This window comes from Bos indicus, chromosome 16 (assembly GCF_029378745.1).
Source record: "Bos indicus isolate NIAB-ARS_2022 breed Sahiwal x Tharparkar chromosome 16, NIAB-ARS_B.indTharparkar_mat_pri_1.0, whole genome shotgun sequence".
Classification (NCBI taxonomy): domain Eukaryota; kingdom Metazoa; phylum Chordata; class Mammalia; order Artiodactyla; family Bovidae; genus Bos; species Bos indicus.
In genome coordinates, this window is record NC_091775.1 from 3,745,711 (window position 1) to 3,889,343 (window position 143,633).

General features: G+C 45.9%; 3 protein-coding genes and 1 pseudogene across 10 annotated transcripts in view; 3 read left to right on the forward strand and 1 right to left on the reverse strand.

Annotated features, from left to right (window-relative positions):
- Positions 1-30,384: 30,384 nt before the first annotated feature.
- On the reverse strand, positions 30,385-58,828 carry RAB7B (RAB7B, member RAS oncogene family). Of its 2 annotated transcripts, none has more exons than XM_019976688.2 (6): positions 58,490-58,828; positions 48,258-48,326; positions 47,633-47,759; positions 46,686-46,901; positions 38,749-38,874; positions 30,385-32,366 (listed from the first exon to the last, which is right to left on the reverse strand). In XM_019976688.2, exons 2-6 carry the CDS (start codon positions 48,308-48,310, stop codon positions 32,286-32,288), a joined length of 603 nt encoding a protein of 200 aa, XP_019832247.1. In that variant the 5' UTR covers positions 48,311-48,326; positions 58,490-58,828; the 3' UTR covers positions 30,385-32,285. The 2 variants fall into 2 exon arrangements, with proteins under 2 accessions (XP_019832247.1, XP_070623929.1); XM_070767828.1 differs by lacking the exon at positions 58,490-58,828 and adding an exon at positions 48,565-48,638.
- Positions 56,293-56,476, forward strand: LOC139176518 (large ribosomal subunit protein eL39-like; annotated as a pseudogene).
- Positions 58,829-93,903: 35,075 nt separating the features above from the next.
- LOC109570744 (uncharacterized) lies at positions 93,904-117,940 on the forward strand. 5 transcript variants are annotated; one of them, XM_019976921.2, is made up of 7 exons: positions 93,998-94,156; positions 111,549-111,759; positions 112,461-112,678; positions 114,992-115,034; positions 115,300-115,406; positions 115,875-115,927; positions 116,179-117,940. In XM_019976921.2, exons 3-7 carry the CDS (start codon positions 112,606-112,608, stop codon positions 116,335-116,337), a joined length of 435 nt encoding a protein of 144 aa, XP_019832480.2. In that variant the 5' UTR covers positions 93,998-94,156; positions 111,549-111,759; positions 112,461-112,605; the 3' UTR covers positions 116,338-117,940. The 5 variants fall into 5 exon arrangements, 3 of the variants coding, with proteins under 3 accessions (XP_019832480.2, XP_019832477.2, XP_019832479.2); XM_019976918.2 differs by lacking the exon at positions 111,549-111,759 and having other exon boundaries at positions 94,003-94,156; positions 112,465-112,678; XM_019976920.2 differs by lacking the exon at positions 111,549-111,759 and having other exon boundaries at positions 94,005-94,156.
- A 10,993-nt stretch (positions 117,941-128,933) lies between these two features.
- Positions 128,934-143,633, forward strand: part of RHEX (regulator of hemoglobinization and erythroid cell expansion) — a 25,245-nt gene continuing 10,545 nt past the window's right edge. For all 3 annotated transcript variants that reach the window (XM_070767829.1, XM_019976974.2, XM_070767831.1), the window contains exons 1-2: positions 128,934-129,089; positions 131,442-131,532. The gene's annotated coding sequence lies outside the window, so the exon portion shown is untranslated. The remainder of the gene's footprint in view (positions 129,090-131,441; positions 131,533-143,633) is intronic.

A 143,633-nucleotide genomic window follows, 5' to 3' on the forward strand; every position in this document is an offset into this window, starting at 1 on the left:
TTATTAGCATGTTGAGGTGAGTAAAACTGTGTGGTACTTAGAACATTCTTTGGCATTGCCTTTCTTTGGGATTGGAATGAAAGCTGACTTTTTCCAGTCCTGTGGCCACTGCTGAGTTTTCCAAAGTTGCTGGCATATTGAGTGCAGCTCTTTGATAGCATCATCTTTTAGGATTTGAAATAGCTCAACTGGAATTCCATCATCTCCACTAGCTTTGTTCACAGTAATACTTCCTAAGGCCCACTTGGCTTTGCATTCCAGGATGTCTGGCTCTAGGTGAGTCATCACACCATCATCGTTATCTGGGTCATGAGGATCATTTTTGGATCATTCTTCTGTGTAGTCTTGTCACCTCTTCTTAATATCTTCTGCTTCTGTTGGGTCCGTACCATTTCTGTCCTTTATTGTGCCCATGTTTGCATGAAATTTTCCCTTGGTAGCTCTAATTTTCTTGAGATCTTTAGTCCTTTCCATTCTATTGCTTTCCTCTATTTCTTTGCATTGATCTCTTAGGAAGGCTTTCTTCTCTCTCCTTGCTGTTCTTTGGAATGCTGCATTCAAATGGGTGTATCTTTCCTTTTCTGCTTTACCATTAGCTTCTCTTCTTTTCTCAGCTATTTGTAAGGCCTCCTCAGACAGCCATTTTGCCTTTTTGCATTTCTTTTTCTTGGGGATGGTCTCAATCACCGCCTCCTGTACAAAGTCACGACCTCCATCCATAGTTCTTCACGTACTCTATCAAATCTAATCCCTGATTCTATTTGTCACTTCCACTGTATAATCATAAAGGATTTGATTTAGGTCATACTTGAATGGTCTAGTGGTTTTCCCTACTTTCTTCAATTTAAGTCTGAATTTGGCAATAAGGAGTTCATGACCTGAGCCATAGTCAGCTCCCAGTCTTGCTTTTGCTGACAGTATAGAGCTTCTCCATCTTTGGCTGCAAATAATATAATCAACCTGATTTTGGTATTGACCATCTGGTGATGTCTGTGTGTAGAGAGGTCTCTCATGTTATTGGGAAAGGGTGTTTGCTATGACCAGCGCATTCTTTTGGCAAAACTCTATTAGCCTTTGCCCTGCTTCATTTTGTACTCCAGGGATAAACTTGCCTGTTACTCCAGATATCTCTTGACTTCCTACTTTTGCATTCCAGTCTCCTGTGATGAAAAGGACATTTTTGGGGGGTGTTAGTTCTAGAGGGTCTTGTAGGTCATCATAGAACCATTCAACTTCAGCTTCTTTGGCATTAGTGGTTGGGGCATAGACTTAAATTAGTGTGATATTGAATGGTTTGCCTCAAAAAGGGCAGAGATCATTCTGTCGTCTTTGAGACTGCACCCAGGTGCTGCATTTCAGAGTCTTTGTTGACTATGAGGGCTACTCCATTTTTTCTAAGGGATTCTTGCCCCTAGTAGTAGATTAAATAGTTATCTCTATTAAATTTGCCCATTCTGGCCCATTTTAGTTCACTGATTCCTAAAATGTTGGTGTTTACTCTTGCCATTTCCTGTTTGACCACTTCTAATGTACCTTGGACAAGGGGTATCTCCTCACCACCGCCCTTCTCACAGCGCAGGCCTAGAGGAGCTATCCCACGTTGAAGGTCAGGAAGGGCGGCGGTGAAGAGATACCCCTCGTCCAAGGTAAGCAGCAGTGGCTGTGCTTTGCTGGAGCAGCCGTGAAGCGATACCCCACGCCCAAGGTAAGAGAAACCCAAGTAAGACGGTAGGTGTTGCAAGAGGGCATCAGAGGGCAGGCACACTGAAACCATACTCACAGAAAACTAGTCAATCTAATCACACTAGGACCACAGCCTTGTCTAACTCAATGAAACTAAGCCATGCCTGTAGGGCAACCCAAGATGGGCAAGTCATGGTGGAGAGATCTGACAGAATGTGGTCCGCTGGAGAAGGGAATGGCAAACCACTTCAGTATGCTTGCCTTGAGAACCCCATGGACAGTATGAAAAGGCAAAATGATAGGATACTGAAAGAGAAACTCCCCAGGGCAGTAGGTGCCCAATATGCTACTGGAGATCAGTGGAGAAACAACTCCAGAAAAGAATGAAGGGATGGAGCCAAAGCAAAAACAATACCCAGCTGTGGATGTGACTGGTGATAGAAGCAAGGTCTGTTGCTGTAAAGAGCAATATTGTATAGGAACCTGGAATGTCAGGTCCATGAATCAAGGCAAATTGGAAGTGGTCAAACAAGAGATGGCAAGAGTGAATGTCGACATTCTAGGAATCAGCGAACTGAAATGGACTGGAATGGGTGAATTTAACTCAGATGACCATTATATCTACTACTGCAGGCAGGAATCCCTCAGAAGAAATGGGGTGGCCATCATGGTCAACAAAAGAGTCCGAAATGCAGTACTTGGATGCAATCTCAAAAACGACAGAATGATCTCTGTTCGTTTCCAAGGCAAACCATTCAATATCACAGTAATCCAAGTCTATGCCCCAACCAGTAATGCTGAAGAAGCTGAAGTTGAACAGTTATATGAAGACTTACAAGACCTTTTAGAACTAACACCCAAAAAAGATGTCCTTTTCATTATAGGGGACTGGAATGCAAAAGTAGGAAGTCAAGAAACACCTGGAGTAACAGGCAAATTTGGCCTTGGAATACGGAATGAAGCAGGGCAAAGACTAATAGAGTTTTGCCAAGAAAATGCACTAGTCATAGCAAACACCTTCTTCCAAGAACACAGGAGAAGACTCTACACATGGACATCACCAAATGGTCAACACCGAAATCAGATTGATTATATTCTTTGCAGCCGAAGATGGAGAAGCTCTATACAGTCAGCAAAAACAAGACCAGGAGCTGACTGTGGCTCAGATCATGAACTCCTTATTGCCAAATTCAGACTTAAATTGAAGAAAGTAGGGAAAACCATTAGACCATTCAGGTATGACCTAAATCAAATCCCTTATGATTATATAGTGGAAGTGAGAAATAGATTTAAGGGCCTAGATCTGATAGATAGAGTGCCTGATGAACTATGGAATGAGGTTCGTGACATTGTACAGGAGACAGGGATCAAGACCATCCCCATGGAAAAGAAATGCAAAAAAGCAAAATGGTTGTCTGGGGAGGCCTTACAAATAGCTTTGAAAAGAAAAGAAGGGAAAAGCAAAGGAGAAAAGGAAAGATATAAGCATCTGAATGCAGAGTTCCAAAGAATAGCAAGAAGAGATAAGAAAACCTTCTTCAGTGATCAATGCAAAGAAATAGAGGAAAACAACAGAATGGGAAAGACTAGGGATCTCTTCAAGAAAATCAGAGATACCAAAGGAACATTTCATGCAAAGATGGGCTCAATAAAGGACAGAAATGGTATGGACCTAACAGAAGCAGAAGATATTAAGAAGACATGGCAAGAATACACAGAAGAACTGTACAAAAAAGATCTTCACGACTCAGATAATCATGATGGTGTGATCACTGACCTAGAGCCAGATATCCTGGAATGTGAAGTCAAGTGGGCCTTGGAAAGCATCACTACGAACAAAGCTAGTGGAGGTGATGGAATTCCAGTTGAGCTATTTCAAATCCTGAAAGATGATTCTGTGAAAGTGCTGCACTCAATAGGCCAGCAAATGTGGAAAACTCAGCAGTGGCCACAGGACTGGAAAAGGTCAGTTTTCATTCCAATCCCAAAGAAAGGCAATGCCAAAGAATGCTCAAACTACTGCACAGTTGCACTCATCTCACACGCTAGTAAAGTAATGCTCAAAATTCTCCAAGCCAGGCTTCAGCAATATGTGAACTGTGAAATTCCTAATGTTCAAGCTGGTTTTAGAAAAGGCAGAGGAACCAGAGATCAAATTGCCAACATCTGCTGGATCATGGAAAAAGCAAGAGAGTTCCAGAAAAGCATCTATTTCTGCTGTATTGACTATGCCAAAGCCTTTGACTGTGTGGATCACAATAAACTGTGGAAAATTCTGAAAGAGATGGGAATACCAGACCACCTGATCTGCTTCTTGAGAAATTTGTATGCAGGTCAGGAAGCAACAGTTAGAACTGGACATGGAACAACGGACTGGTTCCAAATAGGAAAAGGAGTACGTCAAGGCTGTATATTGTCACCCTGTTTATTTAACTTCTATGCAGAGTACATCATGAGAAACGCTGGACTGGAAGAAGCACAAGCTGGAATCAAGATTGCCAGGAGAAATATCAATAACGTCAGATATGCAGATGACACCACCCTTATGGCAGAAAGTGAAGAGGAACTAAAAAGCCTCTTGATGAAAGTGAAAGAGGAGAGTGAAAAAGTTGTCTTAAAGCTCAACATTCAGAAAACGAAGATCATGGCATCTTGTCCCATAACTTCATGGAAAATAGATGGGGAAACAGTGGAAACAGTGTCAGACTTTATTTTTGGGGGCTCCAAAATCACTGCAGATGGTGACTGCAGCCATGAAATTAAAAGACGCTTACTCCTTGGAAGGAAAGCTATGACCAACCTAGATAGCATATTCAAAAGCAGAGACATTACTTTGCCAACAAAGGTCCGTCTAGTCAAGGCTATGGTTTTTCCAGTGGTCATGTATGGATGTGAGAGTTGGACTGTGAAGAAAGCTGAGCGCCAAAGAATTGATGCTTTTGAACTGTGGTGTTGGAGAAGACTCTTGAGAGTCCCTTGGACTGCAAGGACATCCAACCAGTCCATTCTGAAGGAGATCAGCCCTGGGATTTCTTTGGAAGGAATGATGCTAAAGCTGAAACTCCAGTACTTTGGCCACTTCATGCGAAGAGTTGACTCATTGGAAAAGACTCTGATGCTGGGAGGGATTGGGGGCAGGAAGAGAAGGGGATGACAGAGGATGAGATGGGTGGATGGCATCACTGACTGGATGGACGTGAGTCTGAGTGAACTCTGGGAGTTGGTGATGGACAGGGAGGCCTGGCGTGCTGCGATTCATGGGGTCGCAAAGAGTCGGACACAACTGAGCGACTGATCTGATCTGATCTGATGTTTTCATCCGCACCTGATCAAGCCCACCAAGGCAGAAGGGACTTTAAGGGAGAAACAGTCTTGGACCACGTGGCGTTCTGGTTAGGCCTTGCTGACCAGCAGTTGAAGACACGCCGATCCTCCTTCTCCATCTGGGATCTGGCAGGATTTGGGCGAGGATGACCTGCCCCTCCCCCATACTGGATGATGACGCGCCCGCTGGCCCAGTGCTCCACCATGACTGGAGGCCGCCTTAATGCCCGATCCAGGGCCAGGTGAAGTTCCTGCAAGCAGCTGCTGCTCCTCCACCAGCTCTCCCAGAGATCATAGGGCTGCCACCTCGGCGGGCTCCGATCCCAGTGGCAGAAACCTCTGGCCAACACTTCCAGGATCCTGCTCCAGCTGAACTGCCTAAGCTATACCCGCTTCTCCTGGTGAGTACTGACAGGAAGAGGAGGGAGAGGTTGGAATTAAGCAGAGAACGCGCTCTGCCAGAGAGCCAGAGGGAATGAAAGAGAACAGACAAGAGATTTGCAATGCTAGCTGCTGCACTGGGAAAGTCTATCTCCGGCCCTCCGGAAAACCTCCTCTACCCCAGAGACAGAATAGTCCTTCAACCGGTCCCAGTGGAGGCCTCGGGCCCCATTACAGCCAAACCAGTGTGCCCGGTGCCGAGCTTTTGGCCACTGGAAAAATGAATGACCTAAGACAAGGAAGGAATAGGAAGCTCCCGCAGTTGTGGGGCTTGCTGACTTGGAAATTTAATAGGGCTGCTGGGGCTCAGAGATATCAGGTCTCCGAGAGCCCATGGTAACCTTAAAAGTGGGGGACCAAAACATTGACTTCATGGTGGATACAGGAGCAGAACTATTGGTAGTAACAAAACCTGTGGCACCACTATCCAAAAAGACTACTGCTGTAACTGGGGTATTGGGAGAAGAGATGATTAAATCGTTTTGCCAGCCCAGAAAATGTCAGATGGGGGGGCACCAAGTGATTCATGAATTCCTCTACATTCCTGAGTGCCCAGTACCCCTGTTGGGAAGATACTTGCTCTCCAAACTAGGAGCACAAGTAACTTTCTCCCCTGAGGAGAGACCCAACTTTCCGGATGGGCACTATGACTTATTTGCTCTCTCAATACCACCCCAGGATGAGTGGAGGTTGCATGAGCCTCCAAAGGAAGAACCGGGTGGGCCGGAAGAGCATGAGAGAGAGCTAACTCAATTATTCCCTGAGGTCTGTGCAGAAGACAAACTCCCCTCCCCCCAGGCTGGCTAAATATCAAGCCGTGGTGATAATAGAACTCAGACCAGGCACCATCCCGGTTAGAAAGCGCCAGTACCCACTATCTATAGAGGCCTGGGCTGGCATACTGCCCCACATCAATAGATTGAAACAAGTGGGCATTCTAGTAGAGTGCCAGTCGGCTTGGAATACACCGATCCTGCCAGTCAAAAAGGAAGAAGGACAGGACTATAGGTCTGTACAAGATCTCAGGCTAGTCAACCAGGCTACTGTGACTTTACACCCCACTGTTCCAAACCCCTATACCTTACTTAGCCTCTTCCCGCCGAGGACTAAAGTTTATATTTGCCTAGATCTCAAGGATGCCTTCTTCTGCATACACCTTGCCCTGGCGTCACAGCCCATCTTTGCTTTGAATGGGAAGATCCAGTCGGGGGCACCAAGCTCATCTGGACTCCCCAACCATCTTTGGGTAAGTCTTGGCTTCTGACCTGGACTTGTTCCATCCAAAAGAGTATGGATGTTGGCTCCTACAATACATGGATGACCTGCTGCTGGCTGCCGAGACCAAGGAAAAATGTTGGGAAGGGACAAAAACATTGCTCCAGCAGCTGATGGAAGCAGGTTACTGGGTGTCGAAGAAGAAGGCACAGATCTACAAAGAGGAGGTAAAGTTTGTTCTAAAGAAGGGCACAAGGTTCCAGACCCTAATTGGGTCCTATATACTGATGACACTAGCCTGATAAAACAAGGACAATGGCTGTCAGGTTAGCCAAAGCAGAAGGGGCCATCAAGACTGAAAAGGGATGGTGGGAATTGCCAAGTGGCAAATTATTGGTACCGGAGGAGCTGGCACACACTCTGGTAAGCCAAACACACCAAGCAACCCACTTAGGCCATGCTGCCTGCTCGCAGGTTAATGCTGCCTCTTGGGTATTCAGGCAAAAACCTCCGGGTATTCAGCGGAAAGGCACGCTGCCCCTTGAACACCTGGGAGTGGACTTCACTGAAATGAAACCTCACCAACACTACCGTTACCTGCTGGTCACAGTATGTACGTTCTCGGGATGGGTAGAAGCTTTTCCTACCTGGACTGAAAGAGCATCAGAAGTAGCCCAGTGCCTGCTTAGGGAAATAGTTCCCAGACTTGTATTTCCTACCAGCATTGGATCAGACAATGGCCTGGCTTTTATAGCTGATTTAGTACAACAAGTAAGCAAAACTTTAAACATCAAATGGAAACTGCACACTGCATATAGGCCCAGAGTTCTGAGATGGTGGAAGGAACCCACCGGACACTTAAAGAGACTCTCCAAGTGGATCATAAAGACTGATTGCTCCTGGGTGGACTTGCTTCTGACGGCTCTGCTCAGATTCAGGATGACCCCACAGTCCCAAGGCTATTCTCCATATGAAATTGTGAATGGGAGGCCCCCTCCCATAATAAAACAGGTGTCAACAAATTTGCCTCAGGTAAGGGGGGATAAGATTTCACAGCAGATGGAACTGGGTAAGGTAATAAATCAGGTAACCAAGTTTGTACAAGAAAGGGTGCCGTTCCCCCCTGGGGAACAGATTCATGAGTTTACACTTGGTGACCAAGTATGGGTCAAAGATTGGAAACTTGATTTACTAACCCCTTGGTGAAAGGGCCCTTATGTTATTCTAACTACTCCTACTGCAGTTAAAGTTGCAGGTATTGCCCCTTGGATCCATCATATGAGGGTGAAGAGAACATACCACACAGACCCAGAAAACGCTGAGTGGACTGCACAGAGGGACCCCACTGACCTTTGAGAGACTAAGACCATCCTTAAGAAGAAGGAAAAGAAGATTCCAGATGAGCTCCTTGAGGATGAAGCTGCATAATCAACTCCTGCTGCTTGGTCTCATCAACATGCACATTCCTACGCCAACTTCCACAATACCTCCAACTGCTGGGTGTGTGGGGCTATGCCTCTGTTTGTGATGGATGGACTTCCCTGGTGGCTGTCACCACTCTGCCAAGGAGCTTTTAAACCACTCTGCTGTCTTCTGGGACACAATCATAATCTCTCCCTGTTCTCTGGGTATAAGCCAGACCTACAGTCAATAGACTTGGGTCATAGGGTTACATTTGATATAAATGCCAGTGTAACAAAAGCCTAACCTACAACAAGCCCCGGTAAATCTACCTTATTTACATGCTAGGTGGACAGGATCTGTGTTTCAGTGGTATGAGTATATTGTTGCCTTATTTGTACCCTCTATAGGGAAAACAGATATTATGATTAAAGTAGAGGCCTTGGCTAATTTCACAAAACAGGCCCTCCTAGATAGAACAAAAGCCATCCAAGCCTTAAATAAAGAGCAGATCCAAGTGAGAAAAGTGGTAATTGAAAATAGAATGGCTTTGGACATACTCACAGCTGCTCAAAGAGGGACCTGTGCTATAATTAAGGCTGAATGTTGTGTATGGATTCCTGACTTATCTGGCAATGTATCAACTGCTTTCAGTTCAGTTCAGTTCAGTCGCTCAGTCGTGTCCGACTCTTTGCAACCCCATGAATCACAGCACGCCAGGCCTCCCTGTCCATCACCAACTCCCGGAGTTCACTCAGACTCACGTCCATCCAGTCAGTGATGCCATCCACCCATCTCATCCTCTGTCATCCCCTTCTCTTCCTGCCCCCAATCCCTCCCAGCATCAGAGTCTTTTCCAATGAGTCAACTCTTCGCATGAAGTGGCCAAAGTACTGGAGTTTCAGCTTTAGCATCATTCCTTCCAAAGAAATCCCAGGGCTGACCTCCTTCAGAATGGACTGGTTGGATGTCCTTGCAGTCCAAGGGACTCTCAAGAGTCTTCTCCAATACCACAGTTCAAAAGCATCAATTCTTTGGCGCTCAGCTTTCTTCACAGTCCAACTCTCACATCCATACATGACCACTGGAAAAACCATAGCCTTGACTAGACGGACCTTTGTTGGCAAAGTAATGTCTCTGCTTTTGAATATGCTATCTAGGTTGGCCATAGCTTTCCTTCCAAGGAGTAAGCGTCTTTTAATTTCATGGCTGCAGTCACCATCTGCAGTGATTTTGGAGCCCCCCAAAATAAAGTCTGACACTGTTTCCACTGTTTCCCCATCTATTTCCCATGAAGTGATGGGGCCAGATGCCATGATCTTAGTTTTCTGAATGTTGAGCTTTAAGCCAACTTTTTCACTCTCCTCTTTCACTTTCATCAAGAGGCTTTTTAGTTCCTCTTCACTTTCTGCCATAAGGGTGGTGTCATCTGCATATCTGAGGTTATTGACATTTCTCCTGGCAATCTTGATTCCAGCTTGTGCTTCCTCCAGTCCAGTGTTTCTCATGATGTACTCTGCATATAAGTTAAATAAGCAGGGTGACAATATACAGGCTTGACGTACTCCTTTTCCTATTTGGAACCAGTCTGTTGTTCCATGTGCAGTTCTAACTGTTGGTTCCTGACCTGCATATAGGTTTCTCAAGAGGTAGGTCAGGTGGTCTGGTATTCCCATCTCTTTCGGAATTTTCCAGTTTATTGTGATCCACACAGTCAAAGGCTTTGGCATAGTCAATAAAGCAGAAATATATGTTTTTTCTGGAACTCAACTGCTTTAGATGACGTGAAAAGCCAGGTAAAAGCAATGTCGAATGAAAACATTCCTTTCTGAACTTCGGTCCTATCTTGGGTGAAGCATGATTGGCGGAAACCTATATTTGCCATGGTTGTAGTTGCCTTGATAGTTCTGCTTTGTGGACTCTGCATTTTACAATGTATTATGAACTTTGTAACCCAAAGGTCTGTGTCGTTCTCCCAAATTGGCAGTTGGAGAGCCAGGGTGCAATATATCCTTAATGAATGATGCTCATAATATGAGTTAAGAGCATCAGGAGTGGGGAATGAAGGAGAAAACAGACAGAGCTGGACTCCATCTTAGGCCAGGCTGTGAACATTAGGCTACACGCATGGTCACCCTCCCAATGGACTCTGAACTTTGTGCCTGGTGTCTATAGAAATGGCATACCAATGGAAAACCAGACCCCGCCAGATAAAAGAGCCTCAGGACTTGTACTTGGAGTCTCTGTTGCCTAAAAGAATATGCTAATTATCTCTGTAACAGAACAAAGTTGTAAATTCCATTATGTTTATCGGGATATGACCACAGGCCTATTGATAAATATCCACTGTTTATCTAGTCTTGTGACGCATGAATCATGTGTTAACTTTGATCGTATCTCTCTTTTACCTTGTTCAGATTAGTTTCAGGGAATTTGGGGAGGCGGGTTTGAGCAAGTACACTTAGGGTATATAAGGTTTTCACAAAAACTGGTCGGGGTCCTCGGCTAAGAGGAGACTCTGCCTTGGGCTCGCCGATGTAATAAACTGCACTCCACTATCTGCATTGTCCTTCTGAGTGAGTTTGTTTCCCGGAACATGTGGCTACAACACCACGTTCTTATTCAATATTATTCTTTACAGCATCAGACTTTACTTCCATCACCAGTCACATTCCCAACTGGGTGCTGTTTTAACTTTGGCTCTGTCTTTTCTTTCTTTCTGGAGCTATCTCTCCACTCTTCTCCAGTAGCATATTGGGCACCTACCAGCCTGGGGAGTTCATTTTTCAGTGCCATATGTTTTTGCCTTTTCATACTATTCATGGAGTTCTCAAGGCAAGAATGCTGAAGTGGTTTGCCATTCTCTGCTCCAATGGAACATGTTTTGTCAGAACTGTCTTGGGTGGCCCTACAGGGCATGGCTCATAGTTTTACTGAGTTAGACAAGGCTGTGATCCATGTGGTCAGTTTGGCTAGTTTTCTGTGATTGTGGTTTTCATTCTGTCTGCCCTCTGATAAGAGGCTTGTGGAAACTTCCTGATGGGATAGACTGACTGTGGGGGAATCTGGGTCTTGTGCTGATTGGCAGGGCCATGCTCAGTAAATCTTTAATTAAATTTTCTGTTGATTAAAGGGGCTGTGTTCCTTCCCTGTTGTTTGGCCTGAGGCTAAACTATGGTAGGAGTAATGACAATAATGGTGATCTTCTTCAAAAGGACCTAAACTTGAACTATTGTTTTCAGTTCCCCTACCCCGCAGCAGGCCACTGAAGACTCACGCCTCTGCTGGAGACTCCTGGCCACTCACAGGCAAGTCTGGCTCAGTCTTTTGTGGGGATGCTACTCCTTTTTCCTGGGTCCTGGTGCACACAAGGTTTTGTTTGTGCCTTCCAAGCATGTTTTCCCAGTCCTGTGGAAGTTCTGTAATCAAACCCCACTGGCCTCCAAAGTCAAATTCCCTGGGGGTTCTCAGTCCCTTCACTGGATCCCCAGGTTGGGAAATCTGTTGTGGGTCCTAGAACTTTCTTAACAGTCTGAGAATTTCTTTGGTATAATTGTTCTGCAGTTTGTGGGTCATCTGCTCGGCGGCTTTGTGGTGGAGCTAATGGCGACCTCCTCCAAGAGGACTTGTGCCGCGTGACCCATAGTCACATTATATTCCCTTACACTGCTATTTGTATTCCTCCCAATTCATACAATGCTGTTTGTACTCCTCACTTATTTATACATATTCCTCCCTAATACCCCACACTCATGGTATTAGGAGGTGGAGTCTTTGGGAGGTGGTTGGGTCACGAGGGTGGAGCCTTCATGAATGGGATTAGTGCCCTTATAAAAGAGACTCTGGAGAACAAGCTTGTCCCTTCTACCCTGTGAGGACACAGTAAGAATCTGGCCAACTGAAACCCAGAAGAGGGTCCTCAGCACTGATCTTGGGCTTTCAGCCTCTAGACTCATGAGACATAATTTATGGTGTTTATTAGCTGCTTAGTCTGGTGTTTTGTTCCTGTAGCCTGAACAGACTCAGACACCCACCCTATTCTTCATCCATTGCACTCACTCTTCTGGACACCTTATATGATTATCTGTCTATGGTCCGTTTTTCATGCTAGAATACAAACTCCTTAACAGTATGTTTTGTTCACTGCTCCATCCCTAGAACAGTGCCCAACACACAGTAGTCACTCAGTAAATATGAATGGAATCAATGAATGGAAGTTAGAAAGCAGAATTAGTGAAAGGCAGGTGTAGGTTTCAGAGCTCTCAAGGAGGGGGCAGAATAGCTGACTAACAGCTCAGCTTCTAGAGCTTAACAGCCTGGGTTTGGGTTTCAGCTTTGTCACATACTAGTGTACAAAATGAACAAGTAATTTAACCTCTCTGTGCCTCAGTTGTAAACCACAATAACAGAAAACTAACCAAACTGATCACATGGACCACAGCCTTGTCTAACTCAAAGAAACTATGAACCATGCCCTGTAGGGCCACTCAAGATGGACGGGCCATGGTGGAGAGTTCTGAAAAAATGTGGTCCACTGGAGAAGAGAATGGCAAACCACTTCAGTATTCTTGCCTTGAGAACCCCATGAACAGCATGAAAAGGCAAAAAGATATGACACTGAAAGATGAACTCTCTAGGTCGGTAGGTGCCCAATATGCTACTGGAGAAGAATGGAGAAATAACTTCCAGAAAAAATGAAGAGACAGAGCCAAAGCAAAAACAGTGCCCAGTTGTGGATGTCACTGGTGATGGAAGTCGAGTTTGATGCTGTAAAAAATAACATTGCATAGGAACCTGGAATGTTAGATCCATGAATCAAGGTGAATTAGAAGTGGTCAAACAGGAGATGGCAAGAGTGAATATCAACATTTTGGGAATCAGTGAACTAAAATGGACTAGAATGGGCAAATATAATTCAGATGACCATTATATCTACTACTGTGGGCAAGTAGTAGAGGAAATGGAGTAGCCCTCATAGTTAACAAGAGTCCAAAATGCAGTACTTGGGTGCAGTCTCAAAAATGAAAGTGATCTCTTAATTTCCAAGACAAGCCATTCAATATCACAGTAATCCATGTCTATGCCCCAACCAGTAATGCTGAAGAAAATGAGTTTGAACGGTTCTATGAAGAACTACAAGACCCTCTAGAACTAAGTCCCCCCGCCCCCTGCCCCAAAAAAAGTCCTTTTCATCACAGCGGACTGGAATACAAAAGTAGGACGTCAAGAGATACCTGGAGTAACAGGCAAGTTTGGCCTTGGAGTACAAAATAGGGCAGGGCAAAGGCTAACAGAGTTTTGCCAAGAGAATGCCCTGGTCATAGTGCATTCATAGTGCAATTCATAGTGCATTTTCCAACAACACGAGAGACTTCTCTATACATGGACATCACCAGATGGTCAACACCGAAATCAAATTGATTATATTCTTTGTAGCCAACGATGGAGAAGCTCTATACAGTCAGCAAAAACAAGACTGGGACCTGACTGTGGCTCAGATCATGAACTCTTTATTGCCAAATTCAGATTTAAATTGAAGAAAGTAGGGAAAACCACTAGACCATTCAGGTATGACCTAAATCAAAGTGACAAATAGAATCAGGGATTAGATTTGATAGAGTGCCCAAAGAAGTATGGATGGAGGTTTGTGACATTGTAGAGCAGGCAGTGATCAAGACCATCCCCAAGGAAGAGAAATGCAAAAAGGCAGAATTGTTATCTGAGGAGGCCTTACAAATAGCTGAAAAAAGAAGAGAAGCTAAAGGCAAAGGAGAAAAGGAAAGATATACCCATTTGAATGCAGCATTCCAAAGAATAGCAAGGAGAGAGAAGAAAGCCTTCCTCAGCAATCAGTGCAAAGACACAGAGGAAAACAATAGAATGGGAAGGACTGGAGATCTCTTCAAGAAAATTGGAGATACCAAGGGAACATTTCATGCAAAGATGGGCACAATAAAGGACAGAAATGGTATGGACCCAACAGAAGCAGAAGATATTAGGAAGAGGTGGCTAGAATACATAGAAAAACGATACAAAAAGGATCCTCATGACCCAGATAACCACAATGGTGTGATGACTCACCTAGAGCCAGACATCCTGGAATGCAAAGCCAAGTGGGCCTTAGGAAGCATTACTACGAACAAAGCTAGTGGAGGTGATGGAATTCTAGTTGAGCCATTTCAAATCCTAAAAGATGATGCTATCAAAGAGCTGCACTCAATATGCCAGAAACTTTGGAAAACTCAGCAGTGGCCACAGGACTGGAAATGGTCAGTTTTCATTCCAATCCCAAAGAAAGGTATGACAAAGAATGTTCAAACTACCACACAATTGAATTCATCTCACAGACTAGGAAAGTAATGCTCAAAATTCTGCAAGCTAGGCTTCAATAGTATGTGAACTGTGAAATTCCAGATGTTTAAGCTGAATTTAGAAAAGGCAGAGAAACCAGAGATCAAATTGTCAACATCCATTGGATCATCAAAAAAGCAGGAGAATGATTGAAAAACATCTACTTCGGTTTTGTTGATTACGCCAAAGCCTTTGACCATGTGGATCACAACAAACTGTGGAAAATTCTTCAAAAGATGGAAATACCAGACCACCTTACCTGCCTCCTGAGAAATCTGCATGCAGTTCAAGAAGCAACAGTTAGAACTGGACATGGAACAATGGACTGGTTCCAAATTGGGAGTATGTCAAGGCTGTATATTGTCACTCTGCTTATTTAGCTTATATGCTAAATAGTACATCATGTGAAATGCCAGGCTGGATGATGCACAAGCTGGAATCAAGATTACTGGGAGAAATATCAATAACCTCAGATATGCAGATGATACCACCCTTATGGCAGAAAGTGAAGAGGAACTAAAAAGCCTCTTGATGAAGGTGAAAGAGGAGAGTGAAAAAGGTGGCTTAAAACTCAACATTACAAAAACTAAGATCATGGCATCCAGTCCCATCACTTCATGACAAATAGATGGGGAAACAATAGAAACAGTGGCAGACTTTATTTTTTTGGTCTCCAAAATCACTGCAGGTGGTGACTGCAACCATGAAGTTAAAAGATGTTTGCTTCTTGAGAGAAAAGCTATGACCACACTAGACAGCACATAAAAAGCAGAGATATTACTTTGCTGACAAAAGTCCATCTAGTCAAAGCTGTGATTTTTCCCATAGTCATGTATGGATGTGAAAGCTGGACTATAAAGAAAGCTGAGCACCGAAGAACTGATGCTTTTGAACTGTGGTGTTGGAGAAGACTCTTGAGAGTCCCTTGGACTGCAAGGAGATCAAACCAGTCCATCCTAAAGGAGATCAGTCCTGAATATTCATTGGAAGGACTGAGGCTGAAGCTGAAACTTCAGTACTTTGGCCACCTGACGTGAAGAGCCGACTCATTAGAAAAGACCCTGATGCTGGGATAGATTGAAGGCAGGAGAAGAAGGGGACGACAGAGAATGAGACGGTTGGATGGCATCATTGACTTGATGGACATGAGTTTGAGCAAGCTCCGGGAGTTGGTGATGGACAGGGAAGCCTGGCATGCTGCAGTCCATGGGGTCACAAAGAATTGGACACGACTGAGTGACTGAACTGAACTATGCCTCAGTTTCCCCATATGTCTAATGTGGATGATAATATAACACCTAGTTCATAGGACTGTTGTGAGGACTAAAAGAGTTAACATTCATAAACTGCTCAGAACATACTAAGCCTCAATATATGTTTGATCATCTAACAAATTATTGTTCAGGGGATTTTTGCAAAAACTAACACCTATGGCATTCATATGTGTTGTGTTAAAAATAAGCAACCCACCAACCAACCAACCAAGATATTTTGAATTCAGCATTCCCTCCCTACACCATGTTATGCAGAGCTGTATAGTTTTCAAATGATTAACATATATATGATTTTATTTTATCTTTCTATCATTTTTCTATCTTACCCTGTGAAATGAGCAAGAAATAATAATAACTATTTTTTGGCAGTGCTTCATGGCATGCAGACTCCTAGTTCTCCAACCTTTGGTGGAACCTGTGCCCTCTGCTATGGAAGCACAGAATCTAACCACTGGACTGCCAGGGAAATCCCCAAGAAACAATTATTGTTCTCATTGTACAGAAGAGAAAACTGAGGCTAGAAATAATACTAGCTTAATATCACACAAAAACTTCGTTAAAATCACCTGACTTCAAATCTATGGCCCTGTCTCTGATTCCACAGGTAATTCTCTCCCCTAGATGTAGCCTGAAACAGGAAAAAAATCAAATCAGAGACTGGCAGAGATTCTCAGAAGTCCTATAAACACCAGTCTCTCCCATTTTCAGAGTTTTGAAATGCACTTAATTTTCTCCAATCATGGGCTGTTATTGCATATAGAACAGGTGTTTCTGAGACTTTAAGGGCAAGGAAATCTCCCAGAAATTCAAGAGCAATGGATCTGAGGCATCAGATGTCTGGGGAGCTCCCTGCTGGCCAAAGACCTGTCTTCCCAAAACAGCGGCCATGGGCTCAGGACTGTGCCGGGGCATGGCGGCAGGGAGGACACAGTGAGTTCCACCCACGAGGTCCTCTCTCTGATCCAGTTTGGAGGGTGCAGGCAGAGTCTTCCTTGGGCTAAACGTTCCGTCCGCCTGCTTCCAGACGCTGCATAGGTGTGAGAATTGGATTTTGCTTTTACAAGTGACCACAATGCTAACCAGGCAGCTTGAGTCCCAGCAGTCAGTGAGGGAAGAAGATGAGGAGGTGTGAACAGGCTGGATGGCTTCTTTTGTTTGTTCTCTCACTCATTCATTCATTCAGTTCATTCATTCATTTAATTGCACACTTAACAAAGGTAAGTTAAAGAATCTGATTACCTTTATTCACAAACAGATTTAAGCCAATCCTCCTGAAACTCTTCCTGACCCAAGAATAACCACCATTTATTGCTGGCCCTACCACCTTCCCCTGAGACATAAACGGAGATTTATTACAGATCTCACACTTTTAATACACTTTACAACTCTACCAAGATAATATTAAAGATCCCCCCAAATTTCAGATCTGTTTTCTTGGCTAATGCCATAAAGAACAGCAAAGCTAGTTGCGGGTCGTCCTTTGAAAACTCCTTTCATATTGACCTGTGGTCCTTCTCTACTTCTCTAACTGTGTTTTCTTAGATTCTATATCTGTCAGTTTGGCAGTAACTAATCACAGGGCCAACCTCAGAGCTAGAGTTGTTTGTGTCTCTCCTGCAAGTAGCCTGCCTGGAGCACACCTTTCCAGTGTAGACCCAGGCCTCTGCCACCTTCGACTCTCACACACCATGTAAATGTTTCTCCTGTCCTAAATCAACCCAGGGCCAGGAACCAGATGACTAGGTAAAGAGCCAGTTGCCCCAAAGCCTGTGGAAATTACTTAAGCCAGCCAATCCTAAACTTTTTACTCAGCCCTGCCTTGCCTTTCCTGCAGAAACCCCAACAAAGCCCGTGTTCTAGGGATCACCATTCTTTCTCCTAGTTTTCCTTCCTGATCACCCTGGTCACCAAAGACAGAAACATGTTAAGATGTATTATTTGAGGGACTAAAGTGATAATTTAATGTTCATTTTGTGACATGCCAATAAAATATTACAGGAAAGGACCAAATGAACAGAAATGATGGAGAATACTTTACATACTATGAGACACAGTAATTATGGGCTTCCCAGGTAGCTCACTGGGTAAAGAATATGCCTGCAATGCAGGAGACGAAGGACACTTGTGTTCAATCCCTGGGTCAGGAAGATCCCCTGGAGGAGGACATTGCAACCCACTCTAGTATTTTTGCCTGGGGAATCACATGGACAGAGGAGCCTGGCAGGCTATAGTCCATGAGGTCACAAAGAGTTGGACACGGCTGAAGCGACTGAGCATGTGTTGAGCATCTACTACAAGCAGGCACAGCACATACATAACCCTTAGAGGGAAACATTATTATACCTATGTACAGATGAGACCATGGGCGCTCTGAGAGGTCAGGGGACAGGCCCAAGTTCACATAGCTATGGAAAAGAAAGTCAGGCTTCAAACCCAGAATGGCCTGATGCCAAGGCTCAGACTGTGGCTAAAATTTTTAGAATTGAATCCCTGAGTGGTTAAAAAACATGTAATATATGTAGCATACACCGAAGATACAAACTGTAATAACAACATGACTGCCTGTGGCCTCAACCCAACTGGAGAAATAGAAGTCTTCCAGCGTTGTCCTGGTGCCTTGAGTGTCTGGCCCCTATTGCAGCTCTGCCTCCCCTGAACCTGACCCTGAGCCTGTCAAAGGTAAACACAGTCTAAATTTTGGGTCCAGGTTTCCCTTGTTTGCTTGCCTTTTATTGCTTTCTGTTGTTTTGCCACATGCATTTATGATAAATATGTATGAAGATAAGCTGTTAAGTTTTAAACTTTACATAAATGGTTTACCGTATGTCTTCTATGGCTTGCTATCTTCCAGAGCTTCTGAGTTTCACCCAGTTGATGTATGTGGCTTTATTTATTTCCAGTGCTGGGATGTGCCACTGTTTGAATATACCACATTTTATTTATCTGATTTCCTGGCAGATGTCTAGATCATTTTCAGTTTCTTAAAAAAAAATTTTTGCTATTACAAACAATGCAACAAAAAATTCTTTCAGGGGAGACTTTCCTGGTGGTCCAGTGGCTAAGTTTCCATGCTCCCAATGCAGGGGTTCTGGGTTCAATCCCTGGTCAGGAAACTACATCCCACATGCTGCAACTAAGAGTTCACAGGCTCCAACTAAAGATCCCAAATGACACAACTAAAGTCCCCAGATCCCACAAGTAAAGACCCCACATGCTGCAACCAAAAACAAAGATCCTGCATGCCACAACGAGCATCAAAGATCCTGAGTGCCACAAGAAATAAGCAAATTTTTTAAATTCCTTTTTAAAATTGAAATAAAATTGAAGTTTAGTTGATTCACAATATTGTGTTAGGCTCAGGTGTACAGCAAAATGATTTGGTTATATATATATATACACATTCTTTTTTAGATTCTTCTTGCATTATAGGTTATTACAAGATACTGAACATAGTTCCCTGTGCTATACAGTAAACTCTTATTGTTTATCAGGGGATCTTCCTGATCCAGGGATCAAACACAGGTCTCCGGCATTGTAGGCAGATTCTTTGTCATCTGAGCCACTAGGAAAGCCCCATTTTGTATATGGTGATGTGTATCCGTTAATCCCATATTCCTAATTTATCCCCAGCCCTCCTCTTCTCTCTTTGGTAACCATAAATTTGCTTTCTATGTCTGTGGTGAATTTGTTTCTATTTTGTAATTAAGTTCTTTCGTACTATTCTTTAGATTCCACATACAAGTGATATCATATAATATTTGTCTTTGTCTGACTTACTTCACTTGGTATGACAACCTCTAGGTCCATCCATGTTGCTGCAAATGGCATTTATTTCATTCTTTTTCAATGGCTGAGAATTTTCCATTATATATATATATATATATATTTATTTATGTATATGTGTATATACACCATATCTCCTTATCCATTCATCTGTTGATGGACACTTAGATTGTTTCTATGTCTTGTCTATTGTAAATAGTGCTGTTATGAATATTGGGGAGCATGTATCTTTTTGAATTATAGTTTTCTCCAGACATGCTGCTGCTGCTACTGCTGCTAAGTCGCTTCAGTCGTGTCCGACTCTGTACAACCCCATAGATGGCAGCCCACCAGGCTCCTCCATCCCTGGGATTCTCCAGGCAAGACCACTGGAGTGGGTTGCCATTTCCTTCTCCAATGCATGAAAGTGAAAAGTGAAAGTGAAGTCGCTCAGTCGTGCCTGACTCTTAGTGACCCCATGGACTGCAGTCTACCAGGCTCCTCCATCCATGGGATTTTCCAGGCAAGAGTACTGGAGTGGGTTGCCATTGCCTTCTCTGAACATATTCCCAGGTAACTCCTGAGTCCCTTGGATGGCAAGGACAGCAAGAAGAACAAACCAGTCAATCTTAAAGGAAATCAACCCTGATATTCATTGGAAGAACTGATGCTGAAGCTGAAACTCCAGTATTTTGGTCAACTGATTTGAAAAACTGACTCATTGGAAAAGTCCCTCATGCTGGGAAAGATTGAGGGTAGAAGAAGAGGGCATTAGAGGATGAGATGGCTGGATGGCATCACTAATGCAATGGGCATGAGCTTGGGCAAACTCCAGGAGATGGTGAGGGACAGGGAGGCCTGGCATGTGGCAATCCATGGGGTTTGGCTGAACAACTACAACAATGGTAACTTTATTTCTATATTTTAAAGGATCCTCCACAGTGTTCTCCATAATGGCCACACCAACTTACATGCCTACAAATAGCATAGGAGGGTCCCCTTTTCTCTGCACCCTCTTCAGCATGTATGGTTTGTAGACTTCTTGATGGTGGCCATTCTGACTGGAGTGAGGGGATCCCTCACTGTAGTTTTGACTTGTATTTCTTTAATAAGTAGTGATGTTGAGGATTTTTCTGTGCCTGTTGACCATCTGTTGTGTTATGTCTTTTTGGAGAAATATCTATTTAGGTCTTCTGCCCATTTTTTTATTGAGTTGTTTGTTTTGTTGTTGTTGAGTTGTATGAGGCTATTTCTATATTTTGGAAATAAAGCCCTTGTTGGTTGCTACCTATGCAAATATTTTCTCCCATCCTGTAGGTTCTCTTTTCATTTTGTTTATGTATGGTGTGAAGGAGTGTTCTAACTTCATTGATTTACATGTGGCTGTCCAGCTTTCCCGATACCACTCATTGAAGAGACTGTCTTTTCTCCATTGTATAGTCTTGCCTCCTTTGTTAAAAATTAGTTGACCCAGCTGTGTGGGTTTATTTCTAGGCTCTCTATTTTGCTCCATTGATCTGTATGTCTGTTTTTGTTCAATACCATGCTATTTTGATTACTATAGCTATTGCATGAAGTCTGGGAGGGTTATGCCTCTAGCTTTGTTCTTTTTCCTCTGGATTTCTTTGGCAATTATAGATCTTCTGTGGTCCCATATAAATTTTAGGATCATTTGTTCTAGTTCTGGGGAAAATACCATTCATACTTTGATGGGGAGCACTTTAAATCTGTAGATTGCTTTGGTTAGTATGACCATTTTAACTATATTGATTCTTCCAACCCAAGAGCACAGGATATGCATTACCCATTTCCTTGAATCTTCTTTGATTTCCTTTATTAATTTTTATATTTCTTAGTGTGTAACTCTTTCACCACTTGGTTAAACTTAATCCTAGGAATTTTATTTTTTTCATGCAAATTTAAACAGGATTTTTGTGTTTACTTTATGATATTTCATTGTTAGTATAAAGAAATGCCACAGATTTCTATACATTAATTTATATCCTTCTCCCTGATGAACCCATTTATCAGTTCTAATAGTTTTGGCTCGATAAAGGACAGAAATGGTATGGACCTAACAGAAGCAGAAGATATTAAGAAGAGGTGGCAAGAATACACAGAAAAACTAACAAAAAAGATCTTCACAACCCAGATAATCACGATGATGAGATCACTCACCTAGAGCCAGACATCCTGGAATGTGAAGTCAAGTGGGCCTCAGAAAGCATCACTACGAACAAGCTAGTGGAGGTGATGGAATTCCATGTGAGCTATTTCAAATCCTAGAAGATGATGCTGTGAAAGTGCTGCATTCAATATGCCAGCAAATTTGGAAAACTCAGCAGTGGCCACAGGACTGGAAAAGGTCAGTTTTCATTCCAATCCCAAAGAAAGGCAATGCCAAACAATGCTCAAACTACTGCACAATTGCACTCATTTCACAAACTAGTAAAGTAATGCTCAAAATTCTCCAAGCCAGGCTTCAGCAATATGTGAACCGTGAACTTCCAGATGTTCAAGGTGGTTTTAGAAAGGGCAGAGAAACCAGAGATCAAATTGCCAACATGTGCTGGATCATGGAAAAAGCAAGAGAGTTCCAGGAAAACATCTATTTCTGCTTTATTGACTATGCCAAAGCCTTTGACTGTGTGGATCACAATAAACTGTGGAAAATTCTGAAAGAGATGGGAATACCAGACCACCTGACCTGCCTCTTGAGAAATTTGTATGCAGGTCAGGAAGCACCAGTTAGAACTGGACATGGAACAACAGTTCAGTTCAGTTCAGTTCAGTCGCTCAGTCGTGACCGACTCTTTAAACCCCATGAAATCGCAGCAAGCCAGGCTTCCCTGTCCATCACCAACTCCCGGAGTTCACTCAGACTAACATCCATCGAGTCAGTGATGCCATCCAGCCATCTCATCCTCTGTCGCCCCCTTCTCCTCCTGCCTCCAATCCCTCCCAGCATCAGAGTCTTTTCCAATGAGTCAACTCTTCACATGAGGTGGCCAAAGTACTGGAGTTTCAGCTTTAGCATCATTCCTTCCAAAGAAATCCCAGGGCTGATCTCCTTCAGAATGGACTGGTTGGATGTCCTTGCAGTCCAAGGGACTCTCAAGAGTCTTCTCCAACACCACAGTTCAAAAGCATCAATTCTTCGTCACTCAGCTTTCTTCACAGTCCAACTCTCACATCCATACATGACCACTGGAAAAACCATAGCCTTGACTAGATGGACCTTTGTTGGCAAAGTAGTGTCTCTGCTTTTGAATATGCTATCTAGGTTGGTCATAACTTTTCTTCCAAGGAGTAAGCGTCTTTTAATTTCATGGCTGCAGTCACCATCTGCAGTGATTTTTGGAGCCCCCAAAATAAAGTCTGACACTGTTTCCACTGTTTCCCCATCTATTTCCCATGAAGTGATGGGCCCAGATGCCATGATCTTCGTTTTCTGAATGTTGAGCTTTAAGACAACTTTTTCACTCTCCTCTTTCACTTTCATCAACAGGCTTTTTAGCTCCTCTTCACTTTCTGCCATAAGGGTGGTGTCATCTGCATATCTGACGTTATTGATATTTCTCCTGGCAATCTTGATTCCAGCTTGTGCTTCTTCCAGCCCAGCATTTCTCATGATGTACTCTGCATAGAAGTTAAATAAGCAGGGTGACAATATACAGCCTTGACGTACTCCTTTTCCTATTTGGAACCAGTCTGTTGTTCCATGTCCAGTTCTAACTGTTGCTTCCTGGCCTGCATATAGGTTTTTCAAGAGGCAGGTCAGGTGCTCTGGATTCCCATCTCTTTCAGAATTTTCCACAGTTTATTGTGATCCACACAGTCAAAGGCTTTGGCATAGCCAACAAAGCAGAAATAGATGTTTTTCTGGAACTCTCTTCCTTTTTCCATGATCCAGCACATGTTGGCAATTTGATCTCTGGTTCCTCTGCCCTTTCTAAAACCACCTTGAACATCTGAAGTTCATGTATTGCTGAAGCCTGGCTTGGAGAATTTTGAGCATTACTTTACTAGTGTGTGAGATGAGTGCAATTGTGCAGTAGTTTGAGCATTGTTTGGCATTGCCTTTCTTTGGGATTGGAATGAAAACTGACCTTTTCCAGTCCTGTGGCCACTGCTGAGTTTTCCAAATTTGCTGGCATATTGAATGCAGCATCATCTTTCAGGATTTGAAAAAGCTCAAATGGAATTCCATCATCTCCACTAGCTTTGTTCGCAGTGATGCTTTCTAAGGCCCACTTGACTTCACATTCCAGTATGTCTGTCTCTAGGTCAGTGATCACACCATCGTGATTATCTGGGTTGTGAAGATCTTTTTGTACAGTTCTTCTGTGTATTTCTGCCACCTCTTCCTAATATCTTCTGCTTCTGTTAGGTCCATACCATTTCTGTCCTTTATTGAGCCCATCTTTGCATGAAATGTACCCTTGGTATCTCTAATTTTCTTGAAGAGATCTCTAGTCTTTCCCATTCTGTTGTTTTCCTCTATTTCTTTGCATTGATCGCTGACGAAGGCTTTCTTATCTCTTCTTGCTATTCTTTGGAACTCTGCATTCAGATGCTTATATCTTTCCTTTTCTCCTTTGCTTTTCACTTCTCTTCTTTTCACAGCTATTTGTAAGGCTTCCCCAGACAGCCATTTTGCTTTTTTGCATTTCTTTTCCATGGGGATGGTCTTGATCCCTGTCTCCTGTACGATGTCACGAACCTCATTCCATAGTTCATCAGGCACTCTATCTATCAGATCTAGGCCCTTAAATCTATTTCTCACTTCCACTGTATAATCATAAGGGATTTGATTTAGGTCATACCTGAATGGTCTAGTGGTTTTCCCTACTTTCTTCAATTTCAGTCTGAATTTGGCAATAAGGAGTTCATGATCTGAGCCACAGTCAGCTCCTGGTCTTGTTTTTGCTGACTGTATAGAGCTTCTCCATCTTTGACTGCAAAAAATATAATCAATCTGATTTCGGTGTTGACCATCTGGTGATGTGCATGTGTAGAGTCTTCTCCTGTGTTCTTGGAAGAAGGTGTTTGCTATGACTAGTGCATTTTCTTGGCAAAACTCTATTAGTCTTTGCCCTGCTTCATTCTGTATTCCAAGGCCAAATTTGCCTGTTACTCCAGGTGTTTCTTGACTTCCTACTTTTGCATTCCAGTCCCCTATAATGAAAAGGACATCCTTTTAGGGTGTTAGTTCTAGAAGGTCTTGTACGTCTTCATAGAACCATTCAACTTCAGCTTCTTCAGCATTACTGGTTGGGGCATAGACTTGGATTACTGTGATATTGAATGGTTTGCCTTGGAAACGAACAGAGATCATTCTGTCATTTTTGAGATTGCATCCAAGTACTGCATTTCGGACTCTTTTGTTGACCATGATGGATACTCAATTTCTTCTAAGGGATCCCTCCTGCAGTAGTAGATATAATGGTCATCTGAGTTAAATTCACCCATTCCAGTCCATTTCAGTTTGCTGATTCCTAGAATGTTGACATTCACTCTTGCCATCTCTTGTTTGACCACTTCCAATTTGCCTTGATTCATGGACCTGACATTCCAGGTTCCTATGCAATATTGCTCTTTACAGCATCGGACCTTGCTTCTATCATCAGTCACACCCACAGCTGGGTATTGTTTTTGCTTTGGCTCCATCCCTTCATTCTTTCTGGAGTTATTTCTCCACTGATCTCCAGTAGCATATTGGGCACCTACTGCCCTGGGGAGTTTCTCTTTCAGTATCCTATCATTTTGCCTTTTCATACTGTCCATGGGGTTCTCAAGGCAAGAATACTGAAGTGGTTTGCCATTCCCTTCTCCAGTGGACCACATTCTGTCAGCTGTTTCCACCATGACCCGCCCGTCTTGGGTGGCCCCACGGGCATGGCTTAGTTTCATTGAGTTAGACAAGGCTGTGGTTCTAGTGTGATTAGATTGACCAGTTTTCTGTGAGTATGGTTTCAGTGTGCCTGCCCTCTGATGCCCTCTTGCAACACCTACCGTCTTACTTGGGTTTCTCTTACCTTGGACGTGGGGTATCTCTTCACAGCTGCTCCAGCAAAGCGGAGCCGCTGCTGGAACAACAGACTGGTTCCAAATAGGAAAAGGAGTACATCAAGGCTGTATATTGTCACCGTGCTTATTTAACTTCTATGCAGAGTACATCATGAGAAACGCTGGGCTGGAAGAAGCACAAGCTGGAATCAAGATTGCCGGGAGAATATCAATAACATCAGATATGCAGATGACACCACCCTTATGGCAGAAAGTGGAGAGGAACTAAAAAGCCTCTTGATGAAAGTGAAAGAGGAGAGTGAAAAAGTTGTCTTAAAGCTCAACATTCAGAAAACGAAGATCATGGCATCTGGGCCCATCACTTCATGGGAAATAGATGGGGAAACAGTGGAAACAGTGTCAGACTTTATTTTTTGGGCTCCAAAATCACTGCAGATGGTGACTGCAACCATGAAATTAAAAGATGCTTACTCCTTGGAAGGAAAGTTATGACCAACCTAGATAGCATATTCAAAAGCAGAGACATTACTTTGCCAACAAAGGTCTGTCTAGTCAAGGCTATGGTTTTTCCAGTGGTCATGTATGGATGTGAGAGTTGGACTGTGAAGAAAGCTGAGCACTGAAGAATTGATGCTTTTGAATTGTGGTGTTGGAGAAGACTCTTGAGAGTCCCTTGGACTGCAAAGAGATCCAACCAGGCCATTCTAAAGGAGATCAGTCCTAGGTGTTTTTTGGAAGGAATGATGCTAAAGCTGAAACTGCATTATTTTGGCCACCTCATGCGAAGAGTTTACTCATTGGAAAAGACTCTGATTATGGGAGGGATTGGGGGCAGGAGCAGAAGGGGACGACAGAGGATGAGATGGCTCGATGGCAACACCGACTCAGTGGACATGAGTTTGGGTGAACTCCGGAAGTTTGTGATGGACAGAGAGTCCTGGTGTGCTGCGATTCATGGCATCGCAAAGAGTTGGATATGACTGAGTGACTGAACTGAACTGAATAGTTTTGGTGTGGAGTTTTTAGGGTTTTCTATGTAGTGTATAATGTTATCTGCATTTAATGAGAATTTTACTTCTTCCTTCTGATTTGGATACCTTTCTTTTCTTTTCTTGTCTGATTACTGTGGCTAGGACTTCCAATACTATGTCGAATAGAAGTAGTTAAAGTGAGCAACCTTGTCTCGTTCCAGAATTTAGTGGGAGGGCTTTCAGACTTTTACTGTTTAGTATTATGTCGGCCATGGGAGAAAATTCTTGATTATGTCCTCTGGTGCACCAGGAAGGGTTGTGCCTGTGCAGGGGCAGAACTGTAGGATTGGAGGGCCTGTATGTGGTGCCTTACTCAATGTAGCCCCCAAATAATTGCACCAGTTTACTTTGGAGCTTATAAGCTAGAGCAGCATCTTTTCAGGGGTCAATGTTTTGGTGAGGAAAGGGGGTTCCAGGGTGTTGATAAACTGGTAAGCCCTGAGATTAGCCTTGGGAAATTCCCAAAGCAGTGCACAGACTTGATAGTTTATCTCCAGAGCTGAATGTCTGAGACTGGAAACACTTGCTCAGTTACTAGCTAACATCCCAGTAAAGAGGATCCTCCTCTAGGACACAGGAGAACCAAGAGAACCTGAGGGGCTCTCACCATATCCCAGAGGACTCGGCATCTCGGCCGGAGCATGTGGGCTGGGAGGGCTTCTTAAGTGGCAGAATCTACGTTTGTCAGCCTTGGATTCTAGGCCGTAGGATGTGACTGATTGGAGGCAGGCAGATACTGGTTGGAGTTTTGCTTCTCTCCCTGTTTGTTCTTTTTTTCCATCAATACTCATTTTCCTTCTTTTAAATTATTGATTATATAATACATTCAAAGAATTCAAAATTTGAATTGCAAAATTATACAAAGAAGAGTCTTGCTGTCTCTCCTGTCTTGTGTTTGCGTAGTCTCTCTCTGAAAGGTAATCACTTTTATCCACTTCCTGTGCATTCTTCTAGAGTTTTCTTTATGTACAAGCAAAAATGAACATAAAGTCTTATTTGAGTCTCCTGTTATAGAAGATATAGCATATAATTCCCATGATTCTGCATTGCTTTTTAATGTAGCAGTGCATATCAGATATCTATTCCAGGTCATTACATAAAACATTCAATTGTAATTTAAAAAAATACATGTGTAGTATTCTATTAAATTTCACAATATTTGTAATCTACTATGCACCAGTCTCCATGCTGAGTGCTGGGGTTAAAGTGATTAATCAGAATAGGCCCTGCCTTCAGGGATACTACAGTCTAGGCAAATGGACAAACAACTGTGATAAAGTACTGGAGGAGCTGTTCCTTCCAAAACTATTTCTCCAGCCCCAACCACTTGTCAGGCATTGCTCTGGGAACGGGGGAGAAGATGGTGAATAAAACCAATGAAAATGCCTGCCCTGTGGCACTTCCATCCTAGTGGAGCTGAAGTTCTGGCACTGTGTTTACGGAGGGCTCGGGGATATACACAGTGGGGCCCCTCACTTTGTCTCGGGATCAGGGAATCCTTACTGAAGAGGATAATGATTTAGCTGATAATTAGTAGCTAAGGAGGAATTAGATTGGTGCAGGGCCAGAGAGGAACCAGTGCTCCCAACAGAGGTCCCCATGCCAGACGTGGCAGGGAGGCGAGAGGCATGTCTGGGGACTGAGAGAAGGTCCTTTGTTTGCAGCTGTGAGAGAAGCTGTGGCCAGAGCTGAGCCCCGATAAGCAGGCCCTGGCTGGTGGGGGCAACCCTTGCAGATCCCAGGAACTGTCCTGTGGATGCCACTGCAATGGCTGCCGTGCAGAGCAGCCAGCAAAGGGACAAGAGGGCAAGTGCTGCTGCAAGGGCTGCAGTGCGGAGCAGCCAAGAAAGGGATCAGCAGGAAGGCGGCGGGCTCCAGGCGAGGGCAGTGTGGTCCAGGAGAGGCATGCAGTCGGCTGGACCTGCTGGAGCAGAGAATGAGGGGAGAAGGGAATGATTCCAAGAGAAGGATGAGGTAGGATGTGAAGGGAGGAGGGGAAGCCTCTGAAAGGTGAGGCCAAGGCCTCCCCCCATGGCTGTTCTGGGGCTTCACTGCTGTGAGGAAGGCTCTCAGCAGCGTTTCTGTCCCCGCACTGCCAACACCGCTTCAGGTGGTTTTTTGCTCTCCTCCAAGCCTACGAGCTTATTTATACTTTGTCTATACTTCAGCAAGGGAAATCCACTCTCTGATCTTCTAATCCCTTGCTCCCCACCCCCTCCACCCAACACACACACACACACATACAGGCACACACTGGTCCTGGTACAGCGGTGCAAGCCGCTGCCCTCTAATGGAACTCAACTTCCCGCCATGCCTGACCCTGCTTCCAGCTTTCACCTTGGGGGGAGCCTCCGGGTGTGCACGCCGCAGGTCTGGCCTCACACCGGTCCACTGTCGCAGCTGGGTCTGCTGTGCATGGTAGTGGGTCTTGGGTGTTGCTGCGGCCAGCGTGGCTGCCCCTGGGACTGAGCTTCTGGGAACAGGACCACATCGTGGGTGCCTGCTGGTGCCTGAGAGCAGGACCTGCCCCTGGCTGTGGAGGGAGCAGTGGGAGCCTCTGAGGAAGAGCAAACACAGAAACAGCATTTCCCCCAATTCCCATGGGTGGTGGGGCCCAGCCAGGTTTGTTTGGCAATAAGATGTTTTTTTTTCCAAGGCCCATGGGCATGTATGGGCTTCCCTTGTGGCCCAGCTGGTAAAGACTCCGCCTGCAAAGCAGGAGACCCCGGTTCGATTCCTGGGTCAGAAAGATCCTCTGGAGAAGGGATAGACTACCCACTCCAGTATTGTTGAATTTCCCTTGTGGCTCAGCTGGTAAAGAATCCACCTGCAATGCAGATCTGGGTTGGATCCCTGGGTTGGGAAGATCCCCTGGAGAAGGCAAAGGCTACCCACTCCAGTATTCTGGCCTGGAGAATTCCATGGACTCTATAGTCTATGGGGTGGCTAAGAGTGGGACACGACCGAGTGACTTTCACTTTCACGTTTATGGGTGTGTGCCACACAGAGCCCTGGGCTGGATTCTCTCGATTATTCACTAGCAGCCTGCAGCTGCCCCTTGAAGCAGGGCTGTGGTGGGTCCAGGAAGGGCCTGGTCACCCAGTCTTGCTGGCTGGGTCCCCTCTCTGAAGGGATGCTGAGGGCAGGGCCCCATGACTTGCTGCCCCACCCTCATGCAGGCTCTAGTGGGCTCTCCTGAGCCCGGAGTTAGAGCCCCCACACCTTGCCTCTCTCTGCCAATAATACCTGCCCCTGCGGGGTGGGAACTGAGGGCCAGCCTGACTCAGGCGTGGGGCTGGGGGTGAGGAGCGGCCCACAGTGTTTCAGCTCAGTTCCATCTTGAGGCTGGTCACTAGCATGTCCCTTAGTCGTGACAGGAGCGAGGCTGTGGGCCGCGGCCCCCACTCTCCACCTGCATGTGAACATTCGGTCCTGGCCCCTGACTCCAAACAAGACTCAGAATGTGTGGTTTGGGCCTGGGGTTGGATCTCCACGTGACTTTTGCAAAGACAGAACCTTTTATCTCCAAGCAGCTCAGGTGGGCCTGGCCAGGGTTTGTCATTCTGGAGAGCCCTGAGAAAATATGCTTACTCAGTCATGACTTCCTAGGCAGGTGGTACCTGGGCTCAGAAGGACCCCATGCTTGTTTCAATAGCTCAGCGTGACCGTCTTGGAACTTTGCTCAGCGTGACCGTCTTGGAACTTGTCATGATTTTTGGACAAGGGACAAGGCATTTTCATTTTGCAGTGGGCACTGACCATTGTGGCCCTGTCATTTTACTTTTTGATGTCTTTGTCTTCTTTTGAATTTTGAACTATGCAGATATTGAAAAAAAAAAAAAAAGACTTTAAAAGCCAAATACCACAAAGGATTAAAACTAAGAAAGACATTTATTATCTGTTGTGCACTTTTAGAATGGTCCCTACGCCCACTGAAGTGCACCAGCTGTGGCACACATTCCACGCACCATGCAGCCAGTCCACAGTCCCACTGCCCCCCAGGACAGCCCGCATGACACGCAGAGTGCCGCCCCCGCGAAGGACGCAGGGACAGAGCTGTGCGCTGGGCCGCCTGTTCCTGTGGGGAGAAGGGGTTCCCCAAACTCTTACTGACCCCTCACCTCCCCTTTCCTCTACCTCTGGGCGAATCTGCAGTGTCAGGTGACGCTTGGAAGTCCTGCGCTAACATTCAGAGAAGGGTACTTCTGTGTAGACAGGAGACTTCTGTGGTGGGCATGGATGTGGCCACGGAAACCCTGGGGGGCGGTCGGTCATCTCGCCGACTCCCTTCAGGCTGGGCTCTGTAAGTGCTGCTCGTCACCAGCAGAAAAAAAATTACGGCTGTAGCATCTGCAGGAACAGACTACCCAGCTTTCCAGGATTTATCACCGATGCTGATTTCTTGCCTGAATCACTGATGCAGCAGTTTTTGCCCATCTCTCAGTAGGATTAAGAAATTGGGATGTTTCTGCCTCGGAATCTCGAAGGACTGAAAATGCCCGGAGCCAAAGAACGAGCTCTGAGCATCTCAGCAGAGGAAAACTGCGGCCCTCCCAGCGTCCATGGAGCCGCCCTTTCCTGCTCTCCTGGGAGGCGCACTGCTGCCCTCTGGTGGCCGGCTGACAAGGAGCCTTCCGGTGCTGGGGGCGAGGGGCTGGGGGCGAGGGGCGGTGTCCACCTTGTCTCTGGAATAGCAGCTTTGAGTTCTCAGGTTAATGAGTGTCTTTTCACTGTCCCTGGAATAAAACAAGCTTGTCCTTGACCTGGAGCCTTGGCCCTTGCTTCTACTTGTGCTCAGAACGCTCTTCGTCCAGTTCAGATGGCAGCCGTTTTCTCATTCTCCAGCCTTTGGGCCAACGTCGCTTCCCCAGGGAAGCTCTCCTGGGCTACTTTGTCTGAAACATCTGAAACAGCACCTAACGCCACCCTCCGTCCTTCTCTCTCCCATTACCTTGCTTGGTTCAAGCGCTTACCTGCTAATTGAAAACATCTGGTCAAATTCTGGGTTTACTGCCTCCCTCCCTCTCCAGAACGTCAGACCAGGAGAGCAAGGTCTTCGTTACACGCGTCCCTGGACCTCAAGGCATCATACATAGTAGATACCCAAAAGGACGTGTTGAGGGAATGGCAGTGTGTCTCCACGGGAGTGCCTGGGATTGAAGCCGACCTTCTGGTCCTTAAGAGCCACAGGATGTGGGCAGGGCACGTGCTACCCTCGTGTGGCAGACCAACCAGCTGAGGCCGCAGCCTGAGCCAAGGAGACACTCGCGGTCCCGGAGGGTCTTCCTGTGCTCCCTCTGTCCTGTGCTCCGGGGGCACAGACAGACAGTCTGTCCCAGGCCTGAACAGCTGCTGCCAGGGGTTGAGGGGGACCTCCTCCCCAGCCCTGGTTGCAGGGACCCTGGTCCACAGCTGTGCGGAGGCTCTAAGGGGGTGGGGTGCGGTGGGCGCGCTGAGGAAGGCTGGTCCATCACCTCCACACACAGCGGCCTGGATGCAGGGATGCGCCTTCCAGAGCAGGAGGTGTCCAGGGAGGGTGCAGGGCAGGAAAGCCGGGGCCAGCGAGGGGGCTGTGACTCCTCTGGGACTCGGCTGGGACTTCCCGGGTTCCGCCCTGTCTGCATTCAGTCTGAGGCGGGGCTGGTCTGGAGCCCGCAGGGAGGCGAGGGCCGCGGCTGGCCTCGGAGCCTGGCTGCCGACTGAGCGCGGGCGGCCGGCGGGCCAGCTCAGCGCACGCTCCGTCCTTGGGCGCGCAGAGCCGGGGTCCGGAGGGTCAGCAGCATCTGCTCTTGGGCTGGTCTTCCGGTGAGAGCTTGATGGAGTCTGTGAGGTAGCTCTCTAAGATGCTTCGATACTGCGGAAGGAAAAGAGGCGTCAGCGTTCGCCTCCCAGCGGGCTAAGCTCCCCCTGCCCTCTATTTCTCAATGGCTGCTGGTGGTCGGGCTTTCTGTTCACTCGCCTTGTGCAGCTGGGAGGCCCAGAGGACGTCTTCCCCGCCCGCTCCTGCCTCACCTCCTTCTCCAGCTACTTCCCTGGAGCCCAGAGCAGGCCGGCGGCTGCATGAGCTCCTGACCTCCAGCCGGGTCCCCTCACTCACCTTCTCCAGAGAGGACAACCCGGGGGACGTCTGACCTCAGGTGACAGAGATGATGACAGACCGCTGCTCGTGTCTGCAGAAGACGTCCCTGCGGACGTCCCCACACACCAGCTCCCAACCTCCCCTTTATCCTCTGTCCCTCCCACGTCCAGGGAGCCCTCCCAAAAACAGACTCAATGTTTCTACTGGGCCTTTTTGCTTCTCTGCCCACCCTCTCAAAGTCTCCTATCCCAGCAAGGTCCAGAGAAAGCCTACGGTCAGCCTAACAAGCCTCTGCCCACCTGGCTGGCCACCCCTTTGCCATGAGCCGCCCTTCTTGGCACAGGGGTGAGGCAGGCAGGCTGTCCTCCCACAGGAGATGGGCCTCTTCTTAGAGGGATCCTGTCTCTTTCTCTGCTCATGCTCCCCCGTCTCTGAGCTCCCAGCCTTCACTCTCCTCCCACGGCGGGTGTTGTGTGTGTGATGGTGAGTGGATCACTCACCACCCACACCAGTGGATATGCTGGTGTGGACCTGAGCTGGGAACCAGCCCCCTCCATGCGGCTGTCTGTCTCAAGTGCCCCTCCGAGGGGACAATTTCCAGAATGATGTCTGTTCCTTTACTTCCTCTGTGGGTCCCAGCTGGGAAATGTCAACCAAATCCTTAGTACCCATGACTCTGGATCCCAGGAGGCTGCTTCGCCCTCATGATGGTGGCCCCCAAGACGCACAAGAAGGTCCTCTGATGCCCTACCGCTCACTGCCACCCTCAGGCTGAGCAGTAGTTCAGCCTGACAGCCCAGAACTCAGGGCACTGGGCCTGGGACCCAGCCCTTCTTCATGTGTTTGCTTCTTGCAGAGCCCCCATCTCCCAGCTCTACCGGCCAGCAGAGCACAGCTACCCTTAGTCAGCCTGGATGATGGGCTTGGAGTAGCCCTCAGCAAATTCTCTGGGGAAATTAGAATTTTCTTTGTCACATATGCATGTGTGCATGCTAAGTCCCTTCAGCTGTGTCCACCTCTTTGCGACCCTATGGACTGTAGCCCTCTAGGCTCCTCTGTCCATGGGATTCTCTGGGCAAGAATACTGGAGTGGGTTGCCATGCCCTCCTCCCTTACCCACCCAGAGATGGAACCCATGTTTCTTACATCTCATGCACTGGCAGGTGGGTTCTTTAGCACTAGCGCCACCTGGGAAGCCTTGTCATATATACATATTAATAGCAAGTATTAGTTTTGGGGAGTGGAGGCCTGCATCTCCCAATGAAAGCCTGTCCCTCCAGGGATGTCTCCACGCCAGTCCCGTATCCCCCTCTGCTGGGGAGGATCCTAGCCCACTGCTTGTAGACCCAGCCCAGCACACCCCAGATATCCTCACCCCGAGAGAGCAGACTCCTACCCAGAGGTGCCCAAGCAGAGAAAATGGCTAGAGAAGCTCCTTCTCCCAGCACCATCGAGGCCTGGTGTGCGGGCTGGGTCTGCACAGCTCGGGACACCGCCCAGTCCTGCAGTCAGCCCTTTCTGCAGGGCATGCACACTCCACTGAGCTGACTGTGGTTAAAAGCCTGACTCTTCTGAGCCTCACAGGGAGGGCAAGGAGGAGCCGAGCATTACTGTTTAGGCTGACCGATTCACTGCTTCCAGAAAGACAGGCTTTTGAAAGGAGCCTCTTATTTTAGTGCTCTGTCAGTCCCCCTCTCACCGGGAACAACAAAGATACCTTGGCTGGAGTCAGAACATTTCTTCTTGGACCTGTTGGGCCAGGAGGCTGGGCCTGCTGTTTCACCACCCTGAGAGTGCCCCAGCCTCACATCCAGGCTGGTTGAGACCATGAGCAGAGCATGGGCCTCAGCCTCAGTGCCGGACTGTGGGAGGAGAGTCTGAGCTGCCGGAGCAGCTCTGCACTTTGGGGAACAAACAGAATGCTACTTGGGAGGATGTGAGAAGCCTACTCATCCGTTACACAGGTAAAGATTGAGGTCTTCAGGCCGGCTCTCTTCACCCAGTAATAGTCACATCCTCTCCAGGGTCATGTCAGCCCTGAGCTCTTTCCATTTATGACATCATTTCACTCGAAAAGGGCATCATCTCAATCCTCGGGTTTCCTACAGAGCTTCCAAGTCATCGCAGGCCATAATTAGGCTCCCGGTGAAATCCGGACCGCAGTCCTCTTGGCAAGTGTGTGCATGCCAAGTGAAATAACACCTAGAATCCTAAGACATCATTTCGGTGAGGATGTGGCTGTGAGTCTGTCTCTCCAAGCCTGGTCACCTCATGACCCTGCCTTTACATCCTGCACCCCAAGGACCTTATAAAAGTCCTGTAATTTCACTAGGCTTAGCTGTTAGTCAGCCTGCCTTCTCCCAGACACGGTAATTATGTCTTTCTCTAATTAACCCAAAAGGAACTGGGCCTCCGCACTGCGGCCCATGCCAGGCCTGACCAGCCCATCAGGGGTGGTATTGCCAACTCAGTAAGAGCAAAATCCTATCAGCCCAAATCCCCCAAAGCAGGTGGGTTTCCCTTCTTTGATTATGAGGGCATTCTTTTTTTTAAATTAAAGAATTAATTTTAATTGGAGGCTAATTACTTTACAATATTGTAGTGGTTTTTGCCATACATTGACACGAATCAGCCATGGGTGTACATGTGTCCCCCATCCGGAACCCCTCTCCCACTTCCCTCCTCATCCCATCCCTCAGCGTCATCCCAGTGCACCAGCCCTGAGCACCCTGTCTCATGCATTGAACCTGGACTGGCGATCTGTTTCACATATGGTAATATTCATGTTTCAGTGCTATTCTATGAGGGCATTCTTAACCATGAATAGCTAAACACCTGATCCTTCAAAATGGCCAGATCGGGACACTAATGTAACTACCTACCTTCTCTCCTTTCAGAATGCAAACTGAGCACCTCTTCTGGTATTCTACCTGTAAATCGCTCCTTCCATCCAGAGCTCACTGCAGAACTCAGACATTCTCAAATGCCCGAAAGCTCAGATGCCGTGTGTCCCAGTGGACCACATTGTTCCTCCTCTTGTGAGGCTTCTGCTTTCCCTCCTCTCTTTTCTATCTTGGTCGACAGCAACACTAATCAATCATTCCTCCGTTTGGCAAGCTAGAAACCTCGTCATCAACCTCAGCAGCTCCTGATTCCTTCTCTCCTCTGTTTGATCATCATCAACCGTCAACAGTGCTCCCTCCAAAGTCTCTTTAATCCGCCGCATCCTTGCCATCCCCATCCTCTCATGCCTGTACCTTCAGAACCACCCATCAAGCTCATCTTCCCTGCAGCATGAAACTTCCCTGCGCTTTCATTTAAAAATAGCTACCTTTTAGGGACTTCTCTGGCGGTCTAGTGATTAAGAATGCAGGTTTGATCTAAGAGTCACATGCCTCGGGGCAGCGAAACCCACATGCTATAACTACTGAGTCCAGGTGCCACAATGAAGACCCAGTGCAGCCAAAATAAATGAATAGAAACAGCTACCTTTTATTTATAGCCTTCTCTGTACCACCATATTATTTTATCTAGCCCTGGCAACAGCCCCATGAGGAAGACACCATTACTTATACTGTAAAGGGAGGGAAGCAATGGCTTAAGGAGGCACGTGACTTGTCAAGGACACAGTAAGAGGTAGAGGCAGGATTTAAAGCCAGATCCGCTGACTTCAGACCCCAGCTCTTCCCACCCCAGGCTGGGCTCCCTCCGTCATCCTCCTCTCCAAGGATTCTGGGCTGCTGTGAATGAGCACATAAGAAGGAGAGACAGGTCCTTGGAGGAAATGTCCTTTAAAACTCTTCTTTGACCTTAAAATATAGTTTTGCAAACTCCAGCTTCACCTTAAAAGCCCACCTGTGTTTTTACATTCTGTGTCCTAGTACGCATGTTTGCTTTAGTGCAAAATGTTTCTCCTCCAAATCTCTCCATAACAGAGACATTGCAGAGGGATACACCCTGCTGGCTTCCAGGCCCCAGGTGGGCTCCTGTGTGGCCCAGGGGTCTGGCAGCGGGTCTAGAGACGATGGGCCTATCGTATGCAGCCTGAGGTCTGGTCGGGCTCAGCAGGCCTCCATGGTCTGCTGCTGTTGACCTTGAGAGCCTCGCTGCTCACCTCGGCCCAGCGCCCCTGGCTCCCTCCAGGCCCCATTTCCCCTCGTACAGATGGAGCCTGTGGTGGCCCCTCACATGAGCCCCGTGGACTCACACCTGGGCCTCTGTCACGCCCTTCTCTCCGCCCTCTGCAGCTGCTGCTCACACCCTCCCTGGCCTAGCTGTCCACCTGCAAACTGTCACCTCAACATCCAGCCGACAGGCCCCTTCTCTGGGTAGGCATCCTCACTGGCCTTGCCACCAGCACCTCTCAGTCACCTTGATGCCTTGGCCATGCCTGCCCCACCCCCCACCCCATAGCACTTTCCTCACCCCCTGACTATTGTGGACACCTTAATCCTCTACCTGACCATGGGCCATGAGGTCTACATCTCTAGCCCTAGCCTGACATCTCAATAATATTTATGGGATGCAATTATTCCCATTTTACAGATGAGGAAACTGAGGCTCAGAGAAGTCATACGTCTTGCCCAGGAGTCCACCTGAAAGCATAAGGCCAGGATCCAACCGAGCTCAGTCTGACCGTGGACATCACACCTGTGACCTCTAGACTTCTGGTTGTAAATTTCCTCTATCATCATGAGGGACTGACACGGGGTTGCCAATCCGTTCTTTTGACAAGTAAGGCCATTGGGAAAAAGCAAAAACAAGAACAAGACAAGCTACCGTCTGCTAACACCGCTGCATCATGACAGTGACACAGCAGGAAGGGCACATGCCTTCTCCAGAAAGGACAGACGCTAACCACACACAGACACGGGCTGGTGGAGCTGATGGAGCTTCCCCTCGAGTAAGCATTCGGTGATCACAGCACTGTGTTTGTGGTGGATCGTTGATCACACGTCACCCTACAAGGTCAAACAGCTTCCCGAGCCTTCCAGGGAGTGGCCTGAGCAGGCACGTCTGTATTACCGACTGGGTGATGGAGCTGCACTTGACCAAGTGCTGGAGATAACCCCTGCTTCCCATAAAGGAGACGGCGAGCGCGGGTGGCCTAGAGGGGATGTATTAAGAATAGCCCACGAGGACAAACCCTAAGGCTAAGGCAATGGGGTATGAAGGTGGCGAGCTTGAACCCTTTCCCTGGGCAGCTTCTGGGGGTGGCTGCTGTCCCTCCCCATGGTGGGCAGTGCCAGGCAGCGGACTTCTCCGCAGAGGGCAACCCTCCAATCGCCTGTCCTCATGTGTGCTTTTCCTTAAAGATTAAAAATTAAAAATCACTGCCGTGATGGCCTTCTCCCTGCTTCTAAGAAGCCCACCTTGGCTGGATGTGGCAGAACAGTGAAACGGGCTGCGCCCCTCCCAGTGCCAGTCTCTCATGGACCCTCTTCACAGTTTCCAGACTCCACACAGAATGGCAATGAAACCCTCTAATGCTGCCGGGCAGCCTGCCCTGAGCTTCCTCTCCTCTCTCCTGCCTCCCTTCTGCAGTTCGGGCTGTGTGCCCCTCCTCTGGGTCCCCCTCACCCATCAAAGCCTGTGCTGCAGCTGCTCCCCTGTGGGCCTGTCTTCTTACGAGAGCGAGGGGCCCTGGGGCACCGAGAGGGGCCCGGCGCAAACGGCGCACTCAAGACCTGCTTGTTGCAAGACCACACCACGGGGTCTACATCTATCCATTGTCTTGATTGGAGGATGTCAGCAAATTCCCCAGGCTTGAATATTCCTCCTGGACCAATACTTAACACCACGGGGCTGCTCTCCCATCAGTGAGGACTGAACTAGCTCATTGCTTCTCAGACTCTTACTGAATTCGAATCTGTGGGGGTGAGATACAGGACTGAATTTTATGCGAACTCCACAAATGGTAATCAGTCAGATTGAGGAACCACCAGTGATGAACCCCCCATAAAGCTAAGGAAGCTTAATGCCTCTGGAATTCTGTGGTTCCAGAATTAGAGTACTGTCGAGCTCATTCAGTAACTAATTAACCAAGATAATGAGCACTCCTGTCCCAGCCGCATCCCTCCCTGTGCCCAGCATGTACTTTTCTAGATGCTTCTGAGCCCGCCCATCCTAGGGGGCAGCCCTGGCGTGTGCCACTCACCCTTGACAGAGCCCGACTGGCCAGCATCTCAAAGGCTTGTACCACGTTGATGTCATTCTTGGCACTGACTTCAAAATAGGGAATATCCTTCTCTTTACACCAGCCTTGGGCTACCTCTTGCGGAACCTGCATGAGGGTAAGAAATGACCACCATTCCTGTATCATCGTCGCCATTATCCCTGCAGTCATCATGTCTGCACCACGATCATCACCACCATCCAAGCCCACCGTCCCCACCACCACTCCCATATACTGAGAACCTTCCATGTGGCTGTAAGCTTACCTGTGCTATTTTTTTTTTTTTTTTAAACACAAGCCAATGAGGTGGCTATTGTTAGCTCCATTTCACACACGAGGAGACTGAAGACTGGCATGTGTAGGACCGAGCAGGATTTGAACACAGGCTTGGAAGAACTAAAGCCCTCCTCACTACAGCATCTTCCCAGCCTGGACTGGGAGCGGCTTCTTGCCACCAGCTCCTTTCTCAGTGCCTGCAAAGGCAGGTAGATGCAACAGACACCAGCCAGGGCCTGGGGGGAGGACCCCATTCTCCTGAGCTGGCTTATTAGGCCCGTGCTGCTGGGCAGAGACCTGGGTCCCTGCTAACCTTTCTTTCCCAGGGGAAAGTCCTGGGAGCAGCTGATAAGCTTCTACTCTGGGCCACATGCTGGATTAGACGTCTGATCATACTAACTCATTTAATCCGCTAACAACATTGTGGGTCTTTTTAGCTGCACTTTATAGGTAAGAGGGCTTCCCTGCTAGCTCAGTTGGTAAAGAATCCACCTGCAATGCAGGAGAACCCAGTTCGATCCCTGGGTCGGAAAGAGTCTTGGGCTTCCCTTGTGGCTCAGCTGGTAAAGAATCTGCCTACAATGCAGGAGACCTGGGTTCGATCCCTGGGTTGGGAGGATCCCCTGGAGAAGGGAAAGGCCTTATCCTCCAAGATCCTTGCCTGGAGAATTCCACGGACTGCATAGTCCATGGGGTTGCAGAGTCGGACACGCCTGAGCGACTTTCACTCACTTATAGGTAAGGCCCCTGAGGCTCAGAGTTTCAGCAGCTTGCCTCAGATCACACAGCTGAGAAAGGCAGAGCTCGGAGGCGGCCCCAGCCCCGCGCTCTCACGCCACCTGCACTGCCCTCTGCCGGGTCCTGGGCAGGAGCTGTGCTTCTGTTGTCTCCCGCTGGACTCTAGCTTTCTTGAGCTCAGAAAGAAACAAAGAAAGTGAAAGTGAAGTCGCTCAGTCGTGTTTGCGACCCCATGGACTGAAGCCTGCCGGGCTCCTCTGTCCATGGCATTCTCCAGGCAAGAATACTGGAGCGGGTTGCCATTTCCTCCTCCAGGGGATCTTCCCGACCCAGGGATCAAACCCGGATCTCCTGCACTGCAGGCAGACTCTTTACTGTCTGAGCCGTGAGCTCAGAGTCAGGACTTTTTAGCTCTTGGCCTGGCCGCACAAGCCACTCTCCACAGGCTGAATGAATATACCTCTACCCAAATGCAAATGCCCGGAGAAGGCAATGGCACCCCACTCCAGTACTCTTGCCTGGAAAATCCCATGGAAGGAGGAGTCTGGTAGGCTGCAGTCCATGGGGTCGCTAAGAGTTGGACACGACTGAGCCACTTCACTTTCACTTTTCACTTTCATGCGTTGGAGAAGGAAATGGCAACCCACTCCAGTGTTCTTGCCTGGAGAATCCCAGGGACGGGGAAGCCTGGTGGGCTGCTGTCTCTGGGGTCGCTCAGAGTTGGACATGACTGAAGCGACTTAGCAGCAGCAGCAGCAAATGCAAATGCCAATCACAGTTTGAGGACGTTGGCTTGGAGAAGGCTCTGGCAGCTTCTCAGTTACCTCCAAAGACCATTGGCTCCGCTGAGTTTAGTCTAATCAGTTATCTGGGGGATAGGGAATGACCATATGTTGCTATTTGCTGTGCCTGGTGCTTTATAACCATTGTTTCACTTTGTTTAAGGGAGCCAAGGTTTTTCTCATAACAAAGAATGACTCAGCTCCTTTTCCTGAACACAGGGCAGCCAGGGGGAGATCTGAGACTATCCTTTGTCTCCTGCAGGTTCTGGAAAGTCTGTCTTCCTGGGGTTAAAGGAGCTCCACTGTTGCCTGTCTCTTTGGTCCTTGTTGTTCTGGCCGCAGGTCTAGGCATTGTGGTTAGCTGAGCAGCCTGCCATCTGGGGCGTCCGGATGGCATCCCCACACCCTCTTCCTTCCCCAGCCTCCCGGGAGCTGCTGCGCTGGAGCAGAGCAGGGAGCGGCCCCAGCGCTGGTCTTGGCCTCTGGTCCTAAGGTCCTCCTGCCTCGTGGTGCGAGGGGCTCCCCAGCCGGCCAGGACGGCCCCCTCCTCTGGACCATAAGCGCCCTTGACCCGGCGAACAACCAAGATGCCTCACAGCTTGGGCAAAATCCTGAGCTATGTGGATGAAGCATCAAGGATGGCCAGGTTGCTGATTATCGTTGTCCTCACCAGTAATACACACATAATCGACCCTTAGAAATTAATATGTTGTGATATGTTGATGGCATCTTAGGAGTGCAAGGGGCTTTGTATCTTTTATAGTCCTTAAAAAGACTTTAGGTCAAGGACTGGACTTCCTCTTCTTGTTGTTCTCTCCTTCTTTATATCCTACCCCCGCCCCCGCCCCCCACCAGGTGACGAGCATCTTTCTGGGCACACTGTTGGTCCTAAGGGGTTGCAGTAAACATGGAAGCGAACTGAAATGAGCTCAAGTGCCTCTGCTTTTCCAGGAGGCAGGGAGCTCCTTCGTATCTCATGGTGTGAGAAGCAGAAGCCCAGACTGGTGCCCAAGTTCACCCAGAGACAGAGCTAGGAAGATAAGCCCACACGTACAGTGATACACAGGCACAGCCCCTTCACGCCGCGGACAATGACCAACCCTGCCTGCTGCCTGGCGTGACAGACGTTTATCTCATTTCTTCCCGCTCCTTCTCTGTCCAGTTTTTACAGAGTGGTTAAATACATACTCCAGAATATCAGTTGAGATTGTATTGTGAATTAACGTTCTCTTTATAATCCCCTCACGTCTTCCAGTCAACCTTAGAAAGTCGCCACGGGGCAAAAAACGACCCACACGGCACTTTTCACTTTTCCTTTCCAATTCTAGCACCAACTTCAGGATTTTTAAAACCTTGTTGTCTTTTATTTCTAAAATAACAGTTATATATCACTTAGGCTCTGACTGTAGACATAAAGTCAGGCTGTGGTCCATGGAGACATGGGCAGGGTAAAAACTTTGCAAGTGTTACTCTGTTGGTTTTTGCTTTGGCTGATGTGTGTGTGTGCTAAGTTGCTTCAGTCATGTCTGACCCTGCTGCCCTATGGGCTGTAGCCCACCAGGCTCCTCTGGCCTTGGCAATATACGAGCTTCCCAGGTGGTGTACTGGTAGAGAACCCAACTGCCAAAACAGGAAACGTGAGAGATGTGGGTTTGATCCCTGGGTCCGGAAGATCCTGAGGAGGGCATGGTAACCCACTCTAGTATTCTTGCCTGGAGAATCCCATCAACAGAGGAGCCTGGTGGGCTACAGTCCATAGGGTCACAAAGAGTAGAACATAACTGAGGTGACTTAGCATGCGCACATACTATTAACATTTTATTTTTCATCAGCGGTCAAATGTTTGACAAAATTAGTCCATTTTGCAGACGTTTATCTATGATGCTTTTCCATCTCATATGCATTAAAATGATCAATTGTGTGTCTTGAGATAGGTCAGATACATCTGAAACCAATAAAAAATAACAAAGAATATCTTCAGAAAACATAATCCCAATGTTATGGATCAGCAGTGAATCAGAAACTGCCTACTTGAGAGCAAAGAATTTACATCCTAGTGAATAAATTCCTCATAGCATAGATGCTAGCAGAGCTGGTTTTTTTTTAACAATTTTTTTTCCCTTTTACCTCTGTAAAACAGGTAGAGACTTTAAGAAAAACCTAAGTCAGCAATTTCTTTACAATTATCCTGGTGAGATACTGATTGATTGATTGTGGTAAAATATACAAAAATATAAAATATAAATATATATATATAATATATAAATATAAAACATAAATTTTATATAAGTATAATATATTTTATATAATTATATATTTAATGTAATTTTATATATTATATATTCATATGTTTATATAAACATAAAATGTATATTTATACATAAATGTAAAATGTATCATTTGGACTATACTGAGGCATCCAGTTCAGTGGCATCAGTACATCCACGTCTTTGTACAACCATCAATGCTCATTTCCCCAGCTCAGTCAATAAAGAATCTGCCTGCAGTTCAGGAGACCCAGGTTCAATCCCTGGGTGGGGAAGATCCCCTGGAGAAAGGAATTTCAACTCACTCCAGTATTCTTGCCTGGAGAATCCCATGGACAGAGGATCGGCAGGATACAGTCCACAGGGTCACGAAGAGTTGGACACGACTGAGTGACTAACACTTCATCGTGCCATATCTAGTATGTGCGTTTTAAATACTCATTTTCTTTTTGTTAAGTAGGAAGAACTTCCCTATATTTCCAGCCCCCACACTGGAGATATTAAATTAAGAAGGTGGGTAACAATCTCTTTCATGTATTAAGATTGCCATGTGCTTTATAGGCATCATTGCCTATGAGCCTCAAATAACCTCATGAAATCTGAGTCTGGTGTCCATTTCATAAAGAAGCTGGAACTGGCCAAAGACACACATGAATTTGAGCTCAGAGAAGGTGGTCCTTCAGGGTCCTTATCCACTCAGCCCTGTGCAAGTGAGGACTATCTGCAGCCTGCTCTCCAAGCCCCAGCTTCGCCTCTCAGGCTTGGCAGCATCCTCTGCCTGGTCTGTGCCCTTGGAGGGCAGCGGTGTCCCAGCCTCACCTCTGGCTCCCCATCCCTGGTCTCTGGATCAAAGTCCCTCTGCGAGCCCCACTCCCAGCTCCTCCTCTGCATTTCCCTGTGCTTGTTTCATGCCTGTGAGCACTTCCTCACCTCTCTTCCTCCGGCTTGCCCCCCTCCAAATCCTGTCACCTTCTCCAGTGGGGGAGCTCTTTCCACACCCTGTTCAGCACAGATCCCAGAGACGGAGTTGGGCTTGCCTTGGGCTTCACTGTTTCTTTCAAACCTTTATTCTTCCTCTCTCTGCAGAACAAAGCTCATGCCCCCGTGGCTGGGATTGGATGCCTCTACCCCTCTGAGTCATCACTTACACCTCCCATCCGGTACCCTCATTCCTTGGATGCTTGTGATCTGGTGAAGCTTCCTTTCCACGCAGCCCCGAGCCTCACACTTCCTTCCCCTCCCTCCATCTCCACCTCCTCCCCATTCCGCCTGCCCCTCCAGGCCCAGCCCAGGGCCTCCATGAACCTTTACACGTGGTCTCTTTTTCCCTTCCTCCTTTTGCCTGCTCTTCAACCTCTGACAGCCCCCTGGTTCTTCAGCCTCTCCTGGTCTCTCTTCTTCCTTCCATGGGTCTCGGTGTCCTCACGGCTCTGTTCTTCAGCTACTCTTGTCTGGAAAAACCTTCCCTCAGGTCCCTGGCCTTCACCCCATGCACTGCTGTTGAAGAAAACCACAACCCGGACTCCACTCAGCTGGTCTCCTGGTCTCTTCCCTTAGCGGAGCCCTTGCTGCACCGTCAGTCCCGCGCTTCGTCCTTGGCCAGCTCCTTCACCTGTTTCTCTCCAGAGTGCCTGGCGCAGCCTCACCATGATTCTCAAGACTCCTTCTTGCCTCCCTTCCTCCTCCCTCTCAACAGAAGATGCTGCCTCTTATCTCACTGAGGGAAAGTTAGACTCTCAGTCTCGAACACCCCTGACCTCCCACCCCACGACCTACAGAAGCAAGATGCTAAAATGGAAGTTGTGGCAGAGACACTACCATCTGATAGATGCCGGATATCAAGTTGGTTGGAAGAGAGCCCACCCATGGGACCGTGCACATTTCCAAAGGTTGATGAGCAAGAATCTGCTGAATGACTCCAAGCCCTCTGGCATGGATAGAAAAAGATTGAAAAGGAGGGTTTAGAAAGGATATTTTTTGCAGAGAACTGTGTTGGGGGAACACTGACACAAGAGGAAGACCATATAAAGCTTCAACTCTGACCAAAAGAGGGCTTCGGGGAGGCCACGTGACAGTTGGTGGCTACAGTGAACTGGTGTCTAACTGCACCCGTGGGGCTTAAGGTGAAAGGCATCAGGGCAGGGAGAGGACGGTGCCCTGAGAATGAACTACCCCGGGCTATCAGTGCGGCCAGCACGCACCGGTGTACCCTGGGAAGGGGAGCTCGCCAGCCTGCGGCTGTTACAAAGCCCGTCGGGAGAGCATCTGCCGGAGAAGCTGAACTGTAGGATGGAGGATGGCTCTTAAACTCCTAAATTAGAAGCTAAGGAGAGAGAGGAAGAATATGCAAGACCTTTGCCATGGGAGGTACATTTAAATGTTCCACTGGAGGCTTCTTAGGACCCAAAGGAGTCACCCACCAAGAGACAGCGTGACATATCTGCTGGAGCGCACGAGACAGTACCAGTCATATAAGGATTTCCCTGACCTTCTGACCACTTCTCCTCTTTCTGCTTCACTCCTAACAGAGCCTGAAACCAGAATCATCCTGAGAAAGGGAGCACGCGTGGATGCGTAAAGCTGGCAATGGGACCTGCCTCCTAGGCCACCGTGTTCTCACCTGCTGCTGGCCCCAGTGCAGAAATTCGAGACTGCTTGGCTGGTGAATGAATTTAGGACTTAGACTCTTATTTGAGATTGAGGATTTGTACTTAGAGAATTGACACTAAATTTGCAACCTGTAGTAACCAGAGAATTGATGACTTCTGTATTTCTATTTCTAGCACAGACTTCTCCTTTGAAGTTTCATTCTTATGTGTTCTAAAGCCTACTGGTCATCCCCAATCAGTTGTTCTACAAGCTCCTCAAACTCAGCGTGTCAAACCCAAACTCGTCTTTCTCTCTGAACAGGAGGCTCTTCCTTATGGAGGGGGTGGCTTAGCTGGAAGTACCCTTCATCCTTCCAAATGATGCCTCGGTTCTCCTATCACTTTTTACTTGAACCCTTTTGAAAATGTGGTTCAAATATGATGACTTAGTTCCCCATTTATTGTCTCTATTTGAAACACTAAGTCAGCCTGTTCAAACACTCTTTGTGGTGTCTTTTGGGTTTTGTTTGGCACAAGAACATCTTTTATAAATTAACTTACTTTTACTCTTTTCTTATTAGTAGGCAATGATGAACAGAGCTTGACTCAATGCCTGCAATAAGTAAATACCCACATAGATGTGGTCACTGCCGTCATGGAGCAAGCAGATCATTTGTTAAGCGGTTAGCCAGATGATGTAGAATATGCTTAAGCTAATAAAAATACAGATTACTACTTTCTGAGAATATTTGAAGATTCAAGGAGGCATAACTACAGACTCCATATCTGACCTTGGGTAGAACAAATATTCTACCAAAAAAAGAAATACTACTCTACAGGTTAATTCAAATCCCACCTGCCTACTTCTTAGGCCTTCATTCTTCCATTCCCGGTCTCTAGATAGAATTGCCTTTGGTTCTCAGCTTATATCATGATGCTATTTCCTACCTTTGCTGATGCTATTTCTTACGTTTGCTCATGTTGTTTCTTCAGCCTGGAACCCGCTTCCTCTAGGAAGCCCTTTGTATACCCTGGATTTGAGTAGATGGTTGCCCTTTCCCTGTGGTCCCCAAGGTGTTCTCTATGATTGCTCATGGTTTACCATATTGCATCATAATTACCTTTAAAATACATCCATTACTAGACTGTGAAACTCTTAAGGGAAGGACTATGCCTGCTTCAGCTCTGTATGTGTGGGACTTAGCTCAGCGCCTGGCATGTAACTGGTCCTCACATGTTTGGTGAATGGATGAATGAGCCGACGGTACCTGCCGGTCTTCCAGATCGATCTTGTTCCCCAGCACCACCATGGGGTAGGGCTGCTCCATTGGAATGGTTTTGGCCAGAACATCACCCCGCCAGGTTTCCAGGGCTTCGAAGGACTCCAGGTCAGTTACATCGAAAGCCAGGACACAACCATCAGAGCCTTTGTAGAATGTAGACACCATGGAGCGGAATCGCTCCTGGCCGCCTGTGTCCCAGATCTGGAAGGGAAAGAGCAGTGGCCCCATGGGGCTGTGATGAGTGGCTGAAGGGACGTTCAACCAGGCCACCTCATGTCAAAGCTTCCTTTCTGGGTAAAGGCGCATGCAGTCCTTTCATGCACGGACATGACTCTCTGTCATTCATGTACACTACAGAATCTCTGCACTAATATTTAGATTCCCTGATGGTTCAGACAGTAAAGAATCTACCTGTAATGCAGGAGACTCAGGTTCGATCCCTGGGTCTGGAAGATCCCCTGGAGAAGGGAATGGCTACCCACTCTAGTATTCCGGCCTGGAGAATCCAATGGACAGAGGCGCCTGGCAGGTTACAGTCCATGGGGTTGCAAAGAGTCAAACACGACTGAGCAACTAACACTTTTAAGAGTACTGTCACATCTGAGCCCTCATTTTCTCCCAGGTCAGGTGTGAAAGTACTCCTGAATAACAGGCTTTGCAGACACTGTCTGTTGCTGCTGCTCAGTCCTGCTGATGTAGTGTGACAGCAGCCATAAGGTCACGAGGTCACAAATGGGCAGGACTGTACTCCGTTAAAACTTCATTTTCAAAAGCAGATGGAGGACTGGATTTGGCCCATGAGTTGAAGTTTGCTGACCTATGCTCTGGACGACTCTATTTCTGGGTGCACGTTGCTGCGTGAGAGCCTGTCCGGGAACTGTGGGCTGACTTTCAGGCACGTATGTTGAGGAGGGGATGGGAGGGCTGCTCACCTGCAGCTTCAAGGTTGTGTCCTCCAGTATGATAATCTTGGAGAGGATGCTGGCCCCCAGCGTGGTCTGATAGTCTTCGTAAAACGTCTTATGCACATATCGGTGGAGGAGGGAGGTCTTTCCAACACTGAGAGGAAAAACCAGGACACGTGAACACACCCCCCCACACCATTCTCAGCATCTTGTCCGTCTCACCACCGTTTCTCTCTGAGACTTTGAATTTCTAACATTTGCAGTTTGAGGAGCAAGGGACTAGGGAATGGACTCTAGAAATAGGACCAAAGTGAGCAGAGAAGTTTGTAGAGAGCTGAGTGCCTCCCAGCAAAATGGTCAGGCCTTTCCTGCGTGTGGCCAGACGGAGGAAGGCAGACATGCTAAATGGTTTGCCCAGTTCACGTACCCGGTTACTGTGGCGTTGCCGCAGACCTGGGGTCAGAAACCAGGTGGTCTGACTCCCGGCCTGTTTCTCCCACCTCGGCTCCCTTCCTTGGGGTGGAACGCCCTCCCTGGTGCCACTCTGAATCAGAAAGGGACCCGTGGAAGCGGGCAGCACATCCTGGATGTCTCACTGTCCTTGGAAGGGGCTGCTTCCCAGACCCCAGGCCCCGGGCTGAACTTGGCTTACCCCAGGGCTCCAATGATGATGAGCTTGAGGTCCACCTTCTTCCGAGGATTCATGGAGGGGCTTCAGAATCTGCAGGGAAACAGAAGTTGTCCTCAAGCTGGCCAGAGGCCCCTGTGGCCTTTGTCACTGGGGCTGGCCTCTCCTCTCCCCTGCCACATGCAGATTAGTACCAGGGGCTGGGGTGGGCTTGTTCTGTGAAGGAGGCAGATGACTGAGCAACCTTGACACACTCCGTGCCCTCACTTCTCCTGGGGGTCTCCCTGGGGCTGGAAGGATGGTGCCCCCACGGGACAGGCTCTCCTCTCACCTTTAGCTCTACCCTCCCTGCTGTTGGAGGCAGCAGCCTGGAGCACCAAGACTGCACTGGACTGAACAGAGGCCTTGCAGACAGACAAGCCGCGAGCCGGGAAGGAGGGCCGTGCGGGAAGAGGAGATGGGGGTGGGACAAGGGGCCCATTGTTCGGATGCAGAGACGCCTCTGGTGAAGCGGTGCCCTCCCCCAGCCCGAGGTGCTGCTGCCTTGGCAGAATCAAAAGGCTCTTCTCTCATGCAGCTGGTGGGGGTGTAACTGGTACATGTTTCTGGAAAGCTGCTTGGCAGCAAGTAAGGAGAGCCTTAAAAACGTCCCCGCCCTCCACTTCTAGGAATTTGTTCTAAAAAAGTTATCTGAAATGCGGGCAAAGGATCTTGTTCAAGAATGTGCTTCCCCAGTGTCATTTATAAACATCCAACAATTAAGAAATGGTTAAAAAAAATTATGGCACAGAGTGAACTCTTAAGCAGTCATTACAATGGAGTTTGTGAGCGTGTTATAATAATGCGGGAAAGTGCTTATGCCATGGGATCTAAATGAAAAACAAAAGACACTGAACTGTAGAAACCATACCCCCATCCCCATCCCCAGTACTGAAATGAATTCCTGTGGTGTGCTTAGTCACTCAGTCATGTCTGATTCCTTGGAACCCCATGGACTGTAGCCCACCAGACCCCTCTGTCTATGGGATTCTCCAGGCAAGAATACTGGAGTGGGTTGCCATGCTATCCTCCAGGGGGTCTTCCTAACCCTGGGATCGAACCCAGGTCACCCACATTGCAGGCGGAATCTTTACCATCTGAGCCATCAGGGAAGCCCAAGAATACTAGAGTGGGTAGCTTATCCCTTCTCCAAGAGATCTTCCCAACCCAGGAATTGAACCGGGCTCTCCTGCATTGCAGGCAGATTCTTTACCAGCTGAGCTACGAGGGAAGCCTGAAATGAATTCCTACCTGCATGGAAAAAGTTCTAGAAGGAAATATATAAAAAATGTAAGTGATTAATTCTGGGTGGTAGAAAACTACATGATTTTAATTTTGTTCTCTATACTTTTTCGGAGAAGGCAATGACACCCCACTCCAGTACTTTTGCCTGGAAAATCCCATGGATGGAGGAGCCTGGCAGGCTGCAGTCCATGGGGTCGCTAAGAGTCAGACATGACTGAGCGACTTCGCTTTCACTTTTCACTCTCATGCATTGGAGAAGGAAATGGCAACCCACTCCAGTGTTCTTGCCTGGAGAATCCCAGGGACGGGGGAGCCTGGTGGCTGCCATCTATGGGGTCACACAGAGTCGGACACGACTGAAGTGACTTAGCATAGCATAGCATAGCATAGCATACTTTTTAGTGTGTTTCATTTTGTTTTTTTTTTTTACAGCAAACATGTCAAACATGTATTGTTCCTGTAAGAGGAAAATGCTTATATGTATGTTTATATATATATGAGAGCATGCTAAACCACTTCATTTGGGTCCAACTCTTTGTGCCTCTATGGACTGTAGCCCGCCAGCCTCTTCTGTCTGTGGGCTTCTCCAGGCAAGAAAACTGGAGTGGGTTGTCATATTCTCCTCGAGGGGATCTTTCAGATCCAGGGATTAAACCTGCATCTCTTACATGTCCTGCATTGACAGATGGGTTCTTGACCACTAGTGCCACCTGGGAAGCCTCATGATTATACATGCTGCTGCTGCTGCTAAGTCGCTTCAGTCGTGTCCGACTCTGTGAGACCCCATAGACGGCAGCCCACCAGGCTCCCCCGTCCCTGGGATTCTCCAGGCAAGAACACTGGAGTCGGTTGCCATGAAAATGAAAAGTTAAACATATATACATACAAATTATATATTTATGCATATATAATTATTATTTTTAAGAAGATAAAGCAAAACTGTTTCAGGGACTTGTGCTTACTTAGCTCTTTCATTCTACCCCTATGTACACACACATATATACTATTCCCAACTCCCGGGTCTTCTAATCTCAGATGCACTAGATGTATGTGAGTTAACCTTGATCCGACTTTACTGGTTAAGGTTATCAACTTGAGTTTCCCGGTACTGGGAAAAGCTCTCCCTTGGACGTCCTGAGGGTTTGGTTCTAGTTCTCACTTTGCTGCTGGGGCCTGTTACTTCCTGTCTTTGAGTCTTGGCTTTCTGACTACAGAATGAGCCATCTGGGACCCAGTGACCCAAGGCCCCTTCTAGTTGAAAAATGCTTTATCTATTGGAGTTGTAAGTCGCTGGGCCATGAGAGACTTGCCCTGGACACTGGGAGGAGCAAAAGACAAAGCAAATAAGCGATAACAGCAGAGAGAAAGTGGAAACTGTCCTGACCAAAGCCTGGAGAAAGTGCTGTGAGGGTGTGTGTGTGTGTGTGTGTGTGTTTGTGGTAGCCGGCAATCCACCTGAGCCCTGCAGAAATGACACATGAGGTTGGAGGAATACTTCAGAGGAGAGAATGAAATAATCAAGCTTGGGGGATAGGTGAGTGGAGGACGTGGATGGTTTGCCTCAGGAAGGGTGAGGTGAGAGTGCGGGGAGAGAAAAGCCTAGGAAGGAAGCAAGGTTAAGGGTCATGACTATCAGGCCAAGAATCTTGTCAAATGCTTACTCATTTGTCATACGTTTTCCCACACTTCAGACAGGCAGAGGAAGAAAAGTCAGGCTACTAAGCAGGGCTGGTATGTTGTAATGGGGTCACTGCCCACCAGGAAGCCAGCTGCAGGATAAGTGACTCAGAAGCTCCTAAGGGCACGTGTCTCTAAGCATCAGTCACCACTCAGGAAAGGGAGCGAGGGTGGGCTCCTACCTAAAGGCTTTGGTGTAACCTGCTAACTTCGCCTCAGAAGCCAGTACAGAGCCCTAGGGAGTCAGAAAACAGTGGGGCAGGGGAGTGGGAAGGGAGCCAGCACTGGCTGAGCATCCACAGGGGCTGCTCTGTAGGACTTGGAGAATCCTGAGCTTCAAAATGAGTACAACGGGGCTCAGGGAAGCCAAGTCACTCATAACTCATCTCAGGCCACACACGCAGCATATGGATGAGCTCATGTGTGACCCAGAGGGCAGAGAGGCTGCTCTGTGCATGTTGCCCCCTGACCTCCTGAGCTCAAGTCTGTGGAATCCGTGTGCGCTGGATCTAGGGTATTCGACTCAGGTCTGGTAAACCCCAACCAAATCCTGGTAGAGCTGTAGGGGACCGAGAGAAAGGCAGCCAAAACGGTAAGAGGCACAGCAGAAGCTGAGGGAATGGGCCGTTGGACAGGAGCTCTGGTGTGCAGACTGACCACAGGGGTCCGTGAGCATCCTGAAGCAGAGGAGTGACACATGTCACCACACAGCCATCAGCACTCACTCTAGGCTAAGGTTTACTTGCCTGGTGTTGTGCAGAGCACTATGTGAATATGGAAATAATATGCATATCATCATGAGGTTAATAACACATGGTACATTATTATAATGCATTTATGGCACAAATTAAGGGCTCAAGAAATGTTAGCTATCTGATGGCTATTATTTATACCCAAAAATAGCCTGGGGGATTGATGCTACTATTATCTCTGTTTTACCACTGAAGAAGCAGGTGTTTAGAGAAGCCAGGTATGTAGTTCACCTCCAGAAGCCATCTGTGAGTGGCAGAGCCTACGTTAATAGTTGCTGGGATTTGACTCCAGGCCTAGCTCCAGAGAACACACTCTTAACTGCTAAGTCCTGCCTATTGCCTTCTGCGAATCTGCAGTGAGGATCACACACCCTTTTGGTGCCCCTGTCAGAGTCTTGGGGGCTGGATGGCTTGGGATTGACATGGTGCGGCCGAGCCGGGGTTGAGGGCAGGGGAGGTAGAAAGCGTATGTGAATAACAGAAGATCAATGTCCACTCTGTGTAAAGAACTCTACAGACGACAATCAAAGACAACACAGAACATAAAAGTGAGCCAAGAATAAGTAAGCAGCAGAGATCTTACAAATGATAAGTAGTAAGTTTTGAGCGGTACTCACTTTTTAGGGATATGCAACGTTAAAAAATACTACTTTTCCCACCCACCAGAACAGCAAAAATTAAGAAGATTGATGATAGGGACTTCCCTGGTGGTCCAGTGGTTAAGAATCTGCCTTGCAATGCAGGGGATGTGGGTTCGACTCCTGGTCAGGGAACTAAGATCCCACACACCATGGAACCGCTGAGCCTGTATACCACAACTACTGAACCTGCAAGCCAAAACTGGAGAGTCCGAATGCTGCAGCGAAGATCCTGCATCACACAGCGAAGATCCTGCGTGCCACAGCTAACTCCTGGCACAGCCAAATAGCTAACTAAGTAAATAATAAAAAGGATTGATAATAACATGGGGAGAGGGGAGCAGAGGGTAAGATGTATGGGAAGAGTAACATGGAAACTCAATTACCATAAGTAAAATAGATAGCCAATGGGAATTCTATGTATGGCTCGGGAAACTCAAAAAGAGGCTCTGAACCAACCTAGAGGGGTGCGGTGGGGAGGGAGATTTAAAGGGAGGGGATATATGTATACCTATATCTGATTCACGTTGAGGTTTGACAGAAAACAAAATTCTGTAAAGCAATTATCCTTCAATTAAAAAATAAACAAATTAAAAAAAACTAACTGTAAAAAAAAATTAGTGTTGACAAATGGGTGGGGAAAAACTCGTTTATTGCTGATAGACTATGAATTGGCACCATCTTTTTGAAGGGCAATTTGACAAGTAACAACATTTAATAGGAACATACCCTAGATTCTAATTCTAGAAGTGTATCCAACAGAAATACACATATGCTCAAATACACATTTTTGTAAAGGTAATTGCTGAAGAACACTGTAACCTAAATGTCCATCAGTAAGAGACTGTGGCATTAAATTATGATCATTCATACTCTGGAATACTAGGCAGTTTTCAAAGGAGTCAATTAATGAAGTGGAAAAGGATGATGACTTAAGTAAAATAAAATCACTGAACATTTTGTACAGTATGATCCCAATTGTATAAAAACGAACAACAGCCCTACGTATGTGATCATATGTTTAATATTATATTTATGCTTGTCGCACAATACACAGACATTTTATTAATTCACTCCTTTAAGAAAAAAAAAACTGCCTTGTCCTGTAATACACAGAGGCTTCCCTCATAGCTCAGTCGGTAAAGAATCTGCGTGCAATGCAGGAGACCTAGGTTCAATCCCTGTTTTGGGAAGATCTCCTGGAGAAGAAAATGGCAACCCATTCCAGTATTCTTGTCTGGAGAAATTCTCCATAGAAATGCTGAATTATCATGGCTCCAGTGTCACCCTGAACCATGCTCTTAAGACATTTGAGGGGACTTCCCTCAGGTCCAGTTTTGGGCTTCCCTGGTGGCTCAGATGGTAAAGCATCTGCCCACAGTGTGGGAGACCCAGGTTCGATCCCTGGGTCGGGAAGACCCCTTGAAGAAGGAAATGGCAACCCCCTCCAGTATTCTTGCCAGGAAAATTCCATGGACAGAGAAGCCTGGTAGGCTACAGTCCATGGGGATGCAAAGCGTTGGACACAACTGAGCTATTTCACTCTCTTTCGTTCTTTGCGATACACAGAAAGCTATGAATAGATACATACTGAATGATTAACAGGAGGTTGGGAAAGGTAGATTAAAGGCTAGGAGCTATTGTTTTATTTTATATACATCCTGCTAAAATTTGTTATACTAGTCTAAGTTATTGTAATTTAAAATATCTGATAAAGATAATATTCCTTTAAAAAGAGCAGGTGGATGGATGGATGGCAGCCCAAAGTCATCTGACAGGATAGTCACGTTTGTGTCTGGGGCAGGAGAGAGGCCTCTGGGGATCATGGCATAATCATGAGTTTCAGAGTCAGGATTTTCATCCCACCTCTGTATGCTTGTGGCCTCGGGAGAGTTTCCTAATCTTGATGAGTCTGTTCCCTTGTGGGTAAAATGGACACCCCTCATGGCTGAGGCTGATTCTGCAGGGTAGCCCATTTGTCACGTTCTTACAGCAAACTGAAAGGACCCAGTTAAATGGCTAACCGTGGCGGGGGACACAGGCTGGATCAACAGTGCCTGCTGCTTTCTTCGGTGGACTCCCACCATGGCTGATTTCAAGTGACCGGTGTGGATCCTGCTCCAGTATGCTAGAGACGGACCCTGAAGCCCACCTGGTGCCACCTCCCATACCTCCCCATATTCATGGAGACATGGACAGATGTGCCCCCCAAGAGCTTCCCTCCACGAGGGGAGGATTTCCCCCAGAAGCTGCAGAAAGAAGGCCCAGCTCCTCTGCTCCACGCCAGCCCTCCTGAGATTCATAGGGTGGCAGTTTTACTTGAGTCTTTTCTTCTCCAGATTCTAGCTCACCTCAGCTTCTACTGAGCTCCCTTGCCTACCACTACCTGGTTCTTCCCCTAACGTGCCCTCCAAGTGTGCTGCCAGGCAGCTCTCCCCCTACCCCCCGACGGCAGGGATTTGCTGCGGGGGCTGTTTACAACAGCAGGTCGCCCCCTCCTGCCGGGAGCCGTCTCCCGGCATATTGCATATTGAGCACATATTGCATATTGAGTGCAGCACCTTCACAGCATGATCTTTCAGGGTCTGGAATAGCTCAGCTGGAAGTCTATCACTGCCAGGAGCCAGCGTGAGGAACTCCACCCGTGGCAAAGGTCATGAGGAAGGAGGCTCAGCATGCGCAAAGGCGGGATCGAGCCTCAGGAGTCCCCCTGGAAATTCTCGAGCATCTACCCCCAAAACCAGAGTCTGCCTACTTTCTGCTTTGTGCTTTCACCTACACCTCTGACTTTACGGGGGGCTGTCCCCCACTATCTCTCTCTGAAAAAAGAGTTAGCTTACAGCTCCAGTTAATAATTCCTGGGTGTGACAGTGTTTCAACCTACAAACTCCTTTGGAAATCCTCTAGCCCGCCTGAATAGGTTTTTCTGGCCACATGTGATTGTTCAGAGCCTCCCAACTGTGAGAGGCAGGAGATGTTCTAAACTGTCTAAACACAGATTCCTTTGAGCAGTTAAAAGATTGATTAGAAATTGTATTGGTGAAGGGTTTTTCACTTGTTGGGCCAATGTTTGCTGCTAAGTCTCCGTATCCCTTACCTGCTGTGTCCCTGGCAGTGTGTTGATTAATATAATTGGTGTAAGTAGTAGCTTTAATGTTTGTAACCTTGGACCCTTGAGTTAATCCCTTTTCTTGTTATAGCCCACCACACCTTTGCCCTATAGGAATGCAACTTCAATGCTTTTGGAGGGTGGCGCCTGCCTAATCACCTTTAGAGAAAAATAAGTTTTCTGAAGAAAGGGTCTTAAAATGTTAACAGGCCTCTGGGCCAGAAGATGATGCAAATCACCTAAACTTTTGCATATGATAAGTTTGCAGGAAGAAAGCCTGGCTTACTGCATGACTCTACCCCTTCCTCCATTATCCTCTATGCATAACTTAAGGTATAAAAACTACTTTGGAAAATAAAGTGTGGGCCTTGTTCACCGAAACTTGGTCTCCCCATGTCATTCTTTCTCTCACCTTCTGGCTGAATTATTCAGCCTCTTTTCTCCACTGAATTTCCTCACTGAGCTATCCTCATTCTATTACTCTTTATATCTTTGGTGACTATTTAAATAAATAGGTCGCCGAGGCCGTCTCTCCTTCGAATACCCTGGATCAGCCGGGGCTGGACCCTGGCACCCTCCCCTGCTCCACCCCTCGCTGTATGTGGTTGACTCTGTTCCTCACCGTGCCTTCTCACAAGAGTTTCAGGATCAAGCAGTTCCTGGCCAAGAAACAAAAGCAGAAGAAATATCCCATTCTCCCAATGGATTCACATGCCAGCTGGTAATAAGATCAGGTACAACTCCAAGAAGAGACCCTGGAGAAGAACCCAGCTGGGTCTGTAAGGAATCCCATGTGAGAGGGTCCCATGTTGATCCGGGATAAAGGTCACTGCTATTTATTGTATACATAGGATAAATCACTGCTAATCCGGACAGCTGGGCACATTCTACTGGGGAAAAAATGTTTTTTTCTCTTTGTTTCTGTGTTTATGCATTGGTAGGGTGGTTCAGTAGTAAATGCGTGAGTCCTTCTATTTGAAAAATAAAACAGCCTGGTCCTTGGCCCCAGGATAACTAGCAGTAGGAGTGTGACCAGACTGCATCCGTGGTGACAGAAGGTGGCTTGTGAGTAGACACTGGCTGGGCTCACCAGGGAAGCGTGTGCTGAAGGCTCTTCCCATATCCTCCCGGTTCTAGCCTTGGCTGGGCTTTGGCAGTGGCTGTCCTTTTAAGCTTCCTCCCTCCCAACCCAGCTGACTCAGATGCTTTAAACCAGTGCATCCTCCTGGAGGCCAGACTGAGTCATCACCCTCCACTGTTAAATAACAGAGAAAAGCAGATTTGGAAAGCAGAGCCCCTGTTCAGCCAGCCCAGGCCCACACAGAACAGAGTCTGCCGGGAACTATTCTCCTGCCTGGCAGGACTTGGCCTTGCCCATCTGCTCAAGCTACAGCGTAACTGATTGCCTGGAGAGTAAGAAAGAAAGACGGCGCTGGTACCTCCCCACGCACCTCACCCCTCCACGCAAGTGTCTTCAAGCCAGTCTCCTAAGGACTCTTGGACCTGCTCTGCTTTCACCTGCCCACTTTCCTTCTCTCTCTGCCCTTCTGGGCCCAACCAGGACCCAGACACAAGCTTCTGCCTCCTTGGTGTTGGGTGAGGGGTCACTGCTGCGGACAGGGAGGAGGGATGAGAGGCAGTGAGCAGGGGCAGATGAGCATTCGGCAGCCGGCGAAGCCTGCCCCCTCCTCCCACCCCATGGCAGTGCCTCCTGTCTCTGCTCCCACGCCTTGGCAAATCACAGAGGTATCCACCCTAACACATAAATGGGGTTTACAATCTTGGGAGCAAGTTTGTCTTTGAAAAGAGGCTATCAAGAGAGCACAAGTCTTTATTGCCTCTCAGGAAGGCTTGCCAGTCCACCTCACCCACCCCAAACCTAGCAGGTTTAGACCTGCTCCCTCAGGGAAGTGTACCGAAGTCTTGGTTTCAGGAGGCTCAGCACTCCCGTTCTTTAAGTTCTTTGGGCTTATTAGTCTTATCTCCCCAAGTAGACTGTCAGTGCCTAGAGGGCAGGACAATGCCTCACACCTTTCAATCCCTCTAAAGAGGCTGACCCATGCCAGGAATATTGAGTCTTCAATAAATAGTCATCTATCCATCCATCCATCAGGATATGTACTGCGTGCCTACCACACATCAGTACTATGGAGGTCGAAGATATAGATCAGTCACTATCTCCGCGGCACTTGTGTGATGGGGAATGGATTAGCCACTCCAAAGCAATTATTTTTGTTAATATACAATGATGCCTAGCAATTATACGACACTTTGCAGTTAACAAAACACCATCACAGCCCAGCGGGCTCGAGTCGGGAACAACTAGCTTGAGGTGAGCCGAGACTAAGCTCTGAGTCTATTCAACTCTGTTCATTGACTCCCCAAGCCCTGCAGAGCTACGCGAGGAATATTTACAATTTAGAACAAGAGGGACGCTTTCCTACTCCAGGAGTTTCCTGTTTCCCCTCGAGACCCTTGGGTCGACCCGGTTCCCTCCTGGAAGGTGCCCTGTTAGTGTGATGGGGTGCTGAAGGACCCAGCCCTGCTGGCTCCATCTCTGCCCTCCTCTGACCATGTGGCCAGCCGCACCGTCCTGCCCCCTGCCTGCGGCCAGGCAGAGCCCCGACCGGGCAGGCTCCCTGGGCTGGGCAAGCAGTCCTTTCTGCCTTGGCTTGCTGCCACCCCTGGGAGCTGCTCAGGCGTGGAGGGGTCTCTGGGCTGGATCTACGCTCCACAGCTGCCAGATTCGAAGCCTCCCTTTCCTCCAGTCCTCCCCACACCCACAAACCCAAGTACCTCTGGGGTTGCTGAAACAGACAAAAACCAGGAAAAGCTTCCAGAGTCTTTTCAGCCTCCGATGGCAGGTGGGGGGTTCTCTCTGAGTCTGGAGGGCTCCTCTTAGAACAGCAGTCTCAGCTAGATCAAAGGAAAAAGGCTTTGGGAGCAAACTTGTTGAGGCCAAGTCACTTCCTTCTGAGTTTTCCTCCTCTCTCTTTATGCACAAACTTGGGAAAGTTGCAAAAGAGGCTGGGCCGGTGTGACCTCAGCTGTGTGGGTGGAGTGGGTGGGGAGGATGGAAAGCTGGGCTTCCTAGCAGACTGGATCTAGGGCCCGCTGAGAACTGAGTTTACAGAGACTCTGGGCCCTGAGGCAGGGCAGGACAGGCGGGGCGGATGGCAGGGATGAGGCAGGAGAGGCCTGAGGATCTGAGTCTGTGGCTCAGAGGGTCTGTTACCATAAAAAGCCTCTGGCTGTTTTTAGGAACTTCTGCAAATGCTGCTGGAAGCCAGCCAGTAAAGCTGCCCTTCTGCTGGTTGAATTATCAGACTCACGTGTGTCCTGCCGTCAGCCTGCTAGGGAGAGGTTCTGGTCCTCACACCTTGCCCTCACTCTTACGCTGCACACGCACACCATATCAATACCTCCCTCCCCACCAACCCCCCACCCCCGACACACACACACACATAACCAGACTCGTGAGATGGGAGGCAAGTCCTGACATCTCCCCAGGCTTCTCAGGTAAGAGCGTGTGACCCAACCCGAAGTTCTTAGGAACCTACAGTGAGTTAAAATGTTAGTGTTCCCTAAAGCTCAACTTCTCTGTACACCAGTACCAAATCAAATCCCAGAGACAGACTTTGGGGTGAAGCAGAAAAGGATAGCTTTATTACTTTGCCAGGTAAAGGGGGGGACACAGCAGGCTAATGACCTCAAAATTGTGTGTCCCAACCTAAGAAGATGGTGAGAGGTTTTATAGTAATTGTTCAAAGAAGTTGTGATCAGCTCATGGACATTCTTGGATGAGGTAAGTAGAAGTCAGTACCCTCATCCTTCAGGTCCAACTGGTCTGGGGTCTGTATGCCTGTGGGTGGCATACCATTGATAATCCTTAACTTCTCTCACCTGGAGGGGGTTTCAGTACCTGCAAAATAGCTTAAAGATAGTGTTGCGTGTATCTGTTGATGGAGAAACAGGACTTTGCCCCAAGGCTGGTCTGCATTGCTTCTCCCTTGTCCTGCATCCCCTCCCTTCCCTAACTAACAACTCCTTGAAACTGCCCATTGGCGCTCAGAGTAGGTCACAGAGGCTGAATGAAGGCTTTTTCCTATAATCAAAGAAATGAAGTACACAGAAAGATTCTGTGCCTTTGAAGCTGTTAGGTGTCATTTCCGGAGCCTCCGAAGAGCCTGTGCCATAGTCCTTATGTCCCAGTGCAGAGAAGTGTTCAGTGGCAGCAGAGAAGTGGTTTGTCAGAATAGGCTGCTGCTGAGGCTTACAGGTGGCAGCTGAGAAATGCCGCACCTGAGAACCTGGTGGGCTACAGTTTTATAATCAAAGGAAAAGTAGGAGCGGGAGAAGAACTGCTTTGTCTTTCCTGAGTAGACATCATGTTTCCATCAGCAGCTCCTCCTCCAGCGTGAGCAGGGGAGTTTTCTCATCCCTCCGGGGTCAGGCGAGGTCCACAGTTACTGTTTTTCCATGTGTGCAGAGAGCGTGTCCTAGGGATCATTAACACACTGAGCTCACTGGGCAGTGCATGCTCTCTTGCCATCATTGTTTCATTGTTTGGGGGGTGTCGCGTGCTTCTGTTGCGTGGTTTTGTTGCTAAGCAAGCCTGCTTGGTTTTGTGGTTAAGCAAACCTACTTTCTTGAGTAATCATTAACGTATAGGGGTCTCCCATATTTTTTTTTGACAGCTCCCTAGTGGGATTAACTATTCAGTCACCTACTTTGTCTGGTTACTCCCTATCACCCTAGAGTCCCACAGGGTCCTGCTCAGTACCATTAGCGTAAGGTTCATTTGAGCTGCCTGTAACTATGCCTTGGGGGACTATGGTTGGCAGATTAAAGGGGAATAAAGTGAGTTTCACTTCAGTTCAGTTCAGTCGCTCAGTCATGTCCGACTGTTTGCGACCCCATGAATCGCAGCATGCCAGGCCTCCCTGTCCCTCACCAACTCCCGGAGTTCACCCAGACTCACGTCCATTGAGTCAGTGATGCCATCCAGCCATCTCATCCTCTGTCGTCCCCTTCCCATCCTGCCCCCAATCCCTCCCAGCATCAGAGTCTTTTCCAATGAGTCAACTCTTCGCATGAGGTGGCCAAAGTACTGGAGTTTCAGCTTTAGCATCATTTCTTCCAAAGAAATCCCAGGGCTGAGCTCCTTCAGAAAGGACTGGTTGAATCTCCTTGCAGTCCAAGGGACTCTCAAGAGTCTTCTCCAACACCACAGTTCAAAGGCATCAATTCTTCGGCACTCAGCTTTCTTCACAGTCCAACTCTCACATCCATACATGACCACTGGAAAAACCATAGCCTTGACTAGACGGACCTTTGTTGGCAAAGTAATGTCTCTGCTTTTGAATATGCTATCTAGGTTGGTCATAACTTTCCTTCCAAGGAGTAAGCGTCTTTTAATTTCATGGCTGCAGTCACCATCTGCAGTGATTTTGGAGCCCCAAAAAATAAAGTCTGACACTGTTTCCACTGTTTCCCCATCTATTTGCCATGAAGTGATGGGACCAGATGCCACGATCTTCTTTTTCTGAATGTTCAGTTTTAAGCCAACTTTTTCACTCTCCTCTTTCACCTTCATCAAGAGGCTTTTTAGTTCCTCTTCACTTTCTGCCATAAGGGTGGTATCATCTGCATATCTGAGGTTATTGATATTTCTCCCGGCAATTTTGATTCCAGCTTGTGCTTCTTCCAGCCCAGCATTTCTCATGATGTACTCTGCATAGAAGTTAAATAAGCAGGGTGACAATATACAGCCTTGATGTACTCCTTTTCCTATTTGGAACCAGTCTGTTTTTTCATGTCCAGTTCTAACTGTTGCTTCCTGACCTGCATACAGATTTCTCAAGAGGCAGGTCAGGTGGTCTGGTATTCCCATCTCTTTTGGAATTTTCCAGTTTATTGTGATCCACTTGCAAATGAGGTGAGTCCAGATCCCAAGGAACCCCTCTAAGGCTTATAATACGTTTATACACTGGGGATGTGCCTGCCCCCCATCCGCACATTCCTCCTGAGGTGGGATTTTTCGCTCCTCATGAGGTTCATCCTTTGTTTAATAGTCCTCATTGTTAGAAAGTTCTTCCTTTGTCCAGTCTGAGTCTCCAGTACTGCTTCATCGCTGCTTACTGTCTAGGTCTGTTTGGTCAACTAGACTACACATTTCTTAAGGGTGGACTTAATATCCTCGAACCCACACCTAGCCACATGTAGTGACAGATACAGGGCCTGGAAAGGAGTGTTTGATGGAACAAAAGCTCTAGTTGAAACTCGTTTCTTTGTTTCACTGGCAAACATGCCTGGAGGGAGGGTGCAGTGATTTTCATGAAGTGTAATAATTGGACAGCATACATTAAAGTTGGAAAAATTCCAGGGCAAATTCCTCTTGGTTACTTGAACTGAAAGGGTGTATCAGTTCACCCTCAGGACAACCACTGGTTTCTGACAGCCGATTTGCTTTTAAATGGGTGCCCTTTGGAATCCCCCGGCCCCCATTCTTCTTTTCTGAGACCCGGTTTTAAATGACACGTGTGTGCTGGGGGAGGGGACAGACAGGTATCTGTAAAGCTATAGAAGTACATTTGAGCCTCTTTAGGGAGCATGTAGAAGTGATCATGGGCCCCTGGCTGCTGTGGGTGCTTGTGAGCAGGGGAAGTGGGCTGTCCTCAGCTGATTTTGAACGTGAGACCGAAACTTAAATTTTCAGGAGATGATTGCAGAACTGCCCTTAACGCCTTGGGAAGCCAAGTCACCAAGCACCTTTGGGCTCTAGTCTCTGCTTCCTCTGTCCACATGGATCAAAAGTCAGCAGCTTCCCCTCTCTCCCTCTGACGCAGGCTCCACTGGAAAATGGCATCTGGCCTCTGCTCTGTGGGGGAGGCCCTGACTATGTGTTCATTGAATTTCCTTCCTTTCTTTCTCTTTCACGCGTCAGAACCTTCGTGGGGACACAAAATGGATACTTGGCATTTTATCAGTGGGAATAAGACATGGTGCAAATAATGGTATAAGAAACACAGCTAAAGGGTTGTGATTTAAAGGATCTCAAACAGGAAAGCTTTGTGGAGAGGAAGGATTTTCATGGGAAGATGCAGGCCTTGGGAACATGTGCAGATGCGTGGTATGTGGCCAGGGAGTGAGGTTCACTATGAGAAGTGGTCTTGGTGGGGGACGGCGTGGGCCCTGGGTGGCAGGGAGAGTGATGCAGGCTCAGCTTCTCTGCACACTGGTGCTGAATGGAGTCTCAGAGTCAGAGTTTCGGGTGAAGTAGCAAAGGACAGCTTTATTCCTTTGCCAGGCAAAGGGTGACACAGCAGACGCCCACCTTGAAAACTAAGCGTCCTCCCCAGGAGGACTTGATGAGAAGCTTTGTAACAATACTTCCCAAGAGTAGGCTTGCTGATGAGAAGAGGGTGTGTGCAGAGTCTCCTAAACCTCTGGGCCCTTTAATCCTTGCCTCAGGTGGTTCCTGGTGGCTCCTCTTCTGATTAGCAACTGTTCACATCTGCCCTTTGGACCTCAGGAAAGGTCACGGAGGCTGGAGTCTTGCCTACAAGAAATGAGGGGGAAAGGGCCTCTGTGCTGGGAGCCCCACAGGGCCCCCCTTGGTTTCAAGAGGAGGGGCCGATCTGCTTGGCAGAAGAGAGATGGCACAAAAAAGGCACCTGTCAGGGCTGAGCGTTTCACAGGCGCACCCCACAGCGCTGAGACGCCAACCTGGATTTTTGTGGCACTGGGTCTAATATCTCGTGGCTACAATGTCAACATCTGTTGAAAAGGAGTCCTTCTGGGGACTGTGCACCTTTGGTGAACAGCGAAGAAAGAATCTTGGAAGTAAACTATGAAGCTGAGGAAATGGAGGTGGCTCTGTTTGGTCCAGGGTAGAAGACACGGGAGTGGAGGGAGGAGGTGAGACGGAGGCCAGACCCTCCAGAGCCCGGGAGCCCGGAGCCTGGCTTTGAGGTGAGCCGTGAGGAGCTGCTGGGAAGCTGGAGCAGGGGCAAATGTGGTTAGAGCCGGGCTTCCGAAATGTGTCTGGGAGGAGGAGAGACCCGGTCAGATGGTTGGGATGCTCCGGAAATAGTCCTGGTGAAAGGCAGTGACTGGGGCATAAAGGAACAAGTGGCGGAAGCGATCTTGTGACAGACCTGCCAGGGCCGCCGTGGAGTTAAGCCGCGGCCTGGCGCCATCACCGCCCCGGCAGACGTCATGGCGGCCCTACTGGGCCAGGTGTGGCTGCAAGCCCCGTACTCGGTGGGGAGCAAGACGCTGCCTGTCCTCACTTCAGGCACTTGGAGGGTGCTTATGGTCGCTGACTGAACCTGAGGACTGCTCGGGGGATGGAGGGCATGTGAGGGCCAGGGGAGCTGCCAGCTCTGTAGAGGAGGCTGCAGCCGGGGGGGGGGTCAGGGTGTGATGCCGCTCACCCTGGGGGGAGACAACGCGATTGGCAGGTGGTACGGGGCTCCTGTCAGCGGGACGTCTTCTTGACCCCAGTTAGGCTCCGTGAGGGCAGACTCTACCTGTCTGGTGCACGCTTCTGTGCCTAGGCTTCTGTGCCTGGCACTTGCTCTGGGCTAAGCCTGCCTCTTCCCCGCTCCACATCTTGTTTCTGGCCAGAGCAATACTGGGGAGGGCTCCTGCCGTTCCCTGGTCTCAGACCTGTGAACACGACCACCAGGGTCAAGGAGCCTGAGGGCAGGGTGCTGACCAAGCACAGGGTTCTGGGCCTCCTCCCAGGCTGGGGGGATGGCAGGAACCCTGGCTCCCAGGAGTTTCCTGGAGAGGACGCAATTACAAGTCGGACGTGCAGGGACCAAATCCCCCAAGAAAGGCTCTGAGCAACAGATCCAGGAGAAGAAAGATGCTGGCAGATAGAAGTCCTAACTCACTCATGGCTCTCACATCATCCTGCCAATTGTCCATTCTGAGATCACCTCCTTGTATCTATTCCCCTTCTCTGTCTTTCTCACTTCCCTTTTCCGCTTTCTTGTTTCCTTGGAATTGAACTTCCCAATAAAAAGTTAAATATAAGCTTCTGACTTAGGCATTTCAAAAAAATTTCCCCTTAGGGAAACAGGACTAAGGTAGGGCTCCATAAATATTTGCTGGGCAAATGAAAGAATTGTATGACCAGACTACTGCAGGATTGAGAAACAAAGATACAGGAGCTAATTTGAAAAAGTCACAGGTTTAGAGATTGTCTGTCAACTCGGGAACTGTCTCCATAGGCCATACCCAGCAGAGACACCCCATCCCAGAGTGGTGGGAAGGGGACAGAGAGAAGAGGCTGAGGCAGACGCGAGACACACTCACATTTAAGAAGCAGGAGAAAAGAAGGGACCCTTGCAAGAGGCCTGGTGAAGCAGAGACAACCAGTGTTCATTCAAGCCCCCGTACACCGCCAGGCCACAGCTCGCCACCCGTTCCCAGCCCCTGTAGACAGGTGTGGCCGTGGACCACATTTTAGCCGATGGACAGAATGATGAACAAGACAGAGCGCCTGCTCCTGTAGACCTCAAGTCAAATAAATCCAGAGAAGTGTCCCGCTGGTACCTGGGCCGCTTTTAGATCTGGCCTGGGAAGACTTCCTAGCAGAGCTGCTGCACTCTCCCTGTCCACAGGACAGTAGAATGACTCTGAGGTCCAAGGGGGTGCGGGAACCACAGGCACATGGAGTCCAGGGTTTGGAAGCATGGTCTTTTTAACTGGCCTCTCCATGAATGAAGAATACACTTCGATTGTGTTAAGCCACTCGATTTGGCCGGGAGGTGGGGTTCTCTGTTAAAGAAGATAGTGTTATGTCATAACCTAGCAAGTGTGGAAAAGACGAGGGCAGATGCTGAAGCTGAGGAGTGGAACACACTATGGCCCTGAGGCCTGGCCTTGTGGCTCTAAACCCTGATGTCGTCCACACACCCCAGGTTTGTGTGGATGTTGGGTGAGTTCTTGCATACCTCCTCTCAAGCACAAGTTCTTTTAAGAGCTCCCTAGCCAAAGTCACTGAGCTGTGCTCCTGAGGCCACTGACGTCCACATGGGGCAGTTATCCCAGCGTCCCTTCCATGGTGATATGCACATGCCAGAGCTCTTTAGCTGAGAACAGTAGACACAGCAGGAAGGACAGAAGCAGAGAAGCCCTGACGACCTCATTGCTGAGGCCTCAGGAGCTGCCTCTGTGTGCCTGCCACGCACGACTCAGTGCCAGGCACCCCTCCACCCTGTGGGGTCCACTCAAGATTCCCATTCCCAGGCGAGAGCCTCAGACAGGGGTGACTTGAGGCCTGTATTCTTCCTGTCATGTCGGTGGTGATGATGGGAACCCCAGGCCCCCCAGGAGAGGCTATAGGACTTAGAACAGGAGGACCATGCCTCAAGGAAGTGATGCCTCCTGTACCCCTACAAACAATAGCAGGTTCCCAGGAATCCTCTTGGCAGGATCTTATCTCCATGTAGGAGCAGGCAGGAGGAAGGTGTTTGGATTCTTTGGGGGAGTCAGCAACCACTAATCTTTCAGCAGCTTATACATTTTTATTTTAACAAGAAAACATTATTAGGGAGACTGGCTGGAATCAACCTTTTATCTTTACCTTTGACATGCCCTGAACTGCCAGTTACCCGAGCGGGGGAGGAATATGAATCAGAAGCTGTGGGTGAGGAGCTGCGAGACATGCATCCTATTTTTATCTCTATTTTTGACAAATTGTGTCATTGTTTTATACTCCAATTTCCCCATTAACAAAGCAAGGTAAGAAAACCTCCTCTGCCTGATTTATAGATTTTTTTGTGAGGGAAAGAAGAAAAAGAAAAGAAGAACAAAACACCAAAAACCCCTGAAAGGACTTTAGGGGTCCTTCTAAGAGCAGTTAGTTATCAGAGCATTTGCTTTGGCTTGAATTTTGTTCTCCTGAAAGATAGGTTGGAGTCTGAAGCCCTATGCCTCAGAATAACCCTATTTGGAAATAGGATCATTAAAAGTGCAATTAAAATTGCGGTGAGGTCATTCTAGAGTGGGGTGGGCCCTCCATCTGATATGGCCGGTGTCCTTATAAGAAGGAAGAGACACAGACACACACGGGGACGGCATCAGGGGATGAGGGAGGCAGAGCTCAGAGCGGCACAGCTGCAAGCCCAGGACGGCGAGGACTCCAGCCGCCACCAGAGGCTGGCTCAGGTGACTAAGGATTCTTCCCCGTGATTCCAAGGAGGAGTGTGGCCTTGCTGACACCATCTGTCTTGGTTTCTAGCCTCCAGAACTGTGAGGCAATAGATACCTGTGACTTAGGCCACTCACTCTGTGGTGCCTGGCTGTGGCAGCCCTAGGAAATGAGTGCAGCATCCTTCCCAGGGCACGGTGAAGCTTGGCCAGAGCTCTCGGCCCGTCCCTGAGAGGTGGTGACCTAGTGTCAGGCATGGAACAGGGTCCTGGATTTCAGAGGTGAAGGTCACAAGGAGCCAAAGTCAGTTGTGGAAAACCCAAAGCAGCTATTTGGGCTAAGCAGGTTTACACAGGCAGCAGGAGTCGAGTCCATACTGACAGAAAGCGTCACTTCTGCTTTGAGGGGCCAGAGTGTTCAGAACAGAACCAGGTGAGGGCAGCCTGGAGACAGAGAGCGCTTTCACTTCCTGAGACGTGACTGAAGCATCACCTTCACACTCAGCTGCACCACTCAGGCTCCTGGAACCACAGGTACCAGGCGGCTGCACCAGCATAGCGGCCCACGTAGAAATCATCCTCGAGGAGAAAGACTGTGAGGGTGTTCTCTAAACGTCGGCCCCGCCTCCACAGAGCTTGTGTTGTTAACCCCTCTATTATGCTAAGTGAAGTGAAGTGAAAGGCGCTCAGTCGTGTCCAACTCGTCCAACTCTTTGTGACCCCATGGACTATACAGTCGATGGAATTCTCTAGGCCAGAATACTGGAGTGGGTAACCTTTCACTTCTCCAGGGGATCTTCCCAACCCAGGGATTGAACCCAGATCTCCCACATTGAAGGCGGATTCTTTACCCGCTGAGCCACAAGGGAAGTTCAAGAATACTGGAGTGGGTAGCCTATCCCTTATCCAGCAGATCTTCCCGACCCAGGAAACGAACTGGGGTCTCTTACATTGCAGATAGTTTCTTTACCAACTGAGCTATCAGGGAAGCCTATAGTGAAGTTGCTCAGTCGTGTCCGACTCTTTGTGACCCTGTGGACTGTAGCCCGCCAGGTTCCTCTGTCCATGGGATTTCCCAGGCAAGAAATTTCTTATGCTGCTCTTGGTTTATTTGGATCAGATTATTCTCAGTTCACTCTGAAAGCAATAATTTCGTTAAATATATATATAGGCAAAAAGACTATACATATATTATATATATAAAGACAAAAAAGACTAAGAAGAAAACCAAAAAAAAGTGTGTGCATATATGTATAGTCATGAACTTTTTCGGTGTGTGTGTACCTGCATGCTAAGTTACTTTGGTCATGTCGGACTCTGCAACCGTATGGAGTGTAGTCTGCCAGGCTCCTCTGTTGATGGGATTCTCCAGGCAAGAGTACTGGAGTGGGTTGCCATGCCCTCCTCCAGGGGATCTACCTGACCCAAGGACTGAACCCTCGTCTCTTACATCTCTTGCATTGGCAGGCAGGTTCTTTACCATTAGCACCACCTGGGTAGCCCAGATACCAATGTATGTCTTTCATAAAATCTAAGTGGTATAAAGTGAACTTTTGAAAAGCAGGGGATACCTGTATTAGAGAGGTTTATGGATAAATTTTCAATGTGATGATTTATAATATAATGCTAAGAATTTGCTTCAAAATAATCCAGGTATGTGGGGCTGGGGAGAGGAGTGGCTGGTGGTGCAAGATAAAACAGGCCTGGCCGTGTATGGCTGTGTTGTAAAAATTGAGCTGGGGTGCACAGGGATTTACTGCATTGTGATCTCTGCTTGGGCACATGTTTGGAGATTTCCATTGTAAGACAGAAATCAGTAAAGCAATAAAAGTTTCCCATATTCCTTAGGATTGTGGTTGTGGTTCCCACATCCCCTAGGACCTCAAAGTTATTCTACTATCCAGCAGCTCCGGTAAGAAGTCTTCCCAGGCCAGACGTCCACCATTAGCAAAAAGTAATAAAAAGTATGGACATACAGTTAGTTCTTCCATCATGGAGGTGGAGTTGGTGTGCATGTGGGTGTGTGCGAAGTGTGTGTGAGTGTATGTTTGTGTGTACGCTCTCATGCTGTTTCACTCTAATTTGGTTGCAGCTCTGAACAACTGCATTCTATCGAGAACAACTTTTTGACAGCTGTGGAGAATACCCGACTGAATTTCCAAGGGGGTAGGTACAGACACACGGGCCCTGCTTAGGGGGCTGCTGGGGCCAGCCCCACACGGGTGTCCCCTTGGCCAAAGACAGAGGAAAAGCAGCTAATGAAGGTATTGCCTCGTGTCCAGAAGGACCCCGCTGGAGGCTGGATGGCAGAATCTCGAAAGCCACTGGCTCAAAACTTCATTCCAGCCGTGAATTTCTGGAGTTGGAAGGAAGAATGCAAATCCAGGGAAAGGAGGAAGTAGGGCTGACGAGAGGCTCTGCTGTGTGGTGGTGGCAGCTGCGCTGAATGGTGCTGGAAAGCTGCTTCACAGTTGTGGCTGGTGGGCTCTGAGGCGGGAGATGGATAAGCCCCAAGCTGAGCAGGTTCTGCCCAGTGCTCAGATACTGCAAACTAGAGGGAGAAACAGGCTGGGCCCTGCCCAGACAAGAGATAAAAGACTCCAGATTCCTGATTCTTGAAGTTAAAGAGACCTCCCAGACTACATACAGGCAGAAAAGCTCTCTGGAGGTCAGAAAGGGAGGAGGCGCCACCCCACAGTAAGTGATATCAGCTACCCATGGGGCTCTTTACTAGAATCCATCTTGGCCAAGAGATACGTGTGCACATGTGGGAGGACCCTAAAATACACCGAATACGGACTCAGAACCAGGCAGAGCAAGATGATTGGCCAAAGGAAACCCAGAAGAAATGTCCCATAAAAGTGATTCTAACTGCCATGAGAGTTTGACTCTCTCTGAGCCCGTGCATGTGTCTATCTGCACATACTCTTTTTCCTCCTAATAAACATTTTACTCGCTTCACTACTTCCCATCTCTATGTGGAAATTCACTCCTACACAGCTGATGGGCCAGGGCCATGCCACTGGCGACTGGTCCCTGGTGGTTTAGTGGCCAGGACTCAGTGCTCTCACAGCCTTGGCCTGATTACAGTCTCCGGCTGGGAACTGAAACCCCGCTTCCTCTGCTATAGGCTGGGGCAACCCGAGATCAGTTTTTCTCCCCTTTTCATATACTTATCCATGTTCACTCAATGAAGTGTTTGCACAGTTTCATATATGTAGGTCTTGGCTTCTAAGTTCTACATTCTACATTTTTGATAATCGTTCATCTGTTATACACCCACATTTTACAACTGGGAAAACAAACCTTGTTGCATGGCTGGAACAGCAAAAGGTTTGCGTTGGAAGATCTTGGCTTAAATTCTGGTTTCTTTAGTTTCCAGCACAGCTCAACTTAATTTGTTAAAGTAGAGACATTGCTCTGTAAGTGACTCACCACTGCTATTCTCTTGATGATTTTCTGAGAAGAATCATTTGAGTGGCTTCTTCTGGCTTTAAGGCAAGTAGGCATCCATTTTTCCATGAGAAGAGTGTGACCTCCCCGAACCTGCTTTTTCGATTTGGTGGAAACTTGAGGTCTAACAAGTAGGAGTTGTTGTTTCAACAACCATTTGAAATTTGAGGTTGCCAAGGAGGGTTTGGGAAAATTCACTGAGGGCTTCCAGAGTCTTCCTGAGAGGAAGGAGATAAAGATGCAGATTTATGACAGCATCCTTGATGGGTTGAGGCGGCTGTGATTGGAAACTGCTGGCATAAAAGGACAGCGGCACCATCAGGGTCCAGGGGAGGTGTGTGGGTGAGCGGGGACTCATACGGAGTGGCCACGAGAGAGTGTGGGGCACTGGAGGGGAAAGGGTCAGCCGATGAGCTGAGCGCGGTTGGAATGTCTAATTTGCCCTCAGCATGGTGTTCACAGTGACAGCTCCAGAATTCCTTTGTTGGAGGAGTTTAGCGGGCTTGACACGGAGCTGTGTTTTAAAGCAAAACGTTCATTTTCATTTGCTTTGCCTATTTATACTTGGTGGCTTTGAGAAGAGGTTAACGGAGGTCAAGGTGTAGGGGTAGGCCAAGCCCTCCATCTATGCCTTACTGCTTCCAACCTGGGGCAGCGACCCCGATGCCACGTGGAACTCTTGGGCAAAGCCAGTGTACTAGAGTGTGTCGCCAAAGAAATGCTGTGTTGAAAACTCGGGATCACAGATTTCCAAAATGCCTGGCAGTTCCCTTTCTACCTCACTCTCCAAATCTACCAGTCCCCTGGAACAAGCATTTTCTTGTTTGAAGAGAATGTTAGCTTGAATGTTAGAAGAGATATAACCTTATTCTGTATCCCCACCCCCACCCCAGCAGCTCATATCTTGAATCACTTAACTCTCTGAATCTCTGTTCCCTTATCTATAAAATGGGATGAAAGGATCCTGGTCTGTCTTGGTGGTTGAGGGATTAAACTTTGTCAGTTGAAAAGTACCCCCCCCCCCACCCGCCCCCACCAACAATGTCAGGAAACCTCATTAAATGTCTTGCGCAAGGTTGGCTGCTGCTTCACAGCAGAACAGCAAATTAGAGGCAGCCCCACGGCCTTCCCACCCCAGGCAGCTGGGCCCCTGGCAGAGGGAATGCCTGAAACTGGGTCTGACGGGAGGGGGCATCCTGAGTGCAGGCGACTGTTTGAAAAGGGGAAGTGGCAGGCGGGTGAGGACGGCCTGTGACTTGAAGAAAAGGAAGCCGTTCTCACCAGCAGGGTGTAGATAGTTGGTTGGAGGGTGTAGGGGACTCCGGGGATGGTAAAGGTGACTTCCGGCAAGGCACGGATGTTGACGTACTCTACAGTGTTACGACAACACAGCACTGAGGACCCGCTCAGGTGCGTCTCCATTCTGACTCGCCTACTGCCAGCCCCTTCCCCGCCCCAGGCGAGCACTCGCTTCTCCATGCTGGGCACTGCCCCAGTGGCCTGTGCAGCTGCTTGCTGCTGTCCGAGGGGCCTGTGATGATAGAGGTCCCTTGGGTCCACAGTGACCCAAGGCCCACGGAGCCAAACATCTTGGTACCTTCCGCCTGGATTCTGAAGGTAAAGGAAGCATCATCAGCCACTCCCTCCCCTCCCTTCTCTTGTCTCCTCCTAAGCTTCCCTGGCCCCCAGCAGCTCTCACTCGCTGCCCGTTCTCTAATGCACTGAAGCACAGGAATAATCTCCATTTTGGTCTCTCTCACTACATGAGGGCTCTGAATTTTTCTTTTTTTTGTGGGGGGTAAGATCTATGGCATTCTGGAAATACATTTACTTCTCAACCCAGTACACACACACACACACATGCACACACATCAAAAATTTCATGAAACATGCTTAGTATGTGAGGTTCACTCTGATATCTTCACTTCAATGAAGGTACCCATTTCATTAAAAAATGTAGGTCAGAGAGATCAGAGATCAGTTGCTCAGTCGTGTCCGACTCTTTGCGACCCCATGAATCGCAGCACGCCAGGCCTCCCTGTCCATCACCAACTCTTGGAGTTCACTGAGACTCACGTCCATCGAGTCAGCGATGCCATCCAGTCATCTCATCCTCTGTCGTCCCCTTCTCCTCCTGCCCCCAATCCCTCCCAGCATCAGAGTCTTTTCCAATGAGTCAACTCTTCACATGAGGTGGCCAAAGTACTGGAGTTTCAGCTTTAGCATCATTCCTTCCAAAGAAATCCCAGGGCTGAGCTCCTTCAGAATGGACTGGTTGGATCTCCTTGCAGTCCAAGGGACTCTCAAGAGTCTTCTCCAACACCACAGTTCAAAAGCATCAATTGTTCAGCGCTCAGCCTTCTTCACAGTCCAACTCTCACATCCATACATGACCACAGGAAAAACCATAGCCTTGACTAGACGAACCTTTGTTGGCAAAGTAACGTCTCTGCTTTTGAATATGCTATCTAGGTTGGTCATAACTTTCCTTCCAAGGAGTAAGCGGCTTTTAATTTCATGGCTGCAGTCACCATCTGTAGTGATTTTGGAGCCCAGAAAAATAAAGTCTGACACTGTTTCCACTGTTTCCCCATCTATTTCCCATGAAGTGGTGGGACCGGATGCCATGATCTTCATTTTCTGCATATTGACCTTTAAGCCAATTTTTTCACTCTCCACTTTCGCTTTCATCGAGAGGCTTTTGAGTTCCTCTTCACTTTCTGCCATAAGGGTGGTCATGACCCCCTAAAATGGTGTCATGACCCACGATGGATAAATGCTTTCGGTTTGAAAAGCCCTCAGTAGACAGTAAACATTGGAGCCTTTTTGGTTTTTGTGTCTCTGTGCCAAGCACATGCCTGTTCTCTTGCAGGAATTTACCCCCAGCTGAATTGAACCTTAAATTATGTTTCTTTGAATTCCTGCATTGTCTGGAACAGTGCCAGGTGTGTGGCAGGAATCTATCTCCACTTCTCTCGATTGTTCCATGCCTCTGAGTGCGTGTGTGTGTGAAGGTTCAGTCAATGCTGCCCCCTCCATGAAGCCCTTGAGGAGTTCTTCGGAGAGAAGTAGACTCGCCCTTTCCTTTGGGTCGCTTTGGTGGCCCATCTTATGGAGCACTGACCACCTTCCACTCTACACAGTAGTAGTTTGTCCATATGTTTCCTCTTCTGCAGTGCTTTACGAAGGCAAAATCCGAGTCCAGCTTATTTCTGCACCCCCATGTCACTTAGCCCCTGTCTTACATGTTCATTTGTGTTGAATGAGTAGTTGGCTGAGTGTTAGTATTTACTGTCTGTTGAATGGAAGATGCACCACACGTGTAGGAAAGGAGCTGAGAGTTGGTGCCGTGTGCCTGCTGTCCTGCCCTGCACCTCTGCTCACATCTTACCTCTAGCCTCACACAACCAGCTTCTGGAATCTTCCCCAGTGACCAGTAGTTTCATTCAAGTCAACTCCGTTCATCAGATTTGAGTTCTGCCTGCTCTGTGTTCTCCCCTCTTGGTAACCACTCTGTGGAGGATCCTTATGTGTCCACTGCAATCTGCCAGGAGCCTTGCTTGGTCGTGTTGTTTAGTCGCTAAGTCGTGTCTGACTCTTTGCAACCCCATGTGCTATAGCCCACCAGGCAACTCTGTCCATGGGATTTCCCAGGCAAGAATACTTGAGTGGGTTGCCATTTCCTTCTCCAGGGTATCTTCCCGACCCAGGGATCGAACCCGAGTCTCCTGCATTGGCAAGTGGATTCTTTACCACTGAACCACCTAGGAAGCCCTTGCTTGGTGACTAGAACCCAACTTAGGTCCCCAGGGAGACAGGAATGGTCATAGCCTCTGAAAATCAGCTCACTCCCTGCACCACCTCCATGTCACCACATGGAAAGAAGGGCAGATTGTCAAGGAAGGGCCGCTGGAAAACCTGAGAGCTGAGCCTCGGCCAGGACTCTGCTTCTTGGTTTGGTCACTCACAGCAAGTACCGAGACAGGCAGAAATGTCAGCCTACCCTCTGAGATGAGGGCTTCTGACAGCTGTAGGTTGACAAGTTACAAGCGACAGCTGTAAGCTGATCAGCCTGAACCTTTGACGGGAAAAAAAGAAAGAAAAAGAAACAGCTCTGCTCAGTGATTCGTGAATATCCTCCTGCTTCTCTGATAGATGGGTAGGGAGGTGAGAAATGGAAACCACAGGTCTGGTCATGCCAAACTCATGTAGGACCAAGGCCAGCACCATCCTGGGATGTACATTCACCATGTGACATGTGGCGTGCCCCCAATATCCCTTTGCTCCAAATATCTTCCCCACTCTTGTAGTGGTGCCTGGGATTTCCACATTATCCACTCCTTTGTGTTAGGCAAAAATGCTATTTGAAATCAACATGGCTCACTGGAGCTTGAATATTTATTAATATCGTGTTTATTTTTTAGAATGTGTTCCACCACCTAGCAGGATCCTGGGGAATAGGACCTAAAACTGATTTGTTTTCAGGAGGAAAAGGATCAGTGAAATACGAAACTTGGGGCCCTATATGCAGAGCAGTAAAGGGGCAGGGGAAATGGGCATTTGTGGAAAACTAAGGAAAGTGGTTTTAGAGGTGCGAGAGTGGACGAACTGACGTTTGTTAATGGCCTTTATGCAAGGCGCCATGCTAGGAATGTTCCCTGCCTGATCTTATTAATTCTCATGTCAACCTAGTGTCCATTTGAGGAAAATGGGGCTCAGGGAGATGAAGTAATGTAAGCTGGGGGCTTTGAGTCCAGGTCAATCTCATTGCAAAGTCTTCTATTTTCCATCACAGTTTACTTCATTCCAGGCTGAAAGGGAGCAGGAAGCTCTGAAAGGAGAAAGTGGAGGTGTCCAGACAACCTGCCCTCTTACTCCCAGTTCTGCTCAGGCATGGTCCCTACTGCAGCCAGGCTGGAGAGGAAGCTGTTTTAAGGAGTTTTCAATTCAGTTCAGTTCAGTCACCAAGTCGTGTCCAACTCTTTGCAAGCCCATGGACTGCAGCAGGCCAGGCCTCCCTGTCCATCACCAACTCCCGGAGTTTACTCAAACTCATGTCCGTTGAGCTGGTGATGCCATCCAACCATCTCATCCTCTGTCATCCCCTTCTCCTCCCGCCTTCAATCTTTCCCAGCATCAGGGTCTTTTCCAGTGTGTCATCTCTTCGCATCAGGTAGCCAAAGTATTGGAATTTCAGCTTCAGCATCAGTCCTTCCAGTGATTATTTGAATGAGTAAGGAGTTTTAAGGCTCTCCAAATGGGAGAGGTGAGGGGGGAACTGGGTTTCAGTTGAAATAGGATAAGCTCAGGACAAGTCTCCCTGGGAAGCAGTCAGAGGTAAGAAATCTCTCCCTGACCTTCCTGGGACCCCAGGTAAGTGTGCCCAGAGACAGGTGAGTCTCATGACCTTTTCCAGCTACAACATGCAATTTAAAAATTGTATAAAAAAATAAAAATTGTATAAATTGGCAAAGCACATATAAAATCAAGCCATTTTTAAGAGTATAGTTCAACAGTGTTAAGCATACCACATGGTTGTGCAACCAATCCCCAGAAGCTTTTCATCCTGTAAAACTGAAACTCTACACCCATTCAATAACTTCCCACTTGTCCCTTCCCTGGTCTCTGGGGGCCACCATTCTACTTTCTATTTCTACTTTCACTACTTGGGGTGTGATAAGTGAAACGGTACAGTCCTTGTTTTTTTGTTTTTTTGGTGACAAGTTTGTTTCATACTATTAGAATTTTCTTCCTCTTTCAGGTTGAATAATATTCTATTGTGTGTGCTAAGTTGCTTTAGTCACGTTTGACTCTTTGCAACCCCATGGACTGTAGCCCACCAGGCTCCCCTGGCCATGGGATTCTCCAGGCAAGAATACTGGAGTGGGTTGCCATTTCCCTTCCCAGGGAATCTTCCTGACCCAGGAATCAAACCCTCGACTCCCTTGTCTCCTGCATTGCAGGAAGATTCCTTACCACTGAGCCACTAGGGAAGCCCAATATTCTATTGTATGTATATTACTTGTTATTCCATCCATTAATGTGCATTATTTTATTGTCAGCTAGCTTTTGAATTTTTTCCCCACCTTCTCCCATTGGAATTAAGCTTTTTGAGGTCAGGGACTGTCTTCCTTGTTTCATTGTGTTCCCAGTGACTAGCAACATGGTCAGCACACAACTGGGGCTTGATAAATATTTATTCACTACATAAATAAATGTCTAATCCCAGGGATTTCTTCAATTAGTCTAGTGTGGTACTGGTTACAAAGTCTTCTCCTCAACAACTTTATGAGGCAAACCCCATTTTCTCAATACTCAGAGAGACTATGTTTCACCCCAAATCACACAGCTGGTACTAGCCCAAGCCAGAGCTCTAACCCAGGGACTGTGACTGCTGAAGTCTAGACATGCTGTTTCCCTGTGGTTGTAACCTTAATCTGGTGAGCCTCACAGGCCTTCCCTGTTCACACACACAGTAAACACGGATAGATTCACCAGCTCCTCAGCTGTCATGTTGAACACCAGGGTCTCCCCTTCTGCGGCCAAGCAGGGGTATCCCAGGCCCCGAATCCCATCAGACTTGGCATTCGTGGTTATTCTATGACACTCTCTCCAACTGCTGGCCGACCGCAGCCAGTCCTATGTAATGGTGAAGCCTGAAGGAGAATCATACAGGGGATCTCTTGTAAATAGTGCAGTCTCCCTCTGTGGCTAAAGCGAATTCTTCCCCTACTCAACTTTGCTTGATTAAATGTTTTCTCCGTGTTTCCATTCACTTTTCTATGTAAACATTTTTTATTGACGTATAATACAGAAATCACAAATATACACTTTCATAAACTATACACACACATAATCAAGCTCCTAAATTGAGAAATAAGACATTACAACTCCCTCCCCAGAAGGCCCATCACACATCCCTTCAATTGTGATTTTCCTTAAGAGCAACCAGTTATTACTGGCTGTTAGAAGCCATCAACCCCCTGGCTTCTAACAGCTTATACTTGTCTTTGCCTATTTTTGAATTTCATATGAACGGAATCATACGGTATGAATTCTTTTGTATCTAGCTTTTGTTACTCAACATGGTGTTATTGCATGCTGTTGAATTTTCATTGTCTTTAGTATTCCCTGGTATGAACATATTGTCATTATTTATCCATTCTACCACCAATGGATCTTGGAGGTGTTTCCTGTACTTGACTAGTGCTAACAGAGCTGCTTGTCTTTTGGTGAACATGCTTCCCAGGTGACCTAGTGGTAAAGAATCTGCCTGCCAGTGCAGAAGATGCCAGTTTGATCCCTGGGTCTGGAAGATTCCCTTAGAGGAGGAAATGACAACCCACTCCAGTATTCTTGCTGGGAAAATCCCATGGACAGAGGAGTCTGGCAGGCTACAGAGTTGCAAAGAGTGGGACATGACTGAGCAGCTGAGCACGCATGCCTGTGTACATATTACTGTTAGATATATGGCTAGAAGTAAAACTGCTAGATGACAGGGTTTGCAAGTGTTTCTTTTGAGTGAATGTGACAGAGTTTTCCATAGTGATTGTATCACTTGATGTTTCCAATATGCAATGTTTTGAAGGGTTCAGTTGATCCATAGCCTCATCAATACTGGATATTTCCTGTCTTTCCCCCTTCAGTCTTTTAGTGAAATGCAGTGGGAGGCACTGACGTTGTAGTTTGTGTTTCCAGATGACTAATAAATTAGACATTTGGATATTCTCTCTTGTGAAGTGGGTTATCTCCAAGAATCGTATTGATTAGTAGGAGGTCTTTATTCTGAATCAAGTGCTTTGTTGGATATATGGATTATAAACATCTTCTCCCAGACTGTGGCTGGTGTTTTCACTCTCTTAATGGTGGGTTTTTTTTTTTTTTTGATGAACAGAATATATGAATTTCTATGTAGTCAAATTTATCAATTTTTACCCTTATATTAATAATTAGTAGTTTTTAAAACTTGTTACAGAAATTTTTGCCTACCTTAGGGTCATCAAAACATTGTCCTGTTTTTTTCTGAAACCTTTATTGTTTTACTTTCACATTTATATATATCTACAATCTATTGGAAGTTTGATAACAGGTGAATTGATTCATTTTTTCCTTTCTTAGAAGTCAGATTTATTGAGATATGCATACACATTAAAATTCACCCTTTTAAGTGTACAGTTCAGCGATTTTTGACAAACAAATACAGTTTCTGTTTGCTAATATTTTGTTTAAAACTTTTCTTCTATATTTGTGAGAAAGAGACTGATCTGTAATTATCATTTCTTATGATGTCCTTTGCTGGCCTCATAAAATGAGCTTTGAAATGTCCCTTATTTATCAATTGTCTGGAAGAGTTTGTGTAAGACTGGTGCTATTTCTTCCTTAAATGTTTGAAGGAATTTACCAGTGAGGCTACCCGGACCTGGAGGTTTCTTTGTGGAAATATTTTAAATAGTAGACTCAGCGTTTAGGTAGACATTGCAGTATTCATTCAATGTTTAAATGGCTATTGCAGTATTCATATTTTCTAATTTTTTTCTTGTGTCAATTTTGATAGGCTCTATTTTTCAAGGCATTTGCCAATTTTTAAAAATTGTCAAATTTGTAGAAATAAAATTATTCTCGATATCCTCTTATTATCATTTTAATGTTTGTAAGGTCTTTAGTAATGTATTACTTTTTATGTCTAATATTGTGTAGTGTGTTTTCTTTTCTTTTTTCTTTCTTGAACAGTTTTGCTGACCCCTGGGTTGGGAAGATCCCCTGTAGAAGGAAATGGCAACCCACTCCAGTATTCTTGCCTGGGAAATCCCATGGACAGAAGAGCTTGGTGGGCTACAGTCCATGGGGTCACAAAGAGTTGGATACGACAGAGCGACTGATACTTTGACTTTGACTACCAGTTTGATTAATCTTTGTAAAGAGTTCATTCTTGGCTTTGCTGATTCTTCTCTATTGTGTGACTTTTCTATTTTATGAATGCTCCACTCTTCCTATTATTATTTTCTTCCTTCTACTTTCTTTGGGTTTGATTTGCTCTTCTTTATCTGTTCTCTTGTTTTCTTAATTATTTGTTACTTGAAATAGATGCTGAGATCATTGATTTTCAGCTTTTCTAATATACACATTTCAGGCTATAGTTGTTTCTTGAAGGACTACATTAGGTGCATGCACAAATTTTGACATATTTTTGTCATACCTTCATTATCTGTATCAGTCAAGGTTTTATAAGGGAACAGAGTCATTAGGAGCTGTATGCAGGAAGAATTACATTCCAGACTTCTGACTCTCTGCAGCTGTAGGTGTTGACTAACAGAGGACTCTGGGATGTTGCTTCTGCCCTGGTGCTACAGCCTCAGGTCTACAGTTTGGGCAGCCAGCAAGGGAAGACAGAGGTCAAGTGGGAAAGGAAGGGAGAGTTCAGCCCTCCAGGTTGAAGGAGAACAGGAACCTACCCAGTTCTCTCACTGCCTCTAAGTCAACAATGAGGGGGCCCGCAGCTCAAGGCACACCGTCTGTCACAGCAGCCACCACTGGCTCACATGTTAGCTCTGGAGTAGGAGCAGGGGGCCTGGGACGAGGTCAGCTCTGCCCTGACCAGCCAGAAATCTAGAAAGTCTCTTCAGTGCTGCTATGAGCTCTGCTTTCCATCTCTGAAGCCCAAGAGGCGGATGGACTTGGAGCCTGGAGACAAGTTGGGCCCTGCCTTGGGCTCCAAAAATGTTAAAAAAGGACACGAAAGGGATTTGGGGACCAGCCTGGACCCTTGACCCCTGTCCTCAAGGAACCAAAGCCTCTTTGGCCTTTACCAACTTCCCAGGAGTCCTTCCCTTTGACATTAGGGAAAAAGCATGAGCTAGAAGTGGCTGGATGTGGAAAATTTGTTTTAGCACTGAATCTGCTGTGGTTTGCCCCTAATCACCCATACGTGCCATCAGGACTAAAGACAGTCATTATAGAAACCTAGCCCTGAGACACTCCCTCCAGACGCCCCAGGCAAGCCCACTTCTGTAGCAGGTGAGAACACCAAGGCACAGAGAGGTCAAGTGACTGACCCAAGGGCATGCACTTGACTCGGTGGCCAGGATTAGAAGTCTAGCCTGATCTTTCTGCTGCAGAACTGTCATCATGATCACCATGATCCCTCCCTCCCCTCCCATCTTCCAGGCCGATTAGTTTCCACATCCCCTTAACTCTGTTTGTTGCGAGTGGCAGGTTTGGTAGGCTCAGATGTGAGAAGAAATTTGTTGGTCTGTGCAGCCATGGACCATCTGCCCACTGACCAGATCAAACTCATCCCGGGTGGTGTGCGAGGAGCTCCAGGCTCTGGTGGATTTGGAAGGTGTGGCAGAGATTAGAGGTAGGAGCGTGGGACTGTGTCAGAACCTGGGATTCTGTTATCTCTGGAAACACTCCTGCCCCTGCTGCAGGTTTCCGATCCTCCTAGGCTGGAACCAAATACTGTTGTGGAAGATCTGAACACTTTCCCTAGGGAACAAAAGCCCTTGGGCTTGTGGGTGATGTGCGTGTGTGCGTGTATGTATGTGTGTGTGTGTGCTCTTTACAAAAAGGGAGAGGGCAGAGCACTGGGGTGAAATGGTACCATGTGGGCAAAACCAGGCTGTAGTATAGGCAGTGATTCAACCTCAGCGGTCTCAGCACTGAGAGAGGGGAGAGAGCAAAACCCTTGGGCCTCGGGGATGGGGATTGGAGGCAGGGGTTTTGTCTGTTAATAAAACATTTGAAAGCTGAGAGTGGTGGTGACACTATCCAATCAACTTCTTTCTGGAGCTTCAGCTTCCAGAAGGTAAATTAATAATAGGAGGACAGTTGCTCAGGGCTCTGTGGAAATTGGCTTTACCGGGGCTTGATAACCCCAGAGACTGTGTGCCATTGTAAGATATAAGCTGCCCTTCCCTTCCCGCTCAGTTGGCTCCTGACCACCACGCGAGGAGCAACCCAGGATGCTCTTGGCCCTAGTTCATCAGCTCAGCACGGACATGACCAACTGGAAAACATCCCTACCTCATGCTCCTGAAGTTGATGACTGAAGGTGAACCTACTGCACTGTTGTGGTACAGCAGGAAGAGGGCCCGGATGGGGTGCCTGGATCAAGACTGGGCTCTGCCACTCTCTCTACACATGACTTTGGATAGATCACTTTCCTCTAAATCCAGTTTCCTTGTTTATAAAATGAAGCTGATGGATTGGGTGATAATAACCAGGAACATTTTGGTGTGTACATTTAGGTTATGTGTCAGGCTTTGCCCTAAGGACTTTACAAGCATTAGCTCATTCAATACTCACACCAGGCCTATCAGGTAGTATTTTAAAGCCCATTTTACAGATGAGATCACTGAGGCAGAGAGGGTTTAAGTCACTTGCATAATGTGCCATTTAAACCCAGGTTTCAAATCCAGATTTTCCTGATTTTAAAGTTGACAGTCTGAATTAGATAATCCCTAGGGTTTTGCATTCAAGAATTTCTTCCTGGAAGAGAAAAACAGAGAGAGGATGGGAAGGAGGAAGAGATAAAGAGAGAGGGAGAGAGACTAATTTCCTACATGGTGGAAATTTTGAGTCCTTCTAATTGTAAGAAGAGTGAAGGGTGTGTGCAGGGTGGAGTATGGTGGTAAGGAGCTGTATGATGAGAAATCTTGTCACTGTTTACTTTTTGCAAATATTTTCTGTTTTGCTTCAAGGGGCCTCTCAGGAAGAATCATTATTGTATTTCTGACAGGTGCAAAAAATCCCCCCATGCACTCCTCTGATTTTTACCTGCCCCCTGCCCCAATCCAGACACAGAATTATGAAAACCAAAATTTTAAGGCATTCAGACCACTGGTTTACTGCTATGAAGAGCATCTGGCACTGAATGGGTACTCTCCTCCATGGCTTGATCTGCTTTGATTTGGCAAAGCCTCCTGCTTTTGCGCAACTGGAAATAAGGATTCAAAGTCACTAACATCTCACCATGTCAAGAATTCAATTAGTCGAAGTCATTTCAAAAATCACTATCAACTCTATTCTGGGAAAATGCCTTTCTGACCAGAAATTGTTGGGTGAAGAGTCAGCCAAGGGCACAGGCGCTGGGGAAGCTTCTCCCTGGAATACTGCGTGTGCAGGCGGGTGCCGATGCGCGTGCACAGGTCCCTGTGCCTGAAGCAGGAAGAGCAGATCATGTCTCAGATTTTCCAGAGAACAGGACACACGTCAATACCACCAGCTTCTGTGCTTGTCACCGAGCCCAGATTTCTAAAGCAGATAAAACAGGGTTTGGATTCCAGCCCTGCCATTTGTGTGACACTGCGCGACAGTGGAGTTGTTTTGGAGTTTCAGATTCCTCTGAAACAGAAAAGGAAGAATTCCTTGGATGGTATGAGGATTCCAAGAGACCATCCTCAGGATGAGGACTGTCTATGTGTCGTTCAGTCCAGTGCTTGACCTGAGTAAGCACTCAGTACTGATACTCTGGCTAAACCACATGAATCAGGACAGGCACCCAGCACTGACTGAGTGCCCATTTAATGCCACATACCGCTCTAAGTGCTTCATTTTTTTATTTATTGAAAAAAAATTTTTTTGTTTTAATTGGAGGCTAATTACTGTACAATATTGCAGCGGTTTTTGCCATGCATTGACATGACTCAGCCATGGGTGTACATGTGTTCCCCATCCTGAATCCCTCCTCCCACCTCCCTCCCCATCCTATCCCTCGGGGTCATCCCAGTGCACCAGCCCTGAGCACCCTGTCTCATGCATCGAACCTGGATTGGCGATCCACTTCACATGTGGTAATATACATGTTTCAATGCTATTCTCTCAATGACTTTACTAATGTAATCCTTCAACAGCCCCATGAGGTAAATAGTCTCAAAACAAGTGAAAGTGAAAAGTGAAGTCGCTCAGTTGTGTCCAACTCTTTTCGACCCCATGGACTGTAGCTTGCCAGGCTCCTCGGTCCATGGGATTTTTCAGGCAAGAATACTGGAGTGGGTTGCTACTTCCTTCTCCAGGGGATCTTCCCAACCTGGGCCTTGGATCAAACCCGGGTCTCCTGCATTGCAGGCAGATGCTTTACCCTCTAAGCCACCAGGGAAACCCCAGTCTCAAAGAAGTAAAGGCATTTGTCCAAGGCCAAACAGCTGATAATGATGGAACCAGGCTTGAACCTGGGAAGTCTCACTAGAGAGCCTGTGATCTTCCGCAACACTAGGCTGCTGTCTGGAGCATATATGTACCATAATGCTACACATATTAATAGACTAAAATTCACTGTGGGGATAACAGACAATTTTAATTGTTCAAGGATGTTATCAGGGTTTCTGTGTGTTCTTAGTTTTTACTGTGTGCTCAGGGGATCAACCATTTACAGTCTGTGCTCTGCTAAGTTGCTTCAGTTGTGTCCAGCTCTTTGTGAGCTGATGGACTGTAGACCTCCAGGCTCCTCTGTTCATGGGATTCTCCAAGCAAGAGTACTGGAGTGGCTTGCCGTTTCCTCCTCCAAGGCATCTTCCTGATGCAAGGATCGAAAATGTGTCTCTCATGTCTCCTGCGCTGGCAGGTAGGTCTTTACCTCTAATGGCAACTGGGAAGCCCATTTAAAGTTTAGAAAATGAAAATGCTCCCTGATCCTTAGTTTCCTTATCTGTAAAATGGGAAAATGGGGTTGTTAGGAAGATTAAATGAAAGCATTTGTGAAAATGTGAAAACACACAGTAAACAATCTGTGCCCTCCTTTGTTATCTTCCTGGGTCTTCATGTTCATCTTCCTAGTGACAGGGGCCTCACCTCTACTACTCCTTACTTGAATGCTTTCATTTTTTCTATCAGGACTGCTAGAGCCTGTGAACCAGTTCCCATCCTGGAATTTTCTCAACTATCCTTTCTCAACCGCCTAGGGCTTAGGCTGTAGCTAAATAGAATAAAGGCAGAATTTGGCTTCTGGCTCAAGAAGACGGAGTAGAAGAACATGCATGTTCTCCTCCTGCAAGAGCACCAAAATCTAAACTAGCTATTGAACAACCATCAACAGGAGGACACTGGAGTCCACCAAAAAGGGATATCCCATGTCCAAAGACATACATGATCGCGGCTCAGCTGGTAAAGAGTCCGCCTTCAGTGCAGGAGGCCTGGGTTCAATCCCTGGGTTGGGAAGATCCCCTGGAGAAGAGAAAGGCTTCCCACTCTAGTATTCTGGCCTAGAGAATTCCATGGACTACAGTCCATGGGATCACAAAGAGTTGAACACGACTGACTTTCACTTTCACTTTATGGGGTTCCCTGATAGTTTAGTTGGTAAAGAATCCACCTGCAATGCAGGAGACCCCTGTTTTATTCCTGGATCAGGAAGATTTGCTGGAGAAGGGATAGGCTACCCACTCCAGTACTGTTAAACTTCCCTTGTGGCTCAGCTGGTAAAAAGTCCACCTTCACTGAAGGAGACCTGGGTTCAATCCCTGGGTTGGAAAGATCCCCTGGAGAAGGGAAAGGCTTCCCACTCCAGTATTCTGGCCTGGAGAATTCCACAGACTGTATAGTCCCTGGGGTCACAAAGAGTTGGACACAACTGAGCAATTTTTACTTTCAGTTTCTTGTCCAAAGACAGAGTAGAAGTTACAATGAGATGGTAGAAGGGTTGCAATCATAATAAAATCAAATCCCATACCCTCTGGGTGGGCAATCCAAAAGCTGGAGAACAAATTACTGAAGAAGTTCTCCCATTGTTATCAAGGTTCTGAGCCTCACAACATGCCTCCAAGCCTGGGGATCTGACCTTGAAGGCCAGTGGGATTTGATTACAGGACTTCCACAGGGCTGGAGCCTCACAACACGCCTCCAAGCCTGGGGATCTGACCTTGAAGGCCAGTGGGATTTGATTACAGGACTTCCACAGGGCTGGGGGAAACAGAGACTCCAGTCTTGGAGGGCACATGCAAAACCTTGCACATACCAAGATCCAGGGAAAAGAAACAGCGACCCCGCAGGAGACTGAGTCAGACCTACCTGCTAGTGTTAGAGGGTTTCCTGTGGAGGTGAGGGTTGGCAGGGGCTCACCACAGCGACAGAGGCACTGGCAACACCAGTCCGGAAGGCGCCTCTTGGCCTAAGTCCTTTCAGAGGTTGCCATTAACCCTACCATAGTGCCCTAAAGACCCCAGGGCTGGGTCACCTCAGGCCAAACAACTAACAGGGAGGGAGCCCAACCCCACCCATCAGCAGACAGTTAGATTAAAGCTCTACTGAGCAAGGTCCTGCCCACCGGAGCAAGACCCAGTTTTCCCCAACCAGTCCCTCTCATTAGGAAGCTTACACAAGCCTCTTAGCTTCATCCAGCAGAGGACAGACAGAAGAAGCAAGATGAACCACAATCCCACAGTGGCTAGACCAGAAACCACGTTACAGAAATTCAATGAGGATGAAAAAGCAGAGAGTCATGTCCCAGATGCAGGGACAAGATGAACCCCCAGAAAAAACTAAATGAAGTGGAAACAGGCAATCTTCTAGAAAAAGAATTCAGAGTATTTATAGTAAAATGATCCAGGATCTTGGGAAAACAATGGAGAAGATGCAAGAAATGCTTGCCAAGAACATTTTACCAGAATTACAAGAACTAAAGAATTACAATTAGAATTACAAGAACTAAAGAACCAACAGCCAGAGATGAATAATACACTAGAAGGAATCAATAACAGAATAACTGAAGTAGAAGAAAGGATAAGTGACCTGAAGGATGGAATGGTGGAAATCACTGCCATAGCGCAGAATATAGAAAAAAGAATGAAAAGAAATGAAGACAGCCTAAGAGACCTCTGGGACAACATCAAATGCAGCAACATTTGCATTATAGGGGTCTCAGAAGGAGAAGACAGAGAGAGAAAGGACCTGAGAAAATATTTGAAGGGATAATAGCTGAAAACTTCCCAAACATGGGAAAGGAAATGGTCAACTAAGTCTGGGAAGCAGAGAGTCCCAGGCAGGATAAACCCAAGGAGGAGCACACTGAGCCATATAGTACTGGAGTGGGGTGCCATTGCCTTCTCCATACATATCAATAATTACCTAAATGTAAGTGGATTAGCAGAGAAGGCAATGGCACCCCACTCCAGTACTCTTGCCTGGAAAATCCCATGGATTGAGGAGCCTGGTAGGCTGCAGTCCATGGGGTCGCTAAGAGTCGCACACGACTGAGCGACTTCACTTTCACTTTTCACTTGCATGCATTGGAGAAGGAAATGGCAACCCACTCCAGTGTTCTTACCTGGAGAATCCCAGGGACGGGGGAGCCTGATGGGCTGCCGTCTATGGGGTCGCACAGAGTCGGACACGACTGAAGCAACTTAGCAGCAACAGCAGCAGCAAGTGGATTAAATGCACCAACCAAAAGACACAGAGTGGCTGGGTAGATGAAAATATGTGTGTGTATGCACCGCCACTTACCACACCACTATACTTAACCCCCCAAGTTGTATGTCATTATTGTATATTGTTAGGTTAATCATCTTTCCATAATGGCCTACAATTATAATTATCTTTCTTTCTTTTTTAAAAATTAATTAATTTATTTTAATTGGAGGCTAATTACTTTACATTATTGTAGTGGTTTATGCCATACATTGACATGAATCAGCCATGGGTGTACACGTGTCCCCCATCAACTGATAAACATCTTTTACTATCGTGATTATGTAACTTTTATTCAGTTAATACCATTGTATCGTGATTGGTCAACAGAAAATGATAGAATTCTATATATCACTAAAGCTAACATTTAATAGAAAAAACCTGTAATCACTTTTCAAAACTCAGATGCATATCAAAATTATCTTGGACTTTTTTGAAAAATACAAATACCCAGGTATTGCTTTTTTTCTCCACATCTCCAAATGTGTTTCTAATGAGGAGCCATGTCTAAAAACAACTGGATTATATGGTGATCTTTTACTTTTATATAGTTTGGTTCACTTATTTTATTTCACATTTAGTATCCCCATTTCATTTAGTTTGTTTTCCAATTTCTTTCCCTTTTTAAAATGTCCTTTCTCAAGTCTTTATCAAGCACAGCAGAAAAGCTTTTGTATAATAGTGTGTTTAATGTATATATTTTAGAAAACTTAAGAGTTTTTGGCCAGCTAAAATATTTATGACATTTTGATTCCACTTTTTTTACTTAGTTTAAATAGAATTCTAGATATCTAGTTAAAAAACTAGATATGCAACAAGAAACCAAGGTTTACCATATAGCACAGGGAAGTACAGTCAATATCTTGTAATAACTTATGTGTGTTAGTCACTTAGTCGTGTCCAACTCTTTGTGACCCCATAGACTGTAGCCTGCCAGGTTCTTCTGTCCGTGGGATTCTCCAGGCAATAATACTGAAGCGGATTGCCATTTCCTTCTCCAGGGGATCTTCCCAGCCCAGGGATCGAACCTGGGTCTCCTGTACTGCAGGCAGATTCTTTACTGTCTGAGCTATAGGGAAGTCCCGTAATAACCCATAATGGAAAATAATTTCAAAAATAATATATGTCTATACGTATAACTGAATTTCCTTGCTGTGCACCTGAAACACTGTAAGTCAACTGTACTTCAATAAAATACATATATTAAGAAAAAATAAAAATAAACAGAAGCCACTTCAGTGAGAAGCCCGAGCATTGCAACTAGAGGGTAGCCCCCATTCACTGCCACTAGAGAAAAGCCTGCACCCAGCAACGAAGATCCAACGCAGCCAAAATAAATAAATTTATATATAAAGAAAGATGCTTGTCTAATCTTCCTTTCAGGTGTAACAAGCTTCTTTTATCTGAGAGCCTCCAAGTGGAGCCGCATCACGGAAGTCTTGGCAAACACTGTTCATTTATCCACACAAAAATCAGGACACCCAGTCCTACTGACCTGCTTTCAGAGACAAGAAATCAGGGCCCTCAGAGAGCTCTTCCCCTAGAGGGCAAAATGCAAGCTGAGGAGTGGAGGGTCTTTCGTGCCTAACTCCCACCGTGCTGGCCCAGATGACAGTGGCGTGGGGCAGAGGGAGCTGGAGCGCTAGGAAAGGAGTGGAGACAGCGCTCGTAGGCTGCGACACTGAGCTCGACGGGACAGAGGAAAGGGAGCGTCTAGGAGGGCACCTGGAATGTGTAGCATAGATGTACTTAGTTCTGGGCACAGTGCTGCTAGCTCAAGGTTTTTTGTTTTTTTTTCCATTGAGCATTGTTTGTGATCGGAAAGCTTGGGAGCAGGCATCAAAAAGAGAGTGTCTGAATAATTTTGGTATTTCTATGCAATGGAATGCTGTGGAACCAGAATAACAATGAAAAAGCGCCAAAGGAAAATCTCTAGTATATATTTTTGGGTTAAAAAAAATGCCTTAGCAGTACTCACAGTATACTGCTGCTAAATCACGTCAGTCGTGTCCAACTCTGTGTGACCCCATAGACGGCAGCCCACCAGGCTCCCCCGTCCCTGGGATTCTCCAGGCAAGAACACTGGAGTGGGTTGCCATTTCCTTCTCCAATGCATGAAAGTGAAAAGTGAAAGTGAAGTCGCTCAGTCGTGTGCGACTCTTAGCGACCCCATGGACTGCAGCCTACCAGGCTCCTCTGTCCATGGGATTTTCCAGGCAAGAGTACTGGAGTGGGGTGCCTTTGCCTTCTCCGACAGTATACTACCATTGGTATATAATAAAAGGGGGAAGGTACATATAGTCCCATTTGTTTATATACGCATAAAATACCTCTGGAAGGATATACCAGAAAGTTGGTGGTGACGCAGGAGATGGATGGGCCCCAGGCTGAGCTGCCAGAGTTTGTCCCCTGTGGACAGATCCACCCAAACAGCAGGAGTGAGAGAGGAGCTGAGCCCTGCACAGATAAAAGACAGAGGCCGTGTATTTCTCATTCTCGAGGTCAAGGAGACCTTCCTGACTAGCATGCACAGAAAGGCTCCTTGGAGGTTAAAAAGGGAGTGATGTCAACTACCTGTAGGTCTCTTTGCTAGAATTCATCTTGGCTAAGAGATTCATGCACACACATGAGAGAATCCTGAGATAAACCAAATATGGACTCAGAACCAGGCAAAGCAAGATGATTGGCCAAAGGAAACCTGGAAGAAATGCTCCGCACGAGTGACTCTAACTACCACAAGGGCGCGACTCTCTCTCTGCGCCTACCCATGTTTCTAGCCACACACACCCCTTTTCCTCCTGATAAACGCTTCACTACTTTCCTTCTCTTTGTGGAAACTTATTTCTTGTCAATAGCCACTGGTCCCTGGTGCTCTAGTGGTTAGGATCCAGCGCTCCCAGAGCCGTATCACGACTTCAACTTCTGGGAGGAAAATGGAAATCCTGCTTCACGCCCTGCAGGCCAGTGTCACCTACGGGCAGCACTGGGCCCTTTTGGGAAGGGGAACTGGATGAATAGGGGCAGGGTGAGAAGAAGGCCTGTCGTTGTACATCTTCTGGTATTTTTTGAATTTTGAATCATGTGACTATGTTACTTTATTAGTTTTCAACTGCTGCTGTAACAAATGACCACAGATGCAATGGCTTAAAACAAGCCAAATTTGTTATAGTTCTGTATACCTGAGGTTTGATCTGGGTTTCTCTGGGTTAAAAGCCAGGTGTCAAAAGGGCTGTGTTCCTTTCTAGAGGCTCTAGAGGAGAATCTGTTAGCCTGCTTTTCCAGCTTCCAGAGGCTGCCCACATTCTTGGGCTCAGGGCCCCTTCCGTCCTCTTCAAAGCCAGCAAAGGTGCGTGTCTCTGACATCCTTCTATGGTCATGCCTCCCTCTGACCACAGCCAGAGATCCTTTTTACTCCTTCCAGTTCTATCAAGACAGAGGTGACACGCATCACTGTATAATTTTCAGGTGTACAGCATAATGATCTGCCATGTACACCATGAAATTATTACAATAGTAAGTGTAGTGAATAGCCATCATCTCATATAGATACAAAATGAAAGAAATAGAAACAAACTTGTGATGAAAACTTAGAATTACTTACTCTTGTAACAACCTTCATATGTATTATAACATATATGTGTGTGTGTATGAGTTCAGCCATGCCCAACTCTTTGCAATCCCACGGACTTAGCCCACCAGGCTCCTCTGTCCGTGAAATTTTCCAGACAAGAATCCTGCAGCAGGTTGCCATTTCCTTCTCCAGTTATAACATACAGCAGTGTTAATTATATTTATCATTTTGTACATTACTTTCCTAGCATTTATGTCTCTTATAACTGAAAGTTTGCATTTTTTGATTGCCCTCATCCAATCCGCACCCCACCCCCCACTGCCTCTGGTAATTACAAATCTGATGTCTTTCTGAGTTTGTTTTTGAAATGTAACTGACGCACAGCACTATGTTAGTTCCTGTCACATAGCACATGCTGTGTACTTAGTGGCTCAGTCCTGTCCAACTCTTGGCAACTCCATGGATTGTAGCCCACCAGGCTCCTCCAGGCAAGAATGCTGGAGGGGGTTGCCACCCTCCTCTGGAGGATATCCCAACCCAGGGATCAAACCCAGGTCTCCTGCATTGCAGGCAGATTCTTTACTAGCCGAGCCACCAGGGAAGCCCAAGAATACTGGAGTGGGTAGCCTATCCCTTCTCCTGGTGATCCTTTCAGCCCAAGAATAGAACCGGGGTCTCCTGCATTGCAGGCGGATTTTTTTACAGCTGAGCTTCCAGGGAAGCCCATTACATAGCATAGTGATTTGATATTTCTATACATTTCAAAATGATCACCATAATAAATACAATTACCCTCTGTTACCATACGAAGATTCTATATACAATTGTATTCCCCATACTGCATTCCATACCTGGGATTCATGTTGGGGGCCAGAGTGAGGTACTCCGCCCATGGCAAAGGTCATGAGGAAGGAGGCTCGACATACGCAAAGGCGGGATCGAGCCTCAGGAGTCCCCCTGGAAATCCTCGAGCATCTACCCCCATAACCAGAGCCTGCCTACTTTACCACTTTGTGCTCTTACCTACACCTCTGACTTTACGGGGGGCTGTCCCCCACCACCTCTTTTGGAGAAGGAGTTAACTTAGAGCTCCAGTTTATAATAATTCCTGGGCGTGATAAGAGTGTTTTAACCTACAAACTCCTCTGAAGGTTCTCTAGCCTGCCTGACAGGCTCGTCCGGCCACATGTGATTGCTCACAGCCTCCCAACCGTGAGAGGCACGAGATGCTTTAAACCTTCTAAAAACAGGTTCCTTAGAAAAGTTAGAAAACTATAAGTATAAGTATAGTGGGCTGATTAGAAATTGTGTTGGTGAAGGGTTTTTTCATTTGCTGAGCCAATGTTTGTTGCTAAGTCTCCATATCCCCTGCCCTTACACACATTAATGATTATATAGAAGAAATAAATATTAACCTTTGATATTAATCACGTTAGACCTTAGGCTAAGTAAATTCTTTCCTTAACTAAAACCCACTACACCCTCACCCTGTAGGAATGTAACTATATTTGGGTGGCGTCTGTTTTGAGAATAATCAGCCCTGGAGAAATAAGTGTCCTGATTGACTGACCGCTGTCACAAGGAGAGGGTCGTAAATTGTCAGCAGGCCCCCCTGGCCAGAAGATGATGTAACACCCCTAAGACCTCTGTATACATTTGTGTGAAGCACCTGACTTTAATAAAAGTCAGGACTGCTGTCCCCACGTGACTTTTGTATAACATCTCAGTGTATAAAAACAGACTCTGGAAAATAAAGAATTGGGATCAGTTTCTCGAAATACTGGTCTCCCCATGTCGCTCTCTCTCTCACTCTGGCTGAGTCTCCATCTGGAGCGCGGAACCCACCAAGCTTACTAATTTTGCCTGGGCTTCTAAGATCCGACTGGGGAGTCCTCAGTGTCTCCTCTCCTTCGGGAGAACGGAAGGACGCCTGCGGCCTACGTAAGTGGTGCAAGCTTCTTGTCTTGAAGTTTTATTGGTCCCCCGCGTAAACCAAGCTACTCAGCCTCTTTTCTCCACTGAATTTTCCTACTGAGCTATCCTTATTCTATTACTCTTTATATCTCTAATTAATATCTAATTGAAACTATCGTATCCTGACCCTCGCCGACGCCGTCTCTCCTTCGAGTACCCTGGATCAGCTGGGGCTGGTCCCCGGCAGATTCATTTACTTTTAACTGGAAATTTGTACCTCAATGTCCCTCGTTTGTCTGTTCTCCTCCAGCAACCACCTGTTTGTCCTCTGTATCCATGACTCTGCTTCTATTTCATGTTTGTTCATTTGTTTTTTACATTCCACATATAAGTAAAATCATATAGTTAGTATTTGTCTTCTCTGACTGCTTATTTCACTAAGTCTATTCCTGTTGTTGCATGTGGCAAGAGTTCATTCTTTTTTATGGCTGAGTATATTCCGCTGTGGGCTTCCCAGGCAGTGCCAGTGGTAAAGAACCCGCCTGTCAATGCAGGAGACATAAGAGATGAGGGTTTGATTCCTGGGTCAGGAAGATTCCCTGGAGGAGGGCATGGCAACCCACTTCAGTATTCTTTTCTGGAGAATCCCATGGACAGAACAGCTGGGCAGGCTACTGTCTGTAAGGTCACAAAGAGTCGGACACGACTAAAGTGACTTAGCACGCAGGCACATGTGTTCCATTGTAGGTACATATACCACATCTATTTTATCCATTCGTCTAATGATGGACACTTAGGTTGCTTCCGTATCTTGCCGATTGTCAGTAGTGCTGCAATGAACACTTTGCACCGATCCCTTTCCTGATCGGTGTTCTCACTTTCTCTGGACACATGTCCAGGACAGGCATTGCTGCATTGTGTGGTCGTTCTATTTGTTGAGGAAGCTCCAATCTGTTTCCCACGGTGGCTCCCCCAGCTTACATTCCCACCAACAGTGCACAAGAGTTCCTTTTTCTCCACATCCTCATCAATACTTTTTATTTGTTGACTTAAAAAAAATTATCTAATTGGAGGATAATTGCTTTACAATGTTGTACTGGTTTCTGCTGTACAACAACATGGATCAGCCATAAGTAAAAACATATTCCCTCCCTCTGGAGCCCCCCTCACCCCTGCCACCATCTCACCCCTCTGAGTTCACAGAGCACCAGGCTGAGCTCCTTGTGTTATACACTAGCTTCCCACCAGCTACCTGTTTTACACATGGTGGTATGTGCATTTCAGTGCTACACTCTCCATCCCTTCCACCTTCTCCTTCCCTGCTGTGTCCACAAATCCATTCTCTACATCTGTGTCTCTGTTCCGCCCTGCAGATAGATTCAACGGTACCATTTTCCTAGATTTCATATTTATGCAGTATTCCGACAGATGTGGGGCCTTGGTTTCGATTTGCATTTTCGTGATGATTAGTGATGCTGAGCCAGCCAGAGATCCTTTTAAGCACTCTGGTGCTAGCAAGCACTCGATCAATTTCAGCTATTCTTTTTATTAATATGTGGTCCTTCAGCAAATATAGCTGGGAAAGATGGCTCACTGAGCCATTAACTCCTTGGTATGAATTAGTTTCTCAGCAGGAATAGTTGAGAAAGGACCTCAGGATGGGAGCAAGGATGGAGTTACAGAGAGGGAGAGCTTAAAAAAAAAAGAATGCTAGGGAATCTAAAGCAAATCTCTGTGGTTTTGCTGAGGCCCACCCCGGCACAGCATGAAGATAGCTCTGCAAGCAGCCGTTGGCGTATCTCCCTCTGAGCCCAGCCAGGCGGTGGAGGAAATGAAGAGGCGCTCCAGGGAGGGGCACGGCCAAGAGGCCAGGGCGGAGCGGGGAAAGCCGGTGGTGAGCGCAGCTGCCCTGCGACATGGACGGCCCCTCGCGCTGCTGCTGCTGGCCCAGGACACAGGTAACCCGCTCTCGGAGGGCCGGGACTGCTTTCTGTTTCCCGCTGGTCTGGCATCTGGGCTCCACAAGAATAAAATGGGCCTTAAGGGATTAGAGAGCAAGGCACCTCCTGCTTCCCTTACGCTGCTCCCTAGAGCACTGTGCGTAATCTGACAGCTGTTTAGATTCCCAAACTTCCAAATCAGATGCGTAATCTGATAGCTGTTTACAAGAACAACGGGAAGGAACACCATCCATGGGGTTAGAGCATGTCTAAGTCTCTTAGGACAAGGGTTGAACTGCAGGTAAATGTATTATTAAGATGAATGCCGTCTGTTTCATTTTACTCTCTTTAATGTGGCTACGAGAACATTTGGAATTACACATGTGGCTGCCGTTGGATTTCTATTGGACATCTCTGGTCTGTACTGCTCTGGTCTCCCTTCTCCCACCTTTCCCTTTTCCCCTCAACTCTCTGATCAGACTAGAGATGCCTTTTGTCCTGGGAATCTAAAGTCTTCAGAATCAGCTTTTGGATCTTCTATTTTCAGTTGTTAAGTCACTGATTACACTTAGCAATGCTTTGCTCTGTAACAGACCCTTGGTTCTAGGATAAAGGGATTCAGGTGGCAGCAAGTAGCAGGGGGATGAACTTTTATTAAGCATCAGGGCTACCAGCTTCATTAATGTTATCGCCTTTAAACTTATTGTCCAGCCAGCTCTGTGGGGTGGGGATATTTACTTTTTCAGATAAAGCAACTGGGGCTTAGAGAGCTCTGGTAAATTGCCCGAGATTACCCACCTAGTACGAGGCGAAGAGTCAGAAGTTGAAAGCTGGTATGTCTGGCTCAAGTGCAAGTTTCCCCTCTACCCTGACCAGCAGCACAAGCTTCATTTTTGGCCTCACTTGAAATGAAACTACAGGGGTTTCCCCACTACCTGTGGGTCCTGCCTGAATTTGAAAGGGACTCACTAACAAGACCCTGGATGATGCATTATCATAGATTTCTAGGTGGTGCGAGGAACCAGCCTAGGACTGGGCCTCTGAACACCTGGGTTCATCGGCTCCTCATGTCCTAAGTGGCTTAGGACAGGTAGCTTTTGCCTCTGTAAAATGAGAGGATCTTTACACCTGTGATCCTAGGTCTGCTCGCTAGGGAAATAGAATTAGGCTGCCTTTGTCACTTAATCACTGATGGTTTACACCTGAAATTAGAGGACTTTTTTCCTAAATAAAATTTTTTTTCCAGCAGTCTGAGAAACTCTTAATTCCGCATGTGCAAATTTCTGTTGAATATGCTGAAAATTAAAACCTGGAAGGGGAATCCACATTGTGTGGGTGGGCAGGAAACCTCAAATTATTTTCAAGGATCAGGGGGCTTTTGATGCCCTCCCACACGGCCGGCATTTTCCTAGTGGTTTCATGCTGGTGCGTGTCATGGGGGAATTTTGATCTGGTATCATTGCTCTAATGACTAGAAATTCTCATTATCTGTTTAGCAGATCAGAGAGGAATGCCAGTCTCTCCAAAACATGCTTATTAATTCTCCCTGAAAAGCCGTTTTACGAGAGCGGCATCAAAGCCAGGCACCCCGAGGAGGGCTCCCTTTAGGCCTCTTGACAACAGCGTCTCTCATGTCAGAGCTGATCTTAAGGAGTGAGTCAGGTCCAGCCCGGGGCTCGGCCAGCTGCAGCTCCCATGCTCCCCTAAGCTTAGCTTAGGCAGCTAAGCTTCCTAAGCCCCCAACCCCCAACTCAGGACTTACTCAAACCTCTTTATTCAATGCCCTCTGATTGCTGCTAAGAAGACCTGCTGCTGCTGCTGCTGCTGCTGCTGCTGCTAAGTCGCTTCAGTCGTGTACGACTCTGTGCGACCCCATAGATGGCAGCCCACCAGGCTCCCCGTCCCTGGGATTCTCCAGGCAAGAATACTGGAGTGGGTTGCCATTTCCTTCGCCAATGCACGAAAGTGAAAAGTGAAAGTGAAGTCGCTCAGTCGTGTCCGACTCTTAGCGACCCCATGGACTGTAGCCCACCAGGCTCCTCCGTCCATGGGATTTTCCAGGCAAGAGTACTGGAGTGGGGTGCCATTGCCTTCTCCTAAGAAGACCTAGGAAGGCTAATTTTCCAAATGAGTTGCCGTTTCTTGTTCCCAGTCTCTGAAGGGTGAATTGAATTATCCTGCAGTAGGTAGTTCCTCTAAATGGATTTCAGGGTGAATATCTTTCCAACTTGGCAGAGTCTTAAATTAATTCATGACAGTCTTTGAGGCCTTGACATTTGAAAAAAATGAGCCAGGGAATAAACCCTTTATTTAAACCCCTTTGAAACTTGGCTCTGGAGTTCCAAGGTGGGGTGGGAAAAAGTGACAGAAAGAACTGTTAGGAAGGATTTCAAAACCTACTTCTTTCTTTTTTTTTTAAATTAAATTTAAAAATTCTTATTTGATTTTTAAGGGTTACTTTTCATTTACAGCTATTACAAAATATTGGCTATATTCCCCGCATTGTACAACACGTTGCACCAGGAGCCTTTGTTGAGTATCTTATACTCAACAATTTGTACCTCCCACTCTCCTACCTTCATGTTACCCGCCTCCTCTCCCGACTGGTAACCTCTAGTTTGTTCTCTGTATCTGCGAGTGCTTCTTTTTTGTTATAGTCTCTCATTTGTTGTATTTTTTGATTCCACGTATGAGTGATACTGCACAGTACTGGTCTTTCTCTGACTTATTTCACTTAGCATAATGCCTTCAAATCCGTCCATGCTGCTGCAACTTGCAAAATTGTGTTCTTTTGTATGACTGAGTCGTGCTCCATTATATGTATTTATTATATATTATATATATCTTCTTTACTCATTCATCTGTTGATGGACACTTCGGTTGCTTCCCTATCTTGGCGATTGTAAATAATGTCACTATGTCACTATGAACACTGGGGTGCTGTGTGTCTTTTTGAAATAATAAAACCCATTTCTTTCTTAAGTGCAATTATTAGCAGCAAGTGATTTGTCTATTGCTCAACATATTCTGCTGCTGCTAAGTCACTTCAGTCGTGTCCGACTCTGTGCAGCCCACCAGGCTCCCCCGTCCCTGGGATTCTCCAGGCAAGAACACTGGAGTGGGTTGCCATTTCTTTCTCCAATGCATGAAAGTGAAAAGTGAAAGTGAAGTCGCTCAGTCGTGTCTGACCCTCAGCGACCCCATGGACTGCAGCCTTCCAGGCTCCTCCATGGGATTTTCCAGGCAAGAGTACTGGAGTGGGGTGCCACTGCCTTCTCCGCAACATATTTTAGGGACCCATAGTTCGGGACCCTTTACTAATATTGTGTGGCTGTAAATAAAAGGAGGGAAACATTTTATTTGAGCAAAAGTTTAGTAAGTTACTTCTGGAAAAACAAACCACAAACTAGCTTTTAAAAACATCTTTCAGCATGTTGACAACAGAGTTGGTCAAAGTTACCTTCAAGTTAAGTTTTTCTGTGAGAATCCATAAGAAAAGACCATGGGTGGGTAACCTAAACTTGTGAGGCAGCAGCTTCAATGGGAAGAACAAGATAAAGATATTTTTCACTTTTGCTGAAGCTAATTCTTCTTCTTATTATTTTGAAGTCGCTCAGTCGTGTCTGACTCTTTGCGATCCCATGGACTGTAGCCTACCAGGCTCCTCTATTCATGGGATTTTCCAGGCAAGAGTACTGGAGTGGGGTGACATTTTCTTCTCCAGGAGATCTTCCCGACCCAGGGATTGAACCCTGGTCTCCCGCATTGTAGGCAGACACTTTACTGTCTGAGCCACCAGGGCACCCTTAAAAGACTACGACCTTCAGAAACGGGAAAAATGGATGAAAAAACAAAGACAAAAGTGATAAGGCTTAATCTTAGCAAGGCTACACGGGCACGTCACCACCCCCAGGGAGCAGTTGGGCAGTTTGAGAAAATGTGGAGGGAAATTCTGTGTGCTTTTAACGGGGTTGAGAGTCTTTCAAGGCAGGGAGCACATAGTAGGTGCTCATTTCGTGCTGAATGAACAAGACATGGCAGGGTGGCACCTCTTTGCTGACTTGCCATTTTCAGCCCTCTCACCTGCTCCTAAAGCTGACGGAAGAGCTCTCCGTCCTCAAAGACAGGGAAGAAAGGAGTGAGGCCCACATATGCCCGTTCAGGGGTCCACAGAGCGATGGGGAGAAAGTCAACACACCTTTCTAAGGACTCAGCCGCGTCTCTAGTTGAACGCACCTTGAAATCCTGGCAGTGTGCCCTTGGGTGTGCCGGGTGGGGATAAAGATGAGGGAGGTGGTGAGAAGGGTGATGGAGAGACAGCACCCAGGAGGGTGATGCTGGAGGTGCCGTGAGGCCTTCATGGGGTCCTGGTAGGATCCTCACGCCCCCTCCCCCACAATGCACCAGTGATGTGGCAAGTCCTTCCTCTGGGATGCACACATAAATGAAAAAGCCAGGAAAGCTGGCAGGGTGTCTGGTGGACGATGGAGGAGGAGGCCTGGAGGATAGGGGGCTAGAACCTGAGTCCTTGCTCCAGCAGCAGAGTCTTCCCAAGCCACTGATGGAGCTCTGCCTGGCTCCCTCCCTGGCTCCCTGTTTCACAGCAGTCCCTCCTGCTTCACAACAGGTATTTACTTAACATCTCCTCTGCATATGGCTTTTGGATTTCAAAATGAGATAAATAAAGTGACTGCAGTGAGGATCAGGCTCTGGGTGCACTAGATTAATGTGACATTTACTGAAATGTGTTTTAAAATAGATCCCAGGAAAATGAAGATGGTCTAACCCTTGCTCATCACATATCAAAATATATTCCTGGCAGGAAAACAGGTTCATTGCAAACTGCTTCACTGACCTACATTAGAAGTAGCAGACGTTACTAGAAAGAGGTCAGAACTGCAAGATAAATTAGAGCTTTGTTAGATGCAAGGAGAGATGCTCCATAAATAGAAAGGGAAAGCTAGGGGTTGTGAGAAGTTCTACTGTCAGGAGAATTTTTTTTTTTCCTCCAGCTGCTGGGTTCATGGGCAACTTCAATTATGCCTGGGCTGCCTTTGGCCATTCCATTCGCTTCTGAACACTTCTTTTAAAGAACTACCTTCACTTCCCAAGGTTTCCGTTATCATGGTACTGGAGGCCTTAGAGTTTTCCACTCATCTGCCCCCCAACCCTACTCTCCTAATTCTAAGTCTCTTCCCTTTTATCATCACTCCTGTGAGGGCCTGATGCCCAGGGGAGTTGGGGAAGCTCTCTCCTCTTCTATATTTTTTCTGTTCTTCTCTCTCAACACAATGTACGTTTACTGCAGAAAAATTAGAAAGCACAGAGGAGTAAGAAAGGAGCCTATGAAGTCATGAGGAAGCTCATCACCCAGAGAAAATCATCACTAGCACCTTGGGTGTTTGTCTTTCCAAGATGTGGACCTGGAGATGGCCGTAATATACTGCTAGGTGGGGAAATGAAGAACACGCAGTGCACACATGCAGACCCACACACATAGGATGTGTTCATTTTGATGGAGAGTGTTTGATATTCTGTTGTGTTTATCTGCCTTTGGTCGACTAAGCAATATGACGTGAGCATCTTTTCACAGAGCACTTCAATGGTTAAATCTTATTCCACTTTATGGATGTCCCACAGTTGACACAAAAGTCCACCATCTCTGAGTATCAAGGATGTGTCTCCACTGCTGCCCTTAAAAATGGTTTGGCAGTCACCTGTCTTAAGGGCTGAATCTCTGCACACATCCTTGGCAAGTTCCTCAGGATAAATTCCTCTAAGTGGAGTTGCTGGGTCAAAGAAGTATGGTCATGTCCAGGACTTTTTGATACATATCACCAAATTGTTCTTCACAAAGATTGTAACAATTTGCCCATCTGTCAGAGAGTGTCCAGAACACTAGCCAAGACTGGGAATTTTCATTTTTAAAAAATATGGTTTTAACTTACTTTATTTGTTAGTGAGATAGTACTTATTTAACTGTACTTATTTATGTAACTGGCCATTTGCATGCATGTTTGTCTAAACATTTCTTGAGCATCAGGTAGGTGCCCGAGTCTGGGTTTCCAGCGGCATGCAATGATTGGTGAGTCCTGGCTCCTTTGGGGAGGGGTCTCAGTCTAGTGGGGAGGCCAGACAAGGTTACAGAAGACTTCAGCTGTGTGTGACGAGTGCTGTGGTCTGAGATGAAGTGTAGGAGAGTCTCTTGGCCTAGTGACCTTGAGGGGTAGAGACTGGTGAGAAAGAAGGCTTCCTGGAGGAAGGGACAGCTCACTTTAGTCCTGGTGGAAAAATAGGAGACAAAGAAGATATCCGGGTGCCTACATACAGGGAAGGATGGCCCAGGGTCTGGGAAACGAAGATCAGTTTGGTGGTGGTATTGAGTGTAAAAGAAACTGCTAAGCGACAAGGCTGGAAATGCGGGCAGCCAGGTGGTGACAGGCGTCACAGCCTGTGTAAGGCCTTTGGACGACATGCCGGCAGTCGCTGGGAGGCACCGACCGTTAGCAAGCAGATTTATGCCTGATAATAATAATAACACTTTCTGTGATAATGTCAGTCCTCCTCATTCCAGTGTCTTGGTCACTAGATTTGACAGTGTTCCTTGTGACACTGTGGGTGTTAAGTGAAAAAGTAGTGAAAGATGCTAAGTAGTTTTCTACTAATTTTAATTGTGAGAAACTATGTTTTCCACTGGTGACTGATATTGCCAAGGTTATTATATCCTGAGAGCTACAATGGTGTTAGTAAAGTGTGCCCAATATATTACAGATGCAAATGCATTGACGCATTTCATGTGAGTCAACTAGATTTTTCTAACATCAATGTCTCATCGTTGGCGCATTTGCTACCATGGTCCTCCATTTTGGCCTGGTTTTTTTTTTTTTTGCTTTGGCTGTGCTGTGTGGCTTGTTGGATCGTATTCCTTGACTAGGGATAGAGTCCAGGCCCCCCGAAGTGGAAGCGCGGAGTCCTACCTGCTGGCCTGCCAGAGAATTCCCTTAATCATGTATTTTTAATGGTTGTAGAAGCTCATACTTTTCATAATTTTTTTTTCAAATTATACACGTTGTCTAGAATATTGCATCTTTTAAAGAGCTATTGCTGTTTCCGCTATTTTAATAGAAGAGAGTTTTTTATTTTGATGTTGACCTTTGGATTGTAAAAGGACCTGTCCTAGGTTCACAGATAAAATGAGTCTTCTCTTTCCCTTATTTAATATTTTCTATTTTGGAGAAGTTGGCATCAATGTCAAAAGACTACAATTTGTTTGGCATCAATAATATTTCATTAACTGTTTTATGAATTGGGTTAAACTGTTTTTTTAAAGCATTTTTAAATCCCTGTGATTTTTCAAATATATTGTGTACATTAAGTTTTGCTTTTTTCATATTTATGTTGTTGTAAATTTTATGCCAAATTAGTGTTGAACAAATATATTTTAAAAAATATATTTTCAAGGGTATAGCTTTGGCCTATTTTTAAAAATCTATATTTTTATTAATATCAATGATTTCTGAAAGACTTTCCCATAATGCCTCTAATTGAGTTTTTCAAGTCACAATGTTTTCAATTGACTTTTTCATCACTTATTTGATGGTTGTCTCAAGTCTGATTACACTGCTTTCAATGCTCTCCGATGTTTCTCTGAAGTCTCGCAGTTCTTGGATAATATAACAGCATTTGACAATGTTGAAAGAACTTTTGCTATATTACTTAGTACTAGGCTTAAATAATGGGCAGCTTAGAACTTTGGGGGGATTTTATGTTGAAATCCATTAAGTTTGTCATAACTTCTTTGTCATTGTTGTATCTGCCCCTCAGTTATGATTACGGCCTAGATTCAGTGTTTTCTTGTTATGGTGTTGACGGTCTACTAAAAATCTTCCTCTAGCTATATAATTTGCTGTGCAAAAAAAATTTCTTTAATGTCATATAGATATATTGGCATTCTGAAAATTTACAAATCTAAAAATAAGTGTTTCACATGGCTTACATCAAGAGATATGTCTTAGATGTTTAACTGTGTAATATTTAACATTTCTCGCTGTTGCTGTTCAGTTGCTCAGGCGTGTCTGACTCTTTGCAACCCCAAGAACAGCCGCATGCCAGGCTTCTCTGTCCACACTGTCTCCCTGAGTTTGCTCAAACTCGAGTCCGTTGAGTTAGTGCTGCCATTCGACCATCTCACCCTGTCACCCCTTCTCCTTTTGCCCTCAGTTTTTCCCAGCATCAGTGCAGTGTCTTTTCCAATGGGTCAGTTCTTCGCATCAGGTGGCCAAAGTATTGGAGCTTCAGCTTCAGCATCAGTCCTTCCAGTGAATATTCAGGACTGATTTCCCTTAGGATGGACTGGTTGGATCTCCTTGCAGTCCAAGGGACTCTCAAGAGTCTTCTCCAACACCACAGTTCAAAAGCATCAGTTCTTCGGTGCTCAGCCTTCGTTATGGTCCAACTCTCACATCCATACATGACCACTGGAAAAACCAGTAGTAGCTTTGACTATCAGAGAAGGCAATGGCACCCCATTCCAGTACTCTTGCCTGAAACTCCCATGGACAGAGGAGCCTGGTAGGCTGCAGTCCATGGGGTCGCTAAAGAGTCGGACATGACTGAGCGACTTCACTTTCACTTTTCACTTTGATGCATTGGAGAAGAAAATGGCAACCCACTCCAGTGTTCTTGCCTGGAGACTCCCAGGGACAGGGGAGCCTTGTGGGCTGCTGTCTATGGGGTCACACAAAGTTGGACACGACTGAAGCGACTTAGCAGCAGCAGCAGCAGCAGCAGCAGCTTTGACTATAGCTTTGATTTTATGGACCTTTGTCGGCAAAGTTATGTCTCTGCTTTTTAAAACACTGTCTAGGTTTGGCATAGTTTTTCTTCCAAGGAGTGAGCATTTTTAAATTTCATGGCTGCAGTCACTGCATTGATTTTGGAGCCCAAGAAAATGAAATATGACACTGCTACATTTCCCCATCTATTTGCCATGAAATGATAGGACTGGTGTTGGAGAAGACTCTTGAGAGTCCCTTGGACTTCAAGGAGATCCAACCAGTCCATCCTAAAGGAGATCAGTCCTGGGTGTTCTTTGGAAGGACTGATGCTAAAGCTGAAACTCCAGTACTTTGGCCACCTCATGCAAAGAGTTGACTCATTGGAAAAGACTCTGATGCTGGGAGGGATTAGGGGCAGGAGGAGAAGGGGACGACAGAGGATGAGATGGCTAGATGGCATCACTGACTTGATGGACGTGAGTTTGAGTGAACTCCGGGAGTTGGTGATGGACAGGGAGGCCTGGCGTGCTGCGATTCATGGGGTCGCAAAGAGTCGAACACAACTGAGCGACTGAACTGAACTGAACTGAACTGATAGGACTGGATGCCATGATCTTAGTTTTTTGAATGTTGGGTTGTAAGCCAGCTTTTTCACTCTTCTCTTTCGCCTTCATCAAGAGGCTCTTTAGTTCCTCTTCACTTTCTGCCATCAAGGTGGTATCATCTACATATCTGAGGTTGTTGATGTTTCTCCCAGCAATCTTGATTCCAGCTTATGCTTCATCTAGCCCAGCATTTTGCATGATGTACTCTGCATATAAGTTAAATAAGCAGGGTGACAATATACAACCTTGATGTACTCTTTTCCAATTTTTGAACCAGTCCGTTGTTCCATGTCCTGTTCTAACTGTTGCTTCTTGACCTGCATATAGTTTTCACAGGAGGCATTTCTTAACAATATTCATTTGTTAAGAATTATTCATTGTTAACATTTCTTAAGAATTCAAAACTGTTTTGGTCAACAAATCTCCTATTTTTTAATTATTTGACTTTTGTTTTTTCATTCACTAACCAGTGTGTATGCTATTTGGTGTTTGTATCCTGGATGAATGTTCTGCTCTGTTGCTATTATCCTTTAATGATTTCTGTAAATGAAGAATCTCATTTGAACACTCATATATTTTCTTGGGTGATCCTCTGAATGCTAATGTCTTGCTAAAGACATAATTGTGTATATTATGTGTTCAACAAGAGAATGCCAATATTTTCTTTATCATATAGAATCTGTTTTGCAGCCTTAATAATCACATATTTTTTCCAATCAGATTTGAAATTTGAATATGCAATACTACTATTAATGTTCATTTCAGATTCTTCACACACAAAAATAGCGGTAAATGCTCTCAATCTTTGTGCTCTTTCTTATTTTCCAGTTGATCTATTTCATTCTCAAAGTGTTGGCAACATACAAATCCTTTGAAATGTAATAAAGTGACCAGAATCTGGGCTTCCCAGGTGGTGCGATGGCAAAGAGCCCGCCTGCCAAGGCAGAGGGTGCAGGAGACCTGGGTTTTGAGATGATCCCCTGGAGAAGGAAATGGCGATCTACTCCAGTATTCTTGCTGAAAAATTCCATGAATAGAGGGCTACAGTCCATGAGGTCACAAAAGGTCTGAAGCGACTGAGCACACATGTATGCAAACAGAATCTAGTGTATTTTTTCCTCACCATTTAGAAGAATTTTTGTCCATTATATTTCCCTAAACTTCCAATCTGCATCATCTTATGTAAAGTAAACATTTCCTACCTGAGATGGGTAGTTTTCAACAAGAGTGAGCCTTTGTTTCACATTCAAACTACAAGGCTATTCATTTGGGTTCTTTGCATTTTTTTCTAGTTTTCCTTGAAATCTATCAGTTGTGGTTGACAATGGAATGAAAATGTAAATACAGATCCTGCTCACGTTTCTGTGACACATTCCGTGAAATCTATGACTCTGAACTCTTGTCTGTATCCTTTTGTTATTTCACCTTTTCTCTCCCTAGTTTTATTCAACAATGCATACCATTTTCTCCTTTTTTTGGCTGCACTGAGTCTTTGTTGCTTTGCATGGGCTTTCTCTAGCTGCAGTGCGGAGGGGACTCCGGGTGTGGTGGCTTATCTTGTTGCAGAGCACAGACTCTAGGCTCGAGGGCTTCAGTAGTTGCAGCGTGTAAGCTTGGCAGTTGCAGCTCGTGGGCTCAATAGTTGCGGTGCATGGGCTTAGTTGCTCCATGGCATGCAGCATCTTCCCCACCAGTGATCGAGCCTGTGTCCCCTACGTTGTCAGGCAGATTCCCATCCACTGTGCCACCAGGGAAGTCCACAAATCATTTTATTTCTTTCCTTCTGTAGGCAGGTTTTCAATTTCTGTTTTTGGGTTTGATATCTTTTTTCTTTCCGATATCATGGGGAAAATAATATATGAGCTTAGTTTCTCATTTTAGAATGTGTAACTTTTAAAAATATTATGTAGCAAGCTATGAAATGTAACTGCAGTTAATTTTTGTCCTAAAGAAATTTCTTCTATATAGGGCAGAAGGAAAGTAATAGAATATTATTATTCTATTATCTCAGCTGTAAAAAGAATGAACTCCTGCCATTTGCAGCAACATGAATGGACCTAGAGGGTATTATGCCAAGCGAGATATGCAAGACAGAGAAAGACAAATGCTGTATGGTTTCACTTACATATGGAACCTAAAAAACAAAACAAATTAACAAAGATAACAAAACAGAAATAGAGTCATAGATACAGAGGACAAACACAAAGAGGCTGTCGGAGGGGAGGAGAAAAATAGGTGAGAGAGATTAAGAGGTACAAAGTACGTTGACTTTGCAAAGTAAATGAGTCATGGGTATGAAATGTATGGTATAAGGAATATAGTCAATAATTATGTAGTATCTTTGTATGGTGACAGAGGGTGACTAGACTTATTGTGATCATTTTGAAATGTATAGAAATATCAAATCACTATGCTGTGTAACAGGAACTAACATAATGCTATAGATCAATTATACTTCAGAAACAAACAGAAAAAGAGATCAGATTTATAGTAACCAGAGATGGAGGTGGAGGAGGGGGAATTGGATGCAGGCAGTCAAGAGGTACAAACGTCCAGTTATAAAATAACAAGTACTACAGTGTAAGGTACAACATGATAAATATAATTAATGCTGCTGTATGTTACATATGAAAGTTGTTAAGAGAGTAAGTAAATCCTAAGATTTACTTAGGATATTTTCACAGGGAAAATTTCTTTTATATTTCTTTAATTTTGTATCTGTATGAGATATAGATGTTCACTAAATTTACTGTGGTAACCATTTCAGGGTAATCATTATACAGCAATCTCTAATTTATGAATGTACATAATTACTTTGTAGGGCTCCCCAGGTAGCTCAGTGGTAAAGAATCTGCCTGCCCAAGCAAGAGACAAGGGTTTGATCTCTGAATTGGGAAGACCTTCTGGAGGAGGAAATGGTAACCCACTCCAGTATTCTTACTTGAAAATCCTGTGGACAGAGGAGCCTGACAGGCTCTAGTCCATGGGGTCTTGAAGAATCAGACATGACTGGATGACTGAGCACTAGCACAATTATTTTGTATATATGTAATGGAAATGAACATTCATTATTACAAAAGTTGAGTTATATCATATTTAAAATCTGGTAGATTAAAATTAGCAACTCTGAACTACTGTTCAGGTGGACAATTTGAATTATAAGGCAAAATTTTAAATTTAGCCAATACACAAATACTTATATAGGATTTAAAATTTTTTAGATAAAAATCAAAACAGCAGTTGGAAAAGCAGCTCCTTGTTTGGAAGCACTAGTCATTGTAGATGTTTTCAGTTAACGAGGTCTTCATCAACCTCTTTCTGCTTTACTTACGAAGCAAGAGTCTTTTTATTTCCATCTGTCAGAAAATTATCGTAATAAATGGATTTTTGGTAGATAATTTATTGTTATTTTTCAGAAAATTATTGTAGTAAGGATATAAATCACCTACCTTTGAAATCAGTAGTCAAAGATATCTATGATGGGAGTAGTCTCCTTAGATGTCATGACCTTGAGCAATAAACAACCTGAGCAACCATCCTTGGCTACTCTAAACATTTTTATGGCCAGTACAGCTAATAAAGTGCTCCCACATACAGAGAAACAACCTGTGTAGGAAATGAAGGACAGGCTAAGTGATCCTGAGACATGTGTTTGGATGCTCCTCCTGAGGTTCGCAGAGTCATTGGGCAATTCACTCCTCATTCCCTGGCAATCCTTGTCAATTCATCTACAAATGGGGATAAGTCGTATGCTTAATCCTTCAAACTGCTACGTGGAGGCCAGGGAGATGTTCCCAGTTCTGAATCGTAAATGAAATCATGAGATGTGTATGAGAGATGTGTTTCCATTTTGTACTCGATAAAATATGCTTTCCTTAAAAATTGTATTGTTTTAAAATTGAATGAAGTACATGTCCAGAGCCAGTAAAAGCCAGTAATTCCAATGAATTTGAAATCATTTCCTGTTAAGTCACCTGTGGACAGTTGCTGATTTTACAGGTCCAGTGCTGAACTTCTGTAGGAGCCTAAGGGGTTAACATCCTCATTTTCTTAGGAAGCCAAATGTTAAGGTAACTGTTTGAAGCTTGCAAATAAGCCACTGTGCAAACTGAAAACCTAAAGATGATCTTTACAGCAACTCCCGTCCAATAAATGGCTCTATAATAAACCTCAAGAGGACACAGGGTTTCTATTTTGAGAAATGAAAATTTGCAAAAACAACCAGAAAAGCGGTTGAAGTCCCAGAAATGGTAAGAATAGTGACATCAGCGGAAGCCAGGGGGAAGTTTGGTTGAACACCCTCCCCCCTCTTCTCCTGATGACCCCACTTGATTACAGCAGTATGTCTGGCCAGACTGGAGAAAAGGAGTGTGTCCCATCCTTCCCTCACACAGCAAGCATTTACTGTGGGCCTGCTACGTTCCAGGCGCTGGCCGTGGGCTGGTTGAGTCGCATCAGACCTGATCTTGGCCCACACAGGGCTCTTGAGTTCTCGTCTGTGAACTGTCTTTCCCACACCGTGTTTCCCCAGATTCTGGCCCTCTTTCCTTCCACCGTCCTAGGTGATAGCTTCCCTTCAGCCTCAGGTGTCCAGGATTCCTCCTCTTATGAATAATTTCAGATATTCACCAAGGGAGAAATGACTGCATATTCCTTTGCTCCTGGCACCACGGTACTTCCAGAGCCTCAGCACTGCCTATAGAAAGCTTTCTTATTGTTCAGAATCAGCACAAATGGCACCTCCTCCATGCAGCCTTCCCTCATTGCCCAAGTTTGGAATGGTTTGTCCTTCCTCTCTGATCCAATAGCCCTTTGTTGGTACATCACTTGAGCACTGACCACACACCTGCTTTTTCTTACAGCTGTTGGGGGCGTCAGTGGAGACCTTTCCTGGCAGATTGGGCTGGGAGGACAGGGGATACCACTCTCTGAGCCCAGGGCCCATGTCTAAATCCTCTCTACCCCTGTAGCCTGCTTTGTTCTGCTGGGTACACACCATAAAATTTTTTAAAATTTTGGCTGGATTGGACTCTTTTCTTTGATTTTAGTTTCCCAGAATTAGCTTGATCAAACTCTGCTGTTAGTGGCGCTCTGCCATCATGGGTCCAGGCATAGCTCTTATGGTCCATTATTTAATAACTTTTGGCCTCCAGACTTATTTCCTATCCTCCGTCCTGCGCTCCCCTCCCCCATCCCTCACTCAACTACCCTAACCCAGGCATGGATACACATTTTTGTTTTAATAAAATGCAACCTTCTAATGAATCTAAATAACATCTAAGAGTTCAAGTGTGTAAGCTTGAGCACTTAACGTTGTTTGGGATTGAATTTGCCTTTTGGCCAAGAGAATGAAACACTTCGTTAGAATTTCAGGCCCTAGCCAGCAGTGTGAATTTGTCTGGGGCAGGACAGGTGACCCCCGGAATCCAAGGGGTACACAGTCAGCAGCTTAGTCTGGCACAAAAGCTCTGCTTCCTCTCTCCGGTCGCCCCACCTCAGAGCCTGTCCCCCATACCAGGGCTCTGTCCTCTCTGGCAGAGCCTGTCTACACAGCTGCCATGGTGCCAGCCAGGAGGCCCCAGAGAGTTCTCTTTTCCAAGACATTATCTGTTCTCCTTGACACATACGGCTCTTTGAAGAAGCCCGTTTCTGTTTCTCCTGCATCTTTTGGTTTGTGCTCCTTGATCACACCCTTGGTAAAGTGCCCACACCCACCCTACGGTGAAGAAACTCAGACCAGCTGTTCTCAGATTTTTTGGTCTCAGTGCCCCTTTATACTCTTAAAAATTTGCTTTACAGCCTACATAAGCAAATTTTTAGAGTATAAAGGGGCACTGAGACCAAAAAATCTGAGAACAGCTGGTCTTGGAGAAGGAAATGGCAACCCACTCCAGTATTCTTGCCTGGAGAGAATCCCAGGGATAGCGGAGGCTGGTGGGGTGCCGTCTATGGGGTCGCACAGAATTGGACATGACTGAAGCGACTTAGCAGCAGCAGCAGCAGGCTGTATCCATCTGCATTTACCACATTAGGAATTAAAACTGACAATTTAAAAATAAGTTTTAACTAATTTTTAAAGAAGTACTATAACCATTACATATTAATACAGTTAACACACTTCTATGAAAAATTAACCATATATTCCTAATCATGAAAAATTTAGTGAGAACAAAAGTATTGCTTGACATTTTTGCCAATCTCATGATTAATATCTAGCTTGGTAAAAGAGAACTAGATTCTCAGATCTGCTTCTGCAGTCAGTCTTTGCCATATCACATGTCACGTAGCCTTTGGAAAACTCCACTGGACCTTGAGAAACACCGAGAGTGAAAATAGCAACTAACCTCTTAGCACTATGATGACAGAGTTTTTATGCTCCCAAACCTCTGAAAGGCTCTCTGGAACCCCCAGGATAACCCCTAGGATATTCCCAGACCACACTTTGGGAACTGCCTGCTGCGTTAGACCATTGGTCTCCTTATGTTAAGCAGACTATGGATTGCAGTTGTTCAGTCGCTGAGCCACGTCTGACTCTTTGGGACCCCATGGACTGCAGCACTCTAGAGTATGGATTGGGTCTCAGTAATTCTTGTTTGAAGCACTTGGAAATATCTGTGCCATTGCGAGTTATTCTACCCTCATAGTCACCCGGGGAAACACTGCACTTGTTCTGCTGATGGCATTTGGTTCTTATAGAGGACAGCCTCCTGAGATGAGGCCGCTCTGTTGAATATCCTTAGTGCTTTCAGATCTTTGTTCTTTGAGGAGCATTTTGATTTCAGGAAATAGCCAAAGGTGACGTGAACTGAAATCTGGCAAATTACTTGGGTAGTCAGTTGGGTAACATTACATTTTTGGAATTTAAAAAGTAACACTGACTTCTTAATATTTGGATTTCAAAGCTGCCTTAACAAGCTAATGTTACATATATATATTCATACCTGTGCAGATGATGTTTGAATATGTTTAATAATTGCACCATCCTCTGAAGAGTAAAAATTGGAAACAAAGCCTTAATGTCCACAAGGAGACCAGTTAAATAAACCATGGACATCCATGGAGTAGAACGCTTGGCAGATGAAAAAAAGAATGAGAAAGAGCTTTACATATTGATAACGAATTAACTCCAATGTGTATCACGTGAAAAGGCAAGAGGCAGATTAATATATATAGTATGCTATCATCCACAGGAAAAAAACTGTATTGCTTGTATGCATCTATACGTCTGTGTGTGTGTGTGTGTGTGTGTGTGTGTGTGTGTTTGCTCATATACATAAGGTGTTCATGAGCAAACACAAGCACCTTATGTACGCTGGTTGCCTCCAGAGAGAGGAACTAGCTGCCTGGGGTGAAGAGTAGAAAAGCACCTTTTCAAGGACTATCTTTCTGTTCCTTTTAAGTTTATAGTCATATGAATGTTCCTAATAAAATAAAAACTTTCAGAAGCCCCAAACTTAAAAAATTATGATGTTCCCTCCTTCTTTCAAAATTAAAAATAAAAACAATTCTTAACACTTAGAAAGGCTATCCTCCACAGAGGAGTTCTTAGTATTACTTGAGCAATTAGGATGATTATTAGAAAAACAATACAATGCACACGGGGAGCACATCCAAAGAAGACACCAGAAGGGGAGGAACTAGTCATTCTGTGGAGTGCAGTTCAGTTGCTCAGTCGTGTCCACCTCTTTGCGACCCCATGGACTGCAGCACGCCAGGCCTCCCCGTCCATTGCCAACTCCCAGAGTCTACTCAGACTCATGTCCACTGAGCCGGTGATGCGTTTTGTAGTCCTACCTTATTCTTTTCACAGTCGCCCCATTCCCCAAAGGGGGAAACTGAGTCCAGACGGGCTTAGTGACTCATCTATGTCATTTGGGCTCTGGGCTCCGACTCCTGCCTTGTTAGGGGGGTTCCTGATGTCTCCTGCAGGTCTCTTTGTGGGGGTGTGGCCGTGGGTGGGGGGTGGAGGGGGACAGATCCTCTTTCATTTGGTGCTAAACACCATCTCTCCCCACTTCCCACCCACAGCAGGGGTCGTGATGGCAGCTCTTGGGCAGTGTCCTCTGCACCCCGGCCCCTTCGGCTCTCCACGCACCCAGGCGGGGCCACCTCCTCCAGGCTCTGCTGGGACACTGCTCTTGGTTCTGCAGACAAAGTGCCTCAACTTCCACAATCGGCACTTCCCAGATCAATCATCACCTACTTTATCATCCAGTTTGGTTGGTTCAGATGACTTTAAGTAAGTAAGCGTTAGTCACTCAGTCGTGCCCGACTCTTTGCGACCCCATGGACTGCAGCCCACCAGGCTCCTCTGTCCATGAGATTTTCCAGGCAAGGATACTGGAGTGGGTTGCCATTTCCTTCTCCAGGGGATCTTCCCAACCCAGGGATCGAACCCAGGTTTCCTGCACTGCAGGCAGACTCTTTACCAACTGAGCTACAAGGGAAGCCCAGATGTCTTTGGACTGTCTTAAATCAACTTCTCCTTCAAAGGATAAAGATTTACCATCAATGAAGGGATTGAAAGTCTGTGGTGGAGACTTGCCAAGGTTCTGATAGAAGCTGAGTGACCCTGGTTGGGTTCCTCAGAAGAATCTTGGGCATTTATTCATTCATTCACTCAACGAATGTATGTTGAACCTATGAATTGGAGAGGCACTGTTTTAGGCCCCGGGTATATGGCGATGACCACAACAGGGAAGCTTATGTTCTTGTGATAAGAGACTAACAGTAAGCAAGCAAACTAATCAGTGGTTGTGGTAAATTCACATTCTAGTTAAGAGATCAGAGGGCGATGGGGCAGAGAGGCTGGGATGCTGACTTTGGACCGTGTGCTTGGGGAAGGCCTGTCTGAAGATGGCCTCTTTAAGAGAAAGAAATTATCTCAGGGCCCTGAGGCCCTCCTTTCCAGAGGTGAGAGTCTAACGTTCTCTGCATCAGACAGGTTCCTATGGAAGAATGAAACACAGCGAGGAGAAGAGAATTGCCGATTCCCAGGGGCCTGTGTCTGCCAGCGGCTGCTGAGTACCTCTGAGAAACTCTGCTTTGAGCTAATAGGAACCCCCTGTTCTGGGAAGATCAGTATATGGAACAAAAACCTCTGGGTGGACCCCTGGGCAAGATGAATTTGACCGACCATATGTTCCAGGACTCCAGCGGTAAGTCCTAGACACCACCACTCAGTTGCTCGGCTTGGGTAAGATGAGCAAAATGCCAGCTCTGGGAAAGTGGCTGCTAGTTTCTATTAAATAATAGTCTGACCATTTAGTTCTTGAACAACACTATGACCATCCCACAGATGAGGAAAATGAGACTCAGAGAGGTGACATGACTGTCCTAAGATCACACAAGTTTCTCTTGAGTACCTGAGACCAGGCCATGGGACCCTCAAGCTCAGATTCTTTCACGATGTCATCCTTCATGCTGTTATGCCCACCGACCTTCCTCGGCCTTCCCAGGACAGGCCTTTGCCCTTTTCTGGCCCTAAATGGACAGTCTCATGTTGTCTGTCTTCCTTGCTGAGAACAGATGTGCCCTGCCTGGCCAGCACCCTCCAGCTGGTACCCCAGGCTCCTGTCTTATCACTCTGGGCTTTTGTACGACATTCACCACTGCCTACACACTCAAGTCCTGTGTCTTGGTATCTCATCTTGAGTAATTCCCTGCTGGTGCTGTGGGCACTGGAAGATCTGGTTTCCAAGTCCCCTCCCTACCCTTTGCCCAGACAGTGGGCAGGGTCTGTTAAAGAGAAACTTGGTGAGCCAGCTGTCATACTTAGAAGGGGGACAGGAAAGAAGGCCAAGAGGAAGTGAACCATGGAGGTACCTGACCCAAATCCACCCAGCCTTCGTGCTCCAGGAGCTGTAATTCTTGGTGCAGTACTTCTGCCTTTAGATATTATGTATCGTCAGTGGGTATTAGCTTGCCCTAGTGATCCAGTAGGTTCCCTCTTCCCCACTCCAGCAGCAGTCTCTGCATCTCAGCTCCCAAGATGTGTCTGGAGAGCTGCGCTAAACCATGCAGCTCTACTTTAAGGGGGAAGGAATAGGAAGAGGCCTAAGTACAGGCAAGAAAGCTTTGAGTTTAGAATTGAAAACATGGACTCCAGCACTGACTCCAGCACTTAGTAGCAGCAAGTAACTGACCCTGAGGATCTATACAGTAGGAGATTGGGTTACATGTGTTTTAAGATTCCCTCTAACTCTGAGAATCCAGGGTCAGACTGAATGGAGAGGGGATAAGTTTAGTGTCTCCGTCCCTTGATGCAGGAGAAATTTTTGAAGTGTGGATGATAACACCATCACCTCCTCACCAAACATGGGCAGGCTGTAACAGCTGGTACCTCTGCCTGGTTCCATTCCAACTGCCCGGTGTCCTGACCATTCCCCATCCCTCACATGTGCGCCTCCCTGGGGATGGTTGCCTGCATCCTCCTGATTGTCTTTTTTTTTTGAACATCCTGCCGTGGCTGTTGACCCTTTGTAAGAATGGCAGAACTCAGGAGTACAACAATAGCCTGATAGCAAGCTGCAGTTTAACTCAGGTCAGAGAGATATGGGTTCAAGTCTGATCTCTGCCACTGTCTAGCTCTATGACCTTGAGCAAGTCTGATCTCTGCGGGCTGGTTTCCTTACTGTGAGGTGGGTATAATGATTGCTTCCAGCTTATTATCTGTCTATGAAGAATGAATAAGATAATGAATGTGCCGGGTATATATCCAGCCCCCAGTGTAAGGTAGCTAATATTACTGTTTAGGGTCCCATAGAGTTCATTTGGGTATGTGTTGTCTCAGTCATTTCCAGCTGCTATAACAAATTACTGTTTGGGTGGTTTATAAACAACAGACATTTCTCATAGTTCTGGGGGCCAGAAGGTCTAAGGTAAGGCCCTGGCACATTCAATGTCTGGTGAGAGCCCGCTTCTGGTTCTTAGATGGTTGTCTTCTTGCGGTGTCCTCACAGGTTTGAAGGGGGCAAGGAGACCCTCTGGAGTCTCTTTTATAGAAGAACTAATCCCGTTCATGAGGGCTTCACCCTCTTGACCTACTCACCTCCCAAAGACCCTACCTTCAAACACCATCACCTTGGGGGTTAGAATTTTAACACATGAGTCTGGCAGGACACAAGCATTCAGTCTATGCTGCTGCTACTGCTAAGTCGCTTCAGTCGTGTCCGACTCTGTGCGACCCCATAGACGCCAGCCCACCAGGCTCCCCCGTCCCTGGGATTCTCCAGGCAAAAACACTGGAGTGGGTTGCCATTTCCTTCTCCAATGCATGAAAGTGAAAGTGAAAGTGAAGTCGCTCAGTCATGTCCGACTCTTTGTGACCCCATGGACTGCAGCCCACCAGGCTCCTCCATCCGTGGGATTCTCCAGGCAAGAGTACTAGAGTGGGGTGCCATCGCCTTCTCCAATTCAGTCTATAGCATGTGTTAAAGAATTACTCTCAAATTTCCTTTCCCTTTCTGCAGAGAACATCACCACCTCAACGTCAGGCCCCACACTACCCAGCAGGTGGGTGAAAGAAGGGCTGGCCCCTGGAGGAGTATCGGGGATCTTGGAAGGGGGTCTGCTTGGCCCAGTGTGGGAACTGGTGTGGGTGGGACCTTGGCATGGAGATCGGGGCAGAGGGAAGAGGGTCGACATGGAGGCAGGAGATGGTTGGCTGTTGGGGAGGTGGAAGCCCAGCAGTGGGGAGGCCCCAGGGCCACCTTGTGGATAGTCCCCACAGCCGGCTAGGGCACTGAAGTGTCCTCATTCTCTCGTTCACTTCCCTCAGCCTAGACACAGCGGCCACAGCTGTTTCTGGCTCCATTGGTGTCGTGGCCCTCATCTTGCTCCTGGTGGGACTCTTGTCCGTGACTCTGAAAAAATGGAGGCATGAGAGTGAGTTGACCAGCTGGCCCTGGAGCTAAGTATGAGGACAGGGGGGAAACTGAGGGTAGGAACGGGGTGTCTTTCCTCTGGGGCAGCCTTGGGGGAGGGGAGAACAGGGAGGCTGTAGGTCTATTCTCTGGAGTAGCCAGGGACTCAGCACAGAGCAACAAGATTTGTTTATGGTACAAACTCTTTATGCTAAAAGTCACACATGAGCAATCTGAACAGACATGGTTCAAATGTATCAACTAAAATAAATTTTGATACCAAGTAATATCTAAATAATAACGAAAATCATAAAGGGTAAAACAGTGCTCACTCTCCCTGTCTCTTCCTGGGCACTTAGCCCAGTCTCAGAGGGCCAGTGGGTTGAACGTGGTGGCTTTGCATTCTGAAGTTCAACCCTAAGTCCAGCAATCAAAGAAAGATGGCTACCACCCCAACTTAGACTGACTCTGAATTTATTAATTCTTCTAGGACTATTTAAGAAACAACAGAAGCATCAGACCAACTTTCTCCACAAATCCTTGGTAAGGAAATGGCTGAGTCATACCTAGAGGGTCTCCTGGTTATCTCTGCCAGGATTTCATGCTGTTCCTAGGCAGGCACCACACAGGTATTGTGGTGGTGAGGCAGAGAACAGCCCTAAAAGAAATGTTTTTGAAGATCAGAGCTTGCTCAGCAAGAACCCGAGGTTCCACTTGCTGTCCTGTAGGGACCCCGGTAGCCTGTTCTGTCTTTGGAATCACTGGTGTCTCTAACCTGCATCCTGTCTCTAAAGGAGCTTTCCTGCCATGCCGATGCCATATATTCCAACGTGATCAACCTGGCACCCAGGAAAGAGGATGACTTCGCTGTCTATGCCAACGTGCCCCCTTTCAGCCGCCCCAGGAGGACATCACCAGACCACGTGGAATATGCCTCCATTGTATTTCACTGATGAGAGGCTCGTGAGATGCTTCAGAGTGGAGAGTCAGACCTGTGCCTATCTGTATCCTGATGCGGCTTTTGCTCTAGATATGTGTGTATATGTGTGTATATGTGTGCATGTGTGTGTGTGTGTCTTTGCACGTGCCTGTGTGTGTTCATGCCCGCCCATGCTCAAAAACCATAATATGTATTCTGATGGAGGTAAACGACTTGGTATTTCTTCTAATTTATTGGAAGCAAGGTGCAGTTCTAATGGAAAGGGGTGACATCTGAGTGACAAGGGACATAGTCATTTCAGCCACTCTGAGCCAGAGGCAGGTTCCTGAGAGAGACTGGCCGAAAGAAGAGCCGTCTCTCTCCCCTGCCCCTCATAAGGCCAGGGCTGAGGAGCAGGGCTCACCCCACTCAGGGACCAGCTCCCGGACTTCGTCTCTGCTGTGCTGCCCTGTAAGGAGCTGACTCCCTGCAGAGGTTAACGCGTGCGTCACACTCAGGTCTGTGGCTGATCACCACGCACATTTTCACAGCAGCTTTCCAGGGCCATGCAGCAAGTGTGGAGGGAGGCGGCGTGGGGGAGCTGCAAGTCCATGGGGTCTCAAAGAGTTGGACATGACTGAAGCAACTTAGCACGCAAATGCAATGGAGAAAAGAAAATTTCATTTAAAAACAAAGCTTATGGAAGCCACTTTCATCTTCGAGGATGATGTGATTCACATCGTTAAGAAAACACCTATTCTACGGATCCATTCCATCTATAGAGACTGGAGAGGGGAGATGAAAGTAGGAAGGAAACACAAAGATTTCCAAGCCTCTGCCTTCTTTTCTATTGATAATGGGAAAGTTCAAGAGCAGGCAACCCTTTGTCTTTAACACAGCTGTATGATGACCAGGTACCCTGATTTGTTGGGGATTTTCCTGGTGTACAACTGTGGTCCCAGCAAAATTATTATTAGATCCCCTTTCATTCTCTAAATTGTCATAGTTTGGATGATAGATTATGTGGTCACCTGTTCACAAGATTTTGAAAGTGCAAAAGCAATTCCAAGACCAATAAGGAAGGGAAAGCAAAGTTGTTTTGTACAATAAAGTGGGAACAGAATCGGGGTGGGAGTGGAGGAGGCTGCATGTACGGTGCCTTGGGGAGGTGCGAGGGCAGTCTGGAGGCCAAACGGAGCTAAAATCACATAAAGATTTCCACCACCATAAACCTTGGTAAAGCCCACTGAACACAACAATTCCTGGTGCGGGTATTTAGGGGAAGGGGGCACCATGGAAAGGGAACCGAAGTCTACATCTAGGTCAGCACAGAGCAGAAATAAAGGGAAGTGGTAAGAGGTGCAATATGAATGAGCTGGACCGTTCAGAGGAAGGCTGAGCTCAGAGCCGGAAGAGAACACAAGAATGCAAACTCTCTGAAACTTCTCAGAAATCTCAGGGAGGGGACCAGAGTTTCGGAAGAACCTACAGTTGGGAGGTTAACAACGGTATTTAATGGGTAGTTTGACCTCAGCATGAATCTGGGATGTAAAATTTAAACAGCTTCCTTTATGGTGAGACTTCTCAGAGGCTTCAATATGTAATCTACTTCATGAATAAAGTCCTTCATGAATAAAGCTCTCTTTTGTTTTCCTAGGGAGCATTCCATAGGACAGGAAGTAATCCTTGTAACATCCTGTGGGAAGGCTTTTTTAAGGGGCCACCTGCCCAGGAGGCACTGTCACAGGGATCTCGGGTGGTGTGGGCCTGGAACGGCTTGCCTTGAAGCCTCTGTTCCCGGCCAGAGGTTGGGGTCAGGTCACGGTGGTGAGAGCACCAAATTCCGGCCACTAGACCAGTGGTCGGTGACAAGGCCCTGCCCCTTCAGCTTTGAGGCAGAAGAATTTCCACAAAGATGGAAAGTAATGTTACAAAGTATTTATTAGGAAGAAAAAGTACAGTACTTATGGATAGACACACGAAAGAGAGAGTCACACTGTCGTGGTGGTTTAAATCATTTGTATGGGACATTTCTTCTGGGTTTCTTTTGGCCAGTCATTCTGATTTGCCTGGTTCAGAGTCCGTATTTGGTATATCTCAGTGTCCTCCTGTGTGTGCACATGCATCTCTTAACAGAGATGGATTCCACCGAAGAGCCTATGGGCGGAGCTTCACTTAGGATCACTCTCCTTTTGACCTCCAAGGAGCCTTTCTGCGCGTGTGTAGTCGGGGAGGTGTCCTGACTTGGAGAATGAGAAATACATGGTCTCTTCTATCTGGGCAGGGCCCAGCTTCCTCTCTCAATTGTCCTGCTATTGATATTTTGGAGTTTCAGCTTGCAGGGGATGACTCTCCAATTGCTTTACACTGGGGGAAGGGGCACCTACCTCCTGCCTCAAAAGGGGGATCTCAGCCTAACTCTGCTTCTGATTCTACCCAAGAGTGAACAGTGGTCATTATTAGTCTTGTATGTGGCAAATAGAATGGCTGTGAAGCCAGGACACTTCCCTTTTCCAGCCTTGATTTGTACCCAACAGTTCCCATTTTTAGCTTCCCAGGTGGCTCTAGTGGTAAAGAACCTGCCTGTCAATGCAGGAGACATGAGAGACGCGGGTTCCACCCCTGGGTCAGGAAGATCCCCTAGAGAAGGGAATGACAATCCACTCCAGTATTCTTGCCTGGAGAAGCTCATGGACTGAAGAGCCTGGGGGAACTGCAGGCCGTGGGGTCACAAAGAGTTGGACATGACTGAGGGGACAGAGCCCCATATTTAGTGAGGCAGCCAGAGACATCTCTCTGAGCAGTAGCTCCCAGCTGGAACAATTTTGCTCCCCCTCCCAGACATCTGAAAATATCTGGAGACACTTTCTATTGTCACAGAGGAGTGGTGTGTGTGTGTGTGCTACTGGCATATATAGAGGCTAGGGATGTTATCAAAATGCACTGGAAAGTCCCCTACAAAATAGAATTGTTCTGCCTAAAATGTCAGTCATGCTGCTGTTGAAAAACCCTGCTCTAGGTTTTTCTGGAGCCTGTTGTGTGGTTCCAATACATAGCTAAGATGAAGATGTTGACCAGCCTCTCCATGTCCCAGCCTTGGGACCCATGGTGATTTTAACAAATTAAAACAAGCCCCCCCTGCCCCCCAGATGATTTAAAAGTCTCAGCAACTAGAAGGATGACTGAGCAACCATCTTGATTTGCCTTGGATTGTTTCTGTTTTAGCACTGAGAGCATTGAGTTTTAGCATCGAAGAGTTTGGGGAACCCCTCAAGTCTGGCCTGCTAGCAGCTAGAACTCTCTGCTGCTGAATTAGCCTTTGTGATCTTATTTTATTTTTTAAATTTATTCACTTTAATTGGAGGCTAATTACAATATTGTAGTGGGTTTTGCCAAACATCGACATGAATCAGCCATGGGTGTAGATGTGTCCCCCATCCTGAACCCCCCTCCCACTTCTCTCCCCATCCCATCCTCCAGGGTCATCCCAGTGCACCAGCCCTGAGCATCCTGCCTTATGCATTGAACCTGGACCGGCGATCTGTTTCACATATGATAAGTGAGCAGCTGCATTTCTCAGTTAGGGTGGGAGAATTCTGGACAGTTACAGCTGAAGCCCAGAGTGCAAGCGAGATGCACACTCCAAGGAGGCCCAGGGTGTGGGCACTGAGATGAGTCCCTCCAGCTTACCTGCAAAGCAAGTTGTCCACAGCCCTTTGGCCTGGTGGACGAACCCACTCACACCCACGGCTCCTGCCTTGCATCACTCTCAGAGGAGTTGCTCAATGTGTTTTGCTGAGACAGCGAATGGGTGCTGCTCTTTTAGAAGATTCTTCAGAAATTCTGTAAAGTAGGTTGAGACACTTCTTTCTAGACGTTTGGTCATGTGGTGGTTGATCTTTGTCTTGGGGAAGCACAGTTCTGGAGGACTCTGAACACGCTCCAAGAAAATGTGTTTGCTTTAACATGGACAGGGATTTGCAGTATGAAACACTTTGCAAAGTACTGAGAAAAATCTCTTTCTGTGACTGGAAATGTGGTTCACTTGCTCTGTTAACGTTTCTATCAGAGGATAGAAAAGACCAGCTTCTCAGTGCCCAGCAGAGAGGAATATTTTATTACTGACAGTATTTGAAATTAGTGGTGCATAGTGATAACAAAAGCAGACTGCCTTTAGTCGGTTTTATTATCTTCTAAATCCTCTGCAGACAAGGCACCCCTTTAGTGCCTGCTTCCAGGATGGACAGCTCTGACTGCCACCTGCCCCGTACCCACTACATTCACCACTCTCTTCGTAGCTATCAGTCTCGATCCTTCACTTAGCTTGTACAACATTTGACAAGTTAACTAATTTCTTTAAACCTTGATTTTCTCATCTGTTAGATGGTGAAAATAATTTCACAGATTATGGAAATAATCTGTGACTCCTTTGAAGATAGGTATCATCCGATGGTGTTTATGAAAACGTTCTGTAAATTGTAAGATGCTGTAGAAAAGGTGAAGGATGATTCTCCACTGATTATATGACAATTGATTATGTTACAAGGAGTTATTTCTCATGGATCTGTTCAATAGACTAGACCAACAGGACGATTTTATCATCATTAAAAGAGCATGGCCACTGTGCGTTAACACATTTTTGTTTTTAAGAACCCACCTCAAGTACTACTCAGCAACATCTCCTCATAAACGGGAACTCAACAAATAAATAAATCATGTCGTCCCTAATTTTTCACTTCCTTAAGAGCCAGTGATCTAAGAGGAGTCAAGCTCATGCTCGTGCATGGCCATGTTGGACACTTTGCAACCCTTTGGACGGTAGCCCTCCAGGCTCCTCTGTCCATGGGATTCTCCAGGCAAGAATACTGGAGTGGGTTGCCATTTCCTCCTCCAGGGGATCTTCCCGACTCAGGGATCAAACCCATGTCTCCTGTTTTGCAGGATTCTTTACCCACTGAGCCATCGGGGAAGCTACCGTTTCTAGGCATAGATGTTAAAAACTAGATTTACTGAATTCACCAATATTCCCTGGAAATACCTAGCTGGAGCCATCTTGACTGTGTAAGGAAAGTGGGGGGACAGTCAGAGGCCCCACAGAGTTATAAGGATGTTCTTGAGGCTTGGCATTGGGCACTCCCACCCCTTTCCTCTTGTGTCTTTGCCAGGCCTTCAGAGTGTCCTTAGCAAGCTCCACCTGTCCCTGATAGAACATCTCGGGGACCTCTCCTGACCCTTTGCCAGGAGACATCTCTGCTCCCCAAGGTGTTAATGCCATCTACTTGCCAATGCCCCTGAAATCTGCATCTCCAACTGTAGACATCAGTAGACACTCATCTACCTGCTTACTGGACTTCACCTCTTGGAAGAATGACAGCAATAAAAATGAAAAATACTTTCGTAGTCTTAGCTGTGTGTAAACACTAATGCGGTCTTAACAGAGACATTTGAAGTACCTCACATATAATAACTCATATAAGCTTCACAGCAGCACTTGAGAAAGCTACTATTATTCCTATCTTCAAGAAATGGGTCACAGAGAAGCTGGGTAGCGACGCTAAGCAGGCGGAGTCGGCCTCGCTTCGGGGCCTGGTCCTCACGCACCGTGTGTCCCGGCCCCTGTGTGTGCACCCTCGCCAGGACCATCGCGGAAAGGAGCCTGCTGCTCCCCCGCCACTCTCTCCCTCCCCGCCAGTCCCCCATGGCCTGAAGGGAAAAATCCAAGTCACCTTGCAATTGTCTTTCTCCCACCTCCATTCCAAGTAATTCAACCACCAAATCCTATCACTTCTACATCCTACATGTTCAAAAAATCTGTTTAATTACCTCTCTCTCTCTCTCTAGTCTAACTTTGCAACCAGGGGTTCTTCAAAAACAAACTGCCAGGGGCATTTATCAGTTCACCTTTCTTCAGCTAATCAGCTTCCCTTCAGCAGTTTCCAGTTGCCTGTTGGATAAATCCTAACTCCTTAGCCGAGTCTACAAGGCCCTCTGTGACCCCACCCATACCCACCACCTTGGCCCCATTGCTCCTCATTGCTGCCCCCACCCCCGCCCCCCCCTGCTTCATTTCGGCTGGCTCTGAGTTTCCCAGATGCTCTGGTTCTCTCTCTCCCCACTGAGACTTTACTCACGCTCTTCCTTCTGCCTGTAACCCTTCCCCCATTCCCTAGGTCAGAGTGAGACCTTCTCTGACTGAAGACTGTGATGAGCCTTTCTGCTGTTCCCCAGCTCCCTTTAACTTTCCAGGAGATAGCATTCACCACATCTGAGTGTAATTTCTCATCTGAAGTCTATGATCCCAACTGCTTGAGGGTAGGGATCATGTCTGTCTTCTTTCTCTCTGGGTCCTAAATGCAGAGCCAGGTGCATCTTCAACTACCAAGAAATATCTGTAGCATGAATGAGTGGCAGGACTGTTCAGAGCGAATAACACACTGACCACAGTAGCAAAACCCTTGCTATTTGATAAAATATCAGCTTTATCAAGATAGAGTTCACATGCCATACAATTCATGATTCTACAGAAGTATGCAATCATCACCACAATTTTAGAGCATTTTCATCACCCCAGAAGAAACCTTTTCTCATTATCAGTCACTCTTCACTTCTTCCTATGTTATTTTAAAAAGATAATAAAGCCTGGTATTTGCAGAGTGTTTCATATGGGTAAATAGAGCCCATGTGGGCTCATTGAATCTTGAACAATTCTGTGAGGTGGGCATTGGATGGCATCTGTCAATGAGTTTTAACTTCAGTTTATGGAGGAAGACTTTTAATCAATAAAAATTTTTATCTAAAAGGAAGGGGAGAAGTGGTGGAGGTGGAGGTGCCCAGGAGGCTGGAGTCTTCTGCTTGCAGACTGTTCATTCTGGATAGGTACTGGCTGGGATCACTGACTTGATGGACATGAGTTTGAGCAAGCCCCGGGAGTTGGTGTCGGACAGGGAAGCCTGGTGTGCTGCAGTCCGTGGGGTCACAAAGAGTCGGAACTGAGCGACTGGACTTGGGAGCTCCATGCATGCTGTCACATGAACTTGGGGTGCTGCACTGCACCTGACGCTCTGGGGAGTTCAGGGTCCACAAAACTCACTGTTGAGAACATTTATTAGTTGGAAGATGCAGATGGTAGACAAATAATACACAAAGCAAATAGATTTTGAGATAATATTACAAGATCTGAATCTGAATCCTGATTCTGCTACTTATTACAACTCTCTGACTTTGGGAAAGTTAACCTTCCCATTTATAATACTTTGGTCACCTAATGAGAAGAGCCAACTCATTGAAAAGGACTCTGATGCTGGGAAAGATTGAGGGCAGGAGGAGAAGGGGATGACAGAGGATGAGATGGTTGGATGGCATCACTGACTCAATGGACATGGGTTTGAGCAAACTCCAAGAGATAGTGAAGGATAAGAAAGTCTGGCATGCTGCAGTCCACGGGGTCACAAAGAACTGGACACGACTTAGTGACTGAACAGCAACAAACCGTCCCAATATTCAGCTTCTTTACTTTAAAACAGTATCCATAGTATTTTCCTTGTATGGTTGTTGTGAGGATTAAAGGAGCTAGTGTATTGAAGCAACTTCATATATTGGTGCTCAGTGAATAGTAGAACATTTTATTACTGATGAACAGATTTTTAAAAAATGAACTAAAGCATGCATGGAAGTAACACTATATAATTGCTATCCAGGTTGTAGTGGAATAGACACGCTCAAGCACAGATAAAGGAACACACATGCTGAAAGCCAAAGGTCTGTGTGACGCAAAGGCCAGAAAGTCACTTTCCTTGGGCTTGGACATCGACTTCTGCAGCTTTATTCAAAAGAAGTAATCTAAAATTACCAACAATAGCAGCAAAATCACTGTGTACAAAGTTACCCATCACTGTGTTGCTTCAGTAGTAAAAACACTGGAAACAACTGATTGATCGTCCAAAGAATGCTTTGGAATTTAGGGATATGTAAGCAAGGCAGGGGGTTGGGAGGGGAGTCGGGGTGAGCAGGGAGGGGGCTTCCCAGGTAGTACTAGTGGTAAAGAACCCGCCTGCCAGTGCAGGAGACGTAAGTGAAGTGGGTTCAATCTCTGGGTCAGGGAGACCTCTTGGAGGAGGGCATGGCAACCTTTCCAGTATTCTTGCCTGGAGAATCCCATGGACAGAGGAGTCTGGAGGGCTACAGTCCATAGGGCTGCAGAGTCAGACACGACTAAAGCGACTTGGCATGCAAGCACACAGCAGGGCGGGGTATTAGGCAACCGTTAAAAAGGCCATGAAAACCTTTTGGGCACAGAAGAATCCACATGGCCAGACACCCCAAGGTAGGAGGGAGCCTGGAAGAGCGTGAAGAAACAAAGACAAATACCCGAGGTGCAGCTGAGAGGGTGGATCTCGTTCAGGGTCTAAGTTCAGTGGGAAGCCACTGAGGAGTTGTTAGCAGAGAGGGGCATAACCGGAATTGCAGGTTTTAAAAGCTCATTTGTCATAATGTGGAAAACAATTTGGGAAACTGTTTCAAAAAACCCACAAGTATGCCGGAAAAGCTTCATGCAAAGTGGTATGAGGATGATTGAAACAAGTATTTTTCCTCTTTTAAAAAACTCCTTAATCAAAAAATAAAAATAAAATGATAATAAAAAAAGATTTTAGAAAAATTCCTTAATCTTGACCCACGATTTTTTCTCCCTTAAAAATGGGGAGAGATAAATGACTTTCGTGCAGAAAGTAGCTATGTTCTCTGTGAGACGCTGCGGCCCACGAATATTGGAGGTGTCGTGCAAGGGCGTGCAAGGCCTGGGAGGGATGTGGTCTTACAAAATGTATAAGGGGTGGGAGGTGAAAGTGAGTTATCGACCTCCATCAGCCGCTCCTTCTCCACCAGGTGATAAGCTATCAGAAATAGCTTCCTGTTGATGTTACAGATGTTATAGCTTCATTTATCACTGTCTGATCTCCTCTTGACTCCTGCCTTTAAAGATGTCAGCTCAAAGCAGAGTGAGGAGGACCATATCACTTGGAGCTCAGCAGATAGGGGCTTGGATATGGACCTCCCAAGGAGCTCCAGCAGAAATCCACTGACCATGACCTCTGGGAAGGAACAGGCTAAGGGCTTTTGTGAGAAAATCATTATTTCATCTTCAGCAAGTGTTTGCATGTAGGTAGGCAGTGAGGTGTGGGCAAACTCTAGGTATGTATAAGGAACAGAATGCTTAAATGCATTCACTCACTTACATATGCCACAAACACTGCTTGACTACCTTAGAAGCCAGCAGAGTTCTGGTGACTGGGGACACGGTAGAGTTGATCCTGGGTGGCCTCGGCCTGCAGCTGAGGCCCCTGCTTCAAGCAGGGCTTCATTTCTGGCCAGAGATTGAGGCTGGGCAACAGCAGGGAGAGTGCTGAATCTCAGCCACTAGTCCACCAGAGTCAGAGGCCAGCGGCAAGGCCCTGGCCCATCAGCTGTGTAGAAACGAATTTCCATGTAGAGACAGCAAGTAGTGAAACAAATAAATTGTTTATTTGAAGAAACAATGGTATAGGGCGTGTGGATGGACTCAAGAGCCAGCTCAGACGGAGAGTCGCACCATCGTGGCAACTGGATCACGTTCATGGGGCATTTCTTCTGGGTTTCTTTTAACCAATCATCTTGCTTTGCTGGTTCTGAGTCCATATTTGGTTTATCTCAAGGTCCTCCCATGCATGCACACACATCTCATAGCCCAGATGGATTCCAGCAAAGAGGCCTGACATCACTTACAACATCACTTACTATGAGGTGATGCTCCCTCCCTTTTTGACCTCCAAGTAGTCTTTCTGTGCATGTGTAGTCAGGGAGCTCTTTTTAACCTCGAGAATGAGTAATACGTGATCTGTATCTCTTATCTAGGCAGGGTCCAGCCTCCTTCATCATCCTGCTTTTATGGAGTTTCTGCCTTTATGGAATTTCTGTCCACAGGGGAGAAACTGTTCAGCCTGGGACCCATCTATCTCCTGCCTCTGAATCATACATAGACCCTGGATTTACAGCAGAGTCATGGATGATCTAATCAAATTCCTTGCAAATGTATATGAAGAAAATGTAGTCCAGAGAGGGCAAAGGCCTGTGATCTCCAAGTCACTGATGTCCAAATCAAGTAGACTTTCTACTGTTACAAGACTATCCCAGTGAGAGCACACACACAGAAGATCACAATATGTCATGTTCAAAGACCCTTAGGAGAAGGCAATGGCACCCACTCCAGTATTCTTGCCTGGAAAATCCCATGGATAGAGGAGCCTTGTAGGCTGCAGTCCATGAGGTCGATAAGAGTCGGATACGACTGAGTGACTTCACTTTCACTTTTCATTTTCATGCGTTGGAGAAGGAAATGGCAACCCACTTCAATGTTCTTGCCTGGAGAATCCCAGGGTCGGGGAGCCTGGTGGGCTGCCGTCTATGGGGTTGCACAGAGTCAGACACGACTGAAGTGACTTAGCAGCAGCAGCGGCAACAGCAAAGACCCTTAACAACTACATTTTAAAAAATATATTTTATTTATGTACTTATGGTCGTGCTGGATCTTCATTGCTGCTCACGGGCTTTCTCTAGCCCTGGCGAGTGGGGTATATGTCTCGTCGTGGTGGCCTCTCCTCTTCCGGAGCACAGGCTCCAGCTGCGTGGGCTTCTGTAGCTGCTGCGTGCGGGCCCAGTAGTTGTGACACATGGGCTTAGCTACTGCACAGCATGCGGAATCTTCCTGGACCAAGGATGGAGGCCACGTCCCCTGCACTGGCAGGTGGATTCACATCCAGGGATGCCCAGCTACATGGGACTGTGAGCCTTGGAGTGGCATCATGGAAGGTTCTGGTCCAAGAATGGTCCACACAGAAGAGCAGAGCAGAGTGAATTCTGCACAGCCCTGGATGCTGACATATCTATCCTGGGTTCAGATAAAAGAGAAAACAACGTAGTGAGTCAAAATCTTGGCTTGATTCCCGTAGGTTAACTGTAGCTAGAGTTAAGTAGCAGAAGACCCTGACACTCAGGAGCAGAGAGCTGTTTGTTGACAGTGTAAGGATGAACCTGAAGGGTGTGGAAAAGCCAGTTAGGAAGTTATTCTGTAAAGCTTCCAGAATGCCCATGCATTCCTAAACTTTGAGTAAGAATGTTGCTTCCTATTGCTTCCCTGGTGGCTGGGTTGCTGGGTTGGGAAGATCCCCTAGAGAAGGAAATGGCAACCCACTCCAGTGTTCTTGCCTGAGAAATCTCACGGACAGAGGAGCCTGGTGGCTACAGTCCATGGAGTCACAAAAGAATCAGACACAACCTAGTGATTAAACAAAAATAATTCTTAACATAGCCATGAGAGAAAAGAAAGCTAGCTACAGACATATTTCCACAGTGAACTGATAACACACTGCAGACGCGGAAACACCGAGCAGGGCTCGGCCCGAGAGGTGGACTTTTAACTTTGAAGAATAAAAATGTAAATATTAATAGCTGCTATATGCTGTTTACCAGGGGGCTTCCCCAATTGCTCAGTAGGTAAAGAATCCTCCTTCAATGCAGGACACACAGGAGGTGTGGGGTTGATCCCTGGGTTGGGAAGAGCCTCTGGAGGAGGAAATGGCAGCCCACTCCAGTGTTCTTGCCTGGAGAATCCCCTGGACAGAGGAGCCTGGCGGGCTACAGTCCCTGGGGTCGCAAAGAATCGGATACAACTGAGCATGATGAGCTGTTTACCAGAGAAAAGAGCATCTGTTAAGTACTTTGCCCATGTATTTGTATTAACTTTAAAAAACCTTATGAAATTTAAAAAATTAAACATTTATTATTAACCTGTGAAAAAACTGAGAGAGGTTAAGTAACTTTTCCCAAGTCACTCAGCTATCGGGTAACTGAGCCAGTTTTCAAATCTGAATATATCTGATCCAGGAGCCCTTATTCCACACTGGTTATCTTGTCCAGAGCAGGGAGGTGACATCACAGAGGCCTGCAAAGTTCTGCTTTCTTTGTTTTACATCAGGGTCATTTTATCCTCCTCCTGTTCTTCAGTCCTCAGTTTAGTCTTGGAGGGTTAGCCCGAGACCCCACACCCAAAGCCTGCCGTCAACCTTCCTTCCCTTGCTGGCACTGTCTGTCTTGCAAACTGCCCCAGCCGTCTCAGGTTGGCCCCGTTCAGCATTTAATGGCAAAGCGCTTAAAATCATCCTTACCAGTTGCCTACATCCCATACACACACTCTGAAATAAGCTACGGCCACGGCATACACAGTTTCGGAGGTGAAGCAAGCGGGAAGGGAACTTTGCCGATTTGTAGAGACCCACTTCTTCATTTCATAAAGGAAGAACATGAGCTTGCTGGTGGGAAAGTGATTCGTCCGAGTTCATGCAAGCAAATGAGTGCCAGAGCTGGGCCTTGAACCCAGGCCTCCTGCCTCCTCCTGCAGTGCCCTTTCCACTCCACCAGGCCACGCGTGTATTCGTGGTATTTAAATTTGTGTTCACACGGAGGGAAAGAGACTACTACTCTCCACAGACATAAACTGCATGGAGCAGAAGGGCAGAGCCCTGCCAAGAGAGATAGGAGGTGGTATCTGTTGCTTCACCCTGCTTTTCTCAACCGAGCTAGATCATTATCTTTGAGTAGCATGCCCCCGCCCCGTTGGAAATGATGAAACATTGGTGACTGACCTCCAGGGGCTGACAAGCTTCCGGGTGGGGCTGGGGGGTGGTGAGGGAGATGTTTCCATCAGGACACCGCTGAAACACAGGCTGGGCCCAGACCTTTCTCATGGTCCTGGGGGTAAGTATTATCTGGGCAGTAGGATTTAAAATTAGTTAAAGGGATGTGTGTCTGTTTGTGAATATAAATGTACTCAAATTTCAGAGCGGATTCTTTGTTTACGCGCTAGGATGCCAGGGTGTGGAATTCAATTGCCATCCTCTTGGAGTGAGCTTAAGATTTGGCACTGTGCACTTCACAGACCTCAGTGTCTCTCTCTTTTTGACCGCACCTGGAGGCATGTGGGATCTTAGTTCCCCAACCAGGGATTGAACCTGTGCATTGGGAGCGTGCAGTCTTAACCGCTGGATCGCCCGGGAAGTCCCTGGACATTAATTAGCCTCTTGCTCCTGAGACCTGAGATCTGTTGGCAATAGCAGCAGCAGCCTTCAGGGCTCCAGCTGGAAGGTGACTTTGGAGGCAGACAGAACCAGATCCAAAGAACTTTGCAGAATGTTTATAAGCCTCAATTTCCTCATCTACAAAATGGGTATAAAACCAGCCATGGTACAGTATTGCTATGAGGATCACAGACAATGGACATTTAGCGCCCAGTCCGGTGCTCCAGCAATAGTAGCTATAAATTAATGACTCTTTTCAAGTCATCTGTGAACCAGATCACAGAGAATACCCCGCTACGTGAGTTTTTCCCTTAAGACTCATTCTGAGCTACAAAGAACTGGGATGTTTTGCGGGAAACAAACCAGTCTGGCAGTTTAAAAATGTTATGAATGAGAATGAGAAAATGTATGCTGTCAAAGAAAAAAGCCATGCAAACATCCAGACCAGGAAAAGCCAGGCAAACATCCAGGCAAAGAAAAGCCAGCAACAATGACAGCAAAATACAATAGTTGACCCTTACATAGAGCTTCCTATGTCCTAGGAACTGCTCTAAGAGCATCATGTAGATTAATTCATTCAATCTTCACAACAGCTCTGAAAATACAGGTGCTATTCATAGTTTCTCTTTATAGTTGAGAAAACTGAGGCACAAAGGTGTTGAGTGATTTGACTGAAGTTGGTGACAGAAAGCTCTTCTGGAGGACTTCAGCACAGAAGAGTGTTCTTAGAGCAGGCCTCTTGCCATCATCTCTGCAGCCCGGGGAGCTCAGGAGTGTAGACTAGGCATTCAAGGAAGACGTGGTAATTGGGATCCTGCTCTTGTTCCTTGTATGGGCCTTGTTGTGTGGGCTTCGACAACCCTACCCAGTACAACACCTTGAGTAGGGTCAGCTGCATGATCAGCAGAGCCCAGTGCAAATAAACATCTGGGGTTCCTCTTTTAAAAATTATTAAGAATTTAAAGATGGCAACAGCAGAGCTCTAGGCCCATCATGGGGCCCTTCTGAGCATGAGGTCCTACTGAACAGAATAGGAGGTAAGCCTGTGGCCCTGAGACCCAGCAGTGAGGCAGGAACAGGGCTGGAAGCTTCCATGGTCTCACTTATCCCTCTTGACAAATCCTGTGAGAGAGGCCTTTGGTTTTCTGATTAACGGAGGAGGGCAATTAGACTCAGGGACATTAAGCGCCCCACTCCCCACCAAGCTTAAGCAGTATTTATTAATGGAAACAGATTGAATTGCAATGTGTACAGAATGTTATTAATACAAAGTGCTTTTCCCCATACATTGCCTCTAAAATTTAGAGTCTAAATATCGTGCCAGGAATCGTGGAGCTAAGTATGGACTAGACCTGGTTCCAGCCACTAAAGTGCTCACAAACTGAGCATACCCTGTAGAAGGCGTTCAGTTTCTTTAAAATCTAGTTGGTCAATTCTATAAAATTTTGTTGGCTGGCCCCTCCAATTTACCTGGAGCTTTGCAGAACTAGCAAAATGACTTCTGAATACTGCTTAAGTTACTTGCAATTGTCTTGCTGAATTAGTCTTGGCTCTAAGTTGCAATCATCTCAAGTCAGTGAGTTCAGTTCAGTTCAGTTCAGTTCAGTCACTCAGTCATGTCTGACTCTTTGAGACTCCATGAATCGCAGCACGCCAGGCCTCCCTGTCCATCATCTCAAGTAATTGTTTGTAAAAAGGCTTTCCATCAAATTACTAATCAGAAATTTAGGATGATTTGTTTTCTTCCTAAAAATTGGAAGTGCCTGCACCTATAAAGCCACGTGACTGGAGATGTGGCTTGGCTGATTGAGACTCACAGTTGCTATTTCTTGTGAATTTGAGTCTTATCGTCTATGTCACTTTAAAGGAACTCTAAAACAATAAAATATCAGAACTAAATCTGTTTAACTCATCCCCTTTAGTTTCTAGACAGGGAAACCGAGGCTCAGAGAGAGGAATCAAGGTGTCCAAGGTAGCTGAGTCTAGAAAGTTGAGCTACAATGTTGACCTGGTTTTTCATTTCATATTCCAGATGTGTCCCAGCTGCCTAGGGTGAGGTCCCTACCATGGTGACCAGAGCTGAAGCAAATCTAGGGACGATTCCTCTGATACGCAGGACAGAGGTAACACCCTAACTCTGTTGTCGTCTTCTCCGTGGGGTTTGTCAGATCCTGTTTCCTCCCTTTCACAGTGGTTTGACCTTCTCTGTTCCCTGGTGCCTGGGCACAGGGACACACGTAGCACCAAGGATCTCCCAGGACTATACAGCTTTGTTAGTTGGATTGCTTATACCTCCCATCTGAAAATCATGAGTGAGGGCCTGTGGAAATGGGTGCATTTATATAGGTAAGCCAACTTATAGGGATTTGACCCCTCTTTCTGGTCTAAGGATCAACCCCTGTTGTATACCTCTATATGCCAAGCACTTAAGTGTCTTCAATACCGTGTGTAGTGTGGTGAAGGCTCTGGCCTCAAACAGCCTGGGTTTGAATTCTTTCCCCTTCATGGGGAACTAAAGCCTGGTTCTCTCCTATGCAAAAGCAGGGCAGCCATAGTATCTACTTCATAACGTTCTTATTTTGAGGGTTAAGATAATTAAACAAGATAATTTATTCAAAATGTTTTGAATGATGCTGGCATATAGGAAGCACACAACTTGAGTTAAAAGGAAACAACTGACATCCTCATTATCCCCATAAAATTCTGGGACCAGAAGACAGAAAGCAAGTCATAGCTAGGAAGGCCAGAGCTGGGATTCCCCAGCCGGGTTCACCTAACCACTGAGTCCCTGTTTCTCACCATTTCCCTGCCCTTGCTTGTGAGGTTTCTGGGGAGCATACCCAGCTTTTCCCCATATCCTCTTATTCCCATGTGGTCAATATACAGTGAACTTTGTTGCAGACAAGCAATTCCATTACAGCTGTCCTCTACAGCCAGAGCTGGTAGATAGCTTCAGCTGGAGTGCTGTGGTCTCCATTCTCCACCCATCCATCCATCTCAGTGGCTCTTCTATGAAGATTCTATTGCATGGGCATCTCTTTTTCTTCTAAAACATTACACCTTATGCACGTCTTCTGACGATTCATCATGCTTCATCACAGCATTTCTTGTGCTTTTTGATTTTTTTTTTTACACCTTAATGTCTTGATTTTCCAAGTATAACATGAGCTCTTGGAAGTTCAGATAGCATTCTCCCCTTTTCATGGCCAAGGGTATTTCATCCAGGACCACACACAGACCACTCAATAAATATTTGATTCATTGAAATTCAGACATTTAATTTACTATCTCAATGTTCTATTAACATGGTGAGATAGAATTTAGATGTAAATAAGACATTTATGTAGAGAAATCTGGTCTCATGTTAATTTAAGCTACTCAGAATTTCTGGACTTGTTTTTACACTCTTAAAATACCTTTTTTTCCCTCATTAGAAAAAATCATCCATAACATTTCAGTACCTAACTTTTAATATTTAGGTATGTTTTCTTCCATTTCCCCGTTTTGAAGAAAGCACATTTAAACAGAGTCCCCAATTTAATTTCCATAAATGTATGTTCATGAGAAAATTTAATATGCAAAATTATTGTCAATGAATTTTCTGGATTTGATTAACAGAATCATGTGAATTGAGGGGTAATCTAATAGACATAGTTTTTTTTTTAATGATCTAGAGTTTTTTTCTTTAAAAATATTTATTCTTTTTATATTCATTTTTTACAGAGTTTTGATCATATTGTATATTGTATACTACATATATACAATAAAGTACAAGCTAAATATAACTGTCTTGTAATTTTTCATGGAAGACTCATTCTCTAGATTAATTTTTTCTAAACATAATTTTGCAAGTCTACACTATTTTTTTTTCTTTTTTTTTTTAATTTTATTTTATTTTTAAACTTTACATAATTGTATTAGTTTTGCCAAATATCAAAATGAATCTGCCACAGACAGGTATACAGGTGTTCCCCATCCTGAACCCTCCTCCCTCCTCCCTCCCCATACCATCCCTCTGGGTCGTCCCAGTGCACTAGCCCCAAGCATCCAGTATCGTGCATCAAACCTGGACTGGCAACTACACTACTTTTTAAAAATGGTTTTAAAAAGGTGGGAACCCACCTTGTTACAATTCCTTTTCAAATTATGTTCCAACCTTTCTGGCTTGTTATTATTTTTTCCTAATAAATTTTTGAATAATTTTGAGGTTTTAAAAATTCTCTCTCTAATTTTGATTGGAATTGTATTGGACCAATAAATCAATTTCAAAGCAGTTTTTTTAGTCTTCTAACTTCCCAATCTGAAACATTAGATGTCTTTCAATTAGTTTAAGTCTTTTAGGTTTCTCAGTAAATTTCTAGAATTTTCTATAAAATAATTCTCTTATAATTAAAATAATTCTTAGCACTATCTCTTGTGATGGTTGATAAGGCTCCTCGTTCCCCCTGTCCCCACTTCTATTTTCTATTATAGAAAAATAGAAAGAATGGCTGGTAATTTTAGAATATTTGTCATGCCCTTAGGACTTTCCTGAGCAGTCTCATTAATTTCACTGGTTTTTCAATTGATTCTTTTGGGATTCCTAGGTATAAAATCACATCTTTTGCAAATAAGGATAAACTTGACTTTTCCTTGCTCCATTTCTTTCATGCATAAGTTATTAGCTGACGCTCCAGCACCAGCCTGTCTGGGCGCAAAGCCTCATTAACTCTTCTCATCATCTTGGCCAACTCATTTAACTTCTCTGTGTCTGAGTTCTGTCCTCCGTAAGATGGAAGTAATAATAATAGTACCTACCTCCTAGGTAGTTGTGAGAAGCAGATGAGTAGACATATGTAAAAGTGTCAGCCACAGAGAGCCTGCTCAATAAATATTCAATATTATTTTTATAGATTGGAGGAACTTCCAGGAATTAGAATTTCTAGGATTAATTTTTTAAAATGGTTACAGCAGACATCTTCATTCTCAAATAACGGCTAAAATATTTTACCATTTGGTAAGATGTTGATTGCTGGTATAGAAGGGATATTCTTTATTAGAGTAAGAAGCAATCCTCACATTTGAACTTTAATAACATAAGAAATAAAGAAATGAGGGATAGTTAGGGAGTTTGGGATGAGCAAGTACACAGTGCTATATTTTAAATGGATGAAAAACAGGACCTACTGTGTAGCACAGAGAACTTTGCTTAGTGTTATGTGGCAGCCTGAATGGAAAGGAGTTTGAGAGACAATAGATACATGTATATGTATGACTGAGTACCTTTGCTGTCCGCCTGAAACTATCATAATATTGTTAATTGGCTATACTCCAATACAATTTAAAACATTTAATTAAAAAATAGTAAAAATGAATGAGTATTCAATTTTATCAAATGTTTTTTGGCATTTTACTGCGATCATAGTTTAAATTTTTTGATTTATCCATGTATTTATAGTATATAAATGGCAGTTCCTTAAATGATCGAGGCTTAGACTTTTAAGTCAGATGAGCTTGAATTAAAAAGACTCTTCCAGTGGGGGCACAAGGGCAAACTGTTCACTTCTTGGACAACCTCAGTGTCCTCATCTAGGAAATGGTGATGATGTCCGTTCTTGTAGAGCAAGAAGATAAAAGCCACATGGAAAACACTCAACCTTAGTTTTCATTATTGTAATAATTAATCTCCTGGATATCCCTGGAGTAACTTAAATTTATTTTTAAATTTTTATTGGAGTACAGTTTGTTTACAATGTTGTGTTAGTTTCAGGTGTACAGCGAAGAGAATCAGTCACACATATTCACATGTGTGCGTGCTAAGTCGCTTCAGTCCCGTCCGACTCTTTGTGACCCTATAGACTGTTTCCCACCAGGCTCCTCTGTCCGTGGGACTCTCCAGGCAAGAACACTGGAGCGGGTTTCCATGCCCTTCTCTAGGGAATCGTCCTGACCCAGGGATCAAACCCACATCTCCTGCAGCTTCTGCACTGGCAGATGGTTTCTTTACCACTGTGCCCCATACACACACTGCTGCTGCTGCTGCTAAGTCGCTTCAGTCGTGTCCGACACTGTGCGACCCCATAGACGGCAGCCCACCAGGCTCCCCGTCCCTGGGGTTCTCCAGGCAAGAACACTGGAGTGGGTTGCCATTTCCTTCTCCAATGCATGAGAGTGAAAAGTGAAAGTGAAGTAGCTCAGTCATGTCCAACTCCTACCGACCCCATGGACTGCAGCCTACCAGGCTCCTCCATCCATGGGATTTTCCAGGCAAGAGTGCTGGAGTGGGGTGCCATTGCCTTCTCGCTACACACACTACTATATATAAAAGAGATAACTAATAAGAACCTACTATATAGCACAGGGAACACTTCTCAATACTCTGTAATGACTTATATAGGAAAAGAAAATAAAAAAGAGTGGATATGTGTGTATGTGTGGGGCTTCCCCAGTGGCTCAGTGTTAGAGAAACTGCCTGCAATGCAGGAACTGCAGGAGATGTGGGTTTAATCCCTGGGTCAGGAAGATCCCCTGGAGGAGGACAACCCACTCCAGTATTCTTGCCTGGAGAATCCCATGGATGGAGGAACCTGGTGGGTTACAGTCCACGGGGTCACAAAGAGTTGGACATGACTGGGTGACTGAGCACACAGCACAGAGTGGCATATGTCTATCCCAATCTCTCAGTTTATCTCTCCCTCCCCTCCCTCTCATAACCGTAAGTTGTTTTCTATATCTGTGACTGTTTCTGTTTTGTAAATAAGTTCACTTGTACCATTTTTTTTTAGATACCACATATAAGCAATATCTCTGTCTGACTTACTTTGTATGATATTTTGTAGTTTGATAATTTGTAGGTTCATCCATGTTGCTGCAAATGGCCTTGTTTCCTTCTCTTTTATGGCCGAGGGCTTCCCTGGTGGTTCAAAGGGTAAAGCATCTGCCCGCAATGCAGGAGACCGTGTTCGTTCCCTGGGTGGGGAAGAGCCCCTGGAGAAGGACATGGCAACCCCACTCCAGTATTCCTGCCTGGGGAATCCCATGGACGGAGGAGCCTAGTGGGCTATATATATAGTCCATGGGGTCACAGAGAGTCGGACACGACTGAGTGACTTCAATATTCCATTGTATACATGCACCACGTTTTCTTTATGTGTTCCTCTGTGGACGGTCGGCGGACACTTAGGTTGCTTCCATGCTTGGAAACGACCCCTTTTACATGTAGCTGTCCACTTTTCCCAGCACCACTTATTGAAGAGACTGTCTTTTTTCATCCTATGCTCTTGTCTCCTCCATCATAGATTAGTTGACATATGTGTGTGGGTTTATTTCTGGGCTTCCTATCCTGGTCCATTGATCTTTATGTCTGTTTTTGTGACAGTACCATACTGTCCTGATTACTGTGAAAGTCGCTCAGTCCTGTCCTTCTCTTTGCGACCCCATGGGCTATATAGCCCATGGAATTCTCTAGGCCAGAATATTGGAGTGGGTAGCCTTTCTCTTCTCTAGGGGATCTTCCCAACCTAGGGATCAAACCCAGGTCTCCTGCATTGCATGCAGATTCTTTACCAGCTGAGCCACCAGGGAAGCCTAAGAATACTGAAGTGGGTAGCCTATCCCTTCTCCAGCGGATCTTCGTGACCCAGGAATCAAACTGGGGTCTCCTGCATTGCAGGCAGATTCTTTACCAACTGAACTATCAGGGAAGCCCCCTGATTACTGTAGATTTGTAGTAGAGTCTGAAGTTAGGGAGCCTAGTTTCCCTGTAGTAACTTTAAAAAAAATAATTTAATTAGTTTATTTTAATTGGAAGCTAACTACTTTACAATATTGTAGTGGTTTTTGCCATACATCGACATGACTCAGCCATGGGTGAACATGTGTCCCCCATCCTGAACTCTCCTCTTACTTCCCTCCCCATCCCATCCCTCAGGGTTCTCCCAGTGCATTGGTTTTGAGTGCCCTGTTTCATGCATCAAACTTGGACTGGTGATATATTTCACATATGGTAATATACATGTTTCAATGCTATTCTCTCAAATCATCCCACCCTCGCCTTCTCCCACAGAGTCCTAAAATCTGTTCTTTACATCTGTGTCTCTTTTGCTGTCTCGCATATAGGGTCATCATTACCATCTTTCTAAATTCCATATGTACTGTATTGGTGTTTTTCTTTCTGGCTTACTTCACTCTGTATAATAGGCTCCAGTTTCATCCACCTCATTAGAACAGATTCAAATGCATTCTTTTTGATGGCTGAGTAATATTCCATTGTATGTGTACCACAGCTTTCTTATCCATTCGTCTGCCAATGGACATCTAGATTGCGTCCATATCCTAGCTATTGTAAACAGTGCTGCAACGAACATTGGGGTACATGTGTCTCTTTCAATTCTGGTTTCCTCAATGTGTATGCCCAGCAGTGGGATTGCTGGGTCATATGGCAGTTCTATTTCCAGTTTTTTAATGAATCTCCATACTGTTTCTCCACAGTGGCTGTACTAGTTTGCATTCCCACCAACAGTGTAAGAGGCTTCCCTTTTCTCCACACTCTGTCTGCATTTATTGTTTGTAGACTTTTTGATAGCAGCAATTCTGACCTGCATGAGATGGTACCTCATTGTGGTTTTGATTTGCATTTCTCTGATAATGAGTGATGTTGAGCATCTTTTCATGTGTTTGTTAGCCATCTGTATGTCTTCTTTGGAGAAATGTCTGTTTAGTTCTTTGGCCCATTTTTTTACTGGGTCATTTATTTTTCTGGAATTGAGCTGCATGAGCTGCTTGTATGTTTTTGAGATTAATTCTTTGTCAGTTGCTTTGTTTGCTATTATTTTCTCCCATTCTGAAGGCTGTCTTTTCACCTTGCTTATAGTTTCCTTTGTTGTTCAAAAGCAGGCATAGAAGGAACATACCTCAACATAATAAAAGCCATATATGACAAACCCACAGCAAACATCATCTTCAATAGTGAAAAATGGAAAGTATTTCCCCTAAAGTCAGGAACAAGACAAGGGTGCCCACTCTCACCACTACTATTCAACATAGTTTTGGAAGTTTTAGTCACAGCAATCAGAGAAGAAAAAGAAATAAAAGGAATCCAGGTTGAAAAAAAAGAAGTAAAACTCTCACTGTTTGCAGAAAACATGATCCTCTACATAGAAAACCTTAAAGACACCACCAGAAAATTATCAGAGCTAATCAATGAATCGAGTAAAGTAACAGGATTTAAAATTAATAATACACAGAAATCCCTTGCATTCCTATACACTAACAATGAGAAAACAGAAAGAAAAATTAAGGAATCAATTCCATTCACCATTGCAATGAAAAGAATAAAATACTTAGGAATAAATTGACCTAAAGAAACAAAAAAACCTATAAACTATACTTAAAGAAACTATAAACTATAGTTCAGTTCAGTTCAGTTCAGTTGCTCAGTTGTGTCTGACTCTTTGCGACCCCATGAATCGCAGCACGCCAGGCCTCACTGTCCATCACCAACTCCCAGAGTTCACTCAGACTCACGTCCATTGAGTCAGTGATGCCATCCAGCCATCTCATCCTCTGTCATCACCTTCTCCTCCTGCCCCCAATCCCTCCCAGCATCAGAGTCTTTTCCAATGAGTCAACTCTTCGCATGAGCTGGCCAAAGTACTGGAGTTTCAGCTTCAGCATCATTCCTTCCAAAGAAATCCCAGGGCTGATCTCCTTCAGAATGGACTGGTTGGATCTCCTTGCAGTCCAAGGGATTCTCCAGAGTCTTCTCCAACACCACAGTTCAAAAGCATCAATTCTTCAGTGCTCAGTGTTCTTCACAGTCCAACTCTCACATCCATACATAACCACAGGAAAAACCATAGCCTTGACTATAAACTATAACTAAAGAAACAAAAGACCTATAAACTATAGGACACTGAAAAGGTTTTTTATATAAAACTATAAAACACTGATGAAAGAAATCAAAGAGGACACAAATATATGGACAAATATATCATGTTCATGGATTGGAAGAATCAACATAGTGAAAATGAGTATACTACCCAAAGCAATCTATAGATTCAATGCAATCCCTATCAATCTACCAATGGTATTTTTCACAGAACTAGAACAAATAATTTCAAAATTTGTATGGAAATACAAAAACCCTGAATAGTCAAAGCAATCTTGAGAAAGAAGAATGGAACTGGAGGAAACAACCTGCCTGACTTCAGGCTCTACTACAAAGCCACAGTCACCATACAGTATGGTACTGGCACAAAGACAGAAACATAGATCAGTGGAACAAAATAGAAAGCCCAGAGATAAATCCACACACCTATGGACAGTTTATCTTTAACAAAGGAGGCAAGAATAAACATACAAAGGAAAGAAGACAATCTTTTTAACAAGGATGCTGGGACAACTGGTCAACCACTTGTAAAAGAATGAAACTAGAACACTTTCTAACACCATACACAAAAATAAACTCAAAATTGATTAAAGATTTAAATGTAAGACCAGAAACTATAAAACTCCTAGAGGAAAACATATGCAAAACACTATCTGACATAAATCACAGCAGGATCCTCTATGACCCACCTCCCAGAGTAATGGAAATAAAAGCAAAAATAAACAAATGGGACCTAATTAATCTTAAAAGCTTTTGCACAATGAAGGAAACTATAAGCAAGGTGGAGCAACTTTTGATATAATCATGCATTTACCTCTGTATTCATAAACGAGATAAGCCTGGAGAGCCTTCCATTATTTTCTGTGCCCTATGTTCCTTAAAATTTCAAAAATTCATTTGTAACACTATCTGGATGCAGATTTTGAGTAGATAGTTTTTATACTGCTTTTAATTTCAAATAATAATAGCTGTCATTTATCAGATGCTTATTACTATGTGACAAAAGCTAGAATAACTTACGTACCTCATCTTACTTCATCTGCAGAAGTGGGTATCATTTATGTTCATCTAATCAAACCCTGAGAATTAGTGGTTATTGATTTTATCTTACAAGTAAGAAAGCAGAGACTTTGAGAGGTTAAATAATTAGACCCAACTCATGCAGAGGATGAGCTGGGATGTGAAGCCAGACTATCTGACTCCAAGTTCTCTGCCTTTAGCTGCTCGAAAGGTACCAAACTCGGATCCCAAACTTCTTTCTTGTTATTTTGCTTTGCTTTTAGTCTGTTTAAGTTTTCTGTGCCTTATGGAGTCCATTTCATTAATCTATATTTTTCTAGGAAATCGATAATTTTATTGATATTTCCACACACAGAAAAATGTCAGGAATTTCACAATTTTTGGCTTCCTCCGTTTATGTGGTTATAGCTATTATTAGTTTGGCTTATTTATGTTTCATTCTTTTCTTGATTATTCAAAACTGCATATTCAATTAGAGGACAAAAGTCTAGTAGAGTGAAGGAGACTGAATGATATAAAATAGAAATATGTATTGTTTTTCTTTCAAAATATTCCATTTCCATCCAACTACACTTTCCTTTCCCCTACTGTAATTCCATCTTTAAAGAACAGAATGTTAAGGGCCAGAAAGAGCCTTAGGAGTACTACAAGTGCTGGGCGTAGAAAGAATTTCTACCTGTCCCAGGTCACACAGGTAGCAAGTAACTGAGCCAGGAGGAGGAGCCTGGCTCTCATCTCCCTGTCTTGTTATCTTAGAGCTCAAATTCTTCATTTTAAAGACAATAAATTAATGAAAATTTCCCCAAAATCTTTTTATAAACACTTTATAAAAAAATCTTTAAAGCTACTTATTTTTTTTGCTGAAGAATTGATGCTTTTGAACTGTGGTGTTGGAGAAGACTCTTGAGAGTCCCTTGGACTGCAAGGAGATCCAACCAGTCCATTCTGAAGGACATCAGCCCTGGGTGTTCTTTGGAAGGAATGATGCTAAAGCTGAAACTCCAGTACTTTGGCCAGCTCATGCGAAGAGTTGACTCATTGGAAAAGACTCTGATGCTGGGAGGGATTGGGGGCAGGAGGAGAAGGGGACGACAGAGGATGTGATGGCTGGATGGCATCACCGACTCGATGGATGTGAATTTGAGTGAACTCCGGGAGTTGGTGATGGACAGGGAGGCCTGGCATGCTGCGATTCATGGGGTCGCAAAGAGTCGGACATGACTGAGTGACTGAACTGAACTGAACTGAGGTCCTTATTGCTTATCCATTTTAAACATAAAAGCTACTTAATTTTAAAAGATTGATCAAGTCTGCTTAGCAATATTGATTACGATTACTTTAATCCATATGATGTTTACATAAATCATCTTCTGTTGTGTTCTTTCTGAATTTATCTATCCAAAGAAAGCATGGCATCAGACAGGAAAAGCTGTGTTTTTATTATTTCACCTCTTTTAGGGGTGTACCTTTTAGAAAGGCCACGAGAGAGCTCCTTTAGCAGGAGAGGGGGAAATAAGAATGTGAATCCAGCTTCAGGGTTTCCACCAGGTTCAAAGAAAACAGAAGAAATGCTCTCGGCCCTCTGCTGACCTGTGGTTTGCAGGCAGTTGGCAGGACACTGCATTCACGTGGGGCTGGGTATCCAAACCTGAAAGAGGGCAGGACAGTCACATCTTGATGATGGAACGAGGCGTACCAAACTCTCACATGGTCCAGGCATTTTTTTCACAACTTAATTACTTCAAATTGCTCATTTCCCGGTTGTTTGGGGTATGTACACAAATGAGCAGATGTTTCTGCCGACTGTCTGATCAGCAATCTGCAATTAGCCCCCAAGGAACAACCTGCTCATTGCGGTTAGGGGCCATTAGCCACTTAAATAATGGCATCTGTCATCATTTTCAAACCTCATCCTGCCAAGATTTTATCTTCAAACTGTACTCAAAACCGAATGTCTAAGCTTCCAAAAATACACAGACCGAATTTTTATAGCTCCGCTCTAGTCACCAACTTGGTGCAGTGTTTTAGGGTTGAATAATACCTGGTAACTACTGAGTGCTTTCCACATGCCTGCCACTGTATTTAGGTCTCTATAAACGTAACTCCCCAAGCCCCGACAAGAACTCTGTGAGGTATATACTATCCTTAACCCCATTTAACAGGTACAGAAACTAAGACACTGAGAAGTTCAATAATTCACACCTAGAAGGGAACAGAACTTGGATCCGTATTGACTTTTATCTTAGATATTGAGGACACAGGTAGTGTGTCATTTAGCGAGTAAGATGCTCATAATATATTAAAATGAAAGGAGGAAGTGTAGGCAATACTGTTCTGAATAAAAAGACCAAATAAGATAATGCTTTTAACATAATGTAACATTTATCTAATGCAGTGATTCTCAACTGGGGGCAAAAGTGACTGCCTCAGGGAGACATTTGGAAACGTGAGGGGTCATTTTGGCCTGTTACATCTGTTATCGTGGTCTCCCAGGCAGTACACAAGCAGTTTTAGACAAGGAGCTGTGTGCCTCTGAATGTCCAGAGTAGTAAGAAATACTGGTAAAGTAGAATACTAATCATTTTCAGTGATGTCATAAAACTGAAGAATAGTAAGAAATACTGGTAAAGTAGAATACTAATCATTTTCAGTGATGTCATAAAACTGAAGAATAGTAAGAAATACTGGTAAAGTAGAATACTAATCATTTTCAGTGATGTCATAAAACTGAAGAATAGTAAGAAATACTGGTAAAGTAGAATACTAATAATTTTCAGTGATGTCATAAAACTGAAGAATAGTAAGAAATACTGGTAAAGTAGAATACTAATCATTTTCAGTGATGCCATAAAACTGAAGGCAAACTCCAATGCCTTCAGGGATCAGTCAGGGACTGAAAAGTACATGACTTTCCTCAGGGCATCCACGTACAAATCTTTAAAGTACATTATCAAATAAAATCATCTAGGTGTCAAATTTGGCCAGTGAGCGCCCAGATTGGGGTTTTTTAACAGAGGTTTTTCTGATCTGCAAACAAGTTTATGATCTGTTAAGCAAAGCGGAAAAGTAACTACTCAGTATGGTGCCTTGTTTCAAAAAGATTGTGTATACAAATATTTCCATACACGTACAAAGTGCATATATTTATGAAAACACAAAGATAATTTTATGGAATGAAATTTGGGTTCATTTTATGAAATGCTTTGCTTATTTGCACTTCTAATTTTTTTAATTACAAATGCCTCTTAGTTGTTGGATTTTTAATAAATAGAGAGGAGCCTTAAAAAAATGAAAACTTAGAGCATGGTTTCAGAATACAGCCCTAGTGGTATCCCT

Excerpts from the sequence above, each read along its gene's own strand:
- LOC109570744 (XM_019976921.2), top strand. The coding sequence starts at position 112,606 with ATGGAACAAAAACCTCTGGGTGGACCCCTGGGCAAGATGAATTTGACC. Across the intron at positions 115,035-115,299 it reads GGCCCCACACTACCCAGCAG|CCTAGACACAGCGGCCACAG; the intron begins GTGGGTGAAAGA and ends CACTTCCCTCAG. Across the intron at positions 115,928-116,178 it reads ACTTTCTCCACAAATCCTTG|GAGCTTTCCTGCCATGCCGA; the intron begins GTAAGGAAATGG and ends CTGTCTCTAAAG.
- RAB7B (XM_019976688.2), bottom strand. The coding sequence starts at position 48,310 with ATGAATCCTCGGAAGAAGGTGGACCTCAAGCTCATCATCATTGGAGCC. Across the intron at positions 47,760-48,257 it reads ATCATCATTGGAGCCCTGGG|TGTTGGAAAGACCTCCCTCC; the intron begins GTAAGCCAAGTT and ends TTTTCCTCTCAG. Across the intron at positions 38,875-46,685 it reads TCGATCTGGAAGACCGGCAG|GTTCCGCAAGAGGTAGCCCA; the intron begins GTACCGTCGGCT and ends ACCCTCATGCAG.